At 41.9% G+C, this 144,179-nt stretch overlaps 2 protein-coding genes across 7 annotated transcripts in view; one reads left to right on the top strand and one right to left on the bottom strand.

The window, feature by feature from the left end:
* Positions 1-87,477: 87,477 nt before the first annotated feature.
* Positions 87,478-141,608, bottom strand: IDS (iduronate 2-sulfatase). 3 transcript variants are annotated; one of them, XM_062184207.1, is made up of 10 exons: positions 141,527-141,608; positions 140,832-140,919; positions 116,343-116,479; positions 115,486-115,663; positions 111,082-111,170; positions 109,056-109,256; positions 107,375-107,545; positions 102,525-102,651; positions 97,186-97,359; positions 87,478-92,349 (listed from the first exon to the last, which is right to left on the bottom strand). In XM_062184207.1, the coding sequence occupies exons 4-10, from the start codon at positions 115,511-115,513 to the stop codon at positions 91,877-91,879; spliced, it is 1,263 nt and encodes a 420-aa protein (XP_062040191.1). In that variant the 5' UTR covers positions 115,514-115,663; positions 116,343-116,479; positions 140,832-140,919; positions 141,527-141,608; the 3' UTR covers positions 87,478-91,876. The 3 variants fall into 3 exon arrangements, with proteins under 3 accessions (XP_062040191.1, XP_062040188.1, XP_062040190.1); XM_062184204.1 differs by lacking the exons at positions 140,832-140,919; positions 141,527-141,608 and adding an exon at positions 117,035-117,273; XM_062184206.1 differs by lacking the exons at positions 115,486-115,663; positions 116,343-116,479; positions 140,832-140,919; positions 141,527-141,608 and adding an exon at positions 117,035-117,273.
* A 2,513-nt stretch (positions 141,609-144,121) lies between these two features.
* The window catches only part of LOC133753523 (protein EOLA1-like), a 6,349-nt gene continuing 6,291 nt past the window's right edge, over positions 144,122-144,179 (top strand). For 3 of the 4 annotated variants that reach the window (XM_062184214.1, XM_062184210.1, XM_062184212.1), the window contains exon 1: positions 144,122-144,179. This exon is cut by the window's right edge. The gene's annotated coding sequence lies outside the window, so the exon portion shown is untranslated. The other variant, XM_062184209.1, reaches the window with a different exon arrangement.

Raw genomic sequence — 144,179 nt, 5'->3', positions numbered from 1 at the left:
GGGTACAGCACATTAAAGACAGAGATCCTACATAATATTTTTTTAAAAAAATAATTAATTTTCTATGCCATTTCCAATTTAACGCCAGGTTTTTTTTTTCATTTCCAATTATCTTTATATACAGAAGATTGGTTCAGTATATAATTAGTAAAGATCACATCAGTTTGTACCCACACAGAAACACAAAGTGTAAATATACTGTTTCAGTACTAGTTATAGCATCACTGCACATTAGACAACACATTAAGGACTGATCCCACATGGGATGTAAGCACACAGTGACTCCTGTTGCTGACTTAACAATTTGAAACTCCTGTTCATGGCGTCAGTAATCTCCGTAGGCTCTAGTCATGAGTTGCCAAGGCTATGGAAGCCTTTAGAGTTCACCGACTTCAATCTTGCTGATAGGGTCATAGTCAAATGGAAGTTCTCTCCTCCCTTCGGAGAAAGGTAACTCCTTCTTTGATGGCCCGTTCTTTCCACTGGGTTCTCACTCGCAGAGATATTTCATTTAGCTCTTCTTCTTTTTTTTCTTTTCCATGGAATCTTGGCTTTCCATGCCTAAAATACTCTCATGGGCTCTTCAGCCAGATCCGGATGACTTAAGGGATGATTCTGAGGCCAGAGTGTTGTTTAGGACATCTGCCATTCTATGAGTCTGCTGTGTATCCCACTTCCCATGTTGGATCCTTCTCTCCCTTTTTGATTCTATCAGTTAGTATTAGCAGACACTTGTCTTGTTTGTGTGATCCCTTTGATTCTTAGACCTATCAGAGCCATCGGTTGCGAACTGAAATTGATCACTTGGACTAGTGAGATGGCATTGGTACATGCCACCTTGATGGGATTGTATTGGAATCCCCTGGTACATTTCTAACTCCATCATTTGGGGCAAGTCTGATTGTGCATGTCCCAAATTGTACATCTCCTCCCTCTCTTTTTCCACTCTTAAATTTAACAGGGATCACTTTTAAGTTAAAATTTAAACACCTAAGAATAATTGTGTGTTAATTAAAGAGTTCAACCACTAGTACTAGAACAACAACAACAACAACAACAACAACAAATACTAAAAAGGATAAAGTATTACATTGTACATCTAGAGTCAGGACAAGAGCTGATCAGGTCATTGTTTCTTATAGTGTCCATTTCACTTCAACAGGTTTCCCCTTTGGTGCTCAGTTGTCACCGATCAGGGAAAACAAATGAAATTTGTCTCTTTGGGACTGGCTTAATTCACTCAGCATGATGTTTTCCAGATTCCTCCATCTTGTTGCAAATGACTGGGTTTCATTGTTTCTTACTGCTGTATAGTATTCTATGGAGTACATGTCCCATAATTTCTTTATCCAGTCTACTGTTGATGGGCATTTGGGTTGGTTCCAGGTCTTAGCTATTGTGAATTGAGCTGCAATAAACATTAATGTGCAGATGGCTTTTTTATTAGCCAAATTAATTTCCTTTGGGTAAATTCCAAGGAGTGGGATGGCTGGGTTGTATGGTAGGGTTATGTTCAGGTTTCTGAGGAATCTCCAGACTGACTTCCATAGTGGCTTAACCAGTTTGCATTCCCACCAACAGTGGGTTAGTGTCCCTTTTCCCCCACATCCTCTCCAGCATCTATTGTTGGTAGATTTCTGAATGTGAGCCATTCTCACCGGGATGAGGTGGAACCTCATTGTGGTTTTGATTTGCATTTCTCTGATTGCTAGTGATCTTGAACATATTTAATGTGTCTGTTGGCCATTTGGATTTCCTCTTTCGAAAACTGTCTATTGAGGTCCTTGGCCCATCTCTTAAGTGGGTTGTTTGTTTGTTGTGTTGTTGTGGATTTTCTTGATTTCTTTGTAGATTGTGGTTATCAACCCTTTATCTGTAGTATAGTTTGCAAATATTTTTTCCCATTCTGTCGGTTGCCTCTTCACTTTCCTTACTGTTCCTTTTGCAGTACAGAAACTTCTCAATTTGATGCAATCCCAAATGTTAATTTTGGTTTTGACTGCCTGTGCTCCTGGGGTCTTTTCCAAGAAGTCTTTACCTGTACCTATATCTTGAAAAGTTTCTCCAATGCTCTCTAATAATTTGATGGTTTCAGGTCATAGATTTAAGTCTTTAATCCATGTTGAGTGAATTTTTGTGTAAGGTGATAGGTATGGGTCTTGCTTCAGGCTTCTGCACGTGGAAATCCAATTTTCCCAGCACCATTTACTGAATAAGCTGTCCTTATTCCAGTGATTAGTTTTGGATCTTTGATCAAATATAAGTTGGCTGTAGATGTTTGGATTGATTTCTGGTGTTTCTATTCTGTTCCATTGGTCTATCCATCTGTTTCTATACCAGTACCATGCTGTTTTGATAACAACTGACCTGTAGTATGGCCTGAAATCTGGCATTGTGATGCCTCCGGCTTTGTTTTTGTTGTACAAGATTGCTTTGGCTATTCGAGGTCTTCTGTGTCTCCATATGAATTTCAGCATCTTATTTTCCAGATCTGAGAAGAATGTCTTTGGTATCTTGATTGACATCGCATTGAATGTATAAATTGCTTTTGGAGGATTGGACATTTTGATGATATTGATTCTTCCAATCCATGAGCATGGAAGATTTTTCCATTTTTTGGTATCCTCGTCTATTTCCTTCTTTAAGATTTTGTAGTTTTCATCATAGAGATCTCTAATGTCCTTGGTTAAGTTTATTCCAAGGTATTTGATTGTTTTTGTGGCTACTGTGAATGGGATTTATCTTAGAAGTTCTTCCTCAGCCAGAGCATTGCCTGTGTATACAAAGGCTGTTGATATTTGTGCATTGATTTTATATCCTGCTACTTTGCCAAACTGTTCGATGAGTTCCAATTTTCTCTTAGTAGAGTTCTTTGGGTCCCCTAAATACAGAATCATATCATCTGCAAAGAGGGATAGTTTGAGTTCTTCCTTCCCAATTTGTATCCCTTTAATTTCTTTTTCTTGCCTAATAGCTCTGGCTAAAACTTCCAGAACTATATTGAATAGCAGTGTGAGAGTGGGCATCCCTGTCTGGTACCAGGTCTCAGCGGAAATGCTTCCAACTTTTCCCCATTCAATAGGATGTTGGCTGTGGGTTTTTAATAAATTGTTTTGATTGTATTGAGGAGTGTTCCTTCCATACCCAGTTTGCTTAGAGTTTTCATCATGAAAGGGTGTTGTATTTTATCAAATGCTTTCTCTGCGTCTATTGAGAGAATCATATGGTTTTCTTCTGCAGTCTGTTAATGTAGGGTATTACGTTGATTGTTTTGTGAACGTTGAACCATCCCTGCATACCAGGGATAAATCCCACTTGGTCTGGGTGGATGATCTTCCTGATGTGTTGTTGCATTCTATTGGCCAGAATTTTATTGGGGATTTTTGCATCCACGTTCATCAAGGATATTGATCTGTAATTCTCTTTCAATGCTGCATCTTTTTCCGGCTTAGGAATTAAGGTGATGCTGGCTTCATAGAAAGAATTTGGGAGGATTCCCTCTTTTTGGATTGTTCTGAATAATTTGAGAAGAATTGGAGTTAGTTCTTCTCTAAATGTCTGGTAGAACTCAGCAGTGAATCCATCTGGTCCTGGGCTTTTCTTTGTTGGGAGGGCCTTTATTACTGTTCAATTTCTGTGTCAGTTATGGGTCTGTTTAGGTTTTCTATGTCTTCCTGGCTCAATTTAGGTAGGTTGTATGTGTCCAAGAATCTGTCCATTTCTGATAGATTTCCCTGTTTGCTGGCATAAAAGTCCTTGTAGAAATTTCTGAATATTCGTTTTATTTCTGTGGTGTCTGTTGTTACGTTTCCATTTTCATCACTGATCCTATTGATTTGGGTCTTTTCTCTTCTTTTTTTTGTTAGTTGGGCCAATGGTGTGTCAATTTTTTTTTATTTTTTCAAAAAACCAGCTCCTCGTTTGGCTGATTTTTTGTAATTTTTTTTTATTCAATCCTGATGATTTCTTCTTTGATTTTAATTATTTCTTTTCTCCTACTGGGTTTGGGTTTATTTGCTGCAAATTTTCTAGATCCTTGAGATGACTTGAAAGCTCATCTATTTGGTGCCTCTCCAATTTCTTGATGTAGGCACCCAGTGCTATAAGCTTTCCTCTTAACACTGCTTTTGTTGTATCCCAGAGGTTTTGGTATGTTGTGCTTTTATCCTCATTTACTTCCAGAAAATTTTTTGATTTCTCTTTTAATTTCTTCTATGACCCATTGTTCATTCAGGAGCATGTTGTTCAATCTCCATGTGTTTGCACTTGCTCTAGGGATTCCCGAGTTGCTAATTTCCAATTTCATTCCTTTGTGGTCTGAGAAGCTGCATGGTATGATTCTAATTCTCTTGAATTTGGTGAGACTTGCTTTATGGCCTAGTATGTGGTCAATCCTAGAGAAGGTTCCATGTACTGCTGAGAAGAATGTAAAGTCTTTAGATGTAGGATGAAATGTTCTGTAGATATCTGTTAGATCCATTTGGGCTATAGTGTCATTTAAATCTACTGTCTCCTTGTTGATCTTCTGTCCTGTTGATCTGTCTATCTCTGAGAGTGGAGTATTGAAGTCCCCCAGTACTATTGTATTGGGGTCTAAGTCTCCCTTTAAGTCCCTTAACAAGTCTTTCAAATAAGCTGGTGCCCTGTAATTAGGTGCATATACATTGATAATCGTTATATCTTCCTGTTGAATGGATCCCTTAATCATTAAATAGTGCCCCCCTTTGTCTCTCCTAACAGTTTTTGTGGTAAAGTTTATGTTGTCTGATATTAAGATGGCTACGCCTACTCTTTTTTCATTTCTGTTGGCATGGTATATCTTATTCCAGCCTTTCACTTTCAGTCTGTATGCATCATTGTTGGAAAGATGAGTTTCTTGTAAGCAGCCAAAAGATGGGTTTTGTTCCTTAACCCAATCAGCCAATCGGTGTCTTTTAACTGGACAGTTCAAGCCATTAACATTCACTGTGACTATTGAGAAGGAGTAACTTTGCCCTGTCATTTGCCAAAGATTTTTTCTAATATATGGTTTGAGATTCCTGTGATCTTTTGGTGTGAGGTTTCCTTCCTTTACCTTCTTTCATATTGGTGACCATGTTTCTATGTTTCTGTATGTAACACATCTTTAAGCATCTTTTGCAGGGCAGGACGAGTGGCGACAAATTCTTTCAATTTCTGTTTGCTGTGAAAGGTCTTTATTTCACCTTCATTCACAAATGAGAGCTTTGCAGGATATAATATTCTGGGCTGGCAGTTTTTCTCTCTTAGTACCTGGACTATATCTCGCCATTCCCTCCTAGCCTGTAGGGTTTCTGATGAGAAGTCAGCTGTGAGTCTAATTGGTGATTCTCTGAGAGTAATCTGGCATTTCTCTCTTGCACATTTTAGAATCTTTTCTTTGTGTTTCACTGTGGTAAGTTTGATTACGATGTGTCGTGGTGAGGATCTCTTTGGGTCATGTTTATTAGGGGTTCTATGAGCTTCCTGTACTAGGATGTCTCTGTCCTTCTCCAAACCTGGGAAATTTTCTGCTAGTATCTCACTAAAAAGGCCTTCTAATCCTTTCTCCCTCTCCATGCCTTCAGGAACTCCTAGAACCCGAATGTTGGGTTTTTTAATAGTATCCTGTAGATTACTGACAGTATTTTTTAGATTTCTGATTTCTTCTTCTTTTCTTTGATTTGACTGTTTCCTTTCCTGTTCTCTGTCTTCTAAGTCTGATATTCTCTCTTCTGCTTCGCCCATTCTGTTTTTAAGGCTCTCTAATGTGTTTGTCATTTGATCTATTGAGTTCTTCATTTCATTATGGTTTCTTGTCACTATCACAGTTTCATGTTCTACTAGTTGTTTCATTTCATTTTGATTCCTCCTTAATATTTCATTTTCATGAGAGAGATTTTCTATCTTGTCCATTAAGGATTTCTGTAGTTCAAGAATTTGTTTTTGAGAACTTCTTAATGTTCTTATCAATTTTTTGAGATCCGCTTCTTGCATTCCCTCTATCTCTTCATCTTCATAATCTTGCATTGGGGTGTCTTGTTCATTTGGAGGCATCATAGTGTCTTCCTTGCTCTTGTTACCTTGGCTTCTATGTTTGTTGTTTGGCATGTTGGAGATAATTTATGTTGTTTTTTTTTTTTTGCCATGGTGTTTTTTCTCATTATACTATGCCTCTAAGTGAGCTGTCTGCTTTGATGGATCCTTAGGGGCTGTGATGGGTGTGGCCAGAGAGCTCTGCTTGATTCTTCAGGTTTAAGTCTGTGCAAAAAGCGACTCACCCAGATTGTTCACTCCCTTGCTCCTTGCTGGATCTCTCTCTCTCTCTCTCTCTCTCTCTCTCTCTCTCTCTCTCTCTTTGACTCAGTTGGGAAGTAATTCCGAATGGCTGAGTGGAATTGAGTGTAGTTGAAATCTGGCCTCTGTGAGTATTCGTTTGATCTACCCCTGGGACCACACAAAGAGTTTATGCAGCCCTCAATGTGTTCTCAAGTTTCACCAATGTTCCAAAGTTACTGAGTTTGTGGCAGTGCTTTAGATATGTAAAATGGCGCCAGCTCTTTGTTTTGCTCAGTGAGTGAATAGAGAGGCCTCTGCTTTTCCCCCCAATGTCTCAGGTTTCTGACGCCTTTGTCTTACCTTCCATTCATTCCCGCGCTGGCGAGATTCTGCGGCTCGTCTCCCGCGGTTGGGTTTCCACGCGGTGGGCTCCCTGTAGGTCCTCTGTGTCACATCCACTAGATCCGGAAGCGTTTCCTCTGCAGTTTTTTTCTTGAGTCTTTTCCTGAGGCTACAGTAATTCCACTTTTATGAAACTTTATTTTCCCAAACTACAGCGCACGTTCTCACTATCCGCCATCCTGGCTCCGCCCTGACATCAGCATTTTTCATACTGCCCCAGCTCCCCAGCTACCTGTTGCACGTGCTGACACAAAATGGAGTTGTTCCACAAAGCGAAATGGCTATACTAATAATACACAAAATAGACTTAAAAAAAACTAGAAATTAAAGGAGATATTTAATAATAATAAAAGGGAAAATCCCTCCAGAAAATATAATAAGTGTTATTGTACATGCATTTAATAAGAAGAAACAAAGAAAAAGAATAAGAGCAAAACAATTTAACAAGAACAATTGAAGATGATGATATTGCACTTTTAATAATGTATAGAACTGGGTCTGATGCACAGAGGGTTAAAGCCCCAGCCTGCAGTGCTGGCATCCCATATGGCCGCCAGTTCAAGTTCCAACTGCTCCTCTTCTGATCCAGCTCTCTGTTATGGCCTTGGAAAGCAGTAGAAGATGGCCCAACTCCTTGGGCCACTGTGCCCATGTGGGAGACCCAAAAGAAGCTCCTGGCTCCTGGTTCCTGGCTCCTGACTTCGGATCAGCTCAGCTCTGGTTGTTGCGGTCATTTGGGGAGTGTACCAGTGGAATGGAAGATCTCAGTCTCTGTAACTCTTTCAAATAAGTAAACTAAATATTTAAAAAATAATGGATATACCTAAGAAGACCAAAAAGGGAATATAGGGGCCAGTGCTGTGGCATAGCAGGTAAAGCTGCCACCTGCAGTGTCAGCATCCCATATGGGCACCAGTTCAAGACTTGGCTGTTCCACTTCTGATCCAACTTTCTGCTATGGCCTGGAAAAGCAGTAGAAGATGGCCCAAGTTCTTGGACCCCTGCCCCTGTGTGGGAGACCCAGAAGAAGCTCCTGGCTCCTGGATTCTGGATCCTGACTTGGATCGGCACAGATCCGGCCATTGTGGCCAACTGGGGAGTGAACCATTGGATGGAAGATCTCTCTCTCTGCCTCTCCTTCTTTTTCTGTGTAACTCTTTCAAATAAATAAATAAATCTTTTTAAAAAAGGAAATTGAGACTTCAATGACACTGTCTGAAAATTAGACCCAACAGATATCTTTAGAAGACTCTCATTTCACACAGCGAAATATACATTATTTCCAACCATATATGGAATATTTTCCAGGATAGAACATATAATAGGCCATAAAATATGACAATCTATTTCAAAAGACAGAAGTAAAATAAAATTGTTTCTTCAACTACAATCAAATGATATCAGAAATCAATAACAGAAAGGAATTTCAGAAATTTACATATGTACGGAAATTAACACACTCAGGTGGAGCCAAGATGGCAGAATAGTGAGGGCATGCACTGATAGTCCAGGAAAAGAGGGTTTAATAAAAGTGAAGCTATTGTAGTCTCAAGGAAAGGCTCGGGAAAAAAATTGCAGAGGAAACTCTTCTGGATCTAGTGGATATGACATGGAGGACCTACAGGGAGAGCACAGATGCCCATGGCTTAGAAGCCCATCCATGGAGTCTGCACACCAGCGCTGGAAGGGGAGGTGAGGCATTGGCGGGGAAATGGCAGAAAGAGCCTAGAGAGAACGAGGCTTGAAGTCTGGCTGGGGAAAGTTCACCAGGCTGACTGGAGGAGAGAAAAAAATGAATAAATAAGGGGAACCGGTATAGACACGAGCCTCTCTCTCCACTCACCTTACAAAGCCAAGCAAGACAAAGAGCAGGCGCCATTTTGGACATATGTAAAGTGTGTCAGCCAAGCAGAAAAACCTGACTCTGGTTGGGAGAAATAACGAGATTAGGACCTAGTGAAGGTGTGGAGCTATTGAACCAAGACTGTAAAAATCTGAGGGTGGGCGAGAGAACTCGTGGAATACACAAACTCAGTAACCTTGGCAACCTGGTGGGAGACTGCAGAGAAATTTGAGACCACACTGAGGGCTGCATAGACCCTATGTGTGGTCCTGGGGGTAGAGCAGAAGAATACCCACAGGGGCCAGATTTCATACATCAACTACCCTCAATTCCACTTAGCTATGCAGAATTACTTCCCTTCTGAGTCAAAAGAGAGAGAGAGAGAGAGAGAGAGAGAGAGAGAGAGAGAGAGCGCAACCTGGGTGAGTCACCTTTGGCACACCCTTAATCCCTGAAGAACCAAACAGAGCTCTCTGGCCACACCATCACAGCCTCTAAGAATTTATCAAAAGCAGACAGTCCACTTAATCTAAAGTCATAGTATAACTAGAAAAACCACTGCAGCGAAGAAACCAAAGAATATTTCCACATGCCAAAAAAACAAACAGAAAAAGAGGAAACAAGAACAAGGAAGACACTATGATGCCCCCAAATGAACAAGAAACCCCAATTCAAGATTATGAAGATGATGAGATGGAGGAAATGCAAGAAACGGATCTCAAAAAATTGATAAGAACATTAAAAAGTTCTCAAAAACAAATTCTTGAACTACAGAAATCCTTACTAGACAGGATAGAAAATCTCTCTCGTGAAAATGAAATATTGAGGAATCAAAATGAAATGAAACAACTAGTAGGACATGAAACTGTGATAGTGACAACAAATCATAATGAATTGAAGAATTCAATAGATCAAATGGCAAACACATTAGAGAGCAGAATGAGTGAAACAGAAGAGAGAATATCGGACTTAGAAGACAGAGCACAGGAAAGTATACAGTCAAACCAAAGAAAACAAGAGGAAATTAGAAATCTAAATAATATTGTCGGGAATCTACAGGATACTATTAAGAAAACCAACATTCTGGTTCTAGGAGTTCCTGAAGGCATGGAGAGGGAGAAAGGATTAGAATGCCATTTTAGTGAGATACTAGCAGAAAATTTCCCAGGTTTGGAGAAGGACAGAGACATCCTAGTACAGGAAGCTCATAGAACCCCTAATAAACATGACCAAAAGAGATCCTCACCACGACATGTTGTAATCAAACTCACCACAGTGAAACACAAAGAAAAGATTCTAAAATGTGCAAGAGAGAAACGCCAGATTACTCTCAGAGGATCTCCAATTACACTCTCAGCTGACTTCTCATCAGAAACCCTACAGGCTAGGAGGGAATTGCGAGATATAGCCCAGGTACTAAGAGAGAAAAACTGCCAGCCCAGAATATTATATCCTGCAAAGCTCTCATTTGTGAATGAAGGTGAATTAAAGACCTTTCACAGCAAACAGAAATTGAAAGAATTTGTCGCCACTCATCCTGCCCTGCAAAAGATGCTTAAAGATGTGTTACACACAGTAACACAGAAACACGGCCATCAATATGAAAGAAGGTAAAGGAAGAAAACCTATCAGTAAAAGATCATAGGAAGCTCAAATCATATACTAGAAAATATCTTTGGGAAAATGGTGGGGCAAAGTTACTACTTATCAATAGTCACATTGAACGTTAATGAACTCAACTCTCCAGTTAAAAGGCACGGACTGGCTGAATGGATTTAAAAAAACATCTATTTGCTGCCTACAAGCAACACATCTTTCCAACAAAGATGCATGCAGACTTAAAGTGAAAGGCTGGAAAAGATATACCATGCCAACAGAAATGAAAATAAAAGCAGGTGTAGCCATATTAATATTAGACAAAATAAACTTTAACACAAAAACTGTTAATAGAGACAAAGAGGGGCACTATATAATGATTAAGGGTTCAATTCAACAGGAAGATATAACGATTATCAATGTATATGCACCTAATTACAGGGCACCAGCTTATTTAAAAGACTTGTTAAGGGACTTAAAGAGAGACTTAGATTCCAATACAATAGTACTGGGGGACATCAATACTCCACTCTCAGAAATAGACAGATCAATCGGACAGAAGATCAACAAGGAGACAGTAGATTTAAGTGACACCATTGCCCAAATAGATCTAACAGATATCTACAGAACTTTCAGTCCTACATTTAAAAATTTTACATTCTTCTCAGCAGTACATGGAACCCTCTCTAGGATTGACCACATGCTAGGCTATAAAGCAAGCCTCAGCAAATTCAAAAGAATTAGAATCATATCATGCAGCTTCTCAGACCACAGTGGAATGAAGCTGGAAATTAGCAACTCAGGAATCCCTAGAGCATGTGCAAACACATGGAGACTGAACAACATGCTCCTGAATGAACACTGGGTCATAGAAGAAATCAAAAGAGAAATCAAAAACTTTCTGGAAGTAAATGAGGATAACAGTACAACATACCAAAACTCCCTTTGAGGAAAGTTTATAGCAAGAGGTGCCTACATCAAGAAATTGGAAAGGCACCAAATAGATGAGCTTTCAACGCATCTCAAGGATCTAGAAAAACTGCAGCAAACCAGACCTAAATCTAGTAGGAGAAGAGAAATAATTAAAATCAGAGAAGAAAGCAACCGGATTGAATAAAAAAAATTACAAAAAATCAGCCAAGGGAAGAGCTGTTTTTTGAAAAAATGAATAAATTGGCACACCATTGGCTCAACTAACTAAAAAAAGAAAAGACCAAAGTCAATAAAATCAGAGATGAAAAAGGAAACGTAACAATAGACACCACAGAAATAAAAAGAATCATCAGAAATTACTACAAAGAGTTGTATGCCTGCAAACAGGGAAATCTATCAGAAATGGATAGATTCCTGGACACATGCAACCTACCTAAATTGAACCATGAAGACACAGAAAACCTAAATAGACCCATAACTGAGACAGGAATTGAAACAGTAATAAAGGACAACCCAACAAAGAAAAGTGCAGGACCAGATGGATTCACTGCTGAATTCTACCAGACATTTAAAGAACAACCAACTGCATTTCTTCTCAAAATATTCAGAACAAACGAAAAATATGGAATTCTCCCAAATTCTTTCCATGAAGCCAGCATCAACTTAATCCCTAAGCCAGACAAAGATACAGCATTGAAAGAAAATTACAGAACAATATCCCTAAGGAACATAGATGCAAAAATCCTCAATAAAATGCTTGCCAATAGAATACAAGTACACATCAGAAAAATCATCCACCCAGACCAAGTGGGATTTATCCCAGGTATGCAGAGATGGTTCAATGTTCAAAAATCAATCAATGTGATACACCATTAACAGACTGCAGAAGAAAAACCATATGATTATCCCAATAGATGCACGAAGTCATTCGATAAAATACAACACCCTTTCATGATGAAAACTCTAAGCAAACTGGGTATGGAAGGAACATTCCTCAATACAATCAAAGCAATATATGAAAAACCCACGGCCAACATCCTATTTAGTGGGGAAAAGTTGGCAGCATTTCCACTGAGATCTGGTATGAGACAGAGATGCCCACTCTCACCACTGCTATTCAATATAGTTCTGGAAGTTTTAGCCAGAGCTATTAGGCAATAAAAAGAAATTAAAGGGATACAAATTGGAAAGGAAGAACTCAAACTATCCCTCTTTGCAGATGATATGATTCTGTATTTAGGGGACCCAAAGAACTCCACTAAGAGAAAATTGGAACTCAATGAACAGTTTGGCAAAGTAGCAGAATATAAAATAAATGCACAAAAATCAACAGCCTTTGTATACACAGGCAATGCTATGGCTGAGAAAGAACTCCGAAGACCAATCCCATTCACAATAGCTACAAAAACAATCAAATACCTTGGAATACATTTAACCAAGGGTGTCAAACATCTCTACGATGAGAATTACAAAATCTTAAAGAAAGAAATAGAAGAGGATACTAAAAAATGGAAAAATCTTCCAATCTCATGGATTGCAAGAATCAACATGATCAAAATGTCCAATCCTCCAAAAGCAATTTATAGATTCAATGCGATGTCAATCAAGATATCAAAGACCTTCTTCTCAGATCTATAAAAAATGATGCTGAAATTCATATGGAGACAAAGGAGACCTCGAATAGCCAAAAAATCTTGTACAACAAAAACAAAGCCGAAGGCATCACAAAACCAGATTACAGGACATACCACAGGGAAGTTGTAATCAATACAGCATGTTACTGGTACAGAAACAGATGCATAGACCAATGGAACAGAATATAAACACCAGAAATCAATCCAAACATCTACAGACAACTTATATTGGAAATTAGCAACTCAGGAATCCCTACAGGATATGCAAACACATGGAGATTGAACAATACACTCCTGAATGAACAATGGGTCATAGAAGAAATTAAAAGAGAAATCAAAAATTTTCTGAAAGTAAATGAGGATAGAAGCACAACATAAAAAAAACTTATGGGATACAGCAAAAGCAGTGTTAAGAGGAAATTATATATCAATAGGTGCCTACATCAAGAAGTTGGAAAGGCACCAAATAGATGAGCTTTCAAGTCATCTCAAGGATCTAGAAAATCTGCAGCAAACCAAACCCAAACCCAGTAGGAGAAAAGAAATAATTAAAATCAAAGAAGAAATCAACAGGATTGAATCCAAAAAAACATTGCAAAAAATCAGCCAAAGGAGGAGCTGGTGTTTTGAAAAAATAAACAAAATTGACACACCATTGGCTCAACTAACTAAAAACAGAAGAGAAAAGACCCAAATCAATAGGATCAGTGATGAAAATGGAAACGTAACAACAGACACCACAGAAATAAAAAGAATATTCAGAAATTACTACAAGGACTTGTATGCCAGCAAACAGGGAAATCTATCAGAAGTGGACAAATTCCTGGACACATACAATCTACCTAAATTGAGCCAGGAAGACATAGAAAACCTAAACAGACCAGTAACTGACACAGAAATTGAAACAATAATAAAGGCCCTCCCAACAAAGAAAAGCCCAGGACCAGATGGATTCACTGCTGAGTTCTACCAGACATTTAGAGAAGAACTAACTCCAATTCTTCTCAAATTATTCAGAACAATCCAAAAAGAGGGAATCCTCCCAAATTCTTTCTATGAAGCCAGCATCACCTTAATTCCTAAGCCGGAAAAAGATGCAGCATTGAAAGAGAATTACAGACCAATATCCCTGATGAACATAGATGCAAAATACTCAATAAAATTCTGGCCAATAGAATGCAAAGACACATCAGGAAGATCATCCACCCAGACCAAGTGGGATTTATCCCTGGTATGCAGGGATGGTTCAACGTTCACAAAACAATCAACAATCAACGTAATACCCTACATTAACAGACTGCAGAAGAAAAACCATATGATTCTCTCAATAGACGCAGAGAAAGCATTTGATAAAATACAACACCCTTTCATGATGAAAACTCTAAGCAAACTGGGTATGGAAGGAACACTCCTCAATACAATCAAAACAATTTATGAAAAACCCACAGCCAACATCCTATTGAATGGGGAAAAGTTGGAAGCATTTCCGCTGAGATCTGGTATGAGACAGAGATGCCCACTCTCACCACTGCTATTCAATATAGTTCTGGAAGTTTTAGCCAGAGCTATTAGGCAAGAAAAAGAAATTAAAGGGATACAAATTGGGAAGGAAGAACTCAAACTATCCCTCTTTGCAGATGATATGATTCTGTATTTAGGGGACCCAAAGAACTCTACTAAGAGAAAATTGGAACTCATCGAACAGTTTGGCAAAGTAGCAGGATATAAAATCAATGCACAAATATCAACAGCCTTTGTATACACAGGCAATGCTCTGGCTGATGAAGAACTTCTAAGATAAATCCCATTCACAGTAGCCACAAAAACAATCAAATACCTTGGAATAAACTTAACCAAGGACGTTAGAGGTCTCTACGATGAAAACTACAAAATCTTAAAGAAGGAAATAGACGAGGATACCAAAAAAATGGAAAAATCTTCCATGCTCATGGATTGGAAGAATCAATATCATCAAAATGTCTATTCTCCCAAAAGCAATTTATACATTCAATGCAATACCAATCAAGATACCAAAGACATTCTTCTCAGATCTGGAAAATATGATGCTGAAATTCATATGTAGACACAGAAGACCTCGAATAGCCAAAGCAATCTTGTACAACAAAAACAAAGCCGGAGGCATCACAATGCCAGATTTCAGGCCATACTACAGGGCAGTTGTTATCAAAACAGCATGGTACTGGTACAGAAACAGATGGATAGACCAATGGAACAGAATAGAAACACCAGAAATCAATCCAAACATCTACAGCCAACTTATATTTGATCAAAGATACAAAACTAATCACTGGAATAAGGACAGCTTATTCAATAAATGGTGCTGGGAAAATTGTATTTCCATGTGCAGAAGCCTGAAGCAAGACCCATACCTATCACCTTACACAAAAATTCACTCAACATGGATTAAAGACTTAAATCTATGACCCGAAACCATCAAATTATTAGAGAGCATTAGAGAAACCCTGCAAGATATAGGTACAGGCAAAGACTTCTTGGAAAAGACCCCAGGAGCACAGGCAGTCAAAACCAAAATTAACATTTGGGGTTGCATCAAATTGAGAAGTTTCTGTACTGCAAAAGAAACAGTCAGGAAAGTGAAGAGGCAACCGACAGAATGGGAAAAAAAATATTTGCAAACTATACTACAGATAAAGGGTTGATAACCAGAATCTACAAAGAAATCAAGAAAGTCCACAACAACAAAACAAACGACCCACTTAAGAGATGGGCTAAGGACCTCAATAGACATTTTTCAAAAGAGGAAATCCAAATGGCCAACAGGCACATGAAGAAATGTTCAAGATCACTAGCAATCAGGGAAATGCAAACCAAAACCACAATGAGGTTCCACCTCATCCCGGTGAGAATGGCTCACATTCAGAAATCTACCAACAATAGATGCTGGCAAGGATGTGGGGGAAAAGGGACACTAACCCACTGTTGGTGGGAATGCAAACTGGTTAAGCCACTATGGAAGTCAGTCTGGAGATTCCTCAGAAACCTGAACATAACCCTACCATACAACCCAGCCATCCCACTCCTTGGAATTTACCCAAAGGAAATTAATTTGGCTAATAAAAATGCCATCTGCACATTAATGTTTATTGCAGCTCAATTCACAATAGCTAAGACCTGGAACCAACCCAAATGCCCATCAACAGTAGACTGGATAAAGAAATTATGGGACATGTACTCCATAGAATACTATACAGCAGTAAGAAACAATGAAACCCAGTCATTTGCAACAAGATGGAGGAATCTGGAAAACATCATGCTGAGTGAATTAAGCCAGTCCCAAAGAGACAAATTTCATTTGTTTTCCCTGATCGGTGACAACTGAGCACCAAAGGGGAAACCTGTTGAAGTGAAATGGACACTATAAGAAACAATGACCTGATCAGCTCTTGTCCTGACTCTAGATGTACAATGTAATACTTTATCCTTTTTAGTATTTGTTGTTGTTGTTGTTGTTGTTGTTGTTCTAGTACTAGTGGTTGAACTCTTTAATTAACACACAGTTATTCTTAGGTGTTTAAATTTTAACTTAAAAGTGATCCCTGTTAAATATAAAAGTGGAAAAAGAGAGGGAGGAGATGTACAAGTTGGGACATGCTCAATCGGACTTGCCCCAAATGATGGAGTTAGAAATGTGCCAGGGGATTCCAATACAATCCCATCAAGGTGGCATGTACCAATGCCATCTCACTAGTCCAAGTGATCAATTTCAGTTCACATTCGATGGCTCTGATAGGTCTAAGAATCAAAGGGATCACACAAACAAAACAAGTATCTGCTAATACTAACTGATAGAATCAAAAATGGAGACAAGGATCCAACATGGGAAGTGGGATACACAGCAGACTCATAGAATGGCAGACGTCCTAAACAACACTCTTGCTTCAGAATCAGCCCTTAAGGCATTCGGATCTGGCTGAAGAGCCCATGAGAGTATTGTAGGCATGGAAAGCCAACATACCTTGGAAAAGGAAAAAAAAAAATAAGAAGACCTAAATGAAAGATCTCTGTGAGTGAGATCCCAATGGAAAGAACGGGGCCATCAAAGAAGGAGGTTCCTTCCTCTGAAGGGAGGAGAGAACTTCCACTTTGACTATGACCCTGTCAGAATAAGATCAAAGTCAGCGAACTCTAAAGGCTTCCATAGCCCTGGCAACTCATGACTAGAGCCTACGGAGATTACTGACGCCATGAACAGGAGTGTCAAATTGTTAAGTCAGCAACAGGAGTCACTGTGTACTTACATCCCATGTGGGATCTGTCCTTAATGTGTTGTCTAATGTGCAGTGATGCTATAACTAGTACTGAAACAGTATTTTTACACTTTGTGTTTCTGTGTGGGTACAAACTGATGAGATCTTTACTAATTATATACTGAATCGATCTTCTGTATATAAAGATAATTGGAAATGAAAAAAAAACCTGGCGTTAAATTGGAAATGGCATAGAAAATTAATTTATTTTTATAAAAAATTATTTAGGATCTCTGTCTTTAATGTGCTGTACACTCTTATTTAATGCTATAACTAGTACTCCAACAATATTTTTTTTCACTTTGTGTTGCTATATGGGGGCAAACTGTTGAAATCTTTACCTAATGTATACTAAACTGATCTTCTGTATATAAAGAGAATTGAAAATGAATTTTGATGTGAATGGAAGGGGAGAGGTAGTGGGAAAGGGGAGGGTTGTGGGTGGGAGTGAATTTATGGGAGGGGGAAGCCATTGTAACCCCTAAGCTGTATTTTGGAAATTGATATTCATTAAATAAAAATTTAATAAATGAAAAAAAGAATATAATAATTAGGGAATAACTTTACCATGGAGTCAAAAGATATATATACCCTACAATCCAGAGTAACATTGCTGAAAAATTCTAAAAATACAATCATATGGGGAAGCATCCCAAACTTATGGATTGGAAGACATAATATTGTTAAGATGTCCATTCTACCAAATTTATGTATACATTCAATGCACTCCTTATCAAAATCCAAGTAGCATTTTAAAAATCCTTAAAACTTTTATGAAAATCGTATGTCCATCAACTGAAGACTGGATAAAGAAATTATGGTAAACAACATGGAATAACACACAGTGTTAAAAAATGAATTCCTGTTGTTTCCAACAAAGTGGATGCACCTGGAAACCATTATACTTAAAGAAATAAGCCAGTCCCAAAAGGACAAATACCAAATTTCCTCCCTGATCTGTGGTAACTAACAACATTACCTAAAAGGTAGTCTATATAAGTGAAATTGACTTGGAGGGTTCCAAGATGGCAGAATAGGGATGGAGCTTACTGATAGTCCAGGAGAAGATAGTTTAATAAAAGTGGAGATGGTGTAGTCCCAGGGAAAAGTTAGGGAAAAAATAGCAGAGGAAACTCTTCCAGACTTAGAGGGACACGGTGGATCTACGGGGAGTGCATGGGCACCCATGGCTCGGGACCCCAGCTGCTGAGAGCCTCTGCACCAGTGCAGGAAAGAGAGGTGAGACAAAACCACAGTAGCCCAAGACACTGGCAGAAAAGCAGTAGGAAGAGCCTAGAGGGAACGAGGCTTGAAGCCCCGTGGGGGAAAGTACACCAGACTAACTAGAGGAGAGAAAAAATAAAAGGGACATTATGGACACGATTCTCTCCAATCACCTTACAAAGGTGTATGAGCTGAAAGAGCAGGCGCCAATTTGGACATACGTGACAACTGCACCAGCTCTGGGCTGTGCCTTTCAATCAGCCACACAGAAAAACCTGACTCTGGTGGGGAGTAATAATAGGAGACTAAGACCTAGTGAATGTGTGGAGCTTATGAAATGGGATTGTGGAAAAAAAAAACTGAGGGTGTGTGGGAGAACTCACGGTGTGGCTGAGATGTGAGTAGTTTTGGTGGGAGATGCCACAAATTCGGGTGGCCCTGGCTACCTGCTGAGAGACATTGCAGGGGAATCTGAGCTTACACTGAGGATTGCACAGATCCTTTGTATGGTCCTTGGGACAGAGCAGACAATTATTATACCCGCTGGGGCTAGTGCTCAGGCACTGATTGCTATCGAGGAGAACTCAGCTGAGCAGAATTACTTCCCTTCTGATTGAGAGAGAGAGATTTACCACCCCAAACCTGGGTGTGTCACAGTAGGCACACCCTTAAACCTGAAGAACTGAACAGAGCTCTCTGGCCACACACACCACAAGCTTCTAGAGATTCACTGAAAGCAGGCAGTCCACTTATCTACAGAGTCATAGTACAAGAAAAGCCGCCACAGCGGAAAACAAAAAAAAAAAGAAGAAACCAACGAGTATCTCCACAAATGCCAAACAAAAAACACAACAACCAAGGAAACAAGAATAAGAAAGACAACATTATGCTCCCAAAAGAAAATGACACTTCAATACAATATTATGAAGATGACAAGATAGAAAAAATGGAACTCAAAAATTAATGATAAGAATATTTAGAAGTAATCAAAAAAACCACATGAACTACTGAAAAACGTGCAGGACATAACAGAAAATCTCTCTCATGAAATGAAATCTTAAGGAGGAATCAATATGAAATGATGAATTTAATAGAACATATGCAATTGAGATATTGAAGTGAAATGAAAATGAAATGAAGAATTCAAGAGAACAAATAAAAAGCACAGTAGAGAGCCTTAAAAACAGAATCAGTGAGGCAGAAGAGAAAATATCTAATTTAGAAGGCAGAACACAGGAAAGTATACAGTCAAACCAAAGAAAAGAAGAGGAAATTAGAAATCTAAAAAATATTGTTGGGAATCTACAGGAGAGGGAGTGGGAGAAGGGATGGTTGCAGGTGGGAGGGAGATTATGGAGGAAAAGCCACTATAATTCAAAAGTTGTACCTATGAATTTTTTATTTATTAAATAAAAGTTGGAAAGAAATGGGCCAAGGAACACTAAACATTTTTCAAAAGAGGAAATCCAAACAGCCAACAGACACATGAAAAAATGTTCAGTATCACTAGCAATCAGGGAAATGCAAACCAAAACCACAATGAGGTTTCACCTCACCCCGGATAGAATGGCTCACATTCAGAAATCTACCAACAACAGATGCTGGCATGAATGTGGGGAAAAAGGCACACTAATCCATTGTTGGTGGGAATGCAAACTGATAAAGCCACTATGGAAAGACAGTTTGGAGATTCCTCAGAAACCTGAATATAACCCTACCACATGACCCAGCCATCCCATTCCTTGGAATTTACCCAAAGGAAATTAAATTGGCATATTAGAGATGTCTGCACCTCAATGTTTATTGCAGCTCAATTCACAATAGCTAAGACCTGGAATCAACCTAAATGCCTATCAACAGAAGACTGGATAAGGAAATTATGGGATATGTACTCTATCGAATACTATACAGCAGTAAAAATAAAAATGAAATCTGGTCATTTGCAACAAAATGGAGGAATCCGGAAAACATCATGCTGAGTGAAATAAGCCAGTCCCAAAGGGACAAATATCATATGTTCTCCCTGATCGGTGGCAACTAACTGAGTATCTAAAAGGAAACCTGTTGAAGTGAAGTGAACACTATGAAAAACAGTGACTTGATCAGCCCTTGTCCTCACTGTCGAGGAACAACTTACTGTTTTATTCCTTTTAGTATTTTTTTGTTCTACTTAATACCATGGGTTGAACTCTTTAATTAACACACAATTATTCTTAGGTGTTTAAATTTAACTGAAAAGTGATCCCTGTTAAATAAGTGGGAATAAGAGAGGGAGGAGATGTACAGTTCAGCACATGCTCACTCGGACTTACTCCTAATGGTAGAGCTAGAAACGTGCCAGGGGATTCCAAATCAATCCCATTAAAGTGGCATATACCAATGCCATCTTTCTAGTGAAAGTGATCAGTTTAAGTTCATAATTGATCATAATGATAGGATTAAGTGTCAACAGGATCACATAAGCAGACTAGTGTCTGCTAATAATAACTAATAGTTAAAAAGCAGAGAAGGATCCAACATGGGAAGCAGGATACACAGCAGACTCATAGAATGGCAGATGTCCTAAACAGCACTCTGGCCTCAGAATCAGCCTTTAAGGCATTCGGATCTGGCTAAAAAGCCCATGAGAGTTTCGCAGGCATGGATAGCCAAGACACTGTGACAGAAAAAAAATAACCTAAATGAAAGATCTCTGTGAGTGAGGTCCCAGTGGAAAGAATGGGCCATCAAAGGAGATACCTTTCTCTGAAGGGAAGAGAGAACTTCCACTTTGAATATGGCCTTGTCTAAATAAGATCGGAGTTGGTGAACTCAAAAGGCTTCCATAGCCTTGGCAGCTCATGACAAGAGCCTTGGGTGATTACTGACATCATAAATAAGAGTGTCAATTGTTAAATCAACAATGAGAGTCACTATGAATTCACTCCCCATGTAGGATATCTGTCCTTAATGTGCTGTACATTGTGAATTAATGGTAAAACTTCTACTCAAACACTACCTTATACTTTTGTGTATCTGTGTTGGTGCAAACTGTTGAAATCTTTACTTAGTACATATCAAGTTGATCTTCTGTATATAAAGATAATTGAAAATGTTGATGAAAAATGGAATGGGAGAGGCAGTGGGAGATGGGATGGTTGTGGGTGGGTGGGAGGTTATGGGGGAAAAAGCCACTATAATCCAAAAGTTGTACTTTTGATATTTATATATATTAAATAAAAGTTAAAAAATCAAAGCATTATCACTAGATAAAAAAAGAAATGCAATTGACACTTTGAGATGTGATGATTTTGAACAGCCCTTGTGATTGTCACCTTTTGGGGAGTTAATCCATTGATGAAAGATCTCTTTCACTCTGGGCCTTCCTCTCTCTCTGCCATTCTGCTTTTCACATAAATACAATCCTTTTTTTAGAAAAATAATTAAATTGGATGCATATCTAATGTGGTAAAAGAAATTAACTCAAAATGAGCTAAAGACCAAGCCATAGGACCTAAAAGTATAAGATTCCTAGAAGAAAACATAGTTGAAAAGCTTAATGATATTATATTTGGCAATGATCTCCTGAAAATTACCCCCAAAGCAACAAAAGCGGAAATAATGGGAGTACACAAAAACTTTAAAACTTCTGGGGATCCCAAGATGATGGAATACATAAGGTTGTGCTGTGTTAGCAATGGTATACAAAGTGTAAGAAGTGTACTCTCAGAGGAGAATTAGAGAGAAAAATGCAGTGGAAATTCTATGGGAGGAAGAGGAACATCATGGACCTGTGTGGAATGCACAGATGTGCATGCAACACATCAAGCAGCTGAGAGACAGGAGGGGCGGCAGGTTGGAAAGAAAGGTGAGATGAAACTGCAGCAGTTCATGGTGATATAGCCAGAGAAAGAGTGTGGCATGAGTCCAGACTGGATCCCTAGGGGCTGGTAGATACCTGTGGAGCCAGTGGTAGTAAAAGGGGTATATTACTCTCACCCCATTTTCCCCACAACAGTACTTGGTATCTGGCTGAGAGATGGCTGGTACCATTTTTGGCTTGTGTGGCAGCAGTGGAAGCCCATGTGCATGTGCACAGCAATTGGCTGAGACAGGACAAAATCTTAGCAGGATTGACAGCAGTTGTAGGGAGAGGGTATCATTCAACCAGTAGCTCTTATGTATACTTGTCATCCAGAGATTCTAATGGAGGGAAAAATCTGCAGTGCCCACTGACTGAACCTGGCTAAAAGGTTAGACAGGGGGCTGGGCACCTATGTAGGACCATGAGTTGCCCCTAGCATCCCCAAATATCACAGGCTCCTGGCCACAAGCTGGCTAGGTTGAGCACCTACAGACAGCTAGCTGGCAGAACATGTGCCTCTCTGTAGACAAGACAGGGTGGCAGGGCAGAGCATAACCTCTGCATCCAGCGACTGTGGGAGCCTTATGTGCTGAGACTGTGGGGACTGGGTTGTTGCACAAGAGGGTAACTGGGTCTCTGAGCAATCACTGTGCTCAGAGCTCCCTGGTTGCTTGGGGCAGGTCATTGCAGTGGGATCCATGCTCAGAGTGAGAACTATTCAGATCATTTGTGTGGTTCATGTGGTGGCACGGATGACTATTGCATCCACCAGGGCCTAAAACCTGGGCATTGATCAACATGGAGAAGAGGAGGTGGCAGTGGGATCACATTAACAGAGGTGACCATTCCCCCACTTATGTTAACAAGAGGAGATGTACCATAACCAACTTGGGTGTTACCCTGGACATTTGCCTCACCCTGCAACACTGACCAGAGCTCCCTGGCCACACTCAGGACACACCTCTTGGTAATCATTGAAAGTGAAGATATTCCACCAAGCCATAGAGGCATAGTTCAAAGATAAAAGCCATGATAGTACATTGATTGTAATAGTAATATTGTAATTGGGAGATGTACATGCACCCAATTACAGGGTGCTTGACTATTTAAAAGAAATGTTAATGAGTCTAAAGGGAGACATAGGCTCCAATACAATAGTAACAGGTGACTTCAACACCCCATGTTCATCAATGGATAGATCAACTAGACAGAAAATCAACAAAGAAACAACAGAGCTAATTGACATTATGGACCTAGTGGACCTAACTGATATCTACAGAACTTTCACCCACAGTGGCAGAATACACATTCTTCTCATCAATACATGGAACTTTCTCTAGGAATGATCATTTACTAGGCCACAAAGCAAGTCTCAGCAAATTCAAAAAAAATCAAAATCATACGATGCATCTTCTCAACAACTCAAGACTCTCTAGATCACATGCAAACACACTGAACAACATGCTCCTGAATGAACAGTGTGTCATAGAAGAAATCAAAATAGAAATAAAAAAATTTCTGGAAGAAAATGAAAATGACAATACATCATATCAAAACTTATGGGATACAGCAAAAACAGTGTTAAGAGTGAAGTTTATAACAATTGGTGCCTACATGAAGAAATTGGAAAGGTATCAAAAAATGAGCTATCAATGCATTTCAAGAACCTAGAAAAACAACAAAACAAACTCAAAATTAACAGAATGAAAGAAACAATTAAAATTAGAGAAGAAATAAAACAAAATTGAAACCAAAAAATACAAAAGATCAGTGAAATGAAGAGCTTGGTTTTTGAAAAAATATATACAAAATTGAAACACCAATGGCCCAAATAACCAAAACAAGGGAGAGAAGACCCAAATCAATAAAATCAGAGATGAAAAATGAAATGTAACTATTGATACCACAAAATTTTAAAAATGTAACAATAGATACCACTTACTACAAAGAACTGTATACCAAAAATTTGGGAAACTTAGAAGAAATGGATAGGTTCCTGGACACAAAAAAAAAAATCAAAAAAATTGAGCCATGAGGACATAGAAAACCTAAACAGACCAATAACCAAGAAAGGGATTCAATCAGTAATAAAGACCCTCCCAATAAAGAAAAGCCCAGTATCAGATGGCATCACTGCTGAATTCTATCAGACTTTTAAAGAACTAATGCCAACTCTTCTGAAGCTATTAAAAACAATTGAAAGGAAAGAAATTCTCCCAAACTCCTTCTATGAAGCCTGCATCCCCTTAATACCTAACCTGGAAAAGATGCAACAGAGAAAGAGAACCAGAGACCAATATCCCTGAGGAACATAGATGCAAAAGTCCTCAACAAAATGTTAGCTAATCAAATCCAACAACACATCAGAAAGATCATTCACCTGGACCAAGTGGGATTTATCCCTGGTATGCAGGGATGGTTCAATGTTCGCAAATCAATCAATGTGATACACCACATTAACAAACTGCAGAACAAAAGCCATATGATTATCACAATAGATTCAGGGAAAGCACTTCATAAAATACAATATTCTTTCCTGATGAAAACCTTAAGCAAATTGGAAATAGAACAAACATTCCTCAACACAATCAAGGCAATTTATGACAAACCTATGGCCAGGATCTTATTGAATGGGGAAAAGATGGAAGCATTCCCCTAAGATCCAGAACCAGACAAAGATGCCCACTGTCACCATTGCTATTCAACATAATCCTGGAAGTTTTAGCCTGAGCCATAGGTCAAGAAAAATAAAGCAAAGGGATACAAATTGGAAAGGAGAAGTCAAACAATCCCTATTTGCAGATGACATGATTCCACATATAAGGGTTCCAAAGGACACCAATGAGAGACTATTGGAACTCATAAAACAGTTTTGTAAAGTGGCAGATATAAAGTTAAAACACAAAAATCCATAGCCTTTGTATATACAGACAATGTCATGGCTGAGAAAGAACCTTTATGATCAATCCACTTCATATTTGCTACAGAGAGAATTGCATATTTTGGAATAAATTCAACCAAAGATGTCAAAGTTATCTTGAATGAGATTCACAAAACATTAAGGGAAGAAATAAAATAAGACATTAAAAAATGGAAAAATCTTCCATGTTCCTGCATTGGAAGAATCAATATCATCAAAATGTCCAAATCACCAAAAGCAGTTTACAGATTCAATGCTATCCCAATCAAAATACCAATGACATTTTTCTCAGGTCTAGAAAAATGATGCTAAAATTCGTATGCAACATAAGAGACCCTGAATAGCTATAGCAATCTTATACAACAAAAGCAAAGCCGAGGTATCTCAATACCAGAGTGCAAGACAAACAACAATCCAGTAAAGAAATGGGCAAAAAGTGGCTGGTGCTGTGGTGCAGCAGGTTGACGCCCTAGCCTGAAGCACCAGCATTCCATATGGGCACTGGTTCGAGTCCCACCTGCTCCTCTTCTGATTCAGCTCTCTGCAATGGCCTGGGAAAGCAGTAGAAGATGGCCTAAGTCCTTAGGCCCCTGCACCCATGTGGGAGATCCAGAAGAAGCTCCTGGCTCCTGGCTTCCTCTGGCTGTTGCAGCCATCTGGGGAGTGAAGCAGCAGATGGACGACTTCTCTCTCTATCTCTGCCTCTCTCTGTAACTCTGTCTTTCAAATAAATCATTAAAAAAAGAAATTGACAGAGGACTTGAACATGCAGTTTTCATCAGAGGAGATTCAAATAGCCAACAGACCCATGAAAAACGCTCAGGATCACCAGCCGTCAGGGAAATGAAAAATCAAAACCATGATGAGGTTTCAACACTCCCCAGTTAGAAAGGCTTTCCTACAGAAATCAACAAACAAACGCTGGCAAGGATCTGGGGGGAAAGTACCCTAATCCACTGTTCAGCCACTGTGGAAGACAGTATGGAAATACCTCAGAAATCTCAATATACACCAACCATATGATCCAGTTATCCCACTTTAGGAATTTAGCCAAACCAAAAGAAATCAGCATGTGAAAGAGTTATCTATACCCCATGTTCATTGCAGCTCTATTCACAATAGCTGAGATAGGGAATCAAATCTATTCACAATAGCTGAGATACATCAACTGAAGACTGGATAAAGAAATTATGGTATATATACACTATGGAGTACGATTCAGTAGTATAAAAAATAAAATCCTATCTTTTGCAACAAAATTGAGGCAAGTGGAAGCAATCATACTTAGTGAAATAAGATAGTCACCAAAAGAGAGATATCATATGTTCATATGATTTCTCTGGTTAGGAATAACTAATAGAGTACCTAAAATGTAATGTATTGAAGTAAAATGGTCATTTTGAGATTCTATGATTGTTTGCAAACCTTGTCCTTCTATTGAGGAACAGAGATTTTTTTCTTCATGCTATTTGTTGAACTCTTTTACTAAGTGTAGGGTTAACCTTATAATCATTACATAAACTGAAAATAGATCTATGAACAAATTAACAGGAGAAATGGGAGAGGGAGGGGGAAGAAGTGTTACAGTGCGGGTGGAAGGGAGGGAAGTCTCACTATGTTCCTAAATCTGTATATATGAAATATATGAAACCTGTATAACTTAAGTAAAATTTTAAAAAAACTAAAGAAAATCTGATTCACCAAAGAAAATAAAGCAACAGAATGAAAAGTAAATTTATGCAATGTAATATTTTCAAACCATACATTCCATAAGGGATTAATATGCAAAATATTTAAAGAAAATTTATAACCTCAAAACAACAAAATAACCTGATTTTAAAATGACAAATGGACTTCAATAGTTCTTCGACCAAAGAAAACATAAACATGGTACAAATAACAATATACTCAAAAGAGGAAATCAAACACACAACTGAAAAAAAGGTTAATGAACACTAACAATCAGGGAAAAGCAAATCAAAACCACAATGAGGTTTCACCTCACCCCGGTGAGAATGGCTCACATTCAGAAATCTACCAACAACAGATGCTGGAGAGGATGTGGGGAAAAAGGGACACTAACCCACTGTTGGTGGGAATGCAAACTGGTAAAGCCACTTTGGAAGTCAGTCTGGAGATTCCTCAGAAACCTGAATATAAATCTACCATACAACACAGCCGTCTCACTCCTTGAAATTTACCGAAAGGAAATTAAATTGGCAAACAAAAAAGCGGTCTGCACCTTAATGTTTATTGCAGCTCAATTCCCAATAGCTAAGACCTGGAATCAACCTAAATGCTCATCAACAGTAAACTGGATAAAGAAATTATGGGAGCTGGCGCCGCGGCTCAATAGGCTAATCCTCTCACCTTGCGGCACCAGCACACCGGGTTCTAGTCCTGGTCGGGGAGCCGGATTCTGTCCCGGTTGCCCCTCTTCCAGGCCAGCTCTCTGCTGTGGCCAGGGAGTGCAGTGGAGGATGGCCCAAGTTCTTGGGCCCTGCACCCCATGGGAGACCAGGATAAGCACATGGCTCCTGCCATCAGATCAGTGTGGTGCGCCTGCCACAGCACGCCAGCTGTGGTGGCCATTGGAGGTTGAACCAACGGCAAAGGAAGACCTTTCTCTTTGTCTCTCTCTCTCTCTCTCACTATCCACACTGCTTGTCAAAAAAATAATAAAAATTAAAATTAAAAAAAGAAAATTATGGGATATGTACTCTATCAAATATTATACAGCAGTAAAAATAAAAATGAAATCCGGTCATTTGCAACAAAATGGAGGAATATGGAAAGCATTATGCTGAGTGAAATAAGCCAGTCCCAAAGGGACAAATATTATATGTTCTCCCTGATCGGTGACAACTAACTGAGCACCAAAAAGGAAACCTGTAGAAGTGAAAGGGACACTATGAGAAACAGTGACTTGATCAGCCCTTTTCCTGATTGTTGATGAACAATTTAATGCTTTATCCCTTTTAATTTTTTTCTACTTAATGCAATGGGTTGAACTTTTTAATTAACACACAATTATTCGTAGGTGTTTAAATTTAACTTAAAAGTGATCCCTGTAAAATGCAAGAGTGGGAATAAGAGAGGGAGGAGATGTACAGTTCGGCACATGATCGATCTGAATTGCCCAAACGGTAGAGTTACAAACGTGCCAGGGGATTCCAAATCAATCCCATCAAGGTGACATGTACCAATGACATCTAACTAGTCCAAGTGACCAATTTCTGTTCACAATTGATCATAATGATAGGACTAAGAGTCAAAGGGATCACATAAACAAGACTAGTCTCTGAAAATGCTAACTGATAGAATTAAAAAGGAGAGAATGATCCAACATGGGAAGCAGGATACACAGCAGACTCATAGAATGGCAGATGTCCTAAACAGCACTCTAGCCTCAGAATCAGCCCTTAAGTCATTTGGATCTGGCTGAAGAACCCATGAGGGTATTGCAGGTATGGACAGCCAAGACATTCTGGGAAAAAAAATGACCTAAATTAAAGATCTCTGTGAGTGAGATCCCAATGGAAAGAACGGGCCGTCAAAGAAGGAGGTACCCTTCTCTGAAGGGAGGAGAGAACTTCGACTTTGACTATGACCTTGTCTAAATAAGATCAGAGTTGCCAAACTCAAAAGGCCTCCATGGCCTTGGCAACTCATGACAAGAGCCTAGGGTGATTACTGACACCATAAACAAGAGTGTCAGTTTGTTAAGTCAACAACAGGAGTCACCGTGCACTTGCTCCTCATGTAGCATCTCTGTCCTTAATGTGTTGTATAATATACAGTGATGCTATAACTAGTACTGAAACAGTATTTTTACACTTTGTGTTTCTGTGTGTGTGCAAACTGTTGAAATCTTTACTTGGTATATAATAAGTTGATCTTCTGTATATAAAGATAATTGAAAATGAATCTTGATCCGAATGGAATGGGAGAGCGAGCGGGAGATGGGAGAGCTGTGGGTGGGAGGGAAGTTATGAGGGGGAAAGACATTGTAATCCAAAAGCTGTTCTTTGGAAATTTATATTTGTTAAATAAGAGTTATGAAAAAAAAAAAGTTCCAGGGGAGAGCAGCAAGATGGGGCATGATGGTGGAATAGGAAGGGCGCACACTGATAGTCCGGGAAGAGACAGTTTAATATAAGTGGAGATACTGCAGTTTCAAGGAAGAGTAGGGAAGAAACAGCAGAGGAAAATCTTCCGGAACTAGGGATTCACAGTGGACCTGCGTGGAGAGCGTGGCAGCCCAAGTTCGGGACACCAGCGGTAGACTCAACACACCAGCGCTGGAACGCGAGGTGAGCCGAACCTCAATAGCCTGAGACACCGGTGGGCAAGCGGAAAGAGGAGACTAGAGGGAACGAGGCTTGAAACCCTGTGGGGAAAAGTTCACCAGGCTAACTAGAAGAGAGAGAGAGAGAAAAAAAAGTTACCAATACGGACACGAGTTTCTCTCTCTCCGCTCACCTCTCAAAGGCGAGCAAGACAAAGAGCAGGCGCCATTTTGGAAAATGAAAGAATTTGTTGCCACTTGTCCTGCCCTGCAAAAGATGCTTAAAGATGTGTTACACACAGAAACACAGAATCATGGTCATCAATATGAAAGAAGGTAAAGGAAGGAAACCTCACAGCAAAAGATCACAGGAAGCTCAATTTCTCTTTGACATAGAATTAAAATCTGATTCTGTGTTAAAGCAATGTGTTAAAGCAATCTATTATGTTCTCTTGATGTCTGTTAAATTCTAATTGTTCAAAAACAGCTGAATTTTTATTAAGAGCTATGGGTTATTTAAATAAGTGCTTATTTTCAAAGATTTGAATAATCACCTTGTAACAATGATCAAATTTGGTCTATGTTATGTCATGATTTTAAGGAATCTTATTTCAACCAGATATTTTGGATTTTGAGCCTTCTTGGCATTCTTGACAGGCATTCAAAAAATCAAAGTTTCAAACAATCTGGTCTCTAAAATTTCCAGTAAATCCTGGACTTTGGTTTTTCCAGTTTGGGCCCAACTGAAAAAATCGAAGGACCTATGTCTCTCATCTTACAGAGACACCAGCTAATTGGCTATTTGGATTACATTAGAAGTACTGTCAAGATGTGATGTGGTATCAGACTTTAAGTTTCTATAATGGAAAATGCTATTAATACAAATGTTTGAGAATTAAAAAGTCCAATGATCTTGTGTTACTAGACATGATAGTTATCTTAATGAGAAAGCCCCAGAGGCCTAAAGGGTGAAATACTTGTAAAATCCTACAGGTGCTTTCAAAAATACTGTGAAGTAAGCAAGTGCCTCTTGTTGGTTGATGAGTTTATAATTTTAAACATGGCGACTTAAAGTCTTTTGTCATCCACAGTTATATATGATGTGCTGCTCATAAAACTAAAGCATTGTTGGTTCTGTGTTTAGCTGTCCTCCTATAGGTTCCTATGGACTTTTTCCAGCCACTTCTATTGTATTCAGTACTTTGGGATAGATCTGTAAACAGATGAAGCCAATAATGTATTAACAGTACCAACTGAGAGAAAGTATGGTTACCTGAGGTTACTAAAAACAAAAAGCAATTCAAATCAATTGGCAATCTACAAAAAGATTTAAAGATTTTAAAAGCTAGTATTAAAATTGCTATATTGGTCTATTATGCTATGTTATATGTGTGTACATATTGTATGTCCACATTGGAAAATTTTATTAAGAGTTTTATTTTAAATGGCTTATAGATAAGATTGTCCATAAATTTAAGCTGCTAAAATTAATCAAAGATACATTTTAATTCGTGTGACCTGAATCTCTGCATCATATGTTTTAAACGTGTTGGTAGAAAGAAACTAAAAACATTTTAGATGGTTGTGCTTAAGTTTACTGGTTAAACAAACTACACCATGTTAGATATTTAAGAGGTGTTTCCAAATACATGATTCTTAAAATTTATAGAAGGCATTGGACCTTCTGGTAAATGTTTTCTTAATTTGTTATCTAATGGTTGAATCTGTTTGCTAAGTATTCATGTGATATTGCTGTTGTCAGCAAGCGATCTAGGACTTGCTCCCTCATTTCTCTATTCTAAGCCCAACTTGTTCTTTCATTTCTCTATTCTCTTCAAGGTAGGAAACTAATTCTATTATAAAGGAATATGAAGGACACACAATTTAACCTTTAGACCTTATAAAAGAGATGGCTAACATTTTTCTGTAATAGCATATCCAAAATAAGAGCTTAAACTATAATCTCATAGCTATATTTACTTCGCCATCAGCGAAGTAAACAGTAAGTAGAAAAAAACCTCCCTTTCAGACCAAAGGGAAAGAAAGTTTTAAAGTGAGAATATAATTTTCCTCATGGACAATGTCTACCTTAGAAAAACTACTACAGAACATGCCTGTGACTATAGACTTGTAGTTCAGGCCACCGAAGATTACAGATGGGACTTGGGCACTCCCTTGACTTGCATCCTCTGGTCTGCTTTAACACAAACCAGGAGGAAAAGAAGGCTAGGCATCAGAAGCAATGGGTGGCAGGCCTATTAATGGCTGATCTGTACAGTGATCTGCCCTCAAGGAGACCCAACAGGCCAGTCCACCGCAGTGGCTTTCAATGTGGTAAGCCTGGGCTTCAGCAGAATTCAGCTTGTGAAGTGCCTGGCAGCTCTGCCAAGAGTTGGATCACTGTAAATGGACCTGCCCTGGAGTCAAAGGATGCCCAGGTCAGAGCCACAGATCTTATTGGCTCTAGCTGAAAAGCCCTTCACTCAGCCCAACTACCAAAGTGACCACTGCAGCTGAGGGGATGGTCAAGTAGGGTCAGCAACATTGCAGGCAGAACTGTAAATTTCTTGTTAGAGATGCCCCCTGCCTTTACCTGGCCAGCTCTCCTCCCAGGCCAGCCAAGTAATGAAAGTCAACAGAGTGCCTTCCCCTAGGAGGTTCACACCTCCCTTAGGATATACCCCATGTGAAGAGATAGATAGGTCTGGGCCTCTGAATTTACAAGGCCTAAAGCCCACCAGATTATTATCAAGCCCCTTCTGTCAGGTTCTATTTTCCTCTCAATCAGAAAACTTAATTGTAGCTTAGACAGCACCTTTCTTAGCTCCTCTAATAATGACTCTGTCCCTTGTTCTAGACCCTGTCTAGCACACTTGGGCCTCATTCCTTCATAATAACCTCTGCTCTACCTCCAATGGCTCTACTCCCAACCTGTGTGTACTGATGGTCCTCTTCCCCACTTAATGCTGTATAATTGTTCAGACCTGGTTAATGCCACTCTTAGGATCATTAGTTACTATCCTCACCCTGTCTTTTATGAGCTTGTCTAAATAAGATCAGAGTCGGCAAACTTGGAAGGCTTCCATAGCCTTGGCAACTCATGACAAGAGCCTAGGGTGGTTACTGGCACCATAAACTACAGTGTCAATTTCTTGGGTCAACAACAGGAGTTGCAGTTGCTCCTCATGTGGGATCTCTGTCCTTAATGTGCTGTACATTGTGATTTAATGCTATAACTAGCACTCAAACAGTATGTTTCACCTTGTGTTTCTATGTGGGTGCAAACTGTTGAAATCTTTACTTAATATATACTAAATTGATCTTCTGTATATAAAGAGAATTGAAAATGAATCTTGATATAAATGGAAGGGGAGAGGGAGTGGGAGAGGGGAGGGGTGCGAGTGAGAGGGAAGTTATGGGAGGGGGAAGCCATTGTAATCCATAAGCTGTACATTGGAAATTTATATTCATTAAATGAAAGTTAAAAAAAATAAATAAATAAAATGCTATAACTAGTACTCCATCAGTATTTTTTTCATTTTGTGTTGCTATATGGGGGCAAACTGTTGAAATCGTTACCTAATATATACTAAACTGATCTTCTGTATATAAAGAGAATTGAAAATGAATCTTGATGTGAATGGAAGGGGAGAGGGAGCGGGAAAGGGGAGGGTTGTGGGTGGGCGGGAAGTTATGGGAGGGGGGAAGCCATTGTAACCAATAAGCTGTACTTTGGAAATTGATATTAATTAAAAAAAATTTGATAAATGAAAAAATAAATAAATAAATAAATAATCATATCCTAAAAAATAAATAAAAGTTATAAAAATAAAATAAAAAATGGGGATTTGGAGAAATTAGAACTCTAATACAATCTTTTTTTTTCATTTTCAATCATCTTTATATACAGAAGATCAGTTTAGTATGTATTAAGTAAAGATTTCAACAGTTTGCCCCCACATAGAAACACAAAGTGAAAAATACTGTTTGAGTACTAGTTCTAGCATTAAATCACAATGTACAGCACATTAAGGACAGAGATCCTACACTCTTGATAGGCTTGTAAAATGATGCAGCCACTATTTAAAACAGTATAGGAACTTCTCTAAATATTAAATAGAAATGATATGACTCTATAGGAACACTTTTGGGTAAGGATCCAAAAATTAAAAGGCTCTTGAAGAAATATGTGAACACCCATCTTCAAAGGAACACTGTTCATAATAGCCAAGAGGTGGAAGCATCTCAAGTATCCATCAACAGATAAATGGATAAGCAAAATTTTGAAATGCAGATAATAATATCCATATATATATATATATATCAATTATATATATGAATTAATACATATTAATATTATTTGGTGTTAAAAGAAGGGAAATCATGTCACATGCATCAAAATAGATGAATCTTTGTATACATTATGCTAACTAAAATAAGCCACTTACAAAAAGACAAATACTACAACATTCCTCTTATATGAAGTGTACAAAGTCCTCAAATTTGTAGAAACCAAAAGTAGAACGGTTGCTGACAAGTTCTGGGTAGGGGGTTGGGGAGTTATTTGATGAGTACAGAGTTTTGGCTTACTTATTAATTCTGATGAATGGTTTATTAAGCCTATGACTATACAGTTTATTAAAATTATGTCCTTGCAAAAACTGATGAAGAGGTCCTTGGCCCATCTCTTAAGTGGGTTGTTTGTTTTGTTGTTGTGGATTTTCTTGATTTCTTTGTAGATTCTGGTTATCAACCCTTTATCTGTAGTATTGTTTGAAAATATTTTTCCCATTCTGTCGGTTGCCTCTTCACTTACCTGACTGTTTCTTTTGAAGTACAGAAACTTCTCAATTTGATGCAATCCCAAATGTTAATTTTGGTTTTGACTGCCTGTGCTCCTGCGGTCTTTTCCAAGAAGTCTTTGCCTGTACCTATATCTTGCAGGGTTTCTCCAATGTTCTCTAATAATTTGATGGTTTTGGGTCGTAGATTTAAGTCTTTAATCCATGTTGAGTGAATTTTTGTGAAAGGTGAAAGGTAGGGAACCAACCCAAATGCCCATCAACAGTAGACTTGATAAAGAAATTATGGGACATGTACTCCATAGAATACTATGCAGCAGTAAGAAACAATGAAACCCAGTCATTTGCAACAAGATGGAGGAATCTGGAAAACATCATGCTGAGTGAATTAAGCCAGTCCCAAAGAGACAAATTTCATTTGTTTTCCCTGATCGGTGACAACTGAGCACCAAAGGGGAAACCTGTTGAAGTGAAATGGACACTATAAGAAACAATGACCTGATCAGCTCTTGTCCTGACTCTAGATGTACAATGTAATACTTTATCCTTTTTAGTATTTGTTGTTGTTGTTGTAGTTGTTGTTCTAGTACTAGTGGTTGAACTCTGTAATTAACACACAATTATTCTTAGGTGTTTAAATTTTAACTGAAAAGTGATCCCTGTTAAATTTAAGAGTGGAAAAAGAGAGGGAGGAGATGTACAAGTTGGGATATGCTCAATCGGACTTGCCCCAAATGATGGAGTTAGAAATGTGCCAGGGGATTCCAATACAATCCCATCAAGGTGGCATGTACCAATGCCATCTCACTAGTCCAAGTGATCAATTTCAGTTCACAATTGATGGCTCTGATAGGTCTAAGAATCAAAGGGATCACACAAACAACACAAGTGTTGGCTAATACTAACTGATAGAATCATAAAGGGAAAAAACGATCCAACATGGGAAGCAGGATACACAGACTCAGAATGGCAGATGTCCTAAACAACACTCTGGCCTCAGAAGCAGCCCTTAAGGCATTCGGATCTGGCTGAAGGGCCCATGAGAGTATTGTAGGCATGGAGAGCCAAGATACCATGGAAAAGAAAAAAAAAAAGAAGAAGACCTAAATGAAAGATATCTGTGAGTGAGATCCCAGTGGAAAGAACGGGGCCATCAAAGAAGGAGGTACCTTTCTCCGAAGGGAGGAGAGAACTTCCACTTTGACTATGACCCTGTCAGAATAAGATCAAAGTCAGCGAACTCTAAAGGCTTCCATAGCCCTGGCAACTCATGACTAGAGCCTAGGGAGATTACTGATGCCATGAACAGGAGTGTCAAATTGTTAAGTCAGCAACAGGAGTCACTGTGTACTTACATCCCATGTGGGATCTGTCCTTAATGTGTTGTCTAATGTGCAGTGATGCTATAACTAGTACTGAAACAGTATTTTTACACTTTGTGTTTCTGCGTGGGTACAAACTGATGAGATCTTTACTAATTATATACTGAATCGATCTTCTGTATATAAAGATAATTGGAAATGAAAAAAAACCTGGTGTTAAATTGGAAATGGCATAGAAAATTAATTAATATTGAAAAAAATATTATGTAGGATCTGTGTCTTTAATGTGCTGTACACTCTTATTTAATGCTATAACTAGTACTCCAACAGTATTTTTTTCACTTTGTGTTGCTATATGGGGGCAAACTGTTGTAATCTTTACCTAATGTATACTAAACTGATCTTCTGTATATAAAGAGAATTGAAAATGAATCTTGATGTGAATGGAAGGGGAGAGGGAGCGGGAAAGGGGAGGGTTGCGGGTGGGAGGGAAGTTATGGGAGGGGGGAAGCCTTCATTAAATAAAAGTTTAATAAATGAAAAAAAAATAAAAGTGATAAACAGTAAAAAAAACTGATGAATAGATGGGAGGGAGATTGGTGGGTTGTTTGGGAGGGGCAGGGGAGTGAAGGAAATGCAGATTTCTTCTGGGTATGTGCTTCTGGAGTGCATAAAATCTGTCTCATTATTTTAAAAATATTTTAAAGATCTTCTCCTCAACCATGTGAATATATTTAGCTACACACTTAAAAGTTGTTGAAATAGTAAATTGTTATATGTTTTACCACAATTTAAAGCAATGTCAACTTTAAAAGTAAAGAAAAGGAGTATTTACACTTCAGCTACAAGTTGTTAGAAGATCTTGCAGTTTGGAGGTCATGTGGCATTTATACAATTCTAAAATCATTTATCTGTCAATCTTTGCTGTGACTTAAAGGTTCCATTTCCAACCTAAAGTCCAACACAGTGTTCTTATACTTTGGTTTCATATTGGAATCAATAGAGGAAATTTAATAATTACTGATGTGTCAGCCCACTCCCATATATACTTACCCTTTCTTGGATATGGCCTGATGATGGGGGGGGAGGAATCCCATTTGAGTCTACTGTATAGCTAAGATGGAAAACCAGTGATCTAGAAAGACTCAGAGTGGGTGCCCACGTCTCCTTGAGGGGTTTTGATGGTGTTACACTCAAAGGAAGCTAAAATAAGGGATGCACTTTAAAGGGCTGAAATAAAGAAGCCAACAGGGATGTAGAGGAGATAGAATCAGTTGAGCTTGGTAACGATTGGGTAGGAGGGAGTTGAGGACAACTTACAGGGTCCTGGCTCAGACTGCAGGATTCCATGAGATGAGGAAGATTAGAGACAGCAGTATTTGTGGGGAAAGGCCACAGTTTCTGCTTAGGAGATATATGGAAATTTACATAACTATTAGAGATCCATTATAAGAAGGGAGTTGAAGATAGTCTGGCACTTGGTGTAATTGTGGGTACAACTGAAATTTATAATTATTGATGTAATCACCCTGGGGAGGAAGCATAGAGTAAGAAAACATGAGTTCTTAGAACCAAATATCGCTCCGGCGCCATGGCTCACTTGGTTAATCCCCCCGCCTGTGGCACCAGCATCCCATATAGGCACCAGGTTCCAGTCCCAGTTGCTCCTTGTCCAGTCCAGCTCTCTGGTTTGGCCCAGGAGGGCAGTGGAGGATGGCCCAAGTGCTTGGGCGCCTGCACCTGCATGGGAGACTGGGAAGAAGCACCTAGCTCCTGGCTTTGGATTGGCGCAGCTCCAGCCATAGTGGCCATTTGGGGAGTGAACCAATGGAAGGATGACCTTTCTTCTCTGTCTCTCTCACTGTCTATAACTCTACCTGTCAAATAAAAAAAAAGAACCAAATATCTTGAGTCCTCCAACACTGGATTGGGAAACTGAAATTGAAAACTTTTTTATAAAATGATAACAATAACAGCAGCTAATATTTATTAGACATTTAATTTATGCTAAACACTATTCTGAAGGCTTTATTTGTTTTAACTCATTGAATACTCATAGCACCCTATGAATTAGGTCATCATAATACAGCATCGAATTCCATCTTTATTTTTCATCAATGAGAGCTTTCAAACCTGTTCCTTCTCCTTTCCCTTCTATACCATAGTCTGAGTTATTTGTTTCTTGGTTCCCGGATAAATTTCAAACCACAAATTGCCCAGCCCTCATAACTCGGCTCCATCATCATCACAATAAAAACCCTAGTCTATCCATCACCACCTCATTCCTATCAACTGATCGTGTGCCCTTGTCCTTGGGCAATCTTTTTGCACTTTACTATGTGAATAATAAATTGCATTAGTTTCCTGTGGCTGCATAAATGACCACAAACTTGGTGAAGTACAAAATTATTTTCTCATAGTTCTAGTGGCCAGAAGTCCAAAATAAGTCTCACTTGTCTGAAATCAAGGTGTAGGCAGGACTGCATCCCCTCTAGAGGCTCTTGAGGAGAACTTGTTTCTTGCCTGTTTCATATTCTGATGGTTGCCAACATTCCTTGGCTTGTAGCCATATAATTTCAACCATCAAACCAGCATCTTCCAATCGCTTTCTGGTCATGCTTACATCACTTTTTCTTATGTGTTTGTGTTAAATCTTCTGCCTCCTTCTCATAAGGCTACCTGTGACTAAATTTCTGGCCCACTCAGATAATCCTGGATAATCTCCTTATCTCAAGATAATTAACATAACCACATATGCAAAGACACTACAAAGTGTCTTCAAAATGGTAATGGAAAGTGTACATTATAAAAAATTATGTGTGAATTAAAGTTTTATGCACCAGGAACTTAATCCAGATCTCCCATACAAGTGGCAGAGACCCAACTACCTGAGCCATTGCCTGTTGCTTCCAAGATAAACATTAGCAGGAAACTAAAATTAGGAGTGGAATCAAGACTCAAACTCAGGCACTCTGATGTAGGATGTGGTCATCCCAACGTGTGGCTTAACTGCTAGGCCAAAAGCCCATCCTAACTCTTGGGTCCTTAACAGCAAATAGGCAAGAAGCGAAAAGAATCTGCAGTGCCATGAGGTGACTTGGAAATGTTGGGGAGGAATAAAAAATAATTGGAGACTCAAAGGAGCCTGGCGATTCACAAGTCTAGAATAAGCTTATTATACTATCATCGGAGCAAATACTCAGCATGCATACAGGTAGCAAATAAGCATCTACAAAGTTAAAGTGTTTTTTCAGCTCAGTTCATATCAGTAGTTACCTTGACAGTAGCTACTTTGAAGTCTTGTTTTTCCTAATTTTCAGGCTTACTCTGACATTTTATTCTTTATAAATCCTTATCAGCATCTCCTACAGTTCCCTATGATAGTTTATCTAGCACATTAGACTAGTCACATCCTTCAACATTCCTCAGTGAGGTTAGATTGAGTTCAGTTTCCCACAGAAATCCAAAGGCTAAGTTCATGGCCTAGATCTGCCACTAACTTGCTGAGTGAAACAGGGAAAATCCCTGCTTCTATCTGATTTTCAACATTTGCATCTGAAAAACAAGGGAGTTATATAGTCTTATTCTAAAGGGCACAGTCCTTTCTAGTGGCTGAAGCAGCCTGCAGTCAGCCTAGAGAGAAGTGATTATAAGCAAGTCTCATGATCTAAAGGAGACACAAGCATGCCTCTTCAATAACAGCACTGCTGACCCACATAGAGAGCTCTTGCCTCTGCAATGTCTCCAGTTGGTCCTGGATTCTACTGCAAGGCATTAGGCAAAGAAAGGCGATCATTATTCTTTGGAATGGCTGTAACAGATCTCATTCTTGGCAATTACTATAGGTGGGAATGAGAAAATTCTTTCATGATGAACAAAAGCCTTTGTGTCTTTTCCAAGTAGTGGAAAACTGCCTAGATGGACCCACCAAACCACTTGGATGGAAGAATTCGGAATGTCTAATTCTAAAAACAGGCACATGGTAATACGATGAGGGCCTTAGCCTCTTCGTCTCTTTTCCTCTATCCTGCTGGCTCTTCTGTGCTTGATTTAAACAATCCTTTCTCTGCAAACTTTAAACGTGACAGTATTCACTTTTATTGAATTCAAGCCAGTGGCAAATTAATTAGCAAAACAGTGCAGTCAAATAGCCAGCTTAATGTGTTCCTGGGATGGACAGACTTTAAAGTGTATTTTTATTCCACACGGGTTCACCTACCTCAAATGAGCTTTGAGCCTGAGAAACTCAGGCTGGAATCCCAGCTCTACTGCTATCCAGTTCTGTTAATTTGAGCAAGTTGTTTAACTTTCCTGGACCTCCAAATCCTTTTTTATAAAATCAAACTCAATAGTTAAATGCTTTAAACAGATTATGTAATTTTATCCTAGTAGTATCTTCTTTTTTTTTAATTTTTTTTTTTTTTGACAGGCAGAGTTAGACAGCGAGACAGGGAGAGACAGATAGAAAAGTCTTCCTTTTTCCATTGGTTCATCCCCCAAGTGGCCGCTAAGGCCAGCACGTTGCGGCCGGCGTGCTGCACGGATCCGAAGCCAGGAGCCAGGTGCTTCTCCTGGTCTCGCATGTGGGTGCAGGGCCCACCCAAGCACTTGGGCCATCCTCCACTGCACTCCCAGGCCACAGCAGAGAGCTGGACGACTGGAAGAGGAGCAACTGACACAGAATCCGGCGACCCGACCGGGACTAGAACCCAGTGTGCTGGCGCCGCAGGCGGAAGATTAGCCTAGTGTGCCGTGGCGCCGGCCCCATAGTATCATCTAAAGTGAGTTTCAGCCATGTTTTTGTGATGATTAAGTGAGATTATGCAGGTTAGGAACTGGTACCTAGTAGGTGTTGAAAACAATTGTGACCAGTGCTAGGTACACTGGAGAGCACAAAGAAGTATTTACCCATCAACGATACTTGTAAATTGAGCACCTCTTAGGTGTTTCTTTAAAAAAAATGGAAGGAGATGGGGTTGGCACTGTGGCATAGTGAGTAACGCCACCACCTGCAATATCAGCATCCCATATGGGCACCGGTTCAAGTCCCGGCTACTCCAGTTCCAATCCAGCTCTCTGCTATGGCCTGGAAAAGCAGTAGAAGATGGCCCAAGTGCTTGGGCCCCTGCAACAACATGGGGGACCCAGAGGAAGCTCCTGGCTCCTGGCTTTGGATCGGAGCAGCTCCAGCTGTTGTGGCCAACTGGAGAGTGAACCAGTGAATGGAAGACCTCTCTCTCTCTTTTTTTCCCTTTCTCCCTCTCCCCCTCTCTTCTCTTTGTGTTACTCTGACTTTCAAATAAACAAATAAATCTTTTTTTTAAAAAAAAAGCCATATTACCATTTTGATAAGTGTCAGGGGAGCATTTGTTAAAGTCAAAAACAGGAGTCACTGTGCACTTACTCCTCATGTAGGATCTTTGTCCTTAATGTGTTGTTCAATGTGAATTAATGCTGTAACTAGTACTGAAACAGTATTTTACACTTTATGTTCTGTGTGTGTGCAAAGTGTTGAAATCTTTACTTGGTATATACTAAATTGATCTTCTGTATATAAAGATAATTGAAAATGAATCTTGATGTGAATGGAATGGGAGAAAGGGAGCTGGAGATGGGAGGGTTGCGGATGGGAGAGCAGTTATGGAGGGGAAGCCATTGTAATCCATAAACTATACTTTGGAAATTTATATTTACTAAATAAAAGTTAAAAAAATCCACATGAGTTCCTAATAAATATTCTTAACAAAGTGCAATTGTAAAAACATTCCATAGCAGGATTTATAATATGAATCTGAATGTGTTTATCTTTGTGTGCATACCAACATATACTTCCTAGTTCTGCATACTTAGAAGAATTAGAAACAATGAACATATTTAGCTACCAAATCTTGATTTTAAAATACCATTCTTGGGGCAGGCATTTGGGGTAGTGGTTAAGATGCTGCTTCCAATATCTGTATTGCATATGAGTACCTGGGTTGGAGTTCCAATCACTGCTGGTTCCAGCTTCCTGCTAATGTACACTCTGTGAGGCAGCAATGATGGCTCAAGTACTCAGGTCCCTGCCACCCACATGGAAGTCTCAGAATGAGTTCTATAATCCTGGTCTCTGCCTGTCCAGCTCTCACTGTAGTGGACATTTAAGGAACTAACCAGCAAATGGAAGATTTCTCTCTCTGTCTCTACCTGAGTCTCTTTCTGTCTCTGCCTTTCAAATAAAAATAAATAAATAATTTTTAAAACACCATTCTTCTTCGAGAAATAGACTAGGACAGGGAATGCACAAGATGAGCCTGGGGCATCCTGTAGCATCAAAATGTTTAAAAATGCACAAAAATAAAAGGATGGGGATATGCAAAAGGACTCAGGAGTTAACCTGAAAAAGCACCAAATGGCTAAACTTGAAATTGAGCAACAAAACACCCAGCATGGTATTGAACTGTAACCCAAAGTATAAAATAAATGTGCACAAGTACACACTAATATAAAATATAATAAATAAATGAGGCAAAAAGGAAAGCTTTTCCAATTAATAAATATGGAATGGATTATGGACATAGAAAAATCACCAATTGGCAGACATCATAGCAATAATTATTTCAAGGAAAAACTATCAGTTGATGCCAAAATCAGTTGATAAAAGTATGATGAGAAACCAGATATTTATGTAGTCTCAAAATATCTTTACAATAGAGACAGTCAGCAAATAATGATTACAGTTAATATCATCCATATTGGAACTTATCAATATCTTGTACTTCCTGATAGGATGCCCTGCAAAAGGCACAGCATGACCTCTCTGAAATTCTAGCCAAAAATGCAAAAATATGAATTACATCATAAGGAAAACTTGAACAAATTTACTGAATGACATTCTACAAAGTAAGTGGCCAGTTTTCATCACATATTTCAGTATCACTGAAAATAACATCTCACAGTACAAGAGACTAAGGTGACATGTCAACTAAACGCAATATGTAGTCATGGATTGGATCCTGGACAACTTGTACATCCATCCATATATATATATATATGATAATTGATAAAATTTGTAACATGTGTAGGTTTGTTAAAGTACTGCATCAATGTTAATTTCATGGCTTTGACCATTGCATTATGGTTATATAAGATGATAATATTTGAGGAAACTGGATGGAGGATATGTGAGAATTGTTTGTACGATTGTGTGAAATTTATAAATCTGAAATTATTTCAAAGTCAAAAGTTAAGTAAATAAATTTAAAGAAAGCATACATTATAAATAAGTTGTGTGCATCTCAGGCAGTGGACTTTTACACAAATATTAAAATTTCACCTTTCTCAAAGCAATAGGGTGCTAATGAGAATATTATCACCCTATATTAAATGAAAATTCCCACACTATATTTAAGTTACATTAAATCTCTCATAGGTTATATTATGTTTGTATATAAATTTTATGTTTTATATAATATATTCATAGATCTATGTATAGCAAACAGAAAAAGAAAATGGGCAATATTGAAAGTTAAAGGAAAAATTAATCATGTTTGCAGATGGTATCACACTTTACTTCTATTTAGAAAATGTAAGCGAATTGACTAAAGGAACTACTGATATAATTCAGTTAGATGGTTACAAAATAAATGAACAGGATTTAAAGTTCTCTGTAAGTCTCTCTCTTTCTCTGGCTTTCAAATAAAACAAAAATAAAAGTGCTTTAAAAAAGAAAAATATTTATGAAATATAGTAACATACAACATAATATCAAGTAATAAAAATGATGCCATGAAATAATAATAATGTATCAGCTCAAAATTAAAAATAAATTTAAAATGTATAAAACCCTACCATTTTGCTCACTTCAAATGTAATAAGAAGTCTATTTTGAATATACTGAAACATGATAAGATAAAAAATTTAAAACATAATGTAAATTGAAATATTGTGATATTTTAACAAAAAATTTAATTGTGTGATTTGAAATCATGAGTATGTGTGAGTATGTTCCATTCATTTAATCAGTAAGTATTTATCAGGCACCTATTATATAGCTGTTGTTAAAGATTTATTTATTTATTTATTTTGAAAATCAGAGTTAGAGAGAGAGGTAGAGACGGAGAGAGAGCGCTAGCTTCTATATACTGGTCAACTCTCAGATGGTCACAATGGCCAGCACCGAGCCAGGCCAAAGTCAGGAGCCAGGAGCTTTATCTGGGTCTCCAATGTGGGTAGCAGAGGTCCAAACACTTGGGTCATCCTCCACCACTTTTCCCAGGCCATTAGCAGGGAGCTGGATCAAAAGTGGAGCATCCAGGATACAAACCAGTGCCCATATGGAATATTGGCATTGCAGGTTGAGGCTTTACCTACTGTGACACATTGCTAGCCCCATATTGCAAGTGTTCTGATAGATTCTGGGGATAAAACTATGAAGAAGAACACAAGCCTCTTCTCATGGCATTTATATTCTGGTGCATCAGCTGCATTAAACATAAATACACAAATAAATATATAATCACAAAATGAATCTTGATGAAGAATGGGATGGGAGAGGGAGTGGGAGATGAGATGGTTGCGGGTGGGGTGGAGGTTATGAGGGAGAAAGCCACTATAATCCAAAAGTTGTACTTTGAAAATTTACATTTATTAAATAAAAGTTGGAAGAAAAGAAATATTATGTTAGTAATATAGTATGTAACAGATAACTCATTTTTGGAAGGGTGAATATGATGGGCAGAGCAAACAAAATGAATTAAAATTATTTTCCAAAATGTTAAAAGTGATGATTAATTTAATAAGATCATTAGTGATTATTAGTGATTTTTCTTTCTATCACTTTTGCTATATTACTCAAAATTTCAACAATGGATATGTGTGTACTTTAACTATCTCCCCAAAAATTCATGTTCTAGAAACTTAATCCTCAGTGCACCTGTATTATTGCAAAGAGGGTCATAATGGGAGGTATTTAGATTAATACTTTTATAAAGCGGTGGGTTCCACTGTCTTTTGTTTCTTTTCTCTTCCACTATGTGAGGACACAGTGTTCCTCTACTCCAGAGGACAAAACAAGAAGACCCTCAGCAGATTCTGGAACCTTGATCATGGACTTCCCAGACTCTAGAACTGTGAGAAATAAATTTCTGATTTTTATCCAATCTCTGGTATTCTGTTATAGTAGCACGAATGGACTAAGACAATGTGTATCACTTTTATAATTATAGAAATAATCCATAAATATAAAAGAAAACATAACAAAAATAAAATAAAATAAAATACTTTAAATAATATTGCTTAATTTGCCAAGCCTCCAAAAGTCATACTGTCTAACAAAGATAAGCTGCCTTTTGGGTCCCTGTGTAAACATCCCTGTGGCCTGATAAAGTGCCATCAACAAAAAGGGGTCTCTACTACTGGCGTATCACAAATTCAAAAAGTATATTTTGAATGTACCAGAAATGCACTAAGGACAGATTTTAAAACATAAATGAAGGAGATGGCACTGTGGCCATATGGGCTCCAGTTTGTGTCCCATGAGCTCCTCTTTGATCCAATTCTCTGCTGTGGCCTGCGAGAGCAGTAGATGGCCCAAGTGCTTGGGCCCCTGCAAGCACATGGGAGACCAGGAAGAAGCTCCTGGCTCCTGGCTTCAGATTGGCACAGCTCTGGCCACTGCAGCCATTTGGTGAGTGAACCAGCAGATGGAAGACCCTTCTCTCTGTCTCTACCTCTCTGTCTGTAACTCTGCCTCTCAAATAAATTAATAAAATCTTACAAAGAAAGACTCCATATCTCTCTCTCTCTCTCTCAAATAAATAAAATTAATAAAAAGCTTAAAAAATAAATGAAATTAAAATGTTGTGATAATAATAGAAAAGGAAAATGCAGTTATATGATTTGAAATTGTCCTTCACATAAAGTCCAATTAAATTAAGACTATAGTGGGATAATTTCTGTTCAGCAGTATCCTCTTATGCTTATGGGCTGTAGAATCAAAAGAGAATTCTCACAGATGTTATATAGAAAGAAATCCAATTCAGACAAAGTATGATCCTTAAAGAACAATTAATGACATCAGACAAAGCACAATGGAAATATAGTGCATCTCAGACATTGCAAAAATGTGGTCTAGGATCATTTGTCATAATCTCAAAGTGAGCTAAAAGCCAGAAAGCAGGGGACTTTCAACTGACTGCTGTAAGTTGCTATGGTTGATAACTTGTGCTATTTCCAAATATTCTAGTTCTCCTTGTACTGGACATATGTGTTGTAGGTTAGCAATTTTGAAGTTCATTTGGAAAAATGAACTTTCATCTTCCTATTTGGATTGGCCAAGTCCTTGTTTTGGCCAACGAAATATGTAACGTAGAGTGAGGAGTGGCTAGTGCATTTAGGGAAGAATGGAGGTTGCAGGAGTGAGTGATCACAGTGAGCAGAGTTTCTGTGACCTGAGTTGGGCATGCAGCAGGGACAAATAAATACATTTTCCTGCTAAGCCAATGATATTTAGGGATCATTTGTAACAAAAGCAAAATCTAACCCATGCTGATCCATACTGTTATTAATACAAACCATCAACTGTCCTTGATGAGATTTATTTAAATCTTTAGTTCTGATAATAGAAAGTTTAGTTGTTGGTTTCCAGCTGGTTACAAAAGTCAGATTGTTCTGAATTTCACAGGACAATGATAAAGAACAATTCATTAAAAAATAATAGAATAAAATAAGAAAACTTCAGGTTTTAGTTACTATTAGCCCTGGTGTCATAGGCATATCATCAACCTCTCTGACCACCAATTCTTTTTCATGTGTAAATTGTATAAAACAGCAACTATTTCTCTTGGTTATTTTAAGGGTAAAATATAACAACGCATGCAAAGGAGTTGGCATGGTACTTGGAAGACAATGAGTATTCAGTAAATTACTATCAACGTCATCATCATTACTATTACTTCTCAGTGTGTATTTACAATATTACCTTTGAAATACTATAAGGTCAATAACTTAACATTATGGCTCCCCAAATAGTAGAGATAAGCATTTTGCATGCAAATATTCCGTATTTCTTAATTCATCTGTCCCTCCTCAATGGAAAAAAAAATAGTGTTGGCAGAAATAAAATATCAGCCTCAACTTGTACATATACCCAAGATCATGTTAGTCATTACAATGTGTTTTTGAGAGTTGCCACTTCACTGCTCTATAAAAAGCTTCCTGGAAAAAGTATTAACAGATGGCCTCTTACTCTCTGAGACTGTTAGTAGCATACCAGATGGCAACCCAAATGAGAAGATTCAACTTAAGTTCTCCAAACTGAAGGAAATGCGACACTAGCTTTTTAATAGGTGTGCACTAGAGGTAGCAAAGAAATGATCTGTTAAGATAAAAGCTCATTTTCTCACTTTATTTCAACGTGGAATCTAGTCTTCATTGTCCTACCAGCTTGCCAGATTGTTCATATAAAATGCTAGAAATGGTCTGCCCAACACAAACTGAAATTTTATTTGAAATGACTGACAGATTTATGAGGTGCAAGGCTCATCTGAAGAATGAAAATAAAAGGCAGTGCCCCAGGGATGAGTGCTCTGTGCCATGGACACTCCTTCTCTCTGGAACCAGTCATTAGTTTGCAACACTTTGCTCTTATTGTTGGGAAATATTAGGCCTCAGCTCAACTGTCAAACTTTTGACAGGGAAGTAATAACTATTCTAAGATACTTATCATCTTCCAGATGTCTGAATCACCTGCTAGTGATTAAAAGCTGAACTAGGTGGGGTTTCCCTTCTCTGTTATTGCTGCAATACAAATTCAACCAGCTCCATTTGTACTTCAAAATAACCTACCCATTTAGGGTTCAAAAAATGCCATCAGATTTCAGGCATGGAAAGCCAAGACATAGTGACAAAAACTGTTCTGCATGAAAGATCTCTATAAGTGAGACCCCAGTGGAAAGAACGGGCCATCAAAGAAGAATGTACTTTTCTCTGAAGGGAGGAGAGAACGTCCACTTTGATTATGGCCTTGTCTAAATAAGGTCGGAGTTTGTGAACTTAGGAGGCTTCCATAGCCTTGGCAGCTTATGTCAAGAGCCTTGGGTGATAACTGACATCAAAAATAAGAGTGTCAATTGTTAAACCCACAATAGGAGTCACTGTGTACTTGCTCCCCATTTGGGACTCCTGTCTTTAATGAGGTGTATTATGAGAATTAACGGTAAAACTTGTCTTCAAGCTATACTTTATACTTTGTGTGTCTGTGTGGGTGCAAACAGTTGAAATCTTTACTTAGTATAGAGTTGGTCTTCTGTATATAAAGTCAATTAAAAGCAAATCTTAATGAAAAGTGGAATGAGAGGGGAAGTAGGAGGGGGGGTGGGAGTGGGAGTGAGAGGGTGGGAATGGGGGGAAGAAACATTGTATTCCTAAAAGCTATACATATGAAACTTGTATTCATTAAATAAAAACCTTCAAATCAAACAAAACAAAAAAAGGCCATCATAATCTGCATATTGGAGTAGCAAGGTGTTCTTCTGCTCTTTTAGGTTACATCCATCAAAGAGGATGTTTTTCAATATCAGAGAACCCCCAAATAACAATTTTTTAAGAGGACAATAGGTCTCCAAGTTTGGCACTCAACAATTTTATTCTGCATGCCATCTTGGGTATTCAAATATAAATACAATGCCGTATATTATACAGATGGATTTTGGTGAAGTGGCTGGAAATATGGTAAAAAGTACAAACATAAAACATATATAGTCTGAATCAGTCATTTGGGGGAAAGAGTAAATCACAGCCTCCTTAACTATGTAAAGCTCTAATAGGAAACAAAACCTGGGGTTTTTTTAATAGAAAACTTTTATTTAATAAATATAAACTTCAAAAATACAACTTTTGGATTATAGCAGTTCTTCCCCCCATAACCTCCCTCTCACTCACAAACCATCCCACCTCCTACTTCCTCTCCCATCCCATTCTTCATCAAGATTCATTTTTAATTATCTTTATATACAGAAGATCAACTCTATACTAAGTAAAGATTTCAACTGTTTGCACCCACACAGAAACACAAAATATAAAGTACTGTTTGAAGATTGGTTTTACTGTTAATTCTCATAGTATAACACATTAAGGACAGAGATCCTACATGGGGAGCAAGTGCACAGTGACTCCCATTTTTGATTTAACAATTGACACTCTTATTTATGATGTCAATAATCACCCAAGCCTCTTGTCATGAGCTGCCAAGGCTATGGAAGCCTTTTGAGTTCGCTAACTCCGAACTTATTTAGACAAGGCCATAATCAAAGTGAATGTTCTCTCCTCCATTCAGAGAAAGGTACCTCTTTCTTTGATGGCCCCTTTTTTCCACCAGGATCTCACTCACAGAGATCTTTCATGTAGGTAATTTGTTGACACAGTTCAGCACATGCTCCCTCAGACTTACCCATAAGGGTAAAGTTAAAAACTTGCCATGGGAATCCATATCCCATTAAGTTAGCAGGTACCAATGCCAGCTTACTAGTTAAAGTGATCAGTTTAAGTTCATAACTGATCATAAAGATAGAATTAAATGTCAAAGGGATCACATAAATAATATCAATGTCTGCTAATAATAATTGATAGAATTAAAAAGCAGGGAATGATCCAACATGGAAAGCAGAATACACAGCAGACTCAGAATGGCACTCCCCTAAACAGCACTCTGGCCTCAGAATCAGCCCTTAAGGCATTCGGATCTGGCTAAAAAGCCCATGAGAATATCTCAGGCACGCAAAACCTGGGGATTTTTCTTCCTTAACCACTGCTGTCTTCTCTTGTCAAATCCAGCTCTAGTGTAGGGCTGGGGTAGACACAAAGGAAACATGATTATAACAAACCATCAAATGTCCAGGAGCTCTTTTCAATTTTATTGTGAGTTCCTGGGACATCTAGCATCAATGAAAGCCACAGATCTGGTCCATCCTTTGCTCTCATGGATCCTCCTTACCTGCAACAACTAAGATTGTGGGGAACCCTGTCATTGGAGGAGACAGATGTGGCTCAAGGGAATACACACTGTCTAAAGAATGAGTCAATCAAGGCAACCAATCATCACAGGAAAAGCTCAAACTACAAGTTATCATGTGTATACAGAACTATCTAAGAGAGTTCCTGAATCTGGGGTAATTAATGAAATGATTCATGCTCTGGGACAGGAACAGATCACCAAGCTTCCTCAGTGGCAGGTTAAAAAAGCCACATTCAGCCCTCAAGGAGACCCAACAGGCCAGTCCACTGCAGTGGCTTTCAATGTGGTAAGCCTGGGCTTCAGCAGAAGTCAGCTTGTGAAGAGCCCTGGCAGCTCTGCCAAGAGTTGGATCACTGGAAATGGACCTGCCCTGGAGTTGAAGGATGTCCAGGTCAGAGCCACAGATCTTATTGGCTCTAAGCTGAAAAGCCCTTCACTCAGCCCAACTTCCAAAGTGACCACTGCAGCTGAGGGGATGGTCAAGTAGGGTCAGCAACATTGAAGGCAGAACTGTAAATTTCTTGTTAGAGATGCCAGCTCTCCTCCCAGGCCAGCCAAGTAATGAAAGTCAACAGAGTGCCTTCCCCTAGGAGATTCACACCTCCCTTAAGATATACCCCTTGTGAAGAGATAGATAGGTCTGGGCCTCTGAATTTACAAGGCCTAAAGCCTACCAGATTATTATCAAGCCCGTTCTATCAGGTTCTATTTGCCTCTCAATCAGAAAAATTACTTGTAGCTTAGACAGCACCTTTCTTAGCTCCTCTAATAATGACTCTGTCCTTTGTTCTAGACCCTGTCTAGCGCACTTGGGCCTCATTCCTTCGTAATCATAACCTCTACTCTACCACCAATGGCTCTACTCCAAACCTGTGTGTACTGATGGTCCTCTTCCCCACTTAATGCTGTATAATTGTTCAAACCTGGTAAATGCCACTCTTAGGATCATTAGTTACTATCCTCACTCTGTCTTTTATGACCTTGTCTAAATATGATCAGAGTCAGCAAACTTGGAAGGCTTCCATAGCCTTGGCAACTCATGACGACAGCCTAGGATGGTTACTGGCACCATAAACTAGAGTGTGAATTTGTTGGGTCAACAACAGGAGCCACTGTGCACTTGCTCCTCATGTGGGATCTCTGTCCTTAATGTGCTGTACATTGTGACTTAATGCTATAACTAGTACTCAAACAGTATGTTTCACTTTGTGTTTCTATGTGGGTGCAAACTGTTGAAATCTTTATACTAAAATGATCTTCTGTATATAAAGAGAATTGAAAATGAATCTTGATGCAAATGGAAGGGGAGAGGGAGCGGGAGAGGGGAGGGTTGCGGGTGGGAGGGAAGTTATGGGAGGGGGAAGCCATTGTAATCCATAAGCTGTACACTGGAAATTTATATTCATTGAATAAAAGTTAAAAAAAAAAACCTTAAGAAAAAACATTAAAAAAAGCCACACTCAGGCTACTCATGTCTCCAAGCAATAATTACCCAGATCATTTGGTATCCCAGGAGAAGCAGACACAAAGCATTCTGGCTACTGGAAAGAGAGAAGCCCTGTTACAAACTCATTGGATTTTTGCCTTATACATCATTGCTTGAAGCTTCCATTAGCACAAGTCTGTCATTACTTCTGATACCTTGAGACAATGAGAATGTGACACAAGAATTGGACTTCTTAATCTGGGGTCCATGGGTTCTTTATGATAGATCTTTATAAATTCAACAAACTCCTTAAAATTGTGTGTATAAGGCATGGACAGCCATGACACGGTGGCAAAAACAACCTAAATGAAAGATCCTGGTGAACAAGACCCCAGCAGAAGGAACAGGCCATCAAGGAGAGAGGTGCCTTTCTCTGAAGGGAGGAAGGAACCTCCACTGTGATATGGCCTTGACTAAACAAGTTCAGAGTTGGTGAACTCAAGGGTCTTCCATAGCCCCTTGGCTATGGCAAGAGCCTCAGGTGATTGCTGACGTCATAAATAAGAGTGCCAATTGTTAAATCAATAACAGGAGTCACTGGGTACATGCTCCCCACGTAGGATCTCTGTCCTTAATGTGTTTTACTATGAAACTTAAAGACAACACTACTAGTCGAATAATACCCTATACCTTGTGCGGTTGTGTGAGGGCAGCCTGTTGAAATCCTTGCTTAGTATATACTAAGTTGATCTTCTGTATACAAAGGAAATTGAAAATGAAACTCGATGAAGGGCGGGATGGGAGAGGGGTGGGAGAGGAGAGGGCCGTGGGAGGGAGGGAGGGAGGTTGGGATCAGGGCCACAACAATACAAAAGTTGCACTTTGTAAATTCACATTTATTAAATAAAAAAGAAACTAAAACAAAAAAAATTGTATGTATAAAACTGTATATATAAAACTGTATATATATATATATATATATGCATAAGATCATGTGGGAGTACAGAGAAAAGCATAGATTCTTTATGATTCCCAGAATGATCCATGACTCAAAAAGAGCTAAAAACCATGGCTGCATAATGTGGTGACCTAATCAAGAAGCTGCTCTTGAAAAACCCCACCTACCACCAACCATCACCCCTAGTGAGCCCGTATGTGCCTACATGCATCACTGCACTCCCCAAATTGTAACAGTGCAATATCTAAACCACGCTAGTCATGACTGTTTCTGTTGTTGTTTGTGAAGATTATCAATAAAGTTTTGATCACTTCCCTCAGTTATTTATCCAAAAACCCAGCCATCCTCAAAGTCAAATGGTTGCTACCAATTTCTCATCCCAAAGATAAGTTTGTGTTTCTTGTACTGCTAAGTCTAATTGCCTAATGTTTCAGGAATTAGAAGAGAAGTCTGGAAGGCTAGTTTTGCTCAACCCAAAAATGCTTGGGTTTCCTTTACCATGTAATGTATTGAGATTCAACAGCAGATTACATTAATTTCATAATAATTCAATGAAAACATGACTGCCAATTATAGCATAGGATGACGCATAAACTTTCTAACTAAACAGATGGCCTTTTGGACGAAGAAAACATTTGTATAAAGTCAAATATGCTGATAATAACTTCACATATTTATCATGGTGGTGAAGGCAGGCAAAATCCCACAGAGAAAGCCTTCCTCTTGGCTTCAGCATTGGCTGCCATCCAAAATTCACAGACTATAAACAATGAAAACCTTTCCATGAAGAAAAGTTAGGGATAAAACTCACTCGGGGTCCTCAACTTTCTGAGGAAGTGCTCAAGCCATAAGTCAAAGTAACATTTTCATCAGCCCGAGGTGGCAGGCAGGATAAATGACTAGGCCATGAATGCTCACGTTGAGAGGGAACTGTGAGAGAGGCCCTCAGGAAATACCTGTGGAATGCTGACTCCTATTCCAACAGGCCTAGGTTGGAGAGGAAAGCCCCATTCAAGGTGTTACACCACAGTGGGAAGCTAAGTTCCTCCAGCTCTGTCTCAGTCCAGTCTAATACAACAGCTTCATTGTTGACTTTCTGTTGAAACAAATTTCTGGTTTTACTAGCAGTCTAATTCAGGGAACATGTTGTCTGGTATTTATGTTATATGAAGCTAAGAAGTTGAAGATGGCCCTAAGTCAGGTCCTAGCACTAAAGTCTAATGCTGGCCTTGTCCAGGAGATTACAACTTTCTCTTTGATTACTGTTATTCCAAATGAACCAATGTCCACATATTTTATACTGTATTTTTCTCAGGTGTTGACATTCTCTAGCTTTTGAAGATGTAAATTTGTGATGTGTGAAACAAATAGTACCAAATTATTTAAAAACCTTAAAGAAAGAAAGTCATTTGAAAAGATTCTTTCCCCTTGAAATCATTGGGTAGAATCCACCTCAGACTGCTTGTTATCAAACCACATGAATTTTTTTTAAAAAATAGCAAAGTTTTGGAGTACTGAGAGAAAAGGAGATGAAGTGGTGCTGAGTAGATTGGGGGAATGGTGAAAGGACCAAAACTCTCAGCAGCTCTGGGCTAGCTGGGGTCCAGGTCCCAATAAAAGGGGCTCATTATTGCCATGAGGTCCAGAACAAGTATCTCAAGTTTATTAGAAATGTGGGAATGAACTGTCCTTTTTCAAGCTGTGAAATATCTGCAGATTTTTCTTGGGTTAAAGAGGGGAAAGAGGTCCCCTCCTCCTGCCCACTGAATCATAGTTACACCCTAAGCAACAGTCTTTTCAGGGCTCTAGTCTCTGAGCCCAGAGTGGAGATTTGAAGGTGATGATGGGAATTAAAACTCTCAGAATACTTGGAATCATAGAGTTAGGATTTATAGAAACCTCCCCAGGAAAAGTATCACTAGTAAATTTCATGAGCATTTTGGGATCCTTAATCAGGGCTTTTTTCATGGGCAGTGATGGATACAGAAAACCAAAGCCACATGACCCTGAAGCTGCTGGATACTGGACTAGACTACTTCTAAAACATCAACCTCTCAGTGCCTCCTTCAGAGATACAAATGACTATGTATTATAAAACAGTCACTGAAACTCACATTAAATAAACACACATGCAAAGTCCAAAAGGCTACTGAATATGTTAAGTTTCTGGCACAGTATAGGAAGTCAACATATGGTGGATATTGCTATTATCACATAGATGTTTGAAACTGTGACCAAGTCCTACCACTGGCCTCAGTTCCCTGACAGCAGATACCTTTTGTTATCTCCCACTCTGCAGAGCACAGTTCCTGAAAAATAGCATCAGTGTAGTCAGTGTTCAGAAAATGTTTTAATGAATATAAAGAAATGAATGAATAAAGGGAAAAACACTGTAGACACATAATATGAAAATAACTGAGGCCAGTGCTGTGGCACAGCAGATTAAGCCACTGTCTGTAGCACTGGCATCACATATAGGTGCCAGTTTGAGTCCTGACCACTCCATTTATAATCCAGCTCCCTGTGAATGTGCCTGGGAAAGCAGCTGAAGATGGCCCAAGTGCTTGCGCCCTTGCGTCCAAGAAAGAAGTTCTTAGCTTGGATTGGCCCAGATCTGTCCATTGCAGCCAACTGGAGAGTGAACCAGTGGATGGAAGATTCTCTCCCTCTCTCTCTCTCTCTCTCTCTCTCTCTCTCTCTCTCTGTAACTGTGCATTTCAAGTAAAATAAATATATCTTTAAAAATAGAAAATAACTATCATCCCCCATTTTGAGTCAATACTGTTGATTTTACCTCCAAAACTTTTAGAAGTCATTTCTCCTATTTCTCTAACACTACTGTGACCACCCTGTCTTCAGATCCAGCCTGAACTCTTCAAAGACTTCTTAACTGGTCTCTGTTCCATCCATCTAAAATCCCAGCCCAATTTATGCCCTATTCTACAGCCAGAATGATCTATTTAAAGTTCATATCTGGGGGTTAGACTCTGCTGCCAATTCCAGTTTTCTGTTAATGTGCACCCTGGGAAGCAGCAGGTTGATGGCTCAAGTATTCAGGTTCAGTTATGGGCTCCTGGCTTTGTCCTGACCTAGCACTGGCTTGTTTCAGGCATTTGCGTTGTGAGCCAGCAGATGGAAGAACTTTTCTCTCTCCCTAATAATTTAAAAATATATAAATAAATATTAAAAAATAAAATTGGCATCTTGAGCATCATGTCACCCACCTCCTTAAAACAACAGAATAAATCCATTACACTTGGGATAGAGACCAAACAAAACTATTTACCATTGTGTGGCAGATTAAAGATGAATACAAATTCTTTATTAGCCTCCCCACCCTTTGGAAGGTAGAACTACTTACTGAACTGAAAGAATGTGGCAGATGTGATTTTCTGAGATTTCCAAAGCTAACTCAGCATCTGCTCAGCTTTATTAGAAAACTCATTCTGGAGACAGCCAGCTGTCATGTAAAAAGGCCAAATGCTCTGAGATGGCCACACTGGAGGATGAAATGCCTTTGGAGAGAGAGAAAAGTCAAAGAACACTGATGTTTCAACATTTGAGGAAAGCAGCCCATTTCAAGGTGGATAATCCAGTCTTAGTGCCTCCTTGACAGATAAGTTATATTATTTACATTTGAGAGATAAGAAAGCCAAAGAAGCTAAGTTAAGGAAAATGAATGACAGATGAGATAGTGATCTAGTTAAACACTATGGGAAGATGTGGATATGAGGAAAACCACCCAGTCACCCTTCCCAGATTTCTAATTCACAAAATTATAAGCAAAATAAAATGGCTGCTTTAAGCTGCTAAATTTGGGATTAGTATATTATGCACTGATAGATAACGAGAATTCATGGCCTATAAGATCACACGTGACCCAGGGCCTATCCCTATTCTCAAGACTTATTTATGGCACACTCCCCTTTCTCTGCACCCAGAAATATTGGCCATCCATGATAATGCCTCACAACCACATAAAAACCACCAGCCTCCTCCATTATTTGACTTTGTCCTCCAGGTTGTAAATTAAAATCATTTTCAGGAAAGTCCTCCCTACACCCCAGCATATATCTAGTCCCACTGTACTATCCCCATAATAACATGTGCCACACTATTTTTTTTAAATTTAGTACTATGCTTTATGTAGCTCTAAATATCTTTTTTTTAATTAAACTTTTATTTAATGAATATAAATTTCCAAAGTACAGCTTATGGGTTACAATGGCTTCCCCCTCCCAAAACTTCCCTCCCACCCACAACCCTCCCCTTTCCCGCTCCCTCTCCCCTTCCAATCACATCATGATTCATTTTCAATTCTCTTTATATACAGAAGATCAGTTTAGTATATATTAGGTAACGATTTCAACAGTTTGCCTCCATATAGCAACACAAAGTGAAAAAAAATACTGTTGGAGTACTAGTTATAGCATTAAATAAGAGTGTACAGCACATTAAAGACACAGATCCTACATAATATTTTTTTTAAAAAATTAATTAATTTTCTATGCCATTTCCAATTTAACACCAGGTTTTTTTTTTATTTCCAATTATCTTTATATACAGAAGATCGATTCAGTATATAATTAGTAAAGATCACATCAGTTTGTACCCACGCAGAAACACAAAGTGTAAAAATTACTGTTTCAGTACTAGTTATAGCATCACTGCACATTAGATAACACATTAAGGACAGATCCCACATGGGATGTAAGTACACAGTGACTCCTGTTGCTGGCTTAACAAATTGACACTCCTGTTCATGGCGTCAGTAATCTCCCTAGGCTCTAGTCGTGAGTTGCCAGGGCTATGGAAGCATTTAGAGTTCGCTGACTTTGATCTTATTCCGATAGGGTCATAGTCAAAGTGGAAGTTCTCTCCTCCCTTCAGAGAAAGGTACTTCCTTCTTTGATGGCCCCGTTCTTTCCACTGGGATCTCACTCACAGAGATCTTTCATTTAGGTCTTCTTTTTTTTTTTCTTTTCCATGGTGTCTTGGCTTTCCATGCCTACAATACTCTCATGGGCTCTTCAGCCAGATCCGAATGCCTTAAGGGCTGATTCTGAGGCCAGAGTGTTGTTTAGGACATCTGCCATTCTATGAGTCTGCTGTGTATCCCATTTCCCATGTTGGATCGTTTTTTCCCTTTATGATTCTATCAGTTAGTATTAGCAGACACTTGTCTTGTTTGTGTGATCCCTTTGACTCTTAGACCTATCAGAGCCATCGGTTGTGAACTGAAATTAATCAGTTGGACTAGTGAGATGGCATTGGTACATGCCACCTTGATGGGATTGTATTGGAATCCCCTGGTACATTTCTAACTCCATCATTTGGGGCAAGTCTGATTGTGCATGTCCCAAATTGTACATCTCCTCCCTCTCTTTTTCCACTCTTAAATTTAACAGGGATCACTTTTCAGTTAAAATTTAAACACCTAAGAATAATTGGTGCCACACTATTTTTTCATCATTTTAGTCTGCCTTCCTCTCTGAGATGGAAGTTCTTCCAGGATTAAAGCTTTCTTATTTATCAATCTGGCATCCAGTAGATTGCTTTATATGTTAAGCACTTGGTTAGTTAGTTGATTTGCTCAATTAATGAATGAGTACGTACATACATGATATAATTAAGAGGAAAAAAAAGAACAAATACCAGAGGCCAATAACTAATCTATCTTCAATGACCCCTTTTTCTGTGGACATATAGAAGTTGATCAGCCTTCTCAGGTGCACTGCACTTCAGTGTTTATAAACTACTATCTCGGGCCAGCACCGTGGCTCACTAGGCTAATCCTCTCACCTTGAGGCACCAGCACACCGGGTTCTAGTTCTGGTTGGGGCACCGGATTCTGTCCCGGTTGCCCCTCTTCCAGGCCAGTCCTCTGCTATGGCCCGGGAGTGCAGTGGAGGATGGCCCAAGTGCTTGGGCCCTGCACCTCATGGGAGACCAGGATAAGCACCTGGCTCCTGCCTTCGGATCAGCACGGTGCACCGGCCGCAGTACGTCAGCCACGGCGGCCATTGGAGGGTGAACCAATGGCAAAGGAAGACCTTTCTCTCTGTCTCTCTCTCTCTCACTGTCCACTCTGCCTGTAAAAAAAAAAAAAAAAAAAAAAACTACTATCTCAACCATCATTCATTTTCCTTAATTTAGCCTCTTTGGCTTCCTTATCTCACAATTGGAAATGATACTTACAACATATCTGTCAAATGAGAGTAATGTTATAGAGCTGGTATGGGAATAAAGTAAGATTATGAAAATGAATATGATTTTCCTTACAAGCATATTTTCTAATGGACTGAAATATCTCCACCAATATGTCCCACTGGCATCTCAAATGCAGTGTATCTAAAGCATCATATTCCCCCTAAACTTGTGCCTTCTTTTCCCTCTATCTTAGAGATTGACCCAATTGCCCAAATCAAAAAGATGGGCATATCCCTTGAATCTTCTCACTCTTTAGGCTAGCAAAAATCAATAAACATCACCTACATTGCAAAACCTCACCAGGTAGTTCCCAATGATAGCTCCCCATGTAAAAAGACATGCCATATAAAGCTGTATTTACATCTATAGAAAATGAACTTTGAGGATTCACCTATTTTAAAAGAATTCCAGAATACACAAAATTTGTTTTGTCTCCATGAGCAAATTTTGGCTACCCAAGCATCTTTATTAAAATACAAGCAATCTTCAACTGCTATAAAACTGTGTGCAGAGACTTTCAAAGATCAGCCAGTGCAACCCCTCTTCCATTTTGCAAATGGCAAATGAAGGCCAATAAAGTAGTGTTTAGGATCATCTCACTAATCAGTTTCTCGCAATCCAGTGAATTCCTTCCTGTTGCACTAACACAGAAAAAAATAACATTATCACTTCAGTTATGGGAGTCTAGATGAACAAGAAAAACCATATAAGTAATTAACAGAAACATGATAACAACAAAACTTATAAAAAAGAAATAGTGGGTCAGCCTGCAATGATATTACTCCTTGACCCTCAGAAGGGGACTTGCTGACCATTTCTCCTGGAGAGTAACCCATCTGAAGGTATGCCCTCACTGGATGAGCACTGCCATCTCTTCTAGTTCTGTGATTGTAATGAAGACATGGAATGTCTAATGTGGTTGATGACAAGTCTCCCCTCTAACAAGAAGTAAACTAATGTTTGTAAGTGAAATACAATTCAGAGTCTGTCTATCTGCTCTTGTTCTGTTATTACTCTGAAATCTAATATTCCTGTGGCCGATGGAGTGGTGTACAATATGGGCAGCTGACAAGGCAGAGAACCATCCTTCTTGAAACACACACACACACACACACACACAGAGAGAGAGAGAGAGAGAGAGAGAGAGAGAGAAATTACATAGTGGCTCTTCTTTGAGTCCCTGAATAACAATACTGAAAGTATTCAAAATGCTAAACTCCTATTTGAAAAACAGAGAGTGTCCACAGTATCCCAGATATTGGCTGAATAACAAGGAGATATTGGTGACGACAGTATAATCCATTTCCATCAAATAACAGCAAGTCCTTAGTATTCACATGTGTTTGACTATCAAACAACTTCTCTTTCATATGCTATATCTTAATATCCCATGTTGATTTATATATGCTGATGCTTTTACCTCTCTCAAACTGCTGAATAATGAACATTTCAAGCTATTGTCTCTTTGGGACTGGCTTAATTCACTCAGCATGATGTTTTCCAGATTCCTCCATCTTGTTGCAAATGACCGGGTTTCATTGTTACTTACTGCTGTATAGTATTCTATGGAGTACATGTCCCATAATTTCTTTATCCAGTCTACTGTTGATGGGCATTTGGGTTGGTTCCAGGTCTTAGCTATTGTGAATTGAGCTGCAAAAAACATTAATGTGCAGATGGCTTTTTTATTAGCCAAATTAATTTCCTTTGGGTAAATTCCAAGGAGTGGGATGGCTGGGTTGTATGGTAGGGTTATGTTCAGGTTTCTGAGGAATCTCCAGACTGACTTCCATAGTGGCTTCACCAGTTTGCATTCCCACCAACAGTGGGTTAGTGTCCCTTCTTCCCCACATCCTCTCCAGCATCTGTTGTTGGTAGATTTCTGAATGTGAGCCATTCTCACCGGGGTGAGGTGAAACCTCATTGTGGTTTTGATTTGCATTTCTCTGATTGTTAGTGATCTTGAACATTTTTTCATGTGTCTGTTGGCCATTTGGATTTCCTCTTTCGAAAACTGTCTATTGAGGTCCTTGGCCCATCTCTTAAGTGGGTTGTTTGTTTTGATGTTGTGGAGTTTCTTGATTTCCTTGTAGATTCTGGTTATCAATCCTTTATCTGTTGCATAGTTTGCAAATATTTTTTCCCATTCTGTCGGTTGCCTCTTCATTTTCCTGACTGTTTCTTTTGCAGTACAGAAACTTCTCAATTTGATGATATCCCAAATGTTAATTTTGGTTTTGACTGCCTGTGCTCCTGGGGTCTTTTCCAAAAAGTCTTTGCCTGTACCTATATCTTGCAGGGTTTCTCCAATGCTCTCTAATAATTTGATGGTTTCAGGTCATAGATTTAAGTCTTTAATCCATGTTGAGTGGATTTTTGTGTAAGGTGAAAGGTAGGGGTCTTGATTCAAGCTTCTGCCTGTGGAAATCCAATTTTCCCAGCACCATTTATTGAATAGGCTGTCCTTATTCCAGTGATTAGTTTTGGATCTTTGATCAAATATAAGTTGGCTGTAGATGTTTGGATTGATTTCTGGTGTTTCTGTTCTGTACCATTGGTCTATCCATCTGTTTCTATACCAGTACCATGCTGTTTTGATAACAACGGCCCTGTAGTATGTCCTGAAATCTGGTATTGTGATGCCTCCGGCTTTGTTTTTGTTGTACAAGATTGCTTTGGCTATTCGAGGTCTTCTGTGTCTCCATATGAATTTCAGCATCATTTTTTCCAGATCTGAGAAGAATGTCTTTGGTATCTTGATTGATATTGCATTGAATGTATAAATTGCTTTTGGGAGAATAGACATTTTGATGATATTGATTCCCCAGGACCAGATGGATTCACTGCTGAGTTCTACCAGACATTTAGAGAAGAACTAACTCCAATTCTTCTCATACTATTCAAAACAATCCAAAAAGAGGGAATCCTCCCAAATTCTTTCTATGAAGCCAGCATCACCTTAATTCCTAAGCCGGAAAAAGATGCAGCATTGAAAGAGAATTACACACCAATATCCCTAATGAACATAGATGCAAAAATACTCAATAAAATTCTTGCCAATAGAATGCAACAACACATCAGAAAGATCATCCACCCAGACCAAGTGGGATTTATCCCTGGTATGCAGGGATGGTTCAACGTTCGCAAAACAATCAACGTAATACACTACATTAACAGACTGCAGAAGAAAACCATATGATTCTCTCAATAGACGCAGAGAAAGCATTTGATAAAATACAACACCCTTTCATGATGAAAACTCTAAGCAAACTGGGTATGGAAGGAACATTCCTCAACACAATCAAAGCAATATATGAAAAACCCACGGCCAACATCCTATTGAATGGGGAAAAGTTGGAAGCATTTCCGCTGAGATCTGGTACCAGACAGGGATGCCCACTCTCACCACTGCTATTCAATATAGTTCTGGAAGTTTTAGCCAGAGCTATTAGGCAAGAAAAAGAAATTAAAGGGATACAAATTGGGAAGGAAGAACTCAAACTATCCCTCTTTGCAGATGATATGATTCTGTATTTAGGGGACCTAAAGAACTCTACTAAGAGACTACTGGAACTCATCGAAGAGTTTGGCAAAGTAGCAGGATATAAAATCAATGCACAAATATCAACAGCCTTTGTATACACAGGCAATGCCACAGCTGAGGAAGAACTTCTAAGATCAATCCCATTCACAGCAGCTACAAAAACAATCAAATACCTTGGAATAAACTTAACCAAGGACGTTAAAGATCTCTATGATGAAAATCTCACTTCTTTCAACTGTTAACATCCTGTTCTGTGTATGAGCCTGTAGTTTTGACCACATCTTCAAGCTAGTTTCAATCTTTCACCCAGAGCTAGCATAAGGGATGCTGGGTCCACCACAAAAAGAAGCTAGCTCTCAGAAACTCCCATTTGGGCTGTCACCAAAAGACCCCCACTATCTCCATGGTCCCCAAGCCAATGAGCATACATTGTGTGAAACCTCCATCCAATAGGCGTCCCCATAGGAGGATTCCATTAAAAAAAAAACAGTAAGACCTTAAAAACCAGGTGCACTTCCTGAAAACCAGTGTCCCATTCGGGGCACTCCCTCTCTGCTACTCTCAGACTACATGCCTTTCCTGTCACCTTGCAAAAAATAAAATAAAAGTTTCCACTTCTTTGTTACTTGTTTCCCGGCTTCTTGTTTCTATACTAAGCTGAGGAAAAGAACCCACAAATGGGGCCATCTCTGTGGCTCACTTGGTTAATCCTCGACCTGTTGCAGCAGCATCCCATATGGGTGCCGCGTTTTTGTCCTGGCTTTTCCTCTTCCAGTCTAGCTCTCTGCTATGGTCTGGGAAAGCAGTGGAGGATGGCCCAAGTGTTTGGGCCCCTGCACCCGCATGGGAGACTTGGAGGAAGCACCTGGCTCCTGGCTTCGAATCGGCACAGCTCCGGCCGTTGTGGCAATTTGGGGAGTGAACCAACAGAAGGAAGACCTTCCTCTCTGTCTCTCTCACTGTCTGGAACTCTGCCTGCCAAATAAATAAATAAATAAAAAGAACCCACGAAACTCACTCTGGTAACCACCCTCCCCTCTGTGACCAGTAGCACTTTCTTGCTGCTTATGTCTGTTCTCCCTACAGCAGTCATCTTCCTAACCCACTCTCAACTTCTATAAATTGAGTCCGCACATTTTTCTTTGTAACAGACAACACAAAATGGCAAATATTTTACATTTTAACGTTTACAAGTCACATGGCCTTTACCATCAGTGATCAACTAATTTTATAGCACAAAAGCAGCCAAAGACAATATAAAATGATGTAGCTATCTTCCAATAAAACTTCATTTACAGAAGTAAATGGTAGGTAAAGATTAGAGATGGGACTTGGGCACTCCCTTGACTTGCATCCTCTGGTCTGCTTTAACACAAACCAGGAGGAAAAGAAAGCTAGGCATCAGAAGTAATGGGTGGCAGGCCTATTAATGGCTGATCTGTACAGTGATGTGCCCTCAAGGAGACCCAACAGGCCAGTCCACCGCAGTGGCTTTCAATGTGGTAAGCCTGGGCTTCAGCAGAAGTCAGCTTGTGAAGAGCCCTGGCAGCTCTGCCAAGAGTTGGATCACTGGAAATGGACCTGCCCTGGAGTCGAAGGATGCCCAGGTCAGAGCCACAGATCTTATTGGCTCTAAGCTGAAAAGCCCTTCACTCAGCCCAACTTCCAAAGTGACCACTGCAGCTGAGGGGATGGTCAAGTAGGGTCAGCAACATTGAAGGCAGAACTGTAAATTTCTTGTTAGAGATGCCAGCTGCCTTTACCTGGCCAGCTCTCCTCCCAGGCCAGCCAAGTAATGAAAGTCAACAGAGTGCCTTCCCCTAGGAGATTCACACCTCCCTTAGGATATACCCCATGTGAAGAGATAGATAGGTCTGGGCCTCTTAACTTACAAGGCCTAAAGTCCACCAGATTATTATCAAGCCCGTTCTATCAGGTTCTATTCGCCTCTCAATCAGAAAAATTACTTGTAGCTTAGACAGCACCTTTCTTAGCTCCTCTAATAATGACTCTGTCCTTTGTTCTAGACCCTGTCTAGCGCACTTGGGCCTCATTCCTTCGTAATCATAACCTCTACTCTACCTCCAATGGCTCTACTCCCAACCTGTGTGTACTGATGGTCCTCTTCCCCACTTAATGCTGTATAATTGTTCAGACCTGGTTAATGCCACTCTTAGGATCATTAGTTACTATCCTCACCCTGTCTTTTATGAGCTTGTCTAAATATGATCAGAGTTGGCAAACTTGGAAGGCTTCCATAGCCTTGGCAACTCATGACGACGAGAGCCTAGGGTGGTTACTGGCGCCAAAAACTAGAATGTCAATTTCTTGGGTCAACAACAGGAGTCACTGTGCACTTGCTCCTCATGTGGGATCTCTGTCCTTAATGTGCTGTACATTTTGATTTAATGCTATAACTAGTACTCAAACAGTATGTTTCACTTTGTGTTTCTATGTGGGTGCAAACTGTTGAAATCTTTACTTAATATATATTAAATTGATCTTCTGTATATAAAGAGAATTGAAAATGAATCTTGATGTGAATGGAAGTGGAGAGGGAGCGGGAGAGGGGAGAGTTGTGGGTGGGAAGGAAGTTATGGGAGGGGGAAGCCATTGTAATCCATAAGCTGTACATTGGAAATTTATATTCATTAAATAAAAGTTAAAAAAAAGAACTAGACAAGGAGGTACACTTAAACGCCTTCCACTAGAGGCACAGGGAGCTGCGGAATACATTTCCGACACATTATCATTTACACTTTATTCCTCAATCCACAGCTATTAGAGAGCTGGCTTTTCAATCTGATATAACCAGTAACACTGACATCACATAATTTCTTTTCAAACACTAAGTTCAATAAAAAAAATGTAAGCCCTTATCTTACAATACTGCTCTGCTTCATTTGATGTTAATAATTGTGCACCTGGGACCAGCACTGTGGCATAGCAGGTAAAGCCACAACCTGCAGTGCCAGCATCCTATATGGGATCCTGTTCTAGTACTGGCTGCTCCATTTCTGATCCAGTTCCCAGCTATGGCCTGGGAAAGCAGTAGAAGATGGCCCAAGACCTTGGGCCCAATCACCCATGTGGGAGACCCAGAAGAAGCTCCTGGCTCCTGGCTCCTGGCTTCGGATCGGACCAGGTCTTGCCTTTGCAGCCATTTGGGGAGTAAACCAGTGAATGGAAGACCTCTCTCTCTACCTTAGCCTCTCTGTAACTCGGTCTTTCAAATAAATAAATAAATATTAAAAAAAAAGTAAATGGTAAGTAAACTTGGCTCTTAGACCATAGTTTATCAATCTCTTCTCTAGGAGAAAGGTTAAAATCTACATCCTGTGCCACAAGTCCCTCAGTTACATTATGACATGTTGGATTTGAACACTTCTTTATCCCAACTCCTCTGATTTGGTTCTGGGGCCTCCCTATGCACACTACAGAGGTTTTCTAGACCAAAAATTGTTTTTACTTGAAACGCCATAGTTTCATTTTACATTAGCCATCTTTTCAATTAAAAATCTCTGCATCTTTGCTGAGCCACCCACCTGGCCTGGTCAGGTGTAATCTCTCCACTCAACATGTAATCTCCCTCCTTCTTCCTCCCCAGTCTCTCAGGCTCTGTCTGGAGTGGTGCCCATCCATCCTTACAGATGTCCCTTCCCTAATAAACTTCGCTATTTTACCTCCCACTAAAAAAAAAATTATTTATTTGAAAGCCAGTCAGAGAGAGGGGGGGGGAGGGAAGTAGTGAAGGAGGGAGGGGGGGAGAGAGAGAGAAAGAGAGAGAGAGAGAGAGAAATCTTCCATCCTCTGGTTCACTCCTTAGATGGCAGCAACAGCCAGGGCTGGGCCACACCGAAGCCAAAAGCCAAGAGATTTTTCCAGTTCTCTCACATGGATGTAAGAGGGGCCCAAACACTTGGTCCATCTTATACTGCCTTTTTCAGGCCATCATCAGGGAGCTGGATAACAAGTAGAGCACTTGAGAAGCAAACTGACTCCCATATGGGATCCTGTCATCACAGACAACAGCTTCACCTGCTACACCACAATGATGGACCCCAACCAGTTTCTATGAAGTAACAAACAACTTCAAATCTCAGTGACTTACAAAAATAACATTTCTTTCATACATGATAGGTCATGGTTGTGAGTCAACACTACTTCATGTGTCTTCTGAGGGTGTCTCCTTTGGGGAGATGATATTTCTATTTATTATGCAGCAGGAAAGTCAAAGAAGAATGAAAGAACCTCAGAAATGCTTCTTAAAATTTCTACTGGGATGTAATGATTATGCCCACTCACAGACTTTTAGCCAAAGGCATGCACATGGCCAGGCTGGACTTCCATGAGGTAAAGAATGTATGGTTCTGCCATGCAGAGAAGGGTGATCTACAGGTTGCGTGGCAATGAACAAAGATATTTCGGCCTCCTCCAGGTAACTTAAGATACAGAATAACATACTCTGTCACATCTAGAATGCAGAAGTTCCTTTACTCATTACATTTATGAAATATTATATCTTTTTATACTTCATTATATAATGAAAACATCATTTGTCTCACTGGTGACATCCAGGGCTTTTGAAGCCTTTATCATCAGTACACTTATTGATCATCTCAGAGGCTGGGATACTTCTGCAGATGGCTTCGTTCCTCCAATGTGTGTCAATTCTCAGGAGCTTTACTTACCAAAAGAGATCCTATCTCTAACTCTGGGACTCTCTGATATATTGATGAAATGAGTCAAATCTCAGTTGGGTATGTTACAATTTTGAAAATGGTGATAAATAAGATAAAAATTAGCCTGGAATTTATCTCTTGAACTCTATGTCATTCACTTTATATTTCTGACCTCCAGGAGTTATGTGTGGGTGACCATATAAGTATGTCAATTTCTGGTGGAAACAATGTGCAATGCTTCATGTTCCTTTCCCTCACCATGGTGATCCCAAAAGCAATGTTGAAAAGGAAGCCTCCAATATCTTTCATTCCTAAGTAATTCTAAGGAGCAAAGCCCACCCCACCTCCCACCATAATGGAAAAGTTCTGTGAATGAGAAGTAGAACTTTGTCATGTTACACGACTAAAATGTGGAGGTGTCCATTACCACAGCGTAACCTAACCCATATGGACTCATACAGATTATCAGTGATGAAAGACTTTTCCAAGGAAATCAGTAGTGTAAACATAATTTTAGAGGTCAATCTACAAAAGGAAGTAATTTTCCTCAAGTACTTTTAGAGCCCCTATTTAATTATGAACACATGCCATATTGATAAAAAAAGAAGTCATTATTTTCTCCTCATTAACACCGGTTCCTAAAGATACTTTATATTCCTGATTTGAATCATTGTATGAATTTATCTTACAGCATTCAGGATTCCAGGAAAGATTTTATGCCACAAATTCTTAATTTTTTAGTGAAGTATTCATAAACCTATTATGCTACAGGTACTCTGATAGGTGTTGGGAAATCAGTAGTAAATAAGAAATGTAGAAACAAGAGATTTGAGAAATGTCCTGAAGGAGAACAGAGTTGTGTGAGAGTGAGAGTGTAACATTAAACCTGATATGACCAGAGCAGGCAGAGTAAGCCTCCTGGACAGTGTGACATCCTCACTGAGATTAGGAAAATGAGGAGGAATTAGTCTGATGTGGCATCTCTCAGTATAATCTTGATTAAATGGAATATTCAAGAAGTAGGGTATTCATGTTAACTTAAAATTTTAGTTCTTTAGTTAAATATTTAATACCTCATTTATAAAAACTAAAATCCAAGTACTTTCCTTTTATTTTCACATTTTACTGCTATAAATTCTCAATAAGGAAAATTAAGAACATATTATTTTCTCTGGTTTATAGATACATTTTTGTGTGCTATCTATGTCCAATACACACTGACTCACTCCCAGCTGCTAGTACCTGATACTCTCTGCCCAGACGCTGATCTGGCCAATGCTGTCTGCTCCATTTGCCCATATAGCTGGCCTGAAGCATGAGGAATTAAACACCACACTGGAAGCACATCTGAACCAATGGCTAAACTCCTTCATCTTTGGATAGGCTAGTTCAGAGGCATATAATCTATCCCACTACCCACAGGTCTCCATGATTCAACTCCAGTTGTCTACAGTGATTTCTTACTTGATAACACAGCCCTTATTGGCTACTTCCTCTTCCATGTATCATTTTCTCTTTCCTCTACCAGTGTTTTCTAAGCTCAACTCTACAATGGTTAATTTTTTATATCAACTTGGCTAGGCCGTAATACTCAGTTTTTGTTCAAGCAACAGGCAATATGTTGCTGTGAAAATACATTTTAGATAAGGTTAAAATGTAAATCAAAAAGTAAGAAGCATTCCCATTGAGATCCAGAACCAGGCAAGGATGTCCACTCTTTGTCATAGCTATTCAACATAGTCCTGGACGTTTTAGCCAGAGACATTAGGCAAGAAAAAGAAATCAAAGGGATTCCAGCTGGGGAAGAAGAAGTCAAACTATCTCTATTTTCAGATGACATGATTCTATAAATAGGAGATCCAAAAAATTCCACCAAGAGACTATTGCAACTCATAGAAGAGTTTGGTAAGTAGCAGGATATAAAACCAATACACAAAAATCAACAGCCTTTGTATACACAAAGCCACAGCTGAGAAAGAACTTATAAGATCAACCCCATTCAGAATAGCTATAAAAAAATAAAATACCTTGGGATAAATTTAACTAAGGATGTCAAACATCCCTACAATGAGAATTACAAAACATTAAAGAAAGAAATAGAAGAAGATACAAAACCATGGAAAAATCTTCCATGCTCATGGATTTGAAGAATCAGTATCATCAAAATGCCCATTCTTCCTATAACAATGTACAGATTCAATGTGATACCAATCAAAATACCAAAGACATTCTTCTCAGATCTAGAAAAAATGATGCTGAAATTTATATGGAAACACAAGAGACCTGTAATAGCTAAAGCAATCTTATACAACAAAAACAAACCTGGAGGCATCACAATACCAGATTTCAAGACATACTATAGGGAAGTTATAATCAAAACAGCCTGGTACTGGTACAAAAACAGATGGATAGACCAATAGAACAGAATAGAAATGCCAGAATTCAACCCAAGCTTCCAGAACCAATTTATATTTGACCAAGGAGCTAAAGCCAATCCCTGGAGCAAGGACAGTCTCTTCAACAACTGGTGCTGGGAAAATTGGATTTCCTCATGCAATAAGTATGAAGCAGGACCCCTACCTCACACCTTATACAAAAATCCATTCAAAATAGATTAAAGACAGATTTCTATGAACTGATACCATCAAATTATTAGAGAACATTGGGGATACCCTGCAAGATATGGCACAGGCAAAGAGTTCTTAGAAAAAACCCCAGAGGCACAGGCATTCAAAGCCAAAATTAGCAAATAGGACTACATCAAATTGAGAAGTTTCTGTACTGCAAAATTAACAGGAAAGTGAAGAGGCAACCGACAGAATGCGAGAAATTATTTGCAAATTATGCAAATGATAAAGGATTAATAACCAGAATATGTAAAGAGATAAACCCCACAGCAACAAAACTAACAACCCAGTGAAGAAATGGGTAAAGGACTTAAACAGACACTTTTCAAAAGGGGAAATCCAAATAGCTAACAGACACAGGAAAAAATGTTCAGGATCACTAGCCATCAGGAAAATGCAAATCAAAACCACAATGAGGTTTCACCTGACCTTAGTTAGAATGGCTTTCAAACAGAAATGTACAAACAACAAATGCTGACCAGGATGTGGGGAAAAGGTACCCTAATCCACTATTGGTAGAAATGTAAACTGGTAAAAACCACTATGGAAGACAGTTTGGAGATACCTCAGAAATCTGAATATAGATCTACCATATGACCTAGCCATCCCACTCCTGGGCATTTACCCATGGGAAATGAAATCAGCAAATAAAAGTGTTATCTGCATCCCCATGTTTGTTGCAGCTCAATTCACAATACCTAAGACATGGAATCAACCTAAGTGCCTGTCAATTGGAAAATGGATAAAGAAATTATAAGATATGTATTCTATGGAATGTTACACAGCAGCAAAGAAAATGAAATCCAGTCATTTGCAGCAAAATGGATGAATCTGGAAAACATCATACTTAATGAATAAGCCAGTCTCAAAGGGACAAATACCATATGTTCTCCCTGATCTGTGAGAACTAATAGAGCACCTAAAAGGAAATCTGTAGAAGTGAAATTGACACTTTGAGAAACAATGACTTGAACAGCACTTGTCTTCACTGTCGAGGAACAATTTTATTTTTCTTTTTTTTTTTTCACTTTTTGGGTTTTTTTTGTTTTTTTTTTAACTTTTATTTTATGAATATAAATTTCCAGTGTACAGCTTATGGATTACAATGGCTTCCCCCCCCATAACTTCCCTCCCACCCGCAACCCTCCCCTCTCATAGAGAATGAGACTGGGAGTGGGAAAGGGAGGAGGAGATGGGGTGGGAGTGGGGATGGGAGGGCAGGTATAGTGGAAAGAATCACTATATTTGTAGTTATTAAATAACAGGTTTCTTTGGGGGAAAAACATGTGAATCAGTAAACTTTGAGGAAAGTAGATTACCCTCTATAATTTCAATGGGCTTCATCTAATCAGTTGAAGGTCTTAAGAGGAAAATAGATTGTGTTTCCCCAAGAAGAAAGAATAATGCATCCAGTCCACCTTTGGATTTGAGCTGCAATGTCAACTACTTTCCAGGTCTGCAGTTTGCCAGGCTGCCCTACAGATTTTGTATTTGCTAGTTCCCACCATTGCTTGAGGCAATTCCTGAAGATAGGTAGATATAGATAGATGATATATATATATAGATAGATAGATAGACAGATAGATAGATAGATAGATAGATGATATATAGATAGATAGATTGATTGATAGATAGATAGATAAAAGAGAGAGAGAGATTTTTCCTCCTTTCTCTTGGTTCTTTTTCTCTGGAGAATCCTTACACACATAACCTCTCAAGTAAACTACTAGCACTTTGCTTCAAGATTTTCATCTGGGGAAGCCCAATTAAGACATTGTCTTATAGATAAAGATCCTACAGCTGAGAATAGCTAGGTGACTTGCTGAGGTCGCAAAGAGACTTAGATGTGGAGCACAGACTAGAGTCCTGTTTCCTGAACAGCATCCCTCTCACCCATGAAGACAGCACTTGCCTGCCACACTCCTTCCTATGTCCATGGCAGCCACTGTGAGTTTACCCTGTTACTGTGTGCTATGTGATAGCCTTTAGGTTCTTTTACAGCACACATTCTCAGCAGCCTTTTACAGTCAATGGGACTTGGCCTGAAAGAAGGGACTTTCTACCCCTATTCTGGAATGCTTTCTATTCAAGAATGAATTTCACTGAGTCTACCAATCCTGCCCCCATCCTAGCCCATTCCCCAACACACTTCCATGCTGATTCAAGCCTACTCCATTTCCTGTCACAGGCAGTAGAGAACCTCTTCCCCAAACATACACACACACACACACACACACACGAGACTGGAGCTTGAAATTGTCACTTCCAGCTCCCAAGTCTGATGGTCCCTAACCCATCTTGCCCCAGGTTCCTTTGAAGCCACAGAGCCCAACCAAGTGTAGGTGGTACCTTGTGTTGATGCATTGAGAAAAATAAACACATGAGTAAATGAACACCTCTAGGAAAAGTGAGTTATTCTGAAGTCTCTTATTCCAATGTCTTTTAAGAGAGGTATAAAGAAAAGAACAGCAAGTCACAAAGTTGGGTCTGTTATTCCCAAGTCCTCACACATGAGCATGGAGCTCATGCAAATGTTTGCCAAAGTGCTTACACATGCTGCAACTTCTTTTGTTACAGAAGCTAACAAAGGCTATTGACTTGAGGAGGTGGATTCGCTGTCAGATAAACTAGGCCAACATGGCAAACCCAGCAGATTAATAGCCGTAAACCAGCTTGTTCAGGACCCTCTGGCCCGGCCAGGTCACTTTGGAGTATCTCATGGGACAAAGCTGTCTGCACTGATGTGGACAGCTCCTAGAAAATGGAGCCCTAGCCAAGGACTGCTTTGAACCTTAGAACACACAGCATTCACCCCCAGGCCTGCAGCATACACATATGCTGCAAATCAGAAGGAAAATGATGAAAGGGCCCTAGCAGATAGGTTGAGTGGGAAACGATGACAGAGACCACAGAACATTCAACAGAGGAAATGTTTGAGAAAACAAGGCCTGGCCTTTGACCTGCTATCCTGTCAGAAGGGCCATGCAGGGTCAGGCAGGGATGCAAGGATGCCAGAAACTAAGACTTCCAAGTTGAGTTTTATCTGACATGAATACATACAGTTCACCAAGGTCTTTTTGACAAGTACATGAACAGTGAACCAAGTCATTGGGGCCAGAAATGAGCAGAACAGACTTCTAATGTCAGCTTCACCACCAACCTCCTAGGTGGCACACCTTAGCACCTTTAAGGAGCTGATAGGTCAAGAGTGTCTAAATGCAAGGTGACATTTCAGCAGGATAAAACCATTCTAATGGCTTGGGTTGGGACAGTTTGAACATGGTCTGATCATACTCCAACAACAACCCAGTTATGTAGGTAGGAGTATCATGCCCTTTTACAAGTTAGGGAACTGATTAATGCTAAAAGATATTAAGATACTTAAAACCACACAGCTAGACTCAGATGGAGTGGAAACACACTCCCCAAACACAAGGCATATTCTTATCTTCATTTCTTGAAAGTCCCAAACAGTAATTTAAAAATGATGCAACAAATATTTTTCAAATACTTATCAGACACTATTCTAAGTGTTGAAAATACAGTGATAAATAAATGATATGCCATGATACCCCTGCTCTCTAGACTGATATTCTAATGAGGGAAATGTACAGTGACCCATTAACAAGAACATTCTCAAAATTCAGAAAATAGTGAGTACTGTGAAGAAAATAAAGGCAAGTAAAATCAAAGAGATGTGGCATATCTAAAGAACTGGTGGGCAGAGAAATGAGGCAAATGATGCTCACTATGGCCCTAGGCCTGTTGAGGAAACCATGCTTCCCTAGGCTGTGCATGTGCCTGTTGCCCAGATCAGGCCTATGAAGGAGATAACCTGCAAAGTATCCCACATCCCATAGACTCTGCCAGGAAGCCCTCCACAGGCTAGGTCCACATGGCCCTGCAGATGGCTCTCAGGTTGCAGGCTGGCTTGATAACATGTGAGTCTGGAATCCTGCCATCCAAAGAAGTCAGGAAATGTGCAGCTGTGCAAGGTTAGGGTGGCAGGCTCTTCAAAGCCTCTGTTATAAATGCATAATGTGCAAGATGGTTTTCAAAAAGTTAGTGGAATGTGCAGAAGCTTACTCCATCTTCCATGAACTTTGCAAAGCTTCCTCATATATTGGCACTCTCAATGAACACAGCTCCCGTGTGCAGAAGGACTGGCATTTTACAGGACTATAGTATATGACAGCTAGAAAATACAGCCCCTAGTTGAAAAGACCCAGGCCCAGAAAAATTTATCCCAGATCAACCTGTGGGTCAGGGTCAGGACCAAGGTAAGGGCCAGGGCTTGAACTGCCATCCCTAGCAGAAGAGTAGAGATTGAACACAGTCCCTAACATCCAGATGCTCACAGTTTAGGCAAACAGGGAATAGATGGTTCTAAAAATTGCCACAGATTTTAACACTTTCAAAGTAATCATTCTATTAATTTGTTGCTTTTTTCAGAAGTATTGTTCTTAAATAGGTCTACTTTACTGCAGCATCTGAGGATGTACACATGGATTGCTTTCAGGTGGGGCCCACATTTCTCCCCAGGTTGTGGAAGGAGAAAGAGGCAATTTCTGGAGCAAACCATATGCTGCCTGGGCATGGTAAGTTCTCTTGCTGGCTCAATTTCATGAGAAAATTTTTCATTAATGTCATGTATGGAGATGCCATCAGAATCACCAAACAGACCCCAAAGAGGGGCCTGGGATTGAGTGCTGTTCAGCTGCTCTGATTTATCACCCAAACCACAAACCAGATAGCCCAGGGACACAGGTCTCGGCTGCCTCATGGAGATCTCCAACCAGATGAGAGAGCCTCATGAGCAGTAGGAGGTGGTGAAGATTAACATGTTGGGACCTTAATACTTAAGGAGCTCCAGGTTCAAACTGCTTGATGTGTCTCCTGCAGTACAATGTCAGTGCCCTTTTGTAGCCATCCACCCACCTCCTTCTCTGGCTGCATAGAGAGAGATCTAATGCTGGTTCTGCCTGCAGACCCAGCTAACCATGGGACAATCACACTGCACACAAGACCTATGTCCATTCAGCATGTGTGTGCATGGCTTCTCACTGGTTGAACCTGTACTCCAGCTTTCAATGGAACTTGGAATAAAGTCACCTGAAGCTGGTGTGCCTGTGCAGAGTATTAGGGCAGGGCAATAACCAAAAAGGGAACACACTATTACCACCAATGACTTCTTCTAGTTGAGCAAGTCTTTTCTCTGAAACTTCTTCCCACTAGGCAGGTCCAAGAGCCAATTTGTTTTCTGTGTGAACATGTGGTACTTATTATCCATCTACTTGGGAAAACAATTCTCAGTGCCAGCTTCAGCTCCTGACCACCCCCTACTCAGCTCCCTCAGAGCACCTTCTGCCACCTCACCTGAGTTGCCCTTCCTGTGCAGTGAAGATAGATTTTCTCAATAAAAATAGAGCACTCAGTTAAGTTGGAATTTGAGATTAATAATAATTGTGTATGGCCCTTTCAATGACTGAGACATGTTCACATTAAGAACCAATTTATTGTTCATCTGAGATTCATATTTAACTGGGCATCTGCAGTTCATCAGGTACCCTGGTTCCTCTAATACACCTGGTGGCTGGCACCTGCCACCAATCCTGATTGACAGAGAGAACAGCACAATACCCTGTTCTGCAAAACTATTTGGGAATAAATACTACAGGCTGCAACCACAACATTGGTGTCATTTTGGAGGACATTTTCACTACAGATAAATCCTGTGCTTTGTGGGCTGCAAACGAGATCCAGTCTCAGAAGGGGAAAATGAGTTAGAAAGCAGTTAGAAAACAACCCCAGGGGATCCAAGACCCGAGCTTCATCTGCTGAGTATTTTATTCTCGTTAATTCGTAACAGTGTCTTTAAAATCCTCTTCTAAGATTCCAGAGCAGTCAGTGTGTGAGACAGTCATTATTCCTAGGAGACCCCCTTCGTCAGCTGGATGCCCTTCATGCGTTCTTAGTGCCACAGCGGCCTCGAGTGTCTATCTGGGGAACTACACTCTGTATCCACCTCATAACTTAAGCTACTCCCTAAAGCCAGGACAGAAAAGTGGTGGCGACCCTTGGCTGCACAGACCCTGGCTGTGTGGCAGGATCAAAGTTGAAAGGCACAAATCCAAATGCCTATCCTGGAAACAAAGCTTTAACCCGTTGCTATGACTCTCAGATCATACAAGGTTACATTGCTGAACCAATTTTACAGATTCATGCACTCTTGAAAACAGACTTGGCTTTGTGAATATTTTTCTCTATCAAGCTATATATAGGTTAAGGGGGGGTGGTTAAATGGGATAATAGACTATTCATCTCAGAATCTATTTATTCTTATTCTGGCAGTTGTTTGGATGCAAATGAAGAGTTGGGGGATGTGGGAAAAGTAATAGACAATGAGGTGGCAATCAGGACCCCCTCTCATATCCAGCGCATCTCACCACCAACCTAGCAGCAGTCTCGCTTCATTGCCTAGAAAAAATGGCACCACTGATCCATTATTGAAAACATGTGACTCCCATAACCTTGTTCATTTTCATACATGTAGCTCAGGGCAAAAGGTTCTTTTCCACGGCTTCCCTTTGATTTAAAAGCAATACGAAGAAAAAAGGGAAATGAAAATATTGCCATCAGAAGGCAGACGCTTGATCCTTACATACACGTGTGTGCCCTCCAGTTACATACAAAGGCAATTTTCCAGACGGATGACTGCCAGCCTTCCTTCTTTCACAAGTTGATTTTCTTGTAGCTTTGAGTTGTCTCCTTTGCACATCATTTTCAGCTCAAATCTACCTCCTAGGTGGTGAGATCCAAGAAGAGCAACTTGTGAATGCAGTAGCCCTTGAAGCCACCCCCCACAGAAGACTGTCCACTGCTCCTGCTGGACACTGATGGCCTTTCCATCACTGCTCCGTGCTGCAAAAATCAGGGAGAAGAGGGCTGGCTAACTAGCCACAGGGAGGTCACAGGAAAGGTGAGGATCTTTTGTTTTGTGCCTTCGCAGTAGTAAGTGGGCTCTATCTTCCACCCAAAATAATTTCTCAAGTAGAGGAAGACATTTGTGTGCTGGTAGCCAAAATCATGAGAAATATCCTGTAAGCATTCCTTTCACATGAGAATTCCATTTCCACAATTTTATCCTTGATAGATATGTTAATACCCAAAATACTGCACAAAGATGGATGGACAGTGGTATTCCTTGTATCCTGATTTATGATAAAAACAACAGTGAAAACAACCTAAAATAGCAGTACTAGCAGCTTAGGGAATTGTAGGAAACAATGCAGCCATTATAAAGATTGTACTTATTCATACCTCAAACGTTTGTTACAGGTTATACTATGTGCTAGACACTGGGAGACAATGGTGCAAAAACAGTCTATGCCCCCATGGAGCTTACTGAGGAAACAGACACAAATGAAATAAATACACAAATGAATGTACAAATGAGCTGAGGACTGAGAGGAAATGGTACATATAGGGTGAAAGCTACAGAGTGACGTTGTCAAAGGTGTCAGGGAAGTATGTTCCCTTGGGAAGGGAAGGTTAAGCTAGGCCTGAAGATGCAGCAGGAATTAGGAAGAGGAGGTGTAGCAGGTCAATAGGGAATAAGCCATGAAAAATGCATACAAAGACAAAGTTAAAGTGTTTTCTGCTTATCCTAATAATAATGGATATATTACTATTGAGGGGGGAGGGTGGTAGAAAAGTTCAAGCAGCAGATAGGGACATAAACAGATTTGTATTTTGCAAAAGATTCATGTTCAAAACTGTAAGAACTGGATTATAGTACAGCAAGAGTGGGAGACCAGTTAGGAAGTGGTTGAACATCCCAGTGATAGGAGAGGGTGGCATGGACTGCTACTGGTTAGAGATAGAGACACAGAGCTAAAATCCAATGTGCCATGGTCCTGGATATCTATGCCACATAGTGTCAGTTATCCAGACTCCATTGCAAGAAAACAGAATTATGAAGCTCAAGGTTAGGAAAAGCAGCAGCCATGCTTTAATCTTGGTAGAAATATTCACATTTATTAGAAGTCATGGAAGAAGAACACTGAAGAGGTTTCTAGTTTTGTCTGCCAAGAAATTGCCTCATGTGGTCACATGAAGGTTGTTTCAATTTACGTGTCATAAAATGTTGGAATTTGGTAAATCTATAGAAATTATGCAGTATGAAAATAGATTGTTGGATAGAAGCAGTTTCTGCAATCTGACAATGCATCTCCCTGGAGAGGCCATCTCCTGCTGGAACTCTGTCTTGACTGCTGTAACTACTCCACCCCTATTCAGCTTGAAGAAGCTAGAGTGGTCATCACCCAGTTCCCCTAAGAGAAGTTAGGGTCCATTCTTCTGAGGGAGGGAATGTGAAGAGTCAGATGGGTTAATAGGTAATCAGGGGCAGCACTGTGGCATAGTGAGTAAAGCTGCTGCCTAAAGTGCCAGCATCCCATATGGGCGCTGGTTCTAGTCCTGGCTGCTCCATTTCTGATCCAGCTCTCTGCTATGGCCTAGGGAAGCAGTAGAAGATGGTCCAGGTCCTTCGGCCCCTGTGCCCATGTGGGAGACCCGGAAAAAGCTCCTGGCTTCTGGCTTCAAATCTGCGCAGTTCCAGCTGTTGCAGCGAACTGGGGAGTGAACTAGCGGATTAAGACCTTACCCTCCCCCTCCTCCTCTTCCTCTCCCTCTCCCTCTCTTCTCTCTGTGTAACTCTGACTTTAAAATAAATAAATAAATCTTTAAAAAATAGGCAATCAGGTTGGTCCCAGTGGAAATTGAGAGTGTAAAATGCTTGCTTCCCCCAAAAGTTATCTTTAGCAATGTCAAAAGTGCCTGCCCTGCTCCTTGGGAGCTTGCAATCTTATCATGACAATAGCAAGGTAGTGGTGACACCATCTTCCTGAACTCAGAGTTTATTGTGAAAACAAGTTATCTATCCCACTCATGAATTTTTTTTTTATCCTGAGCAAGACAGGGCAAATAAGATTACAAAACAGGTCTTTTGATGGGTTTTTTTTTGAATGACTTTTTTTTTCCTGAGCAAGACAGGGCAAATAAGATTACAAAACAGGTCTTTTGATGGGTTTTGTCCCTGCCTTGTAACCAATGATTGTCTTTTTTTTTCCAAAATTGTGCTTAGACCTTTCTGCCGAGTGTACTACCAGCCCCCTTGGTTTTTGCCTATCATGGAGACCCTTCCTAGCAACTCCACCAGTTATTTTTTTTTTGGACAGGCAGAGTGGATAGTGAGAGAGAGACAGAGAGGAAGGTCTTCCTTTTTGCCATTGGTTCACCGGCCGGCGCATCTTGCTGATCCGAAGCCAGGAGCCAGGTGCTTCTCCTGGTCTCCCATGGGGTGCAGGGCCCGAGGACTTGGGCCATCCTCCACTGCCTTCCCGGGCCATAGCAGAGAGCTGGCCTGGAAGAGGAGCAACCAGGACAGAATCTGGTGCCCCAACCAGGACTAGAACCTGGTGTGCCGGCTCCACAAGGCAGAGGATTAGCCTGTTAAGCCACAGAGCTGGCCGACTCTACCAGTTCTATACTTAAATAATTATTGCTCTTCTCTCTCATAAAAAGAGAAAAATAGGTTGCTAAAAATGAATGTAGGAAAGCAAATAGCTTATAAGTATGATACTATTTTTAATATATTATAAAGAGAGATGACTATGCAAAGTAGACAGTGCTGTTAAATTTTGTTTTTGTATATTTTTCTAATTTTCTTGTGATGAGAATGTAATACTTTCTCAATGAGGGAGAAAAACAATACTATGTTTAAAAGAAACATCTACGCCAGCGCCGCGGCTCACTAGGCTAATCCTCCGCCTTGCGGTGCCGGCACACCGGGTTCTAGTCCTGGTCGGGGCACCGATCCTGTCCCAGTTGCCCCTCTTCCAGGCCAGCTCTCTGCTGTGGCCAGGGAGTGCAGTGGAGGATGGCCCAAGTCCTTGGGCCCTGCACCCCATAGGAGACCAGGATAAGCACCTGGCTCCTGCCATCGGATCAGTGCGGTGCGCCAGCCACAGCGCGCTACCGCGGCAGCCATTGGAGAGTGAACCAACGGCAAAAGGAAGACCTTTTTCTCTGTCTCTCTCTCACTATCCACTCTGCCTGTCCAAAAAAAAAAAATATCTACATGACATCTTCTATAAGAAAGGAAACTGAGATGGAAGAGTCCTTCTGAATAGGAAGAGAGAAATAAAACCAAATACTAGTATAGAAAAAATTATTTTAGGATTGGGTCCAGGATGGCAGAATAGGGAGGGAGCTCACTGATAGTCCAGGAAAAAATAGTTCAATAAAAGTGGAAATACTGTAGTATCAGGGAAGAGTTAGGGAAAAAATGGCAGAGGAAACTCTTCCAGAATTAGAGGGACACGGTGGACCTATGTGGAAGGCACAGGCGCCCATGGCTTGGGACCCCAGCTGCCGAGTGTACACACCAGCAATGGAAAGGGAGGTGAAGTGGCTGATGCCACGGCTCACTTGGCTAATCCTCCACCTGTGGCGCTGGCACCCCAGGTTCTAGTCCCAGTTGTTCCTCTTCCAGTCCAGCTCTCTGCTGTGGCCCAAGATGGCAGTGGAGATGGCCCAAGTGCTTGGGCCCTGCACCCACATGGGAGACCAGAAGGAAACACCTGGCTCCTGGCTTCAGATTGGCGCAGTGCGCCGACCATAGTGGCCATTTGGAGGATGAACCAACAGAAAGAAGACCTTTCTGTCTCTCTCTCTCTCTCTCTCTGTCTAACTCTGCCTGTCAAAAAAACAAACAAACAAACAAAAACTAAAGGGAGGTGAGGTAAAACCGCAGTAGCCCAAGACACTGGTGGAAAAGTGTCAGGAAGAGCCTAGAGGGAATGAGGCTTGAAGCCTCATGGGGGAAAGTACACCAGCCTAACTAGAGGAGAGAAAAAAAAATAAAAGGGACGATACGGACACGATTCTCTCTCTCCACTCACCTTACAAAGGCATACAAGACAATAGAGCAGGCACCATTTTGGACATACATGACAGCTGCACCAGTTCAGGGCTGTGCCCACCCTCAGCCACGCAGAAAAACCTGATCTTGTGGGGAGAAATAACAGCAAACTAAGACCTAGTGAATGTGTGGGGCTTATGAACCGGGATTGTGAAAAAAAAAAAAAAAAAAAACTAAGGGTGTGTGGGAGAACTCATGGTGTGGCTGAGACGTGAGTAGTCTCAGTGGGAGACACCACAAATTTGGGTGGCTTAGGCTACCCAAGTGAGAGACATTGCAGGGAATCTGAACTTACACTAAGGACTGCACAGATCCTTTGTGTGGTCCTTGGGCCAGAGCAGACAAATATTACATCCACTGGGGCTAGTGCTCAGGCACTGATTGCCATCCTGGAGAAGAGCTTAGCTGAGCAGAATTACTTCCCTTCTGAATAAAAGAGAGAGAAAGAGAGAGAGAGAGAGAGAGAGAGAGAGAGAGAATATTTACCATGCCAAACTGGGTATGTCACCTTTGGCACACCCTTAACCCTGAAGAACTGAACAGAGCTCTCTGGCCACACCCACCACAAGCCTCTAGAGATTCACCAAAAGCAGACAGTCCTCTTAATCTATGGTCATAGTACGACAAGAAAAGCCACCACAGTGAGAAAATAAAAGAAGAAACCAAAGAATATCTCCACAATGTCAAACAACAAATGCAGAAACCAAGGAAACAACCAAGGAAAGACATTATGACACTCCCAAAGAAACATGACACCCCAATACAAGATTATGAAAATGATGAGATAGAAGAAATGCAAGATATGGATTTCAAAAATTTATGATAAGAACATTTAGAAGTTCTCAAAAACAAATGCATGAACTACTGAAATCCATACAGGACAGGAGAGAAAATCTCTCATGAAAATGAAATCTTAATGAGGAATCAAAATGAAATGAGCAATTTAGTAGAACATGAAACTGAGATATTGAAGAGAAACCAAAATGAAATGAAGAATTCAATAGAACAAATGAAAAACACATTTAGAACCTTAAAAACAGAATGAGTCAGAAGAGAGAATATTGGACTTAGAAGACAGAACACAGGAAAGTATACAGTTAAACCAAAGAAAACAACAGGAAATTATAAATCTAAAAAATATTGTTTGGAATCTACAGGATACTATTAAAAACCAAACATTCTGGTTCTAGGAGTTGCTGAAGGCATGGAGAGAGAGAAAGGATTAGGAGGCCTTTTTAGTGAGATACTAGCAGAAAATTTCCCAGTTTTGGAGAAGGAAACAGACATCCAAGTACAGGAAGCACATAGAACCCCCAATAAACATGACCAAAAGAGATCCTCACCATGAAACATTGTAATCAAACTCACCACAGTGAAACAGAAAGAAAAGATTCTAAAATGTGCAATAGCTAAGACATGGAATCAACCTAAATGCCCATCAACAGAAGACTTGATAAAGAAATTATGGGATATGTACTCTATCAAATACTATACAGCAGTAAAAATAAAAATGAAATCCTGTCATTTGCAACAAAATGGAGGAATCTTAAAAACATCATGCTGAGTGAAATAAGCCAGTCCCAAAGGGACAAATATCATATGTTCTCCGAAGTGAAATGGACACTATGAGAAACAATGGCTTGTTCAGCCCTTGTCCTCACTGTAAAGGAACAACTTACTACTTTATTCCTTTTAGTATTTTTTTGTTCTACTTAATACCATGGGTTGAACTCTTCAGTTAACACACGATTATTCTTAGGTGTTTAAATTTAACTGAAAAGTGATCCTTGTTAAATATAAGAGTGGAGGGCCGGCGCCGCGGCTCACTAGGCTAATCCTCCGCCTTGCGGCGCCGGCACACCAGGTTCTAGTCCCGGTCGGGGCGCCGGATTCTGTCCCGGTTGCCCCTCTTCCAGGCCAGCTCTCTGCTGTGGCCAGGGAGTGCAGTGGAGGATGGCCCAAGTCCTTGGGCCCTGCACCCCATGGGAGACCAGGAGAAGCACCTGGCTCCTGCCATCGGATCAGCGCGGTGCGCTGGCCGCAGTGCGCTACCGCAGCGGCCATTGGAGGGCGAACCAACGGCAAAAGGAAGACCTTTCTCTCTGTCTCTCTCTCACTGTCCACTTTGCCTATCAAAAAAAATATATAAGAGTGGAAATAAGAGAGGGAGGAGATGTACAGTTTGGGACATGCTCACTCGGACTTACCCCTAATGGTAGAGTTAGAAACATGCCAGGGGATTCCAATTCAATCCCATCAAGGTGGCATGTACCAATGCCATCTCACTAGTCCAAGTGATCAATTTCTGTTCACAATTGATCATAATGATAGGACTAAGAGTCAAAGGGATCACACTAACAAGACTAGCGTCTGCTAATACTAAATGAAAGAATTAAAAAGGAGAGAACGATCCAACATGGGAAGCGGGATACACAGCAGACTCATAGAATGGCAGATGTCCTAAACAGCACTCTGGCCTCAGAATACACCCTTAAGCATTCAGATCTGGCTTAAAAAGCACATGAGAGTATTTAGGCATGGAAAGCCAAGACACTCTGGCAAAAAATAAATAAATAAATAAATAAATAAGGACCTAAATGAAAGATCTCTGCGAGTGAGATCCCAGTGGAAAGAATAGGTCATCAAAGCAGGAGGTACCTTTCTCTGAAGGGAGGAGAGAACTTCTACTTTGACTATGACCTTGTCTAAATAAGATCGGAGTTGGCGAACTTGAGGCTTCCATAGCCTTGGCAGCTCATGACAAGAGTCTAGGGTGATTACTGACGCCATAAATAAAAGTGTCAATTCTTAAGTCAACAACAGGAGTCACTGTGCACTTACTCCCCATGTAGGATCTCTCTCCTTAATGTGCTGTATAATGTGAATTAATGCTATAACTAGTACTCAAACAGTATTTTACACTTTATATTCTGTGTGGGTGCAAACTGTTGAAATCTTTACTTAATATATACTAAATCAATCTTCTGTATATAAAAATAATTGAAAATGAATGTTGATGTGAATGGAATGGGAGAGGGAGCGGGAGATGGGAGGGTTGCGGGTGGGAGGGAAGTTATGGGGGGGAAAATCCATTGTAATCCAAAAGCTGTATTTTGGAAATTTATATTGATTAAATAAAAGTTAAAAAAAAGAAAAAACTTACTTTAAAATCTTTATTTTAATGTTACTTGCCTTTTTAGAGATATTTTCAAGACTATATGCAAAGAGCCACTCACCTTATACATGGGTACTTCAAAAACTTTATGGGGGGCCAGCACTGTAGCATAGCAGATAAAGTCGCCACCTCCATGCCAGCATCCCGTATGGGTACAAGTTCGAATCCTGGCTGCTCCACTTCCGATCCAGCTCTCTGCTGTGGTCTGGGAAAGCAGTGGAAGGTGGTCCAAGTCCTTGGGCCCCTGTACCTGTGTGGAAGACCTGAAAGAAGCTCCTGCCGCCGCCTGCAGTACCAGTATCCCATATGGGCACCAGGTCGAGTCCTGGCTGCTCCATTTTTGATCCAGCTCTCTGCTATGGCCTGGGAAAGCAGTAGAAGATGGCCCAAGTCCTTGGTCCCCTGCACCCATGTGGGAGACCCGGAAAAAGCTCCTGGCTCCTGGCTTCAGATCAGTGCAGCTGTGGCCATTGCAGCCAATTGTGGAGTGAACCACAGGATGGAAGACCTCTCGCTCTTTCTCTGCCTCTCTCTCTCTCTGTGACTCTGACCTTCAAATAAATAAATAAACCTTAAAAATATTTATGGAAAATTGAATTAAAAGATGGTTATTTTAATGCAAAAGAATTGAAATGCATGCATAATTTTGTCATAATATTTTCCATGAACTTTTTGAAGACTCTCCGAATGCATGAATTTCAAAAATTTTTATACCAAAATAAACTTTTATATTAATTCCATTTTCCAAGAACTTTTTGAAGTCCCCTCATGTTTTATTTTCCATGAACTCTTTTTGACATACCCTTTTACCTAGTCACAATAAACAAGCCAGCAAATAAAAACTGAACTTACTTCACCTTCAGAGAATCACTCAGTCCTTCCAGCCTGTCCTGGTCCATGTGAAAATGTGACTTGCAGGGTCCTTACTTATCTACAAATAAAAGCATTGCCTTCCAAATCTTCAGTCAGTGTTAACAATAATAGTACGTGGGAAGCAATGAGCCGAGACTTTTCAAAGTACTCATCCAAGACACTAGGTACGTACTTCCCCAATTGGATCCAGGAAATCCACAAATTCCCCACCTTTGCCTGGTTTTTGTTGTATATCTAGTTTCTACAAGCAGAAGCCCATCTGATTGGTGATGTCACTTCCTACTTCCCTCTGGAGAAGGTACTGTAATTGCAGGCGCAAGAGAGAACCACATTACTGCCCAGAAATGCACTTCCACATTAGACCTTCACCACCTAGCCTCAAGAAAGCAACTCCTTTGTAAAACCCACACCACCTTTGCTATCCTCATGCCAGGAGGAATAGCTTGGGCATATAAAGTGGGAAAACCTATGCCATGGTATCAAGATCTGTTAAATGCCTTTATTTATTTTAAGAACGTATCAAGCAGTATGCAAACAATAGCAAAAATTTCACCCACAATGATAATGGCAAATTTAATATGATTTATTCATACAATAACTCATGGTGCACTTAACACAAACACAAGAGTGTTTTTCAATAGTGTGGAAGAGATTAATTCATAAAACCTGTTAAGTAAATAATGAGTTTTGAATATAAATCACCTGCAAAAGGTTTTCGTGGAAACACACTGGAAATGACAATAAATTAGGCAGGAGTTTTGTAAATGCCAGATTCAGTCCTGCTCCAAACTCTCTTGCCCACACATAAATCAGATCCCTGACTTTTATAGAGAAGAAAGAAATGCTGTTAGCCCCTGGCCTTTGCTCCTCTCTTTTCCACATCCTCAGTCATGCCTCCAGTACGTGCAGAATACAATTACACCAATTACACTGCTAGACGTCAATCCTTTGTTCTTCGTTGGCAGTGGGGCTCCTCCTACCTTGGCCCTGCCACATTGTTTTGTATGTACAAGTGGAAATTGTCTCCCCTATACCTCATCAGGAGCCAGATCCAACCTCAGCCACATTTGTTTAATCCACCTGGACTCTTCCCCTATCAAAAGACTAGAACCTCACCTAGAATCAGAATCAAACAAGGACATCACTTTGTGATTTACATCATGGATGATAGGGCTGTCAGGCAGAACATGGAGTAACCACCGGCAAACTTGGATCCCAAAGAAAACTCCTGTGAGTGGGCTCCCATCACATCAGAAACTCAAGCAAACAGCAGAATCTACCACATCAGGTGAGCAAATGCACAGGCACAGCAGCAGGAACTCTCAGCAGTGTGGGGAAAGGCAAGATCCAAGAGCAGTGAGGGCACTTACCCATAATGGCTACATAATGGGTGACCTGTGAGGCCGGCCAGTGGAGCTGGGAGTCTGTGAGCCCCTTCAGATGTAGGTAGAATGTCCTTTACAAGCAGGCTGTCAGCTGTGGCTAGAAAGCCTGTCTCCAGACCAACTGGCATCTCCCCCACTAATAGTTTCTTGCACTGCATGTGTGACCTTGCACCTTTAAATCACATCTTCAGGGTGGGTACAATCTTTCACTCAGAGCTGGCAGAGGAAGGGGCTGAGCCCCTGGGGAGAGTCAGACTGGTTCCAGGAGATGCAGGCTATCCTGTGTGATCTTGTGGCCTTAAATGACACCTTCAGGGTGTCTGCAATCTTTCACCCAGAGCTAGCAGAGGAGGGGGTCTGAGCCCCTAAGGAGACAGATCCCAGGAGACTCTCACTATCTCCATTAGCCCAAAGCCAATCAACATACATATGTGAAACCCCCTGTCCAATGGGCACCTCCAATAAGATGACCCAGTGAACAGACAGTAATGCCTTAAAAAGCCAGGACACTTCCTCAAAGCCAATGTCATGTTCGTGTACTCCACCTGGTCTCCTCTCAGAGCAAATGCTTTCTCTATCACTTGCCAATCAAATAAAAGTGTCTCTTTGTAAATTGTTTCCCAGCTTTTATTTCCACACTGAGCTAAAGAAAAGAACCCACGAGACTCGCTCCGGCAACCGCCCTCCTCTCCATGACCGGTAACAACCTGAAGGCATCTATTTAGTGACAGCCCACTCTACTTCAAGTCCACTTGTGTGGAAGAGAAAAATTACCTGGAAGAACCAAGGGAACACCAAGAATAGTGCGGCATGAAGGGGTTCACCTAACAGATTTAACAACAATGGGTTATACCCAAGACCAAAGGATATTGTGGGCTGAAGCCAAAAGGAGAACCTGAGTTCTACTTTAATCCCATATCCCAGTGCAGGATTCAAGATACTCCTCTAAAGAGCTAAAACCTGCAGGGGGTCTTTGGGGCAAGAAAAGGGACTAAGCCCCTATTTGGGAATTTATACTTTAAATCCTTCACAAAGTGACACATGGGACAGCCTGAGAACCTAACAGACAGCAGTAAGTTCAGGCAGAGAGGGTGAAGAGTCAGCCCCTTGCCACATCCAGAGAAGTCTTTGTTTGTAGCCAGGATGAGGCTGCTCTAGAGTCACCTTGCTCTCCTCCAAGCACACACCTCAACATTTTATGTGATTCTCTCAGGCTGCATATATACCCAAAGGAATTAAGAACAGGGACTGGATATAGCACCATTACTTGGAACAGCCCAAAAGTGAAAACAATTCAAGTGTCTGCCAGTGGATGACTGAACAAACTAAACATTTTGTGTGTGTATATACACACACACACACACATATATATATATATATATATATATATATATATATGGTGGGATACTATGCAATCTTAAAAGGAAGGAAATTTGACACAAGCTATAACATGGATAAACTTTGAAGACATTACACTCGGTGCAATAATCCAGTCACAAAGGGAGAAATACTTTATGATTCCACTTAAATGAGGTTCCTCGAGTAGTGAAATTCAGAGAAACAAGATGGCAAGGAACAGAAGAGAGAGGGTGGGGAGTTAGGGCTTACAGGGGATAGAATTTCAATTCTGCATGATGAGAAGAGTTTTGTGAATGGATGGTAGTGATAGCAGCACAACAATATGAATGCCCTAATGCCACCGAACTTTCCAATTAAAAATGGCTAAGATGGTAAATTTTATGTTTTACCATAATTATTTAAAATGCATATGAAAAATTAAGAATTTAAGTTAACAATATTAATGAAAGAAGGGTGGTGTGTCATTACAACTGTTAACTAAGAATTGTCAATGATATGAAAAGCCATGCTGACATTATTAGATCAAAAAAGCAAGGTAGAGGTTGAATGTGGTAGATTTCAGCTACATAATGGTAAAAGTATATATACTTGTGCATATATATATATATATATATATGTGAGTGTGTGTGTGTGCAGGAAATGGAAATATATATATGTCAACAGTGGCTATATTCTGAAGGGTACACTTCTTCTCATCCTTACCATTTTTTCACATTTTCCAGATTCTACACGATGAACATATATTCCTCTTATAATGGGATGGAAAGATAGCATAAGTGTAAAAGCAAACCATGAAAAATGCAAAGGAAAATATTTATTCAATGTCCAGATCATAGGATCTCCATGTTTAACAGGAAAAGAGAGGGAAAAAAATCACACCAAGAAAGATCAATTTGTTTGATTACTTTAAAAAGTAAAAAACCATTAACAAAATTTAAAGGCAAATTCACATAGTTGGAAATATGAATGCCCAAAAATCATACAGAAGGAACAATGATCAAGGTCACTAAAAAAGAATTAGAAGTTAAAACAGGTTACCGATTTCACCTATTACTATAGGGTTATTTTGTTTATGGTTTTATTTGTATGCTTTTACTTTATTTTTTAGCTTTACTACCCTAAGGTAGCAATAGAGCGAGGAAAGGAACAAAATGAAGATCTTTTCGACAAACTTGGCACTGAGAGAGTATCCTAAGTGCATAATTTCAAATACATACAAAACTTTTATTCACAAAGTTGACATCACATCATTATTTATAATACTGATAATCTGGGAATAACCTAAATTTCCAACAATTGAAAGAAGGTTACATAAATTTCAATAAAACTATATAGTATTACCAGCAATATAAAGTATCTTCACAAAAGTCTGTAATAACCACACATAATACTGTGAAAAAGAACACAAATTACATGATACAGAACATAGTAAGATCACAGCATAAAAAATTCATTCCTCCCAAAAGGACAAGATATTAGTGACTATCTCAGGATAAAACATTCATGCATTTTCTCTCCTTTTACTACATTTCTGTTTTCCAGTTTCTCTATAATTAACACATCAATTGATAATCAGAAAAAAATACCGTTTTTCAAGAAGGTAAACACAGATTCTTTAGTAACATTCATTTCATCCCACAATACTGTCAAGTGTCACAAGAGCCTCAGCCTCTTGGTAGAGTGGTATGGGAGCTGGTTGTGAAGATGGTTATGAATGGATGAGGGAAGAGGGGGGCGGTAAAACCTAGAAGTGGGCAGGGAGGCACGGATTGGCTAGGGAGAGTTAGGGACCAGTAGGCAAACTGGTCAGCCAAGGAAAGGGGCATTGTGGAGCCAGGGAAGACTCTGACTGCTCAGCGGAGGTCTATCTAGACCCATAGTAGGCACTGACGGTGTTTTTAAAGGGAAGGATCAAAGAGGACTTTAGGAAGACACATGGATTCCTTTAGGAGCAGGGGAGGAACAAGGAGGGGAAGGGGAACTACTTAGGAAGGATGGGAGAAGGACTGAGGCAATGATGATGGGAGTAGAGAAAGAGGCTGACTGCCTTAGTGAACTCCATACTCTATGCCTAAATCAAACACACTTAGCTCACTTCTGGACAAGTCTTTGTGGGTAAATGCAGGATAGGAAAACAGCTCACAGGAGGAACTGCTAGTGCATCCAGATCAACTCTGGAGACAATCTAGGGCAGCTCTGTTCAATCAAGCTTTCTGTCATGATAGAAATGTTTTAGATTTGTGGTTGCTGAGCACTCAAAATATGAGATGATAGAGAATCGTCTTCTTAAATCTTACTTCATATAATTTAAATAGCCACATGTTCCTGGCAGCTACCAAGTGGACACAGACCTAGAGCACTGATTGTCAAAGTGTGGTTTTTGGAGTAGCAGCATCATTTTACAGCTTGAGAGTAGGTTGTACCCTACATGTTGAATCAGAACCTCTGTCTGCAGGGCCCAGCCCAAAGGGGTCCAACAAGCCCTTCAGGTGCTTCTGATGTGCTCTCTTGTTCATGAACCACTTAACTAGAATTACACAGAATGTGTGGGATCACAGCTCTGGCTTCAACTAAATTAGATAAAAGAACCCCTGCTCAGAGGAACTGGAAATTTCTCCACACAGTGACTGGACAGTCACTAATAAAATACACCCAGTTCAGTGGTATTCGGGAAAAGTTATATGAAATGACAAACATGTGTTTTCTCCAGAAAAGAGAAGGAATTTCATTCATTTTGATATCTGAAAGCCTGAAAGTGGTTGCTCATCCTAATATGTGTTAGAGATATGCAAAAGAACACAAAAATGGCTCTAAATTGTGTTCAGTATAAAAAACACAAAAAGCAACTGTAACTTATAAGATTATTTAGAACATGCCATTGAAGTGGAAATGTAACCTTTGATACTAGAAGGAGAAATATGTAAAGGAAGGCCAAGAAAAACTAAAACCTAAAGAGAGCTAAGCATTCCGAAACTATACTCTCATGGTAAAACACATGAGACAAAAGTGCTTCCAGTAGAGACAGATCTATAGATGCACCTCATGGAGACTGAGACCTGAATGTAGCTTTGGTCACACAAGGGAATAAGAACTCACAGCTGGCCAACAAGCATCACAGACTCACTGCTAACCTGGCAGCTGCACATCATAGGTGCCTCCCTTACTCTCTTCTGACACAGCTCGGCTTATGACTTCACCAAGAGCAGAATTTGGAGGTTTCTGATACTAAAACTGTGCTTTAAAAATAAAGAAAAAAAATGATGAAGTATGTGTTTGTAGCCAACTAGGAAAAAGCAAATGAATGGATGTGACATACAAATTTGTGTGAAAACTTATCAATCTAAGTAATAGGGAGTAGGTGATAAAGCTAAATACACTGAAAATGTGTCAGGAGGAACACCTAGGTTGTATTGTCAAGTGATAGCAGAGAAGACAAGAGCAATATAGATGATGAACAATGAGAAAGAAAAAAGTTGAGGGAAACTGTCTACAAATGTTGAGGCTTTCAGAAGAGTGACAGCTTCAGGATCATGAGAAATGAACAGGGCCTTCAGTCAAGCAAAAAATGTGGCCAGCAACTTCTGAGATCATTGTATATATACTGCTATTAGAGGCTAATTTATTTTAAAAATTGTCTTAAAGTTTTACTGATTTTAATATAACACCTTGTCTTTTTGGGTTACAACTTAATATATTGCAGAAACTTAATCAAATTTATTGTATCTTGTTTCACAAACATTTACCTTGAGGTGTTTATGTAACAACTACTTATTTCAATACAGGCCTGACTAAATTAGACATTTGTTTAGATAGCTGTTGACTCTCTTGGTAACTACTGACAATGGAACAGCTTTAACATGTCATGAGTTGTAAATATTCCATCCCTTTTAAGATGATATAGACTAACCTTATTACTGCCTCCTGCATTTCTGGTTACTTTCATATTTCAGGAATATAGGACTACATTCTGTAGGATTGAAATGTCAATTATACTAATTAAAAGTTTTCACAGGCCGGCGCCGTGGCTTAACAGGCTAATCCTCCGCCTTACGGCACCGGCACACCAGGTTCTAGTCCCGGTTGGAGTGCCGGTTTCTATCCTGGTTGCCCCTCTTCCAGGCCAGCTCTCTGCTATGGCCCAGGAAGGCAGTGGAGGATGGCCCAAGTCCTTGGACCCTGCACCCGCATGGGAGACCAGGAGAAGCACCTGGCTCCTGGCTTCAGATCAGCGCGATGCGCCAGCCGCAGCGGCCATTGGAGGGTGAACCAACGGCAAAAAGGAAGACCTTTCTCTCTGTCTCTCTCTCACTATCCACTCTGCCTGTCAAAAAAAAAAAAGTTTTCACAATTCTCAATTTAGAATTTAGTAAAACTGGTGTTTTATTTAATAAGCAATTACAAGTAGAATATTTTCTGCCTCCTTGATAAATGAATGTATGTAACCAACTATCCCAAAGAACACTGATATGATTTTGAATGATTAAATCTATAGATATAATTACACTTGAAATGCTCTTCACCATGAATAACAGTGTATATTTGTAAGTCGTCATTGAATTCACTTTGCTAACAAATTATTTGGGCCAAAAGGTATCTAAAAAAATTTAACTGAATTTCGCACCCATCTCATGCCTCTAGTTTACTGAGCATTACTTATTATTTGATGTAGAAATTACATGCCAATCACTTCATGCATATTTTGTCTTTGGAATCTAAAATCTTGGAGTCTCAGAAACAAAAACTAAAACACATTTTAAGTCATGGGCTTCTATTATTATCATTAACTTCATATTTGAAAAAAGAAATATGGATATGATATATTTTGAATATATTAGGCTACACAGAATATATTAATTTATAAGCAAAATAAACAGGAACTTAGGGTAGAACCTAATCTGATACACGGTTACTTTTTGAAATACACTAAATAATACAAATGTTTAAAATATTTCTTGAATATAGTTATTACAGTCTTGATAATGAAAGATATGACACAATTTTAGTTTGTTCACTTTGTACTTAATCATTCACAAAATAAGCTACGACAGGTTTAAGAAAAGAAAAAAAAAGGTTCATTCCAGCCCCAGTCCAATTACTAATTAATTTAAATTAAAAAATTTTAACAAAAATTAATTTTTAGGCCAAATTGTTGATGCATGTTTTGATTACCTATGCCCCTCAGGTTGCTTCCAATACCATGGGTAATCACAGTGTAACCAGCTCTAATTAGTCTCACCAACTGGAAGGGAACATATTATATTTGACTTCTGCAGTTGTTTTATAAAAGTCAAGGCATTAATGACAGCAGGAATTCTTCACCATGAGAATCATTATACATATTGTGATCCTGCAGTGGATCAGAATCCACAAAATACAGTTCACCTGCATGGATGTCAGAAAAGTTAGCAAGAAATTCATCAGGAGTAAAGCCAACCCATACAGTATACCTATAGTCTATGGTACGTATGGAGTACCCCATGATCTTTATATCTTTTAAAGTTGGCTTGTCAGAATTCCACTGAGGGAAGTCTGCAGGCCGGGGGTATTGGCTATAGGCAACTGATTCACGGGGATTAGCAGGGAGGTACAGATCCTCTTCCAAGTGATGGGACTGAAAATGCTTCAGAAGGTTCTTGCCTTCTCTGCACAGCTCAACATGAAATGAAGGAATGGGGCAGCGAGGTGGGACTTGTAGGCCTGCAAGTCCAGTGAGCGTGGGGAAGAGAGACACAAGTTCCACGAGGTCCATGGTTTGCCTGCCTAAAACAAAAAGTAATACAGCAAAATCTGTTAACATTACAGAAGCTTGCCACAACCAGGCAGGATGAGGAAAGGGAACTGTCTGGGCTCCATGTGTCTTCTTTTGTTTATAACATTTATCTTTAGCAAAAGAAGTCTAGGAATACCCACATCTCAGCATTTCTCCATTGAATTGTTACTTATCCAGTCAACAGCAAAATGGAAAATTAAGGTGCCCTCAACCTCTTGGCACTTTTAGGATCCACTTGAATTTAGGAACCAGTATAATAATCGATTCAGGCAGGGATCATCAATTAAGGCTACTATCACTGAGTAAAAAGCCTGTAAAGGAACATGAAATTCTGAGTCTCACAGCATCACCCCACAGATAATTCCTCTCTGGATGTCTGAATTTGGTTCATAGTTTTCTTCTTAAATTTTATTTTCATTTACTTGAAAGGCAGAGAAACAGAGAGAAACACAGAGACAGGCAGAACCATCCACTGGTACTCTCCAGATACCTACTATAGCTGGGGCTGGGTCAGGCAGAAGCTAGGAGTTCAATCTAGGTCTCCTACACAGGTGGTATGGACCTGTATTTGAGCCATCAACATTGTCTCCCAGGGTGTGTATCAACAGAAAGTTAGACTGGAAGTGGAGCTTTGATTGGTATTGATATGGGATGTGGGTGTTCTAAAAGCTTCTTAACTGCTGCATCAAATATCCACCCATATCTTTTCTTTCTCTTTCGTAAATTACGCATACTATAAAGTTTACCATCTTAACCATTTTTACTGCACAGTCCAATAATATTAAATACATTCACACTGTTGCACATCCATCACCATCATGCATTTCCAAAATGCTTTTTATTTTATACAACCAAAACTTTGTCTGCATTGAACAACATCTCATCTTTCCCTCTCCCCCTACAGCTAGAAATCACCATTCTCTACTACTTTCTATCTCTATGAAGTTTAGTACTCTAGATATCTATATGTGTGACATCACTCAGCACTTGTCCTTCTGTGGCTGGCTTGTTTCATTTAGCATAACATCCCCAAGGTTCATCCATCTGTAGCATGTGTCAGAATTCCTTTTCCTTTTAAGGCTGAAACTATTCCAATGTATGAATGAATAGACCACATTTTGTTTATCTATTCATCTGTCAATGGATACTTTGTGTCACGTCTTCCTTTTGGCTACTGTGAATAGAACTGCTGTGAACATTCATGTACAGATTTTTTATGAATACTTGCTTAAAGTTCTGTGGGATATGCACCTAGAAGTACTTTTTGAGGAACTACCAAACTGCTTTCACTGAAAATTTACCATTTTACACTCCTATAAGCAGTATACAAGCATTCCAATTTTCCATGTCTTAACATTTGTTGTCTTTTTTTTTTATTAGTGGCTATTTTAATGGGTATGAAGTAGCATATGACTGTAGTTGAACCATCTTTATTATCTAAATCCTTTACTTTATATTAATTCCCGTTAAAATTGATCTTGTCTTTACCTTATTATGCTAGCCTTTCTAGATGTTTAAGAGTTTGCTTTATAATGCCCAGTTTCATTTTTTCCTTTTTAAAATTTTTATTTAGAAAGAAAAATGTGAAGACACAAGAGAGGAAAGACATGAGGGAAGATAGGTGACAAAAATGAAAATAAAATGAGAGAGGATAAAGCATGAAGATTTAAAAGAAGAAAGGAGAAGAGAAAGGATAGAGGAGAGAAGAGAGAGGACAGGGGAGGGGAGGAGAGGAGAGGGAGGGAGGGAGGGAGGGAGGAAGAGAGAGAGAGAAAGAAGGAAAAAGAAAGAAAAGAAAAGGAAAGGAAAGGAAGGAAGAAAGAAAGAGAGAGAGAGAGAAGAGGGGGAGGGACAGGGAGGAAGGGAGGGAGAGAGGGAGCGAGGGAGGGAGGGAGGGAGGGTGGGAGGAAGGGAAAGAGAAAGAAAAGGGAATGAGGAAAAAGCAAAGGGGAGAAAAAATAGGAAAGGACAAAGAATATTAAGTCAAGGGGGAAGTGAGAAAGAAAATTATAAAAAGAGAAAGAAACTAGAAGGGAAGCAAGAAGGAGGAAGACACAGAGATGAGTAAGAAGCAATGAAACAGAACACAAGAGCAAAAGAAACGAAAGAGTGAAGAGAAAGAGAAGAAAAAAAATAAGAAAACATAAAAAGGAGACACAAAAACAGCCCCCAATTTCATTTGGATAACTGAATTGCAAATAAAAGGAAAAAAGTAGTTTAAAAACATACCTTTACAATTTTAGTATCTGGTTGATGCTACTAGCTTAACCAAGTGATCAAACTTAGCATAACAAATAGTATAGTCATTTAAAATGTCTACTCTGAATCTAATCATGATCAGACAATGAGACAAACTCAGATTGTGGGGTACTAGGGTACTACATAGGACAACTGGAGTGGATGTTTGTCAAAAGATCAGGGACATGACGGGGAACTGAATCACATAAGGCTTGTCAACTATCATGGGTTTGTTTGTTTTTTGACAGGCAGAGTGGACAGTGAGAGAGAGAGACAGAGAGAAAGGTCTTCCTTTTCCATTGGTTCACCCCCCAATGGCCGCTGCGGCTGGTGCACCACACTGATCCGAAGCCAGCAGACAGGTGCTTCTCCTGGTCTCCTCTGTGGGTGCAGGGCCCAAAGACTTGGGCCATCCTCCACTGCACTCCCGGGCCACAGCAGAGAGCTGGACTGGAAGAGGAGCAACCGGGACAGAATCTGGCACCCTAACCGGGACTAGAACCCGGGATGCCGGCACCGCAGGCAGAGGATTAGACTATTGGCTGTGGCGCCTGCCTATCATGGGGTTTTTACTCAGCATGAGATAAGAACATAGGAGACTCCATGAATGATTGTTGTGTAACTTGCCTTGGGTTTTAACAGGGTCACTTGGACTGTTCTATAGAGAAAAAACTCAGGGTCAAGGGCACAAGCAAAGACACCCTTTACCAAGCTGTAGTAGCAATTTGGAAGAGATGGTGGCAGTCTAGTCCAAGGTGGTAACAGTAGAGGTAGTAATAAATGCTAAGGAGAAATTTTGAATGGAGAGTAACAGGCTTGCAAATGGAGATGGAGTGCACATTGCATATGGATTATAAGATAAAGACAGGGGATGAGGGATGAGTTCATGTCTCATTTGGCATGATCAGCTATTGCCATTTCTTGAGAAGGAAAACAAGACTGAAGGTAAAAGAGCAGTTTAAGTTAAGGCACATCATACTGGTCAAGTGGGATGCACTGTTGTACATGCAAGTCTCATGTTCTGGGAAATACATAAGCTAGAGATAAAATTTTGAAATAAACTGGATGACCATGGAGTTACATGAATTTATAACTTGTTAAATATCTCTTAACAGAAGTTTCAAAAAAGATTGCAACCTTTTAGAGTATTTCTTCCAGGGAACAAAGGGTCAAAAATCATGCCAGGAGGGGCCAGCACTATGGTGCAGCAGGTTAAAGCCCCTGCCTGCAGCGTCCCATATGGGGGCAGGTTCAAGTCCTGTCTGCTCCATGTCTGATCCAGCTTCTCCCTGCTAACATGCATGGGAAAGCAGGGGAGGATGTCCCAAGTCCTTGGGCCCCTGTACTCGTGAGAGACCCGAAAAAAGCTCCTGGCTCTTGGCTTCGATCAGCTCAGCTCTGGCCTTGTGGCCATTTGAGGAGCAAACCATCGGATGGAAGATCTCTCTTTCTCTGTGTGTCTCTACCTCTCTCTGTAACTCTTTTAAATAAATAAAATAAATTTTTTTAAAAATCTTGCCATGAAACTGCTTAACCTTTCCAATCAAATGTCAAAAGTATCAAAAAAAAATCAAGTATGTCAAAAATAAAATTGGGTATCATGAAGCAAATTCGGAAAGCTCCAAAAAGGCCAAAATGACAGTCCAAAACCAAGATAAATTTAAATAGAAATCAATATAAAGTAAAGGATTTCAATGTTAGAGATGGATAAAATGCAGAAATCCAGAAAGGGGGCAACAAGGTTTAGCAGAGTTCATAGGGAGAAAAACAGTCCAAGAAAAGAGAAAGGTCATCTGATGTGCAGGTGTCTCTGAAATGCAGTGAGCAGATAAAGACACAGCTCGCAAGAACCCACACAGATTGCCCCTCGTGGGCAGGAGGCATATCTGATCCAAGAGACATTCTAGAAGCTATTTTCTCAAAGTAGTCCATTTTGGAAGACAAAATGTTAGATAACTACAGATCAACCTTGTAACCTTGTAAAGAATGGTTTAAAGACTGAGGATTTAAGCCCAAAGAGAAGATATTAGTGAACGGATAGGGCAGAGGACATCTCTGCTATTTTCAAAGCTTTGAGAGACTGGCACATGGAAGTCAAAGTAAACTAGTCCTTCACTATTCAGGAGGGCAGAGCAGATTTTACAGTTCTAGTGGCACACTAGCTGAATGAGGTGCCAGTCCATCAAGCTGCCAAAATGGAAAATGTTCTCTTTGAAAAGGGCTGTCCAAAATGTGCAGGTTAAGGAATTCCTGCAGAAAGCATGCTCATTGTTAGGCAGGCTAAGCTCTGAAGCATGCTGTTGTCACCATGATGACAGCTTTCTCCACACTAGGGATGACACCTGCTCCTTCATCCCGCTATACTCCAAAACTCTTCATGGACAGGAGCCATATGTGTCAGCTCTGACTATACCACTCCTCCCTCACCCAGAGCACTGGAGGTGTTCAAGAAATGTGTACTGACTAAATTGTCAAGAAGGAATTCCAACACAGGGCAGGAAGGGGGACTGTGTAAGCTGCCAGCCTATGGTTTGACAAGGTGGGTCACAAAGAAACTAAAGGTGCAATTACTTCAGCATATTTTATACCTGGATCCACTGGTTCTGAGATGGAATCAAAAGGGTCACGGTAAGGGAAAAGCTTCTTGCCCGCCTCTGGAAGTGAAGCTGTCCTCCCAGGAACATAGAACATCAGGGGCACACGGGTAGTGACATCAAAGTTGCTGTATTTGGCCCATTCTCCATGTTCACCTAAAGCCCAACCTGGTTCACAAAAAAGGACAGAATGATAGAAAATGAATAATCTTATCATAGCTTGTTCATTTTAAACATGTTTTTCCTACTGTAAAAATCAAAGGAAGGGGGCGGGCATCAGGGTGCAGGTTAAGCTGCTGCTTGGGATGCCTACATCCCATTTAAGAGTGCTGCTTTGAGTTTCCTACTAACGCATCCTGAGAGGCATCAGATGATGGATCATGTGCTTAGGCCTCCGCCACCCACATGGCAGACGGAGACGGAGCTCTGCGCTTCTGGTTTCAGCCTGTCCCAGCCCTAGCTGTTGCAGTCATTTGAGGAGTGAACCAGCAGACAGAAGAACGATTGATTGATCTCTCTCTCTCTCTCTCTCTCCCTCCCTTCCTCCCTCCCTCCTCCTCTCTCCCTCCCTCCCTCTCTCTCTCTCCCTCTCTCTCTCCATCTAACTCTGCCTTTCAAATAAGTAAGTAAATATTTTAATGCCTTTAGAATTACCACTAAAAGGGTGACTTCATCTGGATGCCGTTTTATTCAACATCAGTCATATGTCATATGCACTGAATAATAAAATTTTATAAAGGAAAAAAATGAAATTCCTAAATGAGAATACCTTCTTGTTACCAACAACTAGTAATATATGTCTATATAGGGCTCTGCAGGACAGATGTGCCTCCCTTGCTAAGACAACCTCATTTTTGACGAGGAGGGGACCACAAGCTATGAACAGTGCCACCACTGTCATGCCCTGTGCCTATGTATCTCCTGACTCATTTACCACCAGCTCAGCTTTTAATTTTTGGGTGTGTATCACTAACACATGAACTACTTATGGCAAAACTGTCCAAATTCAGAAATGACCAGGATATCTTGCTCAGTTTTTAACACATTCCAAAGATGGAAGAAAATAAGACTTTTGATTCCAGATCCTTAAGCCTGATTAAAAACAACCCTTAACAGTAACTTAAAACATTCCTTGCAAAAGGTAGTTTGAAGATTCCAAGTTGGAAATTCTCAATCATTTAGTTTAGGCACCCCTTTTAAGACACAATGTGCATGACAGAAATTGTACATTGCATATTTAGTATTACAAAAATAACTAAACATATCAAACGCTGCTGAGATATTGTTGAAATATTTTATTCATCATAGCCACAATCTACCGATACTTGAAGAGAAGATCATGCAAAGTCTAACCCAATACTTCGCTGGCTTGATCTATAGATGATGATGGAGCTACAAATGGAGTACCAGCCTCCAAGGAATCTGTTGTTGCTAGAACGGGACTAGAACCTGTTCTGAGTTGACAGTTCTCTCCTAAAGAGATCCCAACTTGAAAGCAACCTCTTGCCAATCAATAATTAACGTGGACACCATGCCTATTATGGATGTTCAATATTTTTGGCAGTTCTTCCTCCCTCTGTCAGTCTATGGAGTGAGAGGGATTTTCAGACAGTTTGGAGTAGCCCAGTGTGATAGGAAGTTTCTGAAGCACATCAGCCCCAGGGTCTGGGTGAGGTGCAGCCCTTCCTGCCATACATATATCGGTTCTCCTCCAGGAAGATGAGGTGGCCTTTACTCAGGAGGGCTGGTGAAGGGGACCAGCTTGGAGGTTATGTTTCCCCTGTCTTGCAGGAACCTCAAAGGTTGAAGGTCAAGAAGCCTGAGAAAGTGAAGGACTCTGATAGTGAGATCTCAGAAGTCCAGTCCCAGAAATCTGACTGAGATGCACATAGAGGTCCAGAGGGTACATCAGCCAGGCTTTCTCTGGCATCACCAAATATGAGCACTCTGAACCCATAGGCCTCAACTGGCCACAGTGTCGCACTTAACTGCCTGGTATAGATAGCTCCCAGGCACAACAAAGAGCCTAGCATACTGCAAATATTCAACAGGACGCTGTGATCTACCTGACTACAAAAATGCATTCATCAATCTTGTGTTGGGCTTCAGTCTAGGCTGCTTTAGTCAGGAGCAAATACACAAAAAAGCCTTGCTAAGGAGAGTATGTACCTGTGAGAGCCCCCAGAATTGGTCTTGAGATTATGAGGAACAAGAGGCTGAGGACCTTGACAGGCAGCCTAGAAGGTTTCTGGCTGCTGTCCAGAGGCTAAGGCCACGGCACCACAGGCAGCCCAAGGAATTATGAGCTAGAAGAGAGGTAATCAGAACCATCCAAGATGCTAGTTAAACTGGTTAAAGTGCACAGTCCCATGCCCAGACCTGCAGTCTCCTGAGCACAGGCAGAGAAACCACATGTTTCACCAGCTCCCAGGTGGGTGTGATCTGGGAAACACCAGGAGGGTGATTTGTGGTTAGTCATCTGTAATCAACAGTAGCTGCTTTACAGCAAAGAGCATGCCCAGGCAGATGAGAAAATTGGGCACTGAAGAGAGGGGTCAGAAGTGGATGGCAGATCACTTTGGATATGTGAAAAATCATGGTACCTCCATATGTACTGAATACTACAGAACTTTATAAGGACAAAGGTAGGCCTGTGAGAAACGACATGAAGAATGGTACATGGCACTGTTAGTGGGATAAAACAAACAAACAGGGTACCTAAAAGTACACATAGCACAATCAATCAGGTCTGAATATGCTACATATTATATCCATGCCCATGTATACATGAAAAAACTTCAAAAAGTTGGTGGAGGAATAGAATTAAAAGAGAAATTTAATTTCATACAAAAGTTGTGAAAATACACATTTTCCATGAAGTTTTTAAGGACCTTTCATATGTGCACAGCCATTGGCTGGCAGATGGAGCCCCAATCTTTCAACTGTAGTTAGCCCCCAACAGGTGGGATAAAAAGGCAAGACGTTCTGGTCTTGTATTATATGCTTCCATTCTTTTTCTTTTTATAATGACCATATGCTATGACTTACCATTGTCCCATTTTGTACTTGATGAAATAAAAGAATTATTTTCTCTATGTATAATAATGCCATAATGATTATACTTAAAATGAGGCAATGTATTTTAGGGATAGTGGTTGGAAAATGGAACCATCTGGGATTTCTTTGAAAACTGTACTGGGGGTGGGAAAGTTGGTGAAGATGAGATAAACAAGATCGTTGCTTTTGGGAAACTGGAGGAACTGCTGTTTTATGCTCCACTCCTGGGCACAGTGAAAACTTTTCAAATTAAAAAGAATGTTTCTTTAAAGATAGGTTCATTTTTGGAAAAGTAGAAAACAGCCTTAGAAGAAATAAAACTTAAGAAGGCAAAGTTCTTGGCACAGAGGACAACAGAAATGAGGGGGTGTAGCTAAATCTGAAGGCCTTACTGGGCTCTGCCAGGATTGCTCTGAATACTTCCAAGAAAAACTAGAAGTCCTCCAACTAATCCTCTAGATTAGTAATGTGGGCTAAAAGAGCTCCCTCATACAAATGGAGGGTTCTTGCTGAGTTCAACAAGGTTGCCATAGGACCCGACCCTTAAGAATCCACCAAGAACAGATGCTGGCGAGGATGTGGGGGAAAAGGGACACTAACCTACTGTTGGTGGGAATGCAAACTGGTTAAGCCACTATGGAAGTCAGTCTGGAGATTCCTCAGAAACCTGAACATAACCCTACCATACAACCCAGCCATCCCACTCCTTGGAATTTACCCAAAAGAAATTAAATTGGGAAACAAAAAAGCAGTCTGCACCTTAATGTTTATTGCAGCTCAATTCACAATGGCTAAGACCTGGAATCAACCTAAATGCCCATCAACAGAAGACTGGATAAAGAAATTATGGGATAGGTATTCTATAGAATACTATATAGCAGTCAAAAACAATGAAATCCGGTCATTTGCAACAAAATGGAGGAATCTGGAAAACATTATGCTGAGTGAAATAAGCCGGTCCCAAAGGGACAAATATCATATGTTCTCCCTCATCAGTGACAACTAACCGAGCACCAAAAAGGAAACCTGTTAAAGTGAAATGGACACTGTGAGAAACGGTGACTTGATCAGCCCGTACCCTGACTGTTGATGAACAACTTGATACGTTATCCTTCTTAGTATTTTTTTGTGTGTTCTTTTTAATAATATTGGTTTAATTCTGAATTAATACACAGTTATTCTTAAGTGTTGAAACTTAACTGAAAAGTGATCCCTGTTAAATATAAGAGTGGGAATAAGAGAGGGAAGAGATGTACAATTTGGGACATGCTCAAGCTGACTTGCCCCAAACGGTAGAGTTAGAAACATACCAGGGGATTCCAATTCAATCCCATCAAGGTGGCATGTACCAATGCCATCTCACTAGTCCAAGTGATCAATTTCTGTTCACAATTGATCATAATGATAGGACTAAGAATCAAAGGGATCACATAAACAAGACTAGTGTCTGAAAATACTAACCGATAGAACAAAAAAAGGAGAGAACGATCCAACATGGGAAGCAGGATACACAGCAGACTCATAGAATGGCAGATGTCCTAAACAGCCCTCTGGCCTCAGAATACACCCTTAAGCATTCAGATCTGGCTTAAAAAGCCCATGAAAGTATTTCAGGCATGGAAAGCCAAGACACTCTGTCAAAAAAAGAATGACCTAAATGAAAGATCTCTGCGAGTGAGATCCCAGTGGAAAGAACAGGCCATCAAAGAAGTAGGTACCCTTCTCTGAAGGGAGGAGAGAACTTCCACTTTTACTATGACCTTGTCTAAATATGATAAGAGTCGGTGAACTCTAAAGGCTTCCATAGCTTTGGCAACTCGTGACAAGAGCCTAAGGTGATTACTGATGCCATAAACAAGAGTGTCAATTTGTTAAGTCAACAACAGGAGTCACTGTGCACTTACTCCCCATGTAGGATCTCTCTCCTTAATGTGCTGTACATTGTGATTTAATGCTATAACTAGTACTCCAACAGTATGTTTTACTTTGTGTTTCTATGTGGGTGCAAACTGTTGAAATCTTTACTTAATGTATACTAAATTGATCTTCTGTATATAAAGAGAATTGAAAATGAATCTTGATGTGAATGGAAGGGGAGAGGGAGCGGGAAAGGGGAAGGATTGTGGGTGGGAGGGAAGTTATGGGGGGAAAGCCATTGTAATCCATAAGCTGTACTTTGGAAATTTATATTTATTAAATAAAAGTTAAAAAAGTACATTTGACAAGTGGAGATGGTCTGAGCGACTCACCTCACCAAGGCATTTCAAAATGCTTACCATGATCCGAGGTAAATGCAATGATGGTGCTGTTAGCCAGCTGAAGATCATCCAAAGCACTCAGAAGGCTGCCAACCTGTGTATCCACATATGAAACAGAGGCAAAGTAGCTCTGACGGATTTTCCGCTGCAAAGGAAAAACAACCAATCATGAGTGACTACAATTGAAATAGATAATGTCCACCTGAGCATCTCTGGCCCAGCCCCTCAGGTGCTGCCCTTGACGACATTCTCAGTCAAATGTCAAAGTCCTTCCCTACCATCCAGTCCCTCACCTGCAGAGTCACAAGGCAATCTGCCAGTACAAAATAATATATGTTTCTATGTGAATCAGCTTTTACTTTAGGGCAGAGATCACAGCAAATGGATGTGTCACTGACTGCTCCTTTCTGTTGCCTTCACATATTCTGGGAGGTGACTGACTACACAGAAACTGATCCCTCAGCCTCTCCAAGTATGGACCCACATGTGCTCTCATGAAAGGCACCAGAAGGATACAATTAATTCATCTGTATTAATTTCCTGGGGCTGCTTGACAACAAGAAAGTACCACAAAATGGGTGGCTTAAAACATTAGAAATGTCCTGTTGCCCAGTTCTGGAGACTAGAAATCTAAAATGAGGCTCTAGGGGAGGATTCTCTCTTCCCAGTTTCTTGTGGCTGCTGCAATCCCTGGCATTCTTTGGTATGCAGCTGACCATTCATTCCAATTTCTGCCTCCATTTTCACATGGAGTTCGACCCATTTGTCTCCCTCTCCCTCTCCTTCTCCCTCTCCCTCTCCTTCGCCCTCTCCCTTTCCCCCCTCCCCTCCCTCTCTCGTTGCTTCACAGAAGAGTTGGCCTTTGAGAAGAAACATTCACAGTCAGACAAATGGGGATAGGGTACTGTGGGCAGAGGCTGCAGTATATGGAATGGCATGGAGTCTAGCAGAACAGGGCACATTTGGAGTTCATGAATGGGCTGCTGTAGTTGGAGAATCAAATGGGAGGGCAGGAGGTTGGTGGTCACTGAACATGTAGGTTTGGGCCAGATGATATGGACCTGACAGTTCTCTCCAGTGAGTGGACATACCAGGCTGAAGGCTAAGGGAGTCACTAAGCTATTTCAAATCCAAGAGGTGACACGAAATGGACCACAGATTAGTCTGTGACAACAGCCTGGAACACAGATTCCAATGGCTTTGTCCAAAGCAGCAGTAAATTGGGCTGGGCACATATGAGATGCTAAGCACACTTACTGAGTAAATAAAACAAGACTCACTGCATAAAGATACACTGAAGGAGCCATATGACAGAGCAGATTTGAGAGGGACTTATGGAGCTCCATCAGGCAGGTGGAAGGGGAGACAAGGGAGGAACAGGCAAAAGGAGATAATAATCTAATGGTGACTCTAGGTTTTTCATTTAGGCTATTGGGACAATTCACTAGCATGTGGGAAGTGGGAGGAATGAGAGGAAGGGAAGAAAAGGCAAATTGAGGGTGCTGGTCTGACCATGCAGAAGCCTACAAGGCTGAAGTCTCCATGGTCATCTGCCTGGGAACTGTTCTCAAAGGCTGGTGCACACACAGGTCTGAAAAATCAGAAGCAAAGCCTGGGCTGGAGGATTGGTTCTGGGAGTCATTTGCCTGCCAGGCTCACATGAGCCCACTTGGGAAGAATGGGTGGTAAGGACACATGGGACTGACCTCTGACCTTGGGGTGGCAGCACCTAAGCAATGGAGACAGAAAGAGGGGCATGCCATGGAGTCTGGAGCAGAGGGGACCTAGGAAGGCTGGCAAGGAAGCCCAGAAGATGGATACTTTCAGAAGGGGGAGGCTGATAAACATGGAGAAAGGAGAAAGGAGCATGGAGCTCAGAGAAAGTCAGGACCCACAAGGATGGATTTTATTTGCCAACAAGGTCAGTGTTGACCCAGGTAAAAGAACTTAGTGGGATGAGAAGACAGAAGCCCAAGCAGAGAAAGAACCACACAATGAGGCCAGGAGCACAACCAGAATAGACTGCTTTTTACTCACCATCCCTTGAAGGGCAGGTGAGGGAGTATAAAGGGGGGAGAAACAGGCAGGGAGCAAAGGAGGCAGTGCATACTTTTAAAGACTGGAAAGATGTACATAGACATAGAGGCTGCATGGAAAGTCCATAGGAAGAAAGGAAAACCCAATCGTTGGCTTGCAGAAATGGGCAAAAGGGGCAATGTGAAAAGACAGACAAGTCCCTGTCACTTTTCTTCTGAGACTCGGGAGAATGCCTGAAGCCCAACACATGTATACATTAAGTTTCATATTTCAGTGAGAGAGAATATTAATAGCACCCATTTACCAAGTACCTGATGGATGCCATCTGATCCTTTATGGTCAGTGTTACCATTCTCATCTTACTCATGAGGACTCTGAGGCTCAGAAAGGTTAAATAACTTGTCTAGAGTCACACAGCTGTAAGGAACAAAGCCCCTATCTACACTCATGTCCATCTTCCACGTTTCTTTTCTTCTGGCTGTCCACTAGCATCTATTTCTAAAACAGGAAGGGTGGTTATCTGCTGAGCAACCAGGCAGGGGGATGACAGACTGGAGAGGAATGGCAAGGGTTCAAAGTAGCTGCAGAGGACAAGGGAAAAGGAGCCAAGCAGAAAGCCCACAAGGGACTGCCAGAGCTAGAGGCTGGACAACTGAGGGTCTCTCTGCCTGCGTTGATCTGCTGCATGGATTCTCTCAGGCAAGCCTCAGGAATCCAGCCAGAGAGCTCAGAGGGCATGGTTAGACGGTTCCTTGCTCAGGGTACTGCAAGTGAAACAAGGGTAAATGGACAAATGTGTTCAGGGCTATCAAGAACACCAAGAACAGGAAGGCCTTAGCTATTCAGGGATGGAGTGAAGTCAAGAGGCCACTTAAACAGCAGGTAGAGGAGAAGTCCTTGCTCGGATGATTCCTGGGAGATGTGTAGGCAATGTAAGCTGAAAGATGGGGTTGTCAGGATGATGGTCAAGAAGGAGCAGGCCTGGGAGAGAACAAGCCATCAGGTGTGGCCCATGAGTTCACTGGCTCATGTGGAGTTGAGTTAGAGGGCTGGGACTGAAGGGAGCACACAATTGAAAGGCTCAAGAGTAGAGACAAGATTTGTACATCTAAAGCTGCAAGAGAATGGGAAGCAGGGCCCAAATCCAAGGAAAATGTGGGGCAGGAACCAACATATGTGAGGCCCTATGCATCACACTGTCAGCTGTGTGTTCAACGTGTGAGGAGATTTGGGAGAGCTTGAATAAGACCTCACCATGCATCTGACACTATCCTAGATGCTTGTGCATGTTCCCTTTAGTCCTCAACGAAAGCCTCGAAAGTCAGTGTTACCATGGAAAACCTTTACCCATCCTGTTTCCCTTTTATAAACAAGGCAACTGAAGCCCACAGAGGTAAAGTGCCTTGACAGAAGTCATGCAGCTGGTAGGGGAATAATGAATTGGAACCCAGACTGTTTGAGACTGACAAAACCGATCATGGGCTTTGGAGTCACATATTTGTGTCAGTGAATTGGCTCCATCTGGCACTAATTTTGTGACTGAGGCAAGTCAGCACACCTCTCCTTTACTTTCTTCATCTAGATAACAAAGACAGGTGCCTAACTAGATTCCTATGGGGATCAAAGGAAAGAGCACACATAAATGCTCAGTTCCTTTCCTGGCACCAGGTCTAATCACTTTAAGTAATTGTCATAAATGAGGCATCCAAGTGCAGCCTCAAAGCTGCAGTTTGAGCTACTTCACTACCAGAACGCTTCCAGTGCAAAATTAGGTAACAAAGGAATTGTGAATTTCTTGCTTTCCAAAACTCTCACCACTTGCTGTTCAAAATTCAGGAATCAAAAAGATTTGAGGAATGCATACCCCTTACCAGCCTTTGCTGTGCAAACTTGGGTGCCAAATAGGTTTGGATAGCAACAGATAACTATGTATCAGTTTGGTTTGGTTTTAAAATATACAGTAGTGGTTCTCAAATTTTTGAGTACATAGGAATCACCTGGTCTATGTTTTTGGGAAATATGTTCTGAGGCACTACCTCCAGCTTCCAATTCCATCTATGTGAAAGGGCCAGGGTTCTGCATTTCTAACAAGCTTTCCCAGCAGTTGTTCTGCAGGCAGTCCAGGAAGCACACTCTGAAACACTGCCCTTTCCAATCCACTATAGCCTGAATGTTGGCACTTGAGTGGTAAGAGAAGGGCAGGATTCCAACATATAATATTCTAGAAAGAGCATTGTGCAGCATGATTCCTAGACTTTCCAGGGTAAGAGGGTGATGAGTAAGCATCAGGTTTCTAATTCTGTAGTTGCTCTGTCCTCATACCATGGCAAAGGCACACCAGCTATCATGGTAGATGGCAGTATCCATGGAGGTGTCCCACTTCCTTTCATACCAATGTTTGCTCACAAAACCATCCCCTAAAAGCGACAGGTGCCAGAGTAGGCTTTCCCCCACAGAGGAAGCCTGCAAGTATCAGCAAACCTAGCATTCTGGGCTGCTCAAGAGTTCCTCACCCTACTGATCATCCAAATTCAACAGCATTCCCTGCAGCTTAGGGATAATCATATAGGCCACTTCCCCACCCCCCATGGCCCACCTCTAGTTTGGAAGCTGAAACACTGGCTGGGAAATTCTTGATCCACCTTGCACTACCAAGGTCTTAAAATTTCTACAAATCACGCTCCCCTCCCCAGCACATCACACAATGTCATGCACAGAGAACGTTCTTCAAAAGACATAAAGTTTTTAGTAGTGTCAACTAACAAAAGTGGCATCACCAATGACAGCATGTGATCAGCATCTGAGACATCCCCAGAGTATGTCCTTGGTACCTGAAAGTCCACAGGAATTGGGCCATAGGGCACACTGATGTTTAAGGCTTGGACATCTTCTCGCTGCCTGATGTCCATCCAAGGGTTGTAGGCCACAGGGGGTAGGCCATCAGGGACCTGAGGATCAGGAGCCAGGGTGATATTCTCCAGGGGATACAATTTCTGAAATTCCTTGGGTAAAAACACACAAAGCCAAAAGGTTGTCAGTCTTTCAGCAAAGGAATAAGGCTATGGCTCTATGGGGGCTTATATTGCCTTTTCTCTAAGCCTGGGATGAATTTACATGGTTGCTCACCATCACTCCCCAGAGATTTAACCTCTATCACAGGTCACACCTTAAGTTACCATCACAAGATTCCAGTGGTAATGAAATAATGCAACTGTCTCCTGAAAATAAAGCAGGAACAGCTCTCTTCCCTCATACAGATGCCCTCTTGTTCCTGTCCCTACCTCACTCTCAACTAAAAGAGGTATGGTAAAGTGTTAGGTATTACCAAAACTACCCTCAACTTCTGTAATTCACTAGAACTTCCAGGACTCAACATATCATCATAGGCATTTATAATAGAGAAAGGACCAAATACAGTCCCCAAGGGGAAAGAGCACAAGGCAAAGTCCAGGGAAAACAAGGCCCAAACTTCTACAGTCCTGCCTTACGCGAGTCACATAGCATGCAGTTAATATCCCAGTAACAAGTTGTATGACAAGACCTGAAATGCTGCCAACTAGTGCTCATTAAAGCATCGGCACCTGGTTTTAATTTGAGGCTGGTCACACAGGCACCTTGTATATGAAACCTATTAAAATCCCAGGCTCCCAGAAGGAAAACACTGACTCATTGTAAACCACAGCATTTGCCAGTTGAGGTCATAGTGAGCCATTCTTATCAGTTCTGGGGATGGTGGTGGCACTCTTGAAATCAAAGTTTCCAGATGTGAGCCAAGGCCCAGCCTTGTAAGCAGACTTTTCAGAGGATCACAGCCAGACCAGCTGTGTTAACTCTTTTTTGCAAAGAGACATGAGAGGTGAGTCTTACAGGTTTCTTTTTCTATCAAGGGGACTAGAAGCTTCTACTAGAAGCCAAGATCCCCTGGGCCAATCAAGGCTAGACACCTGCAGCATCAAATAGCATACCTTCTGGGCTCTACTTTCATTACAAGTGAGAGATTCTTGGGAAAGTCAAAAGGATGGGTTACTCATCTCTAGGAAAAAACTGAAAAAGATTACAAAAAGGAAAAGACCACATGCTCTAAATGATATACACATATAAGATTTGAGGTTCCAACAAGCATTAAAAGATCTGAACTGATAAGACTGGGGGGAAGAGACAGTGACTGAAGAGGGCTTCTTAATACCAGGAATTGTTTCCAAGGACCATCTCGTATTATAAGCTTTGGAGGACAGCTCTGATTCGCTTCTGTATGATCATCTCACCACCCGACCTGACATTTGCTCAGTGAATTCAAAGAAAAGTAAAATCCTCCAGAGTAAAGTAGAAAATCAAGTACTTGTTACACATGACCCAATAATATTTCTTGGCCTTGACTTCTGAATCTCCACTCCACTGAGGCATTCCTGACAACTGAGATGGAAACATGTGACTATTTTCACTACACAAATTCCTCCCTCAACAAACACGGTGGTAGTAGCTGTATTGGATCAGCCCACAGCAACTCCTTACCTTGGGGTACCTAAATGGGATATGTGGCTTATGGTATCCAACAGCCAGAAAGAAAGGTCTGGCCAATGTTTTCATCTTTTTCAACAGTTGTATGGCTTGCTCAGTACTCTGTTTGTCAGGCAAGGTGCCCTCAGGCACATCTTCCACATCCACAGGGCAAAGAAGGTTGGCATGGAGTTCTCCATCTTGCCCCCTACATGTCTTTCAAAACAAAATATGTAACATCAGCTTTTAAAATGGAATATAAATGAAAGATTATACATATTAATGTAGCATTCACATCACCAGCCTATTAGCTATTAATCATTCAGACTGAAAAAGCACATCAGAGAACTAAAGCAGAGAATTATTTCTTTTATAGTTAGGAACCACAAGTTGACCAGCACTTAGCTTATTGCTGCTAATCCTCTGTCTCCAGATCACAATTAAAGAAAACCCAAGTAAACTAATTATAAAAACAATCTATCTCCAATTGAATAATAAAATGATAAATAAGCTAATTAAAAATGGGAAAAGATGACAGGCATTTTGCCTACTCTTTAGGATGCCCATGTCCCACATAAGAGTATCTGGCTTCTATACCCAGCTCTGGCTATAGTGGCTGACTCCAGCTTCTTGCTAATGTACACACTAGGAGGCAGAGGTATTGGCTCAATTAACTAGGTTCCTACCATCCACGTTGAAGACCTGGATTGAGTTACTGGTTTCTAGCTTTGGCCCACTGCAGCCACTGCTATTATGGTTATCTGGGGGAGTGAATCAGTGGATGGGAGGACTAGCTTACTTTGTCTGTCTGTCTCTCTCTCTCTTCCCCATCCCTCTCAAAAAGAAAAAACTTATAAAAATAACCTTTAAAAAGCTGGGCAAAGGATTATAACAGACACTTCTTCAAAAAGATATATGAATGGCCATTAGTACGTGTAAATATGCTGAACATCATTAGTCATTAGGGAAATACAACTCAAAACCACAACGAGATACAAAATCACCCCCACTAGAATGGTCATAATTTTCTTAAAATGGAAGATAACCAAGTGCTTACAAGGCTATAGAGAAACTGGAACTTTCATACATTGCTTGTTAGAATGTAAAATGGTACAACCACCTAGGAAAACAATCTTGCAATTCCTCAAACAGTTAAACATTTTTATGACCTAGTGAATCCATTCTTAGCTATATACCCAAGCAACATTTTTTAAAAAGTCCACAAAAATACTTGTAAATTCATGCTGACAGCACCATTATTCCTAACAGCCAAAAAGTAGAAACAATTCAAATACCCATCACAAATAGCCATAAGGTAAAGGTCAGAGGCCCCAGTTTTCACTGTATTCTGCAATGCAAAGTTATGAGGAATTTAGAACACCAGCTTCTACCCCATCCCAAAATCACCACCCTTCCCATGAGATGTCTCCGAAAACCTCAAAGGAGTATATTATCTCTTAGCTCTCCGTCTATTTTTCTGAATTTTTAAATGTGGGGTTAGTTTCCTTTATATATTGAGGATTACTCTGAACTAAGACTAATTGTTTTATAGATTACTTTTTTCTTACATTGTTCCAAACGGTGAAATCCATCTAAGACGTCTCAGCAGCTGAACATATATGTTAGGCCAAACAAAGACACATAGCATACCTTTCTCCCACTCTGAGCTAAGGTTCCTGCAGCTCAGGCCTCCCTTCTCCCTCCCAGGTCTCAACATCTCCTTAAACTCTCAGCTTATACCCTCATCTTGAGTACCATCAAGGAGTCATTAAGTGAGTCTGACACACTGCAGCCTAAGGTTCCAAGAACAAGGAGTAGCCACCAGCTTATAAAATGAAGCCACCACTCCAACTGGTCATAATGTTAAAGAGTCTAACAGCTGTCTCTGTTAAAATATGTCTCTGTTAAAATTATCACAAGTGAAACCCACAAACTTTATGGTATAACCAACTTGAAAGAACATGCAGTACATACAATAGCTTACTTGCCAGACAAGGAAAAAGTTGTTCCTTCTCACAACAGTGCCCCTTTGCAGGCTTACCTTAGTGTTTTCATACTTTTCAGAGGAAGGATGATAAGGTGGAAAAGACCAGCTATACGGAGAATCATCACTATGATTGGATGATATGCCTTGAAGGGAGGAAAAAGAGAAAATCGTTAAATAAAACATGAAGGGTCTTTCAATGCCCCACTGTCAACAATTAGAACTTTGTAAGCAATTGGGAAGGGGAAGTATCTCCCCTATTGAGGCCTATTTAGTTTCCACATCCAAGCTTCTACTACAAGCAACTCTTGGTTTCTATCACAGTATCGAACATATGACTTCCTGGTCCCCACAGCCCAGTGATTTGTGCTAGGCTCTGTGAATGAGATGCACAAGGACGAGATCAGCCAGCTGATTATGCAGTGCATCTCCTTAGAGCCTATGTGGAGCCTCTCATCCACCCTACAAGAGCGCACAGTCATTAGTGCCACCTTGGGGCAAATTCAAAAAAGGGGCTCAGAAAAGGCCCATGCCTTGCCTGGTAAAACCCAGAGACTAAAACCCATGCCTTGAGATTTCAAGTTCAAGTGATCATTCGTGAAGTAGAAACCCAGACTTATGCTTAATAATTTAAAGTCTATTTCAGAAGACAAAATAACAACACATGCAACCAAACAAATTTTGTCAGCTCTCAGAAGAGTAGGAGTGTCAAGTAAGTGGGGGATCCCCAGGGAAAGTGACATGGGTCAGGTGAGGGTCTGCAAGGAAGGCTTCCAGAAGTCACCAAGGCTTGTGAAGGATTTGAAGGCAATTGCTGCCTTTAAGGGCTAGACAGAAGAAGCAGAGGGGACTGCAGGCAGAATCATGGGAAAAACAGCATCACCAGCACAATGATGCACTGGGGCTCTAATGGAGACCTCCAAAAGAAGCAAGACTGGAGGGAAAGGGACAGTAGATAGAGGACCTGCTAATATAGCAAAGTGGGAAGTCCACATACGAAGACAACAGATCTCAGTTCAAGGCCTGACATGACCCCCTTAGAACCTGAACAAGGTTGGGCAAGCTACTTGACCTTTATGAGCCTCAATTTCCACCTATGGAGGGGCCCTGTGGCATTTTGGTGCAGCAGTTTAAGCTGCTGCTTGCAAAGCCCACATCCCATATCTAAGTACCAGTTCAAGACACAGCTGCTCCAATTCCAATCCAGTTTCCTAGGAGGTGGCAGATGACAGCTTCGGTACTTGGGCCCCTTCCACCCACATGGGAGACCTGGATAGAGGTCTGGCTGCTGGCTTCAGTCTGGTCCAGCCCTGGTTGTTGCAGGAAGCTAGCACTCTCTCTCTCACTTTCTCCCCAGCCCCTGCCCCATGCTCTGCCTTTCAAGTACTTAAAATACATAAAGATTTTAAAAATTTCTACTAGGGAAATGAAAACAATGATAAAAATCTACCTTGGTTACCACTGAGAGGATTAAAGGAGCAGCCAGTACAATCAACGGCATGTATTTGTCACTCAGTGGTGGCTACTGTCATCATGGAGCAGGCCCAAACTTGACAAAGGTCTTGAGAACAAATACCCAGTTAAAAAATCTGTTTTCACAAGGACTGCAAGGGAAAGCTTTTACTCTCTGGCTAGAACACAGTGAAGCTCAAAGTTATTCTCAACCTGGACTGGGTTCTGAAAGAGGAGGGCTGCTGAGCCCAGCAATGATAACGAGTGAACAAAGGGAAAGCTACTGAGAACATTCAAGTTGTCAGCCCGAAGGACAAGCACTACCACCTCAATGGAACTCTTGCCTTCAATGCTCTTTCACACTCATTAACTAGCTGACTGAGATGCTTCCCTGGAAAGTAGTCAAGACAGCTTATGACTCCACCTTTCCACATAAGGAATTGGAGGCTCAAAGAGGATGAACAATTTGCCCAAGGTCAACTTCACAGCTAAGAAATGGCAGAGCTGGGGGCCAAGCATTTGGCACAACAATTAAGATGCCACTTAAGATATTCGCATGCCATATCAGACTGCCTTCAAGACCTGATTCTGCTTCTGATTTCAACTTCCTACTAATGCACAACCTGGGAGGGAGCAGATGATAGCTCAAGTTTTTGGTTCCCTGTTGCCCAAGTGGGAGGTCCAGATTTAAGTACTAGTTTCCTGGTTTCAGCCTGGCAGAGCCCCAGATGTTGTGGGTCAGGCATTCAGGGAGTGAGCCAGCAAAGGGAAGATTTCTCTCTCTCTCTATCTGTATCTCTCTCTCTCTCTGTGTGTGTGTGTGCACGCACGCATGCGTGTGCATGTCTCCCTCCTCCTTTAAAATAAATTAAAATTACCAAAAAAGTGATGGGCCACTACTGTGGCACAGTGAGTAAAGCCACCATTTGCAGTGCCAGAATCTCATATGGGCACCCATTTCAGTCGAGTGCTCCACTTTCAGTCCAGCTCCCTGCTAATGTGCTGGGGAAAGCAGTGGGGGACAGCCCAAGTACTTGGACCCCTGCACCCACACGGGAGTGCTCCTGGCTCCAGGTATCAGCCTGGCTCAACACTGGCTGTTGAGGCCATGTGGAAGGTGAACCAGCAGATGGATCATCACGCTCTCTGCTTCTCTCTCTCTCTGTAACTATGCCCCTAAATAAATAAAAAATTATTTTAAAAAAGTGGCAGAGCTGAGACTAGTTGCCTAGATTCCTGGTGCTATTAACAGTTTTCTATTTCCAACAGCAAATGTACAGCACTGAAAACTTCAACTTGGACTGAAGGATGGTACACCTATATGTCAGACTACTATGCTCATTAAAAATGATTTAATAATAATGACATTGTGGGGAAATGTTATTTTAAAATTTGAGGATACAAAGGTTAGCACTTTAATACATCAGGTTAAACTCCTGCTTGGGATGCCTGCATCACATATCACAGTGCCAGTTTGGTCCTTGCTACTCTGTTTCCAATCAGCTCCCTACTAACATACCTGGGAGGCAGCAGGTCATGGCTCAAGTATGAATCTTGCCACCCATATGGAAGATCCAAATGGAGTTCCTGGTTTCTGTCTAGCCCATCTCTGGCTATTGTGGCCATTTGGAGAGTGAACCAGCTAATGGAAGATGTCTCCCCCCGCCCAGCCTTTTTTTTTAAATGATTTATTTATTTGAAGTCAGAACTATGGGTTGGGGGGGAGAGAGAGAAAGAGAAAGAAAGAGAGAGAGAGAAAGAGAGAGAGAGAGAGGGAAAGAGAGAGAGGGGGAAAGGTGGAAAGGGGGAAAGGGGGAAAGGGAAGGGAAGGGAAAGGAAAGGAGGAAGGTAAAGGAAAGGAGGAAGGAAGGAAGGAAGGAAGGAAGGAAGGAAGGAAGGAAGGAAGGAAAGAAAGAAAAGAAAAGAAAGAAAGAAAGAAAGAAAGAAAGAAAGAAAGAAAGAAAGAAAGAAAGAAAGAAAGAATCTTCCATCCACAATGGCCAGGGCTGGGGCAGGCCGAAGCCAGGAGCTTCATCCAAGTCTCCCATGTGGGTACAGAGGCCTAAGGGCTATGGGGTATCTTCCACTGCTTTCCCAGGTGCATTAGTAGGAGCTGGATCAGAAGTGGAACAGCTGGGACTTGAACCAGTGCCCATATGGGATGCCAGCATCACAGATGGTGGCTTAACCTGTTATGCCACAACACCCCCCCTCTTTTAAATTTATAAATAAGTCTTTTAAAAAGTTCAGGATACAGAATTATATATGATATTATGATAACCTCATAAGAGAAAAATAATATATCTTAAGGCGGAAAAATGCATCTCTCCTGGGGGTGGCAGAATTACAGGTGACATATTCTTTAACCTTCCTTTCCATTTTTTTCATCAAATAATCATGCATTTTATAAAATTTAAAATAATGTTTTTAAGTTCATCCGTTCTTCTACATTCCCATTTTGTCAAGCTCCAATTAAAGAAAGCCATTTTATCAGGTGGTTTTCAAGGCCAAGACTGGTATTCCTTGGCACCAATGGGCTCTGAGTATCATCTAACACTCAGCTTTTGGATCTAATTCTCAGAGAGCAGGCAATAGCCCTCATCAAACCTTACTGCACCTTCGCTAGGCAACAAGTTAGCAACAGCAGCCTTAGCTGCATGGGAGGTCCTCAGATGTTCTTACCCTGTCCTGAACCTTACCTCCAGGGAGCCTGGAGGGAACAGAGTTAGTCCTAGAGCTGGACTTAGGTCCAACACTGCACCTCCCTAGGGAGTATGCTTCCTACCACCTGAGGAGAAGGAACTGGACAGTACCACTTGCAGTTTTTGAAGGGAAACCAATTCCCTGCCCTCTTTCACTTCTGGGGAAAGCATGAAGGCAAATTGAGAAGTAGGTGCTTTTTTTTCCAGAAAGGCAGCAGTGAACAAGAAGAGAGCTCCACCCCTAGAAGAGGATTCCCATACTCAAACACAAAACAAGAAAACCCAGATTTTGGACATTGAGCAATACCAGGGTGAAAGACTTTTCCAACCGACATGGTCACATAGCCATTCTCCTTGAAGTACTGGGGGATGGTAGAGAAGTTCCCAGCCTGCACCCTCCAGTAGGAGTTGAAGTCATATAGGCGGGTGGTGTCAGGTCTCCGCCCGGTGAGGAAGGACACTCGGCTTGGGGCACACACTGCTTGCTGTTAGGGAGCAGAAGCAGAGGTCAACGTCATCACAGCAAAGCCTATCTGCAATCTCTAAGGTAACCAAGCAACCTCCTGAAGTCCTCAGGGAACAGCTTAGCAGCTGAGTCATGCAGATCTCAAAACCAACCACTGGGATTTGGGCCTCACCCAGGTGTCATGGATTTAAGTCTTCCCAGCAAGAGAAAGGGAAGGAATCAGTCCCTCAAAATCAGCAAATACTCATGTCCTCCTACCTGACAGTGTTCTCCAAGTACACAGACCATGCAGTGTTCTGAGGAGACGGCCTGTGAAGGTATTCAGGGAAGAGGGCTGCCACAGTTAGCTTGCCTTTCCCTAAGGCTCAGTTGGCAGACCTGTGGGTGTCATCCTGTAGCAGCAGGCAACCCCTCATTTCCGGAAAAAATCAGGGCCATCCCAAGCACATTAAAGGCAGGGATCATTCCCCCACCAGAAGAGGGGCAGCCTTTAAGGTAGAAGCTCGTTTGGGAGCAGACAACAGGATTTTATCAACTACCATTTTCTACACTATGCTTCTAACAAAGGGATTCCAGGCACAATCAGTGCCACCTGACAATAGCTGAAGGACAACCCCTCCACCACTACCAACCCTCAATGCAGGAGAAGGCATGCACACAGAAGGCACACACACATACCTAGAGGTTCTTAGACATACCTGTGCAAAGGCATTCTGGAAGAGGAGGCTGTGTGATGCCAGCTGGTCTATGTTTGGGGACCTCACTAGTTTATCTCCATAACAGCCCAGGGAGGGGCGCAAGTCATCCACGATAATGAGAAGGACATTCAGAGTATCTGCATGGGAGGAAGGGGCTCCAATGAGGTCATTGCCGCTGAACCACTCCCCACTGGGGTACTGAGAAGCACAAGACTGATCCCTCCACCTTGACAGCCCAACCACGGAGGAGTGGGCTTCACATCAAGGCTGGGATTGGAGTTTAAAGAGGAAGGCTGAGTCCTGGATGATAGGATTATGCCTGGGCTATGGCCTCAAGCCTGGATGACAGAGGGAGTGAGGGAAGGGGGGAAGAAAGGATAATTGGATTGACAGATGAAATGTGAATGGAGAGAGAAAAATTAAGACAAACAGATGAAGGAAGGAAGTAAATCGGGATGGACTGATGGAAGGACTAAAGAGGGAGAAAAAAGGGGAGGATGAACTGACAGATGAAGGGAGCGATGGGAATGGGGAGGATGGACTGACAGGGGAGAAAGAGGGAGGGGCGAAACGGAGGGAGGGAGGAAGGGAGAAAGGAAAGAAGGAAGGAAAGATGTATGGTTGGAATGGAGGGAAGTAAGGATGGGCATAGGAAAACAAGGGGAGAATCAGGGCGGGGCGAGAGGCAGCACCTGTTGCCGAGTTGGCCTGCGCCACAAATTCCAAGACGGCGCAGATCGAGCCCAGCACAAGGAAGAACAGGCCCAGGTTGGGCGGTGGCGGCAACATTTCTGCTCCGGCAAAGCCACTCCAGTGCGGCGGTGACAAACTGCGACGGTGAGGCAGGCAGCAGCCAGCGCTGCCACCACGGCCGCCGCGTCAGGAACCAGCAATGACCACCCGCTGGAGCCGCCCCGGGCCCAGAGGCCCGGGCAACGGCTCGAGTGAGCATGCGCTTGCGCGTCTTTCCCTCACCCCGCCCTCTGGGCGGGGCCTGAAGCCTACCAAGTTCCGCTGACAGGATCCAGTCCACAGTGGGCGGAGCTGAGGCCCAAAGTGCACAGCTGGGGTCACTCTGCTACCTGGAAGCTTTATTCACCGGCGACCCGCGGATACTTTCCTTGTTGTAGGGCAGCTGCGTGAGTCCGTGTATTTGCAAGGTTTCCGACTTAACCACTGTCGTAACAGTTCCCTGCCTCTTTGTTTTGCTTGTGTTGTGCCTTTTGCCCAGAAACCCTGCCCTTTCCCTTGTCTCTATAAGTCACACTGCTCCGTACAGTGCAGCCCAAACGCCATGGTCCTCCAAAGAAGCCCTTTGATAACTTCCTTTTCTCCATCTAAAGGACCCCCTTTTCCTATTCATTTGTGCAACAAATATTTATGTATCAAATATGTATACTAGGCACTATTGGTGGTTCTAGAGTTTTAGGTCCCTGTCCTGGCAGAGCTTACAAATGAATAAGTAAGCAAATACAATGTCTGTGGGCAGCCCTAGTCTAGAGAAAATAAAGCCAGGAAAAAAGAGTGTTTGTTAGTTTCTGTGGAGTTACCTCACAAGTAAAGTAACATTTGAACAAACACTTGAAGGAGATGAAAGAACAAGCCACATTCATGTCTGCAAACAGGGAACTCCAAAAAGAGAGAGAGGCAACCGTGGAGAACATGCTTGGCAGTGTTACTGGAGGGCAGAGACCTGAAGGGCTGGTGAAAAGCAGCAAGAGAGAGGGAATAAGAGATGGGAAGAATGAGGGTCACAGCTCCTTTGTCAACAACCATTCACTGTCCTCCGTGGTCAGAAAGGACACACAGCCTTCTATTTGAGCTTCTGGAAAACTGAGCCCTTCATCTCTGACTCATTCCTAATTCCCCAATTAGATAACCTAGCACAATGCTAGGCAAAATTGGAGGGGTGTGTGTGTGTGTGTGTGTGTGTGTGTGAACACATCAATATTAGTATTGTTACTGGGAGCTTTTCATGCCCCAAGCAACATACTGAACTAAAACATTAGCTAAACTAAACTAAAAACATTAGCTCATTTACTCCTCATGGCCACACTGTGTACTAGTTGCTTCTATCATTCCCATTCCGAGAGGCTACATCCTTTGATTCACTTTCCTGGCACATATCGAGGAAATGGAGGAGCAGGATGGCTCTTTGTGAGAGGCCTCCCTCCTTAGGAGATAGAGTATAGCCATTGCCCACAGCCTGCTGCAGTTGCTGCTGCCACTGCTACTGGGGCATCCTCCTGGGAAAAGCCAGGAGATGCTTTCTATCTGTATTCTCTTTCCTTGTCATCCGTAATACTTTCTCATAGAAACATGTGCTGTTTCTGAGCTTTGTGAACTAAGGACATAATTACATTACACTTATCAAAAAGCCATCAATAAGAAAGTAATTTTTCTTTTTTTTTCATTTTCAATTCTCTTTACATACAGAAGATCGATTTAGTATAAAGATTTCAACAGTTTGCACCCACATAGAAACACAAAGTGAAACATACTGTTTCAGTACTAGTTATAGCATTAAATCACAATGGACAGCACATTAAGGACAGAGATCCCACATGAGGAGCAAGTGCACAGTGGCTCCTGTTATTGACCCAGCAAATTCACACTCTAGTTTATGGCGCCAGTAACCATCCTAGGCTGTCGTCATGAGTTGCCAAGGCTATGGAAGCCTTTCAAGTTCGCCGACTCTGATCATATTTAGACAAGGTCATAAAAGACAGGGTGAGGATAGTAACCAACGATCCTAAGAGTGGCATTTACCAGGTTTGAATAATTATACAGCATTAAGTGGGGAAGAGGACCATCAGTACACACAGGTTGGGAGTAGAGCCATTGGTGGTAGAGTAGAGATTATGATTACAAAGGAATGAGGCCCAAGTGCCCTAGACAGGGTCTAGAACAAAGGACAGAGTCATTATTAGAGGAGCTAAGAAAGGTGCTGTCTAAGCTACAAGTAATTTTTCTGATTGAGAGGCAAATAGAACCTGATAGAAGGGGCTTGTTAATAATCTGATGGGCTTTAGGCCTTATAAGTTAAGAGGCCCAGACCTACCTATCTCTTCACATGGGGTTTATCCTAAGGGAGGTGTGAACCTCCTAGGGGAAGGCACTCTGTTGACTTTCATTACTTGGCTGGCCTGGGAGGAGAGCTGGCCAGGTAAAGGCAGGGGGCATCTCTAACAAGAAATTTACAGTTCTGCCTGCAATGTTGCTGACCCTACTTGACCATCCCCTCAGCTGCAGTGGTCACTTTGGAAGTTGGGCTGAGTGAAGGGCTTTTCAGCTTAGAGCCAATAAGATCTGTGGCTCTGACCTGGGCATCCTTCGACTCCAGGGCAGGTCCATTTCCAGTGATCCAACTCTTGGCAGAGCTGCCAGGGCTCTTCACAAGCTGACTTCTGCTGAAGCCCAGGCTTACCACATTGAAAGCCACTGCAGTAGACTGGCCTGTTGGGTCTCCTTGAGGGCAGATCACTGTACAGATCAGCCATTAATAGGCCTGCCACCCATTGCTTCTGATGCCTAGCTTTCTTTTCCTCCTGGTTTTTGTTAAAGCAGACCAGAGGATGCAAGTCAAGGGAGTGCCCAAGTTCCATCTCTAATCTTCGGTGGCCTGAACTACAAGTCTATAGTCACAGGCATGTTCTGTAGTACTTTTTCTAAGGTAGACAATGCCCATGAGGAAAATTATATTCTCACTTTAAAACCTTCTTTCCGTTTGGTCTGAAAGGGAGGTTTTTTCTACTTACTGTATACTTCGCTGATGGCGAAGTGAATCTAGCTATGAGATTATTATTTACGTTCTTATTTTGGCTATGCTATTACAGAAAAATGTTAGCCATCTCTTTTATAATGTCTAAAGATTAAATTGTGCGTCCTACAGATTCCTTCATAATAGAATTAGTTTCCTACCTTGAAGAGAATAGAGAAATGAAAGAACAAGTTGGGCTTAGAATAGAGAAATGAGGGAGCAAGTCCTAGATCGCTTGCTGACAATAGCAATATTACATGAATACTTAGCAAACAGTTTCAACCATTAGATAACAACTTAAGAAAACATTTACCAGAAGGTCCAATGCCTTCTATAAATTTTAAGAATCATGTATTTGGAAACACCTCTTAAATATCTAACATGGTGTAGTTTGTTTAGCCAGTAAACTTAAGCACAACCATATAAAATGTTTTTAGTTTCTTTCTACCAACACGTTTCAAACATATGATACACAGATTCAGGTCACACAAATTAAAATGTATCTTTGATTGATTTTAGCAGCTTAAATTTATGGACAATCTTATCTATAAGCCATTTAAAATAAAACTCTTAATAAAATTTCCCCATGTGGACATACAATATGTACACACATATAACATAGCATAATAGACCAATATAGCAATTTTAATAATAGCTTTTAAAATATTTAACTCTTTTTGTAGATTGCCAATTGATTTGAATTGCTTTTTCTTTATAGTAACCTCAGTTAACCATACTTTCTCTCAGTTGGTACTGTTAATACATTATTGGCTTCATCTGTTTACAGAGCCATCCCAAAGTACTGAATACAATAAAAGTAGCTGGAAAAAGTCCATAGGAACCTATAGGAGGACAGCTAAACACAGAACCAACAATGCTTTAGTTTTATGAGCAGCACATCATATATAACTATGGATGACAAAAGACTTTAAGTCGCCATGTTTAAAATTATAAACTCATCAACCAACAAGAGGCACTTGCTTACTTCACAGTATTTTTGAAAGCACCTGTAGGATTTTACAAGTATTGCACCCTTTAGGCCTCTGGGGCTTTCTCATTAAGATAACTATCATGTCTAGTAACACAAGATCATTAGAATTTTTAATTCTCAAACATTTGTATTAATAGCATTTTCCATTATAGAAACTTAAAGTCTGGTACCACATCACATCTTGACAGTACTTCTAATATAATCTAAATAGCCTGATTAGTTGGTGTCTCTATAAGATGAGAGACATAGGTCCTTCGATTTTTTCAGTTGGGCCCAAACTGGAAAAACCAAAGTCCAGGATTTACTGGAAATTTTAGAGACCAGATTGTTTGAAACTTTGATTTTTTGAATGCCTGTCAAGAATGCCAAGACGGCTCAAAATCCAAAATATCTGGTTGAAATAAGATTCCTTATAATCATGACATGACATAGACCAAATTTGATCATTGTTACTAGGTGATTATTCAAATCTTTGAAAATAAGCACATATTTAAATAACCCATAGCTCTTAATAAAAATTCAGCTGTTTTTGAACAATTAGAATTTAACAGACATCAAGAGAACATAATAGATTACTTTAACACATTGCTTTAACAGAGCATCAGAGTTTAATTCTATGTCAAAGAGAAATTGAGCTTCCTGTGATCTTTTTCTGTGAGGGTTCCTTCCTTTACCTTCTTTCATATTGATGACCATGTTTCTGTGTTTCTGTGTGTAACACATCTTTAAGCATCTTTTGCAGGGCAGGATGAGTGGCAACAAATTCTTTCAGTTTCTGTTTGCTATGAAAAGTCTTAATTTCACCTTCATTCACAAATGAGAGCTTTGCAGGATATAGTATTCTGGGCTGGCAGTTTTTCTCTCTTAGTACCTGGGCTGTCTCGCCATTCCCTTCTAGCTTGTCAAGCCTCGTTCCCTCTAGTCTCATCTTTCCGCTTTCCCACTGGTGTCTTGGGCTATTGAGGTTCGGCTCACCTTGCGTTCCAGCACTGGTGTGTTGAGTCTGCCGCTGGTGTCCCGAACTTGGGCTCCCACGCTCTCCACGCAGGTACACTGTGAATCACTAGTTCCGGAAGAGTTTCCTCTGCTGTTTCTTCCCCTACTCTTCCTTGACCCTGCAGTATCTCCACTTATATTAAACTGTCTCTCCCCCGGACTAATATTGTGCTCCCTGCCTATTCCGCCATCTTGCCGCTCTCCAAGAAAGTAATTTTTCAATAAGCCCTAGGTTTCACCGAAGAGGATGGATGAAGCAAAAGTCATACACAGTTTCCACTTTTTTTGCCAGGCACAGTTAGACAGTGAGAGAGAGAGACAGAGACAGAGAGAAAGTTATAGACAGTGAGAAAGAGACAGAGAAAGGTCTTCCTTCCATTGGTTCACTCCCCTAATGGCCACTATGGCCAGTGCCGCACCGATCCGAAGCCAGAAGCCGGGTACTTCCTCCCGGCCTCCCATGCGGGTGCAGGGACCCAAGCACTTGGCCATCCTCCGCTGCCCTCCCGGGCCACAGCAGAGAGCTGGACTGGAAGAGGAGCAACCGGGACTAGTAGCTGGCACCCCAACTGGGACTGGAACCCGGGGTTCTGGTGCTGAAGGTGGAGGATTAGCCAAGTGAGCCACGGCGCCAACCCCACAGTTTCCACTTTTAAAAGTGCCTGGCATTCTCTTTTGGACTTGTTTCAAATTGGCAAACATTTCTTGAACACCAGCCACCCAGGCCCAGGGGTTGGGTAGGAGGTATGCAATAAAAAATTAAGAACACAGGCCAGTGCTGTGGCATAGCAAGTAAACTCGCCACCTACAGTGCTAGCATCCCATATGGCCACCAGTTAGAGACCTGGCTGCTCCATGTCAGTTCCAGCTCCCTACTAATGCTCTTGGGAAAGCAGAAGAGGATAGCCAAAGTGCTTGGGTCTCTGCACCTACATGAAAGACTCAGATGACCCTCCTGGCTCCTGGCTCTGGCCTGGCCCAGCACTGGCTGTTATGGCCACTTGGGGAGCAAACCAGTGAATGGAAGATTCTCTCTCTCTCTCTCTCTCTCTCTCTCTCTCTCTCTCTCTCTCTCTGTTTCTCTTTTTCTCCTCCCCCCATAGCTCTGCCTTTCAAATAAATAAATATTTAAAAAAGAATTAAGAACACTGAAGACATCCCTTTTTCCTTCAGTTTTTCTCTGATTATGAACATAGCTCAAGTGGGGACAGAGCCATGGTTGAGAATGAATATTTAGGGCAGCCAGAGGATCTTGAAAGACAAAATGCAGAAGTGGATGGAGATGACGAGGCAGAGGAAATCAAAGCCAAATCTGAAGACACAGCCCAATTTAAGGAACACAAGGTAGCCTGGCTTGGCTATGAAAACCCTATCCTTGAACCAGTCCCACCACTGAAATGTCAGTGCTTAAATGTTTTTAAATTACTTAAACATTTCAACAGACCACATTGTGAAATATTCTAAATACCAGCTGTTTTCATACAGTACCTTCAATTTTCTGAACATTTTTGAAGGTAGTAATAGTTTCACTAAAAACTAACTTGTTTTCATGGAGAGCATCATAGAATCAGGGCTTTGGTTCCATATCTAATATCTGAATACTGGCACCCCTCTGTACCTCAGTTTTCCCAAGAGATTTATTAGGGGCATACAAAGCAAATAGTTCCAGTCTTTCTATATAAAATTTAAACAAGAAACATTAGATACAGTTCTGGAATATTGAAGAATGGTTAGGTTTCTTGCAGTTCATGTTAATAAGCCAGATACATGTATTTAGTCTCTTGTGGGTTAGGTTTATCATGGAGCTGATTCTGAAATAGAGTTAGACATGCAGGATATTTATTATGGAGTTATGGAGTTCCTTTTGGAGAAAACACCAGTGGATAAAATAGGACAGAGAGAGGGTAGACAGAAGGATTAGTCAAGTTGTGATAAAAGCATTGGGTGACTTCACAGGGCAGTCTGAAACTAGCATAGCTCTTCAAGCTTATCCTAAATTAGGCTGAGATGGCTAGACATTTATGCATCACCTTGACAAGTCTCTGAATGAGAATACCTTTGGAAGGTTTCCTGAATCTGAGATCAGTCCTGAAGGCTTGGGAGACCAGAAGGCTGTAGTCTCATAGGCCTCCCAGCGATTGGGGGCAGGTGGCAGGGTATTCATTTAGCATGGGTCAAAGCAGCACAGCTCTGTGTTTGCCAAGTCTCTCCCTCCCTTTAAAATAATCATGAAGGAACAAAAATAATATAACCTGACAGCAAGAAATAAAGGAACAAGCTGTTCAAAATCACTATTTACTAGGTAGATACAAATCAAAACCTACACTAGGATGGCTGTAATAAAAATATTGAACATGACAAATGTTGATGAAGATGTGAAGAAATTGGAACCCCCATACATTGCTGGTGGGAATATAAAATGATTCAGCTGCTGTGGAAAATCGTTTTCCAGTTCTTTGAAAAGTTACATAATTACCATTCATCTCGGCAGTTCCACGATTAGGTATATACCCAGAAGAATTGAAAACAGGTATTCTAAAAAAAACACACGTTTACAGCAGCATTATTCACAATAGCCCAAAGGTAGAATAAAGCCCATATGTCCCTCAAAGAATGGACAAATTGTGGCTAATCCATACAATACAATATTATTCATCCATAAAAAGGAATAAAGAACTGAAACCTGCCACAATAAAGATGAATCTTGAAAGCAGTGTGTTAATTGAAAGAAGGCATATATAAAAGGTCACATACTGTAAGACTTCATTTCCATAAAATATGCAGAATAAGTAAATAGAGACAGAATGCAAATTGGTGGCTGCCAGGGTCTGAAGGAGTTGGGATAAGGACAGCAACTTGTTAACTGGTACCGGGTTTTCTCTGGAGGTGAAGAAAGTTTTTTCAAACTAAATACTGATGAATTTTATACTTTAAAATGATTAATATTTTGTTATGTGAATTTCACTTCAATTTAAAAAAAGAAAATGGGAAAAGAATGGGAAGGGAATTTCAACTGGTTAAAAATTTCTAGAAGCTGCCACAGTGGACTCTGATGAAGCTATCACCCAAAACACCTACAAAGGGATCTTAAGGAGGAAACAAACCCAGCCTAGATAATCACTCAGCTCATAGGCAGCAGGTATGACAGAGATAAGAATAAGAAATGTGACTTAAACCTGAGAGATTAACTAGGTTTCTATGGGAAAGTTAATCTCCCCCAGAAAGGCCACAAAGCCAGTATTTAACATTTTAAAAAAGAAAGGTTCTTCCTTAAAGAAATAGAATAATCTAGAGAAGACTAGGAAATCTAGAGTGGGTGTTGGAAACACCAAGAAAAATCTCACTATAACATTTTGAAGGGTCAAGAACAATATCGTCATCACACCTCCTCTTTAGCTTAAAACAAAAGCTGCCAATACACAAGTCCTGTGCCTGCACACAGAGCTGCCAGTCAATCTCACTCTTAACTGTAGTAAGACAACAAAGAAGGTGCAGATATTTGAGGATGATCTACAAGATGTCAGAGAAATGTCAAGAAAGGCAAATAATAAAGTCTACCCTAGAGGAAAGAGCTAATTAGTGGGACAGAAAATAACATTTTAAAAATTAACAATCAAAACTATCTTTTAAATAGCCTCAAAAAGTTCTATAATGCTATAAAATTTGATTTACAGATAGCTAGGAAAACATTACAAGACAGAACATGAAAAATCACTTAGAAATTCTAACTATGATTGCAAAATTAAACATTCACTAAATGAATTGGAAAATCAAGTTGAGAGGAACTTTTATACTGTAGAGCAAAAATACAAGAAGGGACAATGCTGCCTTGGCAACAACATGGAACAGTTCAAGGTGTTATACATTGCTTGTAGGAATATAAATTGGCATAATCATTTTTGGAAAATGTTATTGAAAAAATTATTATATACTAAAACCAACACTGAACACATGCCCACACTATAACCAAGCAGCTCCCCAGTACCTACATACAATGGTTGTGAGTATGTATGACCACCAAAAGACATGTGCAAAAATATTCATAGTGTTATTATTAATAATGAAACCAACTGGAAGTGACTCAAACATCTTTCAACATTATGCAATAAGTTGGAAAAGCATACTGTTATAACATCACAAAATGTAATACAAATGCATTAGTAAAAAAAGTTGATACATGCAATGACATAGCTGAATTCTAAAAAATGTTCATTGAAAGAAGCTAGAAAATTTTTAATATGCAATTACACTTATATGAAGTTCTAGAATAGATGATGATACAAGTCAGAACATGTTTATGGATGACAGCTTTGGTGGAGGACCTTTGTAAAAGGTACTAATCAGGAAAAGGGCATGAGGAAGTCTTCAGGGGTACTGGAAATGTTCTAATAGCTGATTTGAGTAGTGGTCACACAAGGCGAATACATGCATAAAAATCAAGTTCTGCAAGGCCATCAAAGAAGGAGGTACCTTTCTCTGAAGGGAGGAGAGAACTTCCACTTTGACTATGACCCTGTAGGAATAAGATCGAAGTCAGCGAACTCAAAAGGCTTCCATAGCCTTGGCAACTCATGACTAGAGCCTAGGGAGATTACTGACGCCATAAACAAGAGTGTCAAATTGTTAAGTCAACAACAGGAGTCACTGTGTACTTACTTCTCATGTGGGATCTGTCCTTAATGTGTTGTCCAATGTGAAGTAATGCTATAACCAGTACTGAAACAGTATTTTACACTTTGTGCTTCTGTGTGGGTGCAAACTGATGAAATCTTTACTTAATATATACTAAATCGATCTTCTGTATATAAAGAGAATTGAAAATGAATCTTGATGTGAATGGAAGGGGAGAGGGAGCAAGAGATGGAAGGGGTGCGAGTGGGAGGGAAATTATGGGGGGGGGAAGCCATTGTAATCCATAAACTGTACTTTGGAAATTTATATTTACTAAATAAAAAAAAAGAAAAAAATCAAGTTCTGTACCTAGCAGTATGTTCTTTACTGCATGTAAATTATGCCTCAATAAGGAATGGATGTTATGGCATAGTAGTTATGATGGCACTTGTAATGCCCACATCCCATTTTTGAGTGACTAGGTTTGAGCGCCAGCTCTGCTTCTAATCCAGCTTCCTGCAGATGTGCACCCTGGAAGGCAGCCAATGATAGCTAAAGTACTTGGGTCCCTGCTAGCCATGTGGGAGGGCTGGGTAGACTTCTGGGCTCCTGGCTTAGGTCTGACCTAGCCTTGGCTATCGCGGACATTTGGGGGGTGGAACAGCTGATGAAAGATCTCTCTCCCTCTACAGTGTATGTGTGTGTGTGTGTGTGTGAGAGAGAGAGAGAGAGAGAGAGAGAGAGAGAGACTCTGCCTTTCAAATAGATTTTAAAAAATAAATATAATCTCAAAACAAATAAGTCAAGCAGAATATAGCAAATATGAAAAAAATTAACAATTAGGAGACCAACATCTTACTAAGTTATAACAATGGAATGAAAAACAGAAGGGAGGAATTATTAAAGATATATTAGAAAACAACTACTGAGCTAAGGAGAAACTTGAGTTCAAACTCAAATGGCCTACTGAGTTCCCAGCACATTGAATGGAAACATATACAGGCTTAGGCAGCACTTTGTGAAACTTCCAAACATCAAAAATAAAAATATATCCTAACTCTTCCAGAGATTAAAATAATATGAAACTTCATCTTGGAGCCAGTGCTGTGGTACAGTGGGTTAAACTGCCACCTGCAGCACCCACATCCCACATAAGCACTTGTTCAAGTCTCAGCTGCTCCATTTCCCATCCAGCTCCTCGTTAATGTGCTACCCCATGTGGGAGACCCAGATGAAGCTCTTGGATCTTGGCTTCACTCTGGCCTAGCCTCACTGTTGCAGCCATCTGGGAAGTGAACCAGTGAATGGAAGTGCTCGCTCTCTCACTCTCGCTTGCGTTCTCTCTCTCTCTCTCTCTCTCTCTCTCTCTCTCTCGTGCTCTCTTGCTTTCCCCCTCTGCTTCGGCCTCTGCCTCTCCCTCTCTGTAACTCTGCCTTACAAATAAATAAATCAATCTTAAAAAAAACAAATTTTCATCTTGAAATTCTATATACACATGACTATCAAACAAGGAAACGAATAGAATATGGACTTTCAGATATGTTAGAATGCCATCATCACTACCACCACGAATCAATCAATCCCCTTCTCCCTCATACACATACACACACACACACACACAGGGGCTTCAAACATTCATGGGAAATAGAATTAAAAGTTTGATGCAAAAAAATGAAATGCATGCACAGTTTTTGATAATACACATTTTCTAGGAACTTTTTGAAGTATATCCAAAAAGTTCTCCAGCATGACAACTATGAGTCAGGCCTAGAAAGGGACCTGTCCAGATTTAAACAAAAAGGCTACAGGGGCCAGTGCTGTGGCAGAGTGGGTAAAGCCACCGCCTGCAGTGCCGGCATCCCATATGGGTGCTGGTTCATGTCCCGGCTGCTCCACTTCCTATCCAGCTCTCTGCTCTGGCCTGGGAAAGCAGAAGATGGCATGAGTCCTTGGGTCCCTGCACCTGCGTGGGAGACCTGGAAGAAGCTCCTGGCTCCTGCCTTTGGATCGGCTCAGCTCCAGCCATTGCAGCCATCTGGGGAGTGAACCAGCAGATGGAAGACCTCTCTCTCTCTCTCTCTCTCTCTCTCTCTCTCTCTCTTTCTTTCTCTCTCTGCCTCTCCTACTCTGTGTAACTCTTTCAAGTAAATAAATAAATCTTTTTTTAAAAAAAAAGTAAAAGGCTACAGATTCGAGGAGGAAGATCTCCAGGAAATGCAATCCCCATCAAAATTCTTCATAGACAAGAAAAAACAATTCCAAAAATCATATGGAAACAGAAAAGACCCCAAATAGTCAAAGTATTCTTAAACAATAAAAACAAAGCTAGAAGTGTCACAATACCAGATTCCAAGACTTACTACATGGCTATTATAATCAAAACAGCCTGATGCTGACATAAAAAATAGACACATGGACCAATGGAATAGAATATAAATCTCAGAAATAAACCTATGCATCTACAACCAAATAATCTTTGACAAATAAGCTAAATCATTCCCCGCAGGAAGGACAGTCTCTTCAACAAATGGTGTTGGGAAAATTGGATTTTCACATGCAGGAAATTTGAAAAAAGATCCCTACCTTATACCCTTTACAAAAATCAACTCAAAATGGATCTGAATGTAAGCCATAAAACTACCAAACTACTACAGGAAAACATATGGAAAATCCTGGAAGATATTAGCATAGGGGCCAGTGTTGTGGTGTAGCCAGAAAAGCTACCACATGAGGTCTTGGCATTCCATGTGGGTGCCAGATGGAGTCCCAGCTGCTCCATTTTCCATCCAGCTCCCTGCTAATCTGCCTGGGAAAGCAGCAGAATATGGCCCAAGTGCTTGGGTCCCTGCCCCTCATGTGGGAGATCTGGAAGTAACTCCTGGCTTCTGGCATCAGATTGGCCCAGCTCCTGCCATTGCAGTCATTGGGGGAATGATCAGTGGATGGAAGACTTGTCTCTCTTTCTGCCTCTGCCTCTCTGTAATTCTGCCTTTCAAATAAATAAATAAATATTTTTTAAAAATGGGCAAAGGATTTGAACAGGAAGAAATATAAAACAGACACTCGAAAAAGCGCTCAGGGTCACTAGCCATCAGGGAAATGCAAATAAAATCACAATGAGGTATCACTTCATTCCACTTAGAATGACCATTATCCAGAAATCAAAAAATAACAAATGCTGGTGAGGATGTGGAGAAAAGGTTACCCATATACACAGTAGGTGGGGATGCAATTGGTACTACCACTATGGAAGACATAATGGAGATTCCTCAGAAAACTACAAATGGATTTACCATATGACCCAACTATCCCCCTCCTGGTAATATATCAAAAGGAAGTTGGGGCCTGCATTGTGGTGTACCAGGGAAAGCCACAGCCTGCAATGCTGGCATCATATATGTGAGCCAATTTGTGTCCCAGGTGTTCCACTTCTGATCATCTCCCTGCTAAGGTTCTGGGAAAGCAGCAGAAGGTAGCCCAAGTACTTGTGCCCCTGCCACCCACATGGTAGATCTGGAAGAATTTCCTGGTTAGACTTTGGCTTGGTTGTTGTGGCCATCTGTGGAGTGAACAAGCAGAGGGAGATCTGTCTCTCCCTCTAACTCTTTCAAATAAATCTTTAAAAAAACACAAAGGAAATGAAATCAGCATATCAAAGACAAATCTGCACACCCACATTCATAGGAGCCCAATTCACAACAGCAAAGATATGGAATCAATCTAGATGTCCATCAACTGATGATTGCATAAAGAAGATGTGATACACACACACACGCGCACACACACACCCATGATGGAATATTACTGAGCCATAAAAACAATGAAATCCTGACATTTGTAACAAATTGGATGGACCTAGAAACTACTATGCTAAGTGAAATAAGCCAGTCCCAGAAAAACAAAATCAAGTTTTCTCTTATTTTGGAAGTTAATATAGTGAGTATAAAAAATGTGAGGCTATCATATCATTTGGTATATAGTTATAAATATATCACCTCATTGATACCATGTGCATCACAATATTCCCTTATTTCCCCATGCTATATTATAATGAATCTCTCATTTTGTAATATTAATATTCCATTTACAAGGAAAAATAGTATATGTGTATAATACCTATATATGAAGTACATGTGGTAAAATTAAAAATTGCTAAATTTTAAAACTAAAATATAAATTTATATAAATAAAAAAGACTGAAACCGAGCAATAAACATATTGATTAGGGCAAATTTGAAATGTAATTGAATTATCTGCAGAACTGAAAACTTGGGACTTAATTTTCTCATTAGCATTTCCTTACTCATTATCTATTATTATCACACAGTTCAGGATTTTCTCCTCCTTTGTCCCAGGACATCACCTACATGCTGTAAGGCTCTTAAATTCCATCATGGTATCTGTAGGGAAAAGGCAAGAAAGGGAGGGGAGAAAGAAGGGAAGGGAAGTTAAGAGGATCTGAAAAGGGAAAGGAAGAGGGGAAGGGAAGGGAGGGAATGAATATAAATCTGGTTCTTATTGTTGGCAACATTCCCACAGTATCTCTTCATGTCATGCTTCTCTTTGGAGCACAGGAAAATTCACCTGCTTTTCCATGTCACTTAGTATCATAGGATGCTCCAGACACTTCTGCCACTGAATTGTTTTTTTTTGGTATGAGGAGAGATCTAGACTCCATGTACTTTCCAGGGTACCACCCAGTAAGGGAATACAAGTCTCCTTGGTCTCAGACTTGTACTGCACTGCCAACTTAGACCCTACCTGTAGGGGTTAGGAGAGCAGACATGTTTCACAGATCAGCACTGTGGCACAATGGGTTAAGGTATCGCCTGCAACAGTGGCATCCCACATGAGTACTGGCTAAAGTCCCAGTTGCTCCACCTCTGGTTCAGTACCCTGCTAAAGCACCTGAGAAAGAAGCGAAAGATGGCCTAAGTGCTTGTGCTCCTGCCACCCTTATGGGAGATCCAGCTGGAGTTTCAGGCTCCTGGCTTCAGCCTGGCACAGCAATGACTGTTGAGACCATTTGGAGAGTGAACCAGGAGATGGAAGATCTCCCTGTCTCTTTTTCTGTATCTCTTTCAAATAAATACACCTTAAAAAGATTTCTTTCTCATTCAAGCACCAAGGATCCTTGGATGGACACCCCTTAAGGTCAGGCTCCACTCCTTCCATTCACAGGGCTAGCACCATAATGATAATCTGGGTGAGAAAGAAGAGTGTCCAAGCTTACTCTTAACTAGGCATAATGGCAGGCAGAACCCTGGCCTCTCTGGGCATGTGAAGTGGTATCTTGAGGAGCCAAACATGGTTTGCAACAGCTACCAATTGTGTTCAATACTGAGGTCACTGATTGCACGGGCAGCTGTCTGCAGATGCACCACACAGCTCTGGGACTGTTCTCAAGCTTTCTGGGCAGTGTAGATGGATGGAGCCACACCTGCTACCCAAAGATAGATGCAGAGCAGTTGCAGCCCTATCTGGACTCCCTGGAAGAGCAGAGGAGTGAAAGTGAATTGCATCACAACCAGAATTGGATTCTGTCTTCTTTCCCAAGTAGAGGTAAAGCCCTAGGAAGCCAGAGATGGCAGACACAGGCTGGGCAGCAGCAAGACATCCTTGACATTTGCTGAGCTCCTACCCTGGGTCATACACCATACCAAGTACTTTATGAGATGACTGGCTCATTAATGAAGTGCCATAGTCCCATTTACCTCTGGACATCTTTCATAATCCTCTGAACAATCTTTCCCTCCCTTCCTTTCTACTCCTCCTGTCCCTCTCCTCTCTTTTCCCCTTCCCCTTTTCATCCTCCTCCTCCTCTCATTTCTCTTTTTCTTCTCTTTCAAAGCACAAACTTTTTTTTCATACTATTCATTAACTCAGTTCATCTCTGAGTGGATGGATAACCAGGGCTTGGAGGAGGTAACCTAGTTTCACAGCCAGAAAGCAAAGGACTTCTAAAAGCCTCCACCATGGGTCGCCTAAGCTCTGGTGTCTATCAACACTGTTTTTTTGTTTTGTTTTGTTTTTCAAAATACTCTGTTTAGAGCTTTATTTTTTTTCAGGTGGCAAATATATTTTTATTTTTTATTTCATAAATGTGAATTTACAAAGTGCAACTTTTGTATTGTGGCTTCCCCCCCCCACCTCCCTCCCTCCCGTGGCCCTCCCCTCTCCCTCTCCCATCCCGCCCTTTATCGAGTTTCATTTTCAATTACCTTCATATACTGAAGATCAACCTAGTATATACTAAGCAAAGATTTCAACAGGCTGCATTCACACAACTGCAAAAGGTATAGGGTATTGTTCGACTAGCAGTGTTTTTAAGTTTCATAGTAAAACACATTAAGGACAGAGATCCTACGTGGGGAGCATGTACCCAGTGACTCCTGTTGTATCAACACTGTTTTGTAAGCAATTCATTTCCTCAAAAAAATGTTATATCATAAAGTTAAGCTTAAAAAACAAAGTAAGGCCAGCGACATGGCTCACTAGGCTAATCCTCCACCTGCGGCGCCAGCACCATAGGTTCTAGTCCCAGTTGGGGCGCCAGTTCTGTCCCAGCTGCTCCTCTTCCAGTCCAGCTCTCTGCTGTGGCCCGGGAAAGCAATGGAGGATGGCCCAAGTGCTTGGGCCCTGCACCCGCATGGGAGACCAGGAGGAAGCACCTGGCTCCTGGCTTTGGATCGGCACAGCGTGCTGGCCATAGCAAAAATTTGAGGTATGAACCAATGGAAGGAAGACCTTTCTCTCTCTCTCTAACTCTGCCTGTCAAAAAAATAAAAATTAAAAAATTAAAAAAAAATTTTAAAGTAAAACAGAAATGCCTAATCAGATATTTGGAAGTATTGAACCATGAGAGCAATACAGAATGTCTGTTTTCCATTTGCATTGCATTTATCTAAATAACGGGATATATTCAGGCACCCCTTTTCTCCTAGTTTGCTCTGATCTATGATTTCGGCTTATTCTCCAAGGTACATTTGCACAATGCACTTCACAGAAGGGAGTGGGTGGCTATCTGGGAATAATGGGGGGCCCTCACATGAGGGTGTTGCCATGGAAGCTTGGATGAAGGCAAGGGGCTTCTGGTACCACAGGCCTGCCGGTCATAAAGCAGTGCTTATACCATAGCCCTGGGGGCCTTAGTCATTGAACACCTGCACTTGCAGGCTCTGCCAAGCAGATTACTTCTCTTTAGGGGAGCCCACAGCAGGAATACTAGGGAAATACCCATTCTCTCTTTCCAAAAAGGCAGGAGTGTCACTTCTGGAGGAAAAGACAGAGGATAAGACAGAATAGGAAAGACTGCTAGGGCTTTGATCCTCAACTTTTGGTGATGTTCCTGAAACACCTACTGTCATTGGTGTCATTGGTGCTAGAGACATACCTCAAGTGTGGATGTCTCAAAAGAATGAACAGCTAAAGACAGCCTGAAATATGACACTTTCTGGGGGAGGGGGACAGAAGTGGAAGAGATCTTTGAAGCCCCAACAGATCACCATGTACCTCATCAGACCAGTGTCCTTAAGAAGTCACTACTTTGTGTCAAAATATGCAGCAAGAATAATCTTGCTGCTGGGCAAAGAAAATCAAACCCCTTCCCTATGACATGAAACTCATTACTGAAAGGGTTGACATGTTTTGCCAAAAATTTCAATGCTGACTTTACCCAGACATGAGTTATCTATGTACTCCACACTCACATCTGCTTTTATTTGAATAAATACAGTATTTAAGCAGCAGCAATCACCCCTTGTGGAACCAGGATGACATATTTTTGTGAAACTATTAAAACATCTATCAGGATTTGGCATTGTGACACAGCAGGTTAAACCACTGCTTGTGATTCTAGCATCCCATATGGAGTTCTGGTTTCAGTCCCAGCTGCTGTGATTCCAATCCAGCTGCCTGCTAAATGTACCAGGAAAGGTAATGGAAGATGGCCCCTGACACCCACCTGGGAGATTTGGATAGAGTTCCTTGCTCCTGGCTTCAGCCTGGCCTACTCCTAGTTGTTGAGGCCATTTGGGAGTGACCTAGTAGATGGAAGACCTCTTCCTCTTTCTCCTTCTACTTTCCAAATAGGTAAATAAATCTGACTTTTTAAAAGCCTATCAATGTGAAAAACTTCTCTAAAAGTCTCTAAGAAACCAATAGAACCCTCAGAGGAGGAAGGCATATCAGAGAAAACTTGGTAAAATGTACATGTATTCATATGTAAAACCCTGTATTCAAAGCCCTCAAAGCCTACATATGGGATTTTACTCCATTGAATCCTACATAAGAACAAAGCCTTGAAGCTCAGAATCCTAGCTCTAAGCTTTTACCCCAGAACAGAAACCCTCAGCCTGCTCTCATTTGGCTGCCTAGCCCTCACCTTTCTCACTGATGGGGGAAGTCTAATGAACCTAAGTACTGCAATCAGATTTCAATCCTAGCTCTCCTGTGTGACCCTGGATCCCTGATAAAATTTATCTGGGCATCATCAGGAAAATTGTTGACTCCTACAGTCTGCTGGCCTAGGGACCCACCCCAGCCTCTAGTAGGCACTCAACAAACAAAGGCTTTGGGTATCAGCTTCTGCCTGCCTGGCCAACTAGCCTGTGAAGTTGCAGAGTCTGTCCTTTCCAGTCTACTCTAGGTTCAGCACAGCTGGGCACAGCTGCAGCAGTTGCTGACTCTCCTGAGCCCCACACCATGACTTTCTGAACTTCGGAGATACCACCTGGGAAAGCGCAGTATTTTCAGTTATGCCGCTGCAGCCTGTGACATAGGTCTTCAGCCTATGTTCCGTGATGCCTACCCAGCTCTTTGGGACCTAGATTGGTCCTAGGGTAGCATGGGACATCATCTGGAGGGTCCTTTCCATGGCCACTATGATCAAGGCAATTCTGGTTTGCTATTTGCAGCATAACTTGTTTTCTATATTAACAGCCATCTGCTTAAACAATCAGTTCCTAGGGGCTGGTGGTGTGGTATAGCATGTTAAGCTGCCACCTGCAATGCCAGCACCCCATAATGACATCAGTTCAAGTGCCAATTACTCCACTTCTGACCCAGCTCCCTGCTAATGCGCCTGGGAAAGCAGCAGAGGACAGTCCAAGTGCTTGGGCCCCTGCACCCATGTGGGAGACACACAAGCTTCCAGCTCCTGGCTTTAGCTTGGCATAACCCCAGCCATTGTGGATATCTGGGGACTGAACCAGTGGATGCAAGCTCTCTCCCTCCCTCCCTCTCTGTAACTCTGTCAAATAAATAAGTATTTTTAAAGAATTGTTTAAAAAAAGAATCACCTCTCAGAAGGATGCAATAGCAGGATGGAAGCAGGGTGGCATTAGCACTTGTTCCACCATCACCAGCCCATGGTGAGGCCCAAAGTCAGATAGAAAGTGCAATGACACTTTGTTGCTGCTTTTTCTGATAACATCCTTGTGTACAAAATTCATCCCACAGGACAGCAGGGACATTTAGAACATTCTGCAGCACAGCACCCTTTCAGTTTGTCTCCTCCAGTTGTGTCTCTCATTCATCACTTGTGAAGAGCTTGTCAAGAGTGACTGGGTGAGCAGATGCTGCCAAGCTTCCTGTGTCATCGCTATATCCTCAAATTAGAGACTCTCAAATCACACAATGCCACAGAAGTGTGAGGGTGGGCCCAGGCTTTCTGTGACTGTACTGGGAGATCACACAGGGTGTAGTACATGCTGGCACGAGACTTCACAGTCAGATTTCAGTGGTTTAATACACGCACAACTACCAGAGGTCTTCTTAATTGCAGCTCTATGTTCATCCCATTTCCTCAAGGGAAAACTGTGGATGGTGCCAAATAACATTTCACAGACCTGCTGGAATTTGATTGGGTGAGATATACAACTATGTGGGTTGACCTGGTTTAGGGTCTGAGTCCTGCTTGTCCTTTCTGCAGGTCTTCAGCAACAGCCACTATTCTCCAGCATCCCAGATGAGGATTTCACATAGGGCAAAAGTGGACATTCAGGTGGGGGCCTGGAGGGATCTGGTCCCAACACCCTTCTCCCGGCCAGCGCCGCGGCTCAATAGGCTAATCCTCCGCCTAGCGGCACCGGCACACCAGGTTCTAGTCTCAGTTGGAGCACCGGATTCTGTCCCGATTGCCCCTCTCCCAGGCCAGCTCTTTGCTGTGGCCAGGGAGTGCAGTGGAGGATGGCCCAAGTACTTGGGTCCTGCACCTCATGGGAGACCAGGAGAAGCACCTGGCTCCTGCCATCGGATCAGCGCGGTGCGCCGGCCGCAGCGCACCGGCCGCAGCGGCCATTGGAGGGTGAACCAACGGCAAAGGAAGACTTTTCTCTCTGTCTCACTCTCTCACTATCCACTCTGCCTGTCAAAAAAAAAAAAAAACCACCCTTCTCCCATGCCCTCTCCACAATAATCCTCAGACCTCAGAGACCTAATACCATCTTTCCGAACACCACTGTTCAGTCAGGAACAAGAATCGGAAACCTCACTGCAAGCCAGAACGAGTGACCTCCAGGTGAGTCTCAAGGCAAAGAGCCATAGTTCAGTGGGACAAGTGTTACTTGGTGGAGGCTGCTCCTGAGCCACACACACCTGCATCTTCTCATCTGGTGCCCCCAAGGCATGCACACTCCCAGCCCGAGACAGGCACATAAGGGTTTGTCAAGCCACTGGCCAGACAAATGGGCCATCAGTGAGGTTTTTCTTGGGAAGAGGACCCACAGCCTACCTTTCCAAATGCTCACCGTGAACCCAGGGGAGGTGTGGCCCAGACTCCCGTGGAGTCTGACCCAACCCAGTTTCCTGGCCTCCTCTCCCGTGATCTCGTATCACTAAGGGCTCTGCTCTGGCCAGGAACTTTCTCTCAGATCTCAGAATCATTCTAACCCTCCCAGGCTGCCCACCCCCGCCGCCCCCCACCCATTTCCCACCAAACACAAGCCCTTTGACCACAACACAGCTGGAAGGCCCCTCCTATGTGAAGCCTTCCCCAACCCCACACACAGCTAGCAGTCTCCTCTTCACACTGACTCACCTCCTCCTGCTCCATGGTCCAGAGGCCTGCCCAGAAGGTGCTCCCCAGCAGCCCCCCGAGTACCAGAGCAGGGAGCGTGCGCCTCTGAGGGGCTCTTGCAGCAGTGGTGTCTGCCAACTTCCATCCGCTTTGCTTTGTGCCACCTTAGTACTCAGATCTGCCCTCTCCCATCAGGCGCTGCCTACACTACTGCTGACAGATGACGAGCTGCCCTGATAGCAAGTGCCCTGGAAGCACATCCCTTCACAACCCAGGCAGCCGGCTGCAGGGCTGAACACAGTTCTGCCTCTGCAAGGGCAGCCGCTGGGTCCCTCCCCGTGCTGCTCAGCACACGTCCCCCCCCGGGGCCTCCGTTCTGGACGTTACTTCATCTAGTGAGCCAGCGTGGGCTGCGTGGCCTATCGTGTGCCAGGCACTAAGAGGACCTGTGGCTCTGTGCCCCAGGCAGGCCCCTCTAGTGGACAATCCTTGCTCCACATCTCCCTGTTGGGCCAGTCGAGAATGCCAGGGCAGGTCCAACCTGCTTCCCAAGCCTGCTTCCTTCCTGTCCCTCTCGTGATAGTCCCAGCAAGCCTTGGGGTCCGCTCATGTCCTCTCCCACTCTGCCTCCTGAAGGGCCCAGTCTGGGACAGCTGGCTGCAGAGGGTCCAGGAAAGCCGGTGGAAAGATGGGCGTTGGTACAGGATCCTCCGACTGCACCTGCTCATCTGGTAATGTGGAGCCCACCCCAGGGGAAAGGGGGTGTATACACAGCCCCAGGCACGAGGCGGCAGCCACGCCTTCGGTGCTGGAACAATTTGCTGGCATGGCCAGTTTGTGAAGGGGAAGCTCCTGGTGACAGAGGAAGGGTCATCCCAGAGAAGCTACGAGAGCAGCACGCACCTGCAGCAGCCAGCAGTGTCACGGTGTCTCTGCAGGATGAGACTCGGGGGTACCTGATGAGGTACAACATGAAGGACAGGAGGCTACCCGCTGGGCAACAGATCTTAGTGGGCTGCAGGGCCCCTAATGCTGGGAGGGGGCACTCTCCATGTAGGCATGGGACCTGGAAGCCTGGAAACGGCCGTGGTCCTCGCTGAGTGATCCTAAAAGGCTTCCATGGCCATGGCAGATGGTAACGGAAGGGCTTCGAAGCCTGAGAGAAGTGGGCCTGTGGGGGACTGGACAGGGAAGAGCAGGCAAAACCACCCCTGGAGAATTCTGTTCCGGAGAGCTCCAAGGCCATCAACAGGCATGGACTGGAGAGAGGGCACTGGCACCATGGGGCAGCTTGGGGCCTGGGGGAGGAGGGGCTCCTCTGCCCATCGGGGCTGACCTCAGGAGAGCCTGTCACAGGATTTGGTCACTGAGAACAAGGCCTGTGAAAGGGCCACTGCTGCTCCTGCCTGCCCTCTCCTCCCTCCTGCTCCTGCTCTTTCCTCTCTCTTCCACAGGCCAGGTCCAATCACAGGAGAGCCTTTCACAGAGCGAGGCTCACCGAGAACAGGGCCTGATGGGTTGTCCCCTCCACCTCCCTGGCAGCAGGAGCAGCAGCAGAGCTCAGGGGTTAGCACTAAGCAGGACCAAGCGGCCAGAAGCAGGGGGCTAGGATGATCACATGGCCGAGAATGCCCCCGAGAGTGATGGGGGCAGGGCCTTCAGTGAATGTGTAGCCCACACAGATACAGCTCAAAACGGACAAAGAGAGCAAGGGTGAGTGCGCAGCAGGCTAAGGGCAGGCACCACAACCAACAAGTCAGGATCCACGGCCCAGTGTCTGTCACCGTGCCAGTTTCTAGAGCTAGAGCACGGTGACCAGAGTGGTGGCTGGGGCCCCAGGTGGAAGGATGCCACAGCACCTCGGCAAGCAGGAGATGGAAGGATCCCCCAACCTTTCACAAAGGGACCTACGGCCTTAGTCCTGGGTGACTAAGCACTGGGGAAACGAGAATACCCAGACAGTCCGAGGGCTGCCGGACGGTGCCTAGCTTGCAGTGATACCAGAGGCCAATCAACCCCACCGGAAGGGTGGCTTCAGGTAGACGCCCCACACTCACACTGCAGGACAAAAAATACCCCTGGGTTCAAAGTACGAGGATTTGTGTGTGGGGCTCAAGTGGAGAGGCTGGAATCCACTAGACTCCACAGTGAGCTGCAGAGCCAGGAGATAGTGGATTAATTTTCCGAGGAAACTTTCGGGATACTTACGGTATACCCAAAGGACTGGCACTTACCATCACAGTAACACAGCACGAGCTTGAAAGGACAGTCAGAAAGGCATGGGCAAAGAACTGGGGAACACACACCAAACGACAAGCATGCAGGCCTCTGGGAAATGGCCTTCAGACAGCTCTCTGTGCCTGATCCCCATACACTTTTCCATCCTTTGCACGGTTGCCTCAGTGCAGGTGTGGGCATCGCAGTCAGCCGAACGGGCCTTCTCACAGAGCACGGGACCAGGACAACTCAGGCCTCGTAACCAGGGGCACAGGCTGGCAACCTGTCCTCTAGCCCCCTGAGCTCAACCAGGTGAACAGAAAAAGCCGCACCACGTGCTCATGTGGCCGCGGCCCAGGGCTCGGAACCCTCCCTCCAGCTTTACAGGGCCTGGCACGTGGGTCACAAAGGCTGAAGTACCTGGGAGGAAGTACGGGAGGAAGGAAGAAAATGCAAGCCGACCGAAGAGCTCGGAGCCACGGAAACGTGGACCGGAACGTGTTCTGGCCCCAGCCTGAAAGCGGCACTGAGCTACTGGCCCACAAGGTGAATGCAAGTGGGAGCAGGGCAGGCGCCAGAAGCTCACAGGAACTCAGAAGGTTCGGGCCCCACCCCTCGCAGTCTGTGTGCCAGCCACCACACCTACCCCATGGAGCCCAAGTGGCCCACCTGGGTCCACAGTTAATGGGGGGGCAGCTCCTTCCCATCCACTCGAGTGGTGCTGAGACCGAAGTGGAAGTCACTGCAATTCTCAGGGTGGTGCCACATGCCGTGGGCCGTGTCCAGAGGGCCGCACCACACCCGAGCTGCCCAGGAGAGAGGGAAGGAGGGGGTCTGGGCGACTGGCTGGATTCCCGATCTGGGGACAAAAGGGGAGTGGCAGGGCAGAAGACCAACCTGCTGTCTTCACACAGCTGCACGGGCATCCCAGCTTCCTGTGTGTCACAAGAGACTGTATGAGTCCAGGCACCGAATGAAGGCTAAACTGTGAACGACGAATGAAGGAAGAGAGTCAGGAAGGGCCCCCTAGCTAAAGGGCAGAGTGCTGGACACGTGACCCCCAAGCAACACTCCTTCCAGGTGCAAGGAGTCTGTGGCTGCCAGCCGCCGGCCGGCCGGCCGGCCGGCCAGCCAGGGGGCAGGGGATGGGTTTCACAGCCTGCAGAGGGAGCAACAGTGGGGCATTCCAGGACCTTCAGGGTTACTTACAATTCAGAGCACCTGTGTGGACATTACATCCAAAGCAGCCCTGCAAAGAGAGGATGAAAGGAGTGCCCCGGGGGAGGGGGGAAGGGGAAGGAGAGGGGAGGGGGAAAGAAGGGCTGGAGAGAAGGAGGGATCTGAAAGGCAATATAACCAAGGCTGTGGACATGCACGGCCGGCAATCGGGGTTGGAGACCTCTCAGGACCCTTGCAGCCCTGAGGCCTACCTTCCAGGAAGAAGGTACCCTGTGGCCCTCCCCTCCCCTGCAGCATTCTTGTTGCTCAAGCTTCCCTCCAGAAGAGCAGGTGCCTCTCCCTAGAAGAGAGAGCGCAGTGTTTTGTTGATTCCCCATCTACCAAGCAGCTACCATGGTCCCAGGCACACTTACGGAAAAGAGCCAGGACCGGCTTTGCCTGCGAGGCACAGTGGCAGGAACAGGCCCTTCAGAGCAATTACAGGCCTGGCTTCCAAGAGCCTAAAGGAGGGAGGGAGGCAGGGAGGAACAAGAGTCAAAACGCTAGCAGAACTCAGAGGGAAAAACACCTAATGCTTGGGGTTGAACCAAGGTGACTTTAAAGTTGTGTCTGGAAGCAGAACTGGGATTGCCAGCACAAGAGGCGGCAGAACCAAGCAAGGAGTCCCGGTGGAGCCAGCTGGGCCAGGACCAGCAGCCACACAGCATGGCGTGAGCCCCACAAGCCTTAGGCCCTAAGGGTGCAAAGGCCTGGGGCCCACTCCCTGGGGTGCCTGGACTGAAACAGAAGGCTTGGCTGAGTTTCAGTAGGGGACTGATGGGGGACAGATTTGTGACTCAGAAGCGAAACTGACGGAGTGTGGAGGGCTGACTGGAGGCAGGGAGGACACAGGGCCCCCAGGCCAGTCGGGTGTCAGGTCGAACAGCACAGGTAGGGACACTCAGGCCTGAACTCAGGGAGCAGCAGCAGGTGCAGCATTCTCCCTACAGCTCTTTCAGAGGTAGGGATGGAGACCTCGGCTCTCAACCCAACGTCCAGGGCTAGGTAAATGAGGGAGGCCACCGAAGGTGCAAACTTTTCTCCTCACTTGCAACACAGGCCGGAAAAAGTCAGATCTCTCCACCCGCCCCCACTCCGGATCGCTCATCCAGAGGGGCTAAGACAGAGGAGATCCCCGCAGGGATGCTCAGCACCCCCACCCCCCACCCGGGGAGAGAGGGCACAGCTCAGCCTAGAGCTTCACAGACCTCAGGCAAGGCTGCCTGCCCCTCTGGCCGCAGCCTACACCCTCTGGCACACACACTGAGAGCTGTGAGAGCTGGCTTCTGTCCTGAGGACCCGCGGGCTGCCACTGTTGACTCCTGCCTAGGGGCAGAGTGCACAAGCCTCCTTGCCCCGCCTCCAGCTTTCTCACAGCTGCCCAGCTGGGCCCCTGCTCCTCCAGGGGGTGAAGGATGCCTCCCTCCACGGGGCACTTCAGCCCCAGCTCCTCCTCCAGGGTACTACGCTGGGCGGTCCCTGCCCAGCTGGCTCCCCACTTGCTGGGCTCCATCCCACAGCCCCGCTGCCCCCTGCAAGTCTCCTCCAACAGTCCCGTGCAGCTGCTCCGCCTCTTGTACACCCAGCTCCTCCCCGAGGCTTCCTGCAGCTCTGCCCCTGCTCCTCTTTACAGGGCTCTTGCACACCCAGCAGCTCCCTCAACTCTTCGCCAAGGCTCCGCCTAAGCCCCTCTTCCACCTCTGCTCCCAGAGCCACCGACCTACTTCCTCAGTGAGGCGCTGCCTACCCCTCTGGCCTGCTGCAACTCCTGCTCCTAGGCGAGCGAGCTCTTCCCCACAGCCTAGCCAAGGTCCTCTGGCGACAGCTCCACCTCTTTCAGCTCTAGCTCAGCTCCTCCTCCGCCAGCACTCTCAGAAACCTCTGCTTGCATCTGCAGCAGCCAGGGCCACAGCCACTCCTCCAGCACTTCCTCAGAGCCCTGCTCCCTCTCCCCTCTCCCCTCTCCCACCCCAGCCCCAGCCTAGCCCCAGCCTCCTACCCAGGACCTAGTCACAGCTCCCGCTTCCCCACCCGCAGCCTGCCCTTCATTCCCGCCCAGGCATCGCAAGCTCCGCCCCATCCCTCCCCCCACAGGCTCTCGTAGCCCCACCCCGGCACCGCCCATACACGTCTCAGCCCCGCCCCTCCCGCTCTCAACTCCGCCCCAAGAGCGCCCCCGGAAGTCCCGCATGGTCCCGCCCCGCGGATAGGCCCTTGCACGTTTCCCGCCACGCCCCCACGCCTCAGCCCCGCCCCTGACCCAGAACCTTCTCGGGGCCCCGCCCCAACTCCTTCCCCGGAAGTTCTGCACAACCCTCCCTTTCCTCCCGCAGCCCTACCCGCTACCCCTCGCCCACACGGTCTCACTAGTCCGTCCTTCCCCTCCAACAGCCAAGCCCCCACCCCTCTCCATCATGCTTGTCAGGGCCCTGCCCCTTTCCTGCCCTTCTCTTCTGCCAATCCCTTCCTCGGAATCTCCTGTAGCTCCGCCCTGCTCCTCCCACAGTCCCGCCCCTGATGCCTCACCAGCACGTTCTCCAGCCAGGCCCCTCCCCTCCCCTCCTAAGACCCGCCTTCGACACTGCCCGCGACCAGTCACGGCCCGCCTGGCCCAAGTCCTAGCCCCGCCTCCGACTCCGCCCCCGCAGTTCTCACAGCCCCGCCCCTTCCCAAGTCCCGCCCCGCCCCTCCACACCTCCGCCCCCAAGCTCTCGCCAGCCTCTCATCCCACCCCTCGCCCCCGCCCGCTCCTTCCCAGCGCTGCCCTGCTCCAGTGGGGTCCTGGGCTGTGGCCTCCACACCTCCTCCTGCAGCAGGTTCCCGCACCGGAGCCCTGCTCTGGCCACAGCACCGCCCCCCTCCAGCCCCAGCTCCACCCCAGCACCTGCGCACGGCCCCCTCCGGCAGCTCCGCCTCCGCTGCTAAGCCCCACCCCCAGCAGGCTCGCTGGCGGACCTCTTCCCGCCCCTTCCGCTTCCTGCCCCGGGGCCCTTGGTGCGAGTCGCGTCCCCTCTCTGGGCCTAGGGT

This window comes from Lepus europaeus, chromosome X (genome assembly GCF_033115175.1).
Source record: "Lepus europaeus isolate LE1 chromosome X, mLepTim1.pri, whole genome shotgun sequence".
NCBI lineage: Eukaryota > Metazoa > Chordata > Mammalia > Lagomorpha > Leporidae > Lepus > Lepus europaeus.
Note: the sequence above shows the minus strand (reverse complement) of the source record. Positions and strands in the feature narration are given on the sequence as shown.

Coding starts and splice junctions, on each gene's coding strand:
- IDS (XM_062184204.1), bottom strand. CDS start 117,131: ATGTTGCCGCCACCGCCCAACCTGGGCCTGTTCTTCCTTGTGCTGGGC. Junction 102,652..107,374: donor CAATTCCTGTGGACTTTCAG/GTACCAAGGACA, acceptor TTTCCTTTGCAG/CGGAAAATCCGTCAGAGCTA. Junction 97,360..102,524: donor TGCATTTACCTCGGATCATG/GTAAGCATTTTG, acceptor TTTGTGAACCAG/GTTGGGCTTTAGGTGAACAT.